This window comes from Lontra canadensis, unplaced genomic scaffold, assembly GCF_010015895.1.
Source record: "Lontra canadensis isolate GAN:19392208 unplaced genomic scaffold, GSC_riverotter_1.0 scaffold220, whole genome shotgun sequence".
Lineage (NCBI taxonomy): Eukaryota > Metazoa > Chordata > Mammalia > Carnivora > Mustelidae > Lontra > Lontra canadensis.
Window position 1 is genome coordinate 1 of NW_022631214.1, and position 140,544 is coordinate 140,544.

General features: G+C 59.9%; 1 protein-coding gene and 1 pseudogene across 3 annotated transcripts; both read right to left on the reverse strand.

Annotated features, from left to right (window-relative positions):
* Positions 1-13,008: 13,008 nt before the first annotated feature.
* GALNT9 (polypeptide N-acetylgalactosaminyltransferase 9) lies at positions 13,009-85,352 on the reverse strand. Of its 3 annotated transcripts, none has more exons than XM_032849203.1 (11): positions 84,943-85,352; positions 63,324-63,504; positions 48,408-48,574; positions 46,974-47,148; positions 43,037-43,234; positions 36,958-37,075; positions 21,689-21,874; positions 18,963-19,100; positions 17,984-18,079; positions 15,817-15,984; positions 13,009-13,957 (listed from the first exon to the last, which is right to left on the reverse strand). In XM_032849203.1, exons 1-11 carry the CDS (start codon positions 85,181-85,183, stop codon positions 13,811-13,813), a joined length of 1,815 nt encoding a protein of 604 aa, XP_032705094.1. In that variant the 5' UTR covers positions 85,184-85,352; the 3' UTR covers positions 13,009-13,810. The 3 variants fall into 3 exon arrangements, with proteins under 3 accessions (XP_032705094.1, XP_032705095.1, XP_032705096.1); XM_032849204.1 differs by having other exon boundaries at positions 63,320-63,504; positions 84,943-85,049; XM_032849205.1 differs by lacking the exon at positions 63,324-63,504 and having other exon boundaries at positions 84,943-85,034.
* A 9,315-nt stretch (positions 85,353-94,667) lies between these two features.
* On the reverse strand, positions 94,668-95,715 carry LOC116862086 (annotated as a pseudogene).
* Between the last annotated feature and the right edge of the window lie 44,829 nt (positions 95,716-140,544).

The following is a 140,544-nucleotide window of genomic DNA, read 5'->3' on the forward strand; positions in this document are numbered from 1 at the left end:
GCGCGCTAGGCACGCGCCCACCTGTGCGGGGAAGCGGGCGTGTGTCCGCGCGTGGGCCTCGACCCTTCCAGGCGCAGCCGCAGAGCCTCCGAGCCCGAGACTGTCCAAGCTGACCGCGGGCAGGCGGCGGCGCCCGTCTCGGCTCGGCCTGTCTGCCTGATGGCCCCCAGGGTCGTTTGCGGCGGGGTCACCGGCCGGCCAGCGGCCACCCATGCTGGAAAGTCAGTGCATCTGCGTCCAGATGGGCCTTCACGGGGCACAGGTTCTTCGTGTCATCGGGCTTGGATGGAGGCGGATTTCAGAACCAGACAGCCTCCGCCTGTGACCCATCTCACGAAGTCTTTCTTGGCCTTCAGCATCAAACCCTAATGTCTTTCCTACTTCACCTGGGAATGGCATTTCATGTCCCTGTGAACGGGGTGGCAGCAGGCAAGGACCAGGGAGCTGGGAGACAAGACACCTGCTTTCCCACTGAAGGGTGTGGGCAAAGCTGGCGGGCCTGGGGCTGGCCCAGTGATGCGGCTTTCCTTCTGGGCTTCAGCCTGGTGGCTCAGAGCAGGGACCCGGTACCCGCAGCATGGCTGGTTAGAAATGCAGACACGCGGGCTCATGGGGTTCCCCTGCCAGCTAATTCTAAGGGTGCAGAGGAGCTCCCTGGGGCTCCACCCCCTCCAGTCCTGTCCTGTGCTGAGCTGGGGAACAGGGGGTGCTGCTGCCAGGAACTGGGGGGCTAGGCTGTTCCAGCAACTATGGGTCTGCAGTCCCATGCACCAGGAGTCCCAGACACCTTGCGGTGTGGCCCTCAAGCTAGGACACTGACCAGTGCATCTGGGGCAAGACCGTGGGTCTGTCTGGTGCAGGGCTGTGCTTTTGGGTCATCTCAAGGGTGTGGGAGCCATGAGGGGCGGGACTGAGCTTGAAGGGGGGCACTGTGGGTGGAAGGACCGTAGGCTTCCCAAGAGCATGTCCCCACCTCCCGCCCTCCCCCAGGTCTCTCCCTAAAAGGAGAGCCAAGGCAACGGGACCTTTGAGTCTCTGAGGCTTGGACCCCTCCACTAGCTGGGTGGGGGGATGTGGGCAGCCCAGGGCTTGTTGGGGGCTGGGGGTTGCGGGCATCTGAGCCTCACTCTGAGCCTCACTCTCCATCTCACCCCACTCCCCTGCCTGGATGGAGAATTTACAGACCAGCCTGGTGTTTGATGAGGAGACAGCCGAAGCCCCTTTCTTCAGTACCCCCTGCTCGGATTGATTTCGAGTGACATTTGGTTTCTTTGGTCCCAGTCTGTACCGGGGACAAAGTCTGAGCTGAGGAGTGTTTCTTGGCCATCGCTCCATGGGCAGGTCTTTGGTCTGGAGATTGGCCTCGGAGTTCAATTTTGCGCACTTTCCTACACTTAAAGATCGAAACCCTCTCCCTGCACTGCCGAAAGTGCCCATTAATTAGCCTTTTGGATGGCTACAGGGATTCCTAATTACACATTTATTTTCCTGGGTTTCTGGGAGCTGGGTAAGTTCTCTGCCCCTCGCTGTCAGACCTCAAGCTGCACCCATGGTCAGCGGGGGGAACAATAAGAAATCGGATTTCCTTTAAAGATCTAAGAGCTCACGAGGAAACAACAGGCAGCTGGCGGTTCAGGCAGTCGGTGGCTTGGTGGAAGGATTGTGGTTCAGCTTCCCCGACATCGCTTCCCTCCCTGCTGCGGCCTCCTGCTCAGAGGGGAGCGTGGGGGCTGCCTCATCCTGAGGTCGGCAGAGCCCTCCTGGGTCCCCTTGAGTCTGCATCCTGGCCCCCCTCACCCCATCAGGACCCCGATCCCGACACAACCCAGGCAGGTCCTTTTACTGCTGAGTGCTGGGAAGCCCCTGGCAGACCTGGATCCCGGCGAGCCCTGGGGCCCTGGCTTCTGGAGGAACCCCCTGGACTCAGAGCAGAGAGGCTGGGGGGTGGGTCGGGGGACCCACCCCGAAGTGAGGCAGCAGACATTCCATCGCCCACTAGACACACTAGCCGAGCGTCTCCCGCGTGTGGGTGCTGGAGGAGGAGCCCCCCAGGAAGGCAGCTGCTGTTCCCCCACAGGCCGAGAATGGAACACACCGGGACGACCGGGTAATACCGGGGGGGGCGGGTGGGGAGGGGAAGACGGTGCCACGAAGGCCATGTGGCCGGGAGCTCTGGTGGCACATGCAAGTGGGGGCTCTTTGCTAGGGGCACAGGGTGGCCTGGGTGGGGGGGTGGTACCTGACAGCAAAAGGGACAATGGGGTCTGGAGGGAAACGACCCTATACCAGGGACCAGTGGGGTCCCTCCAGCCCGCCCAGGCTCCTCTGGACATTTTTAAAGTTGTCTGTCCCCACCTCGAGAAATAGCAGCCAGGCCTGCTGCTGTCCTACTGTGCGCCGGCAGCTGTGTCCTCCTTTGGTTGACTCCTGGGTGTAGACCCAGACATCCCTGCCGAGGAACACGTGTGTTTGGGGCAGGGAGCCTGGGCGAGCCATGAAGGGGGCTCCCTGGGGTGTCTGGTGCCTCCAAGGGGCCTGTACCAAACCCTCTATTCCTGAAATGTACACCCTGTGCCCCCAGGGCCCACTCTCCACAATCCAGAAACTTCCGGGGCCTTCCGGAAAGGCAGCAGGTGGGGCAACGGTGGGGCGGCAGCAAGGGTTTGCCCCCTACCCCTGCTAGAACCACGGGGTGACCACACTGTCGACTGGCTTACCCGGCATCCATCCAGCCCTGTTTCCTTTTCTCTAATTAAGTCGAGCTTATCAGATTCCCTTCAGCTGGAGGTGGCCACGTGAATCTAACCCACGAGACAAAAGCAGAAGTCTCCTGAGGCCTTCTGGGAAAGCCTGGGTCCTTCTGATCCAGGCCTCCACTCTTCTTCCCCTTCCTCATTTTCATTGCCTATAAAGTGCACGTGATGGCTGGAGCTGCAGCAGCCATTTTGAGATCACCAGGAGAGAGTCTGATCTCCTGGAGGCTCTGTAATGCTTCCCAAGGGACTTGGCAGTGAGAAAAATAAGTAAACAGCGAAGCACCTATTTCTACCAGCTGAGTGTGATCCTTAACCTGTGCCCTCTCCCAGAGTGGGTCTCTGCCTTCCTGGGCAAAGACACTTCCATTCTTCCACAAATAAGACCAGATTCCTGAGTCACAAACAAACGACTGAGAGATAGGGTTTTGTACAAAAGAGATTTGTTAGAAAAGGACAGTCTGGTTCAGGAAGGCAGACCCCAGAGGATCTGGCTTTTCGATCTTGCGTTTTCTTCCGTCTGGGGCTGATGAGAACTCCTAGGTCCATTGGTGGAAACAGGTCTGGTTTAGTTTCTTCAAATGGGGATAAAATACCAAGTGCCATGAGCACATTTAAACAACAGGAAACACAAGGTGTCATCTGATGGAGTGTTGTTTGAGGCAGATGTTAGGAAAAGAGAAAGTATGTTCAGAATCCATCTCCGGGAGAAACTAGGTGTTTCGGGAGGAAATGCCTTGGTGGGTCCCTGGAGCCGGGCCTCCCCAGACGGGAACAAATCAAAGACGGTGGCAAAATTGCTCTGTGAAACGGGGAGGGGACGGGGTCCCGGGTGGACCCCGAGCTCCACAGGGCCATCCCCCGGGACCCCCCACAGATGGCCACACTGCATTTACCTGATCCCAGGCATGTCACCACAAGCCACCACAAGTTGATGTCTCTAAAGATCAGGCCACAAGTCCAAAGTCAGGGTGTGGCCGGCCTGCACTGAGGCTCTGGGAGGGGGTCCTTCCTGCCTCCCCCAGTCCCTGGTGTGGCCGCAGCCTTGGTGTCCTTGGCTTCCAGAGGATGCTCTTCCTTCTTGGCCGGGGGACGGGGGGACAGACGTGCTATTTCTAGGATGCAGCTCCTGTACCTCCCCCCTGCACCCCGCTGCTGCCTGGCCCAGCGCCTGTTTCCACATCCCGATTAGTTTGGACTTTGAAAGCTTCAAAAGTGGGATGATCACTTTGCCGGCCACGTGGACACACGGTTTCGACACCGGGCTTCCAGCGAATCCTCACACAGGCACAGGAGGGTCTGTCATGTGAGGGGCCAGGAGCTGAGGCCATGGTGACAGGTGGAGTGCAGACCCCGAGGCGCGGTCACAGGCCAGGCACGGGTGACCTGGAGAAGGGGCAGGTGTTGGGCTTGATGACAAAGAGCCAGGTGGCAGACACAACACGGGCAGGTCCCGCACTTGGTGGGGCTGCTTCAGAGGGTGACACCAGACACAGCAGAGTGGGTAGGCCGTGTAGACAGAGCAGGTGCCAGAGGAGGAAAGGACCTCCTCCCCTACTGTCAGGGGATCCTCTGGCACAGCTGTGGCTGGTTTTCCTGTCCTGCGGGTGACAACCGCTGTCCTTATGCAGTGTCCCTTCCTGGGGCTTCTGGAAATCTGGCAGCTCCTTTCTATTGCTTCCTTTTAGGTGTTGAGAAATAATCTGTCATCAGCGCACCTGCCTTGAGCCTTCCTCCTCCATCAGAGGCGAGATTCTGGCCCGGCCGATCCCGGCTTCTGCTCTGTGGGGTTCACGTCCGAGCTTCCCATTCTGCGGTCTTGAGCCTTGTTTTCTTTCTTCAACTCTGAAATCTGTAGTTTTCCCCTCATTCGTAAGTCCTGCCTTCTAATCTCTAAGCTCTTCTTAAACTCGTAAAAAAAAAAAAAAAGTTTAAAATGTTGTCTTAAGTTCTTCCCAGGTGGAGCACTTTTGGGGATTTTCCTCTATTCTTAGGGTTATTTTATCCCATGTGGTCTGTCTTTGCACACATGTGCTGAGCGTTGCTGTGCTGTTTCTTCTTATCTTGTCTAGGCGTGGACGTGTGGCTTCTGCCGTGGGACAGGTGTGAGTGAAGGCTTGTGTCTGTCCTCTGAGTGGCATGAGGGGCGGTCTCTGCGGTGATCCCCCCACTCTCCCTGTCGAGGACACACAGAGGCAAGCCCACCAGGGAGGACTCGGCCCCACGCGATGGACACCACTGTGAAGGTGAGTTCTGAGGGTCTGAAGGACAAGGCTTGGAGCCCAGGCGACTGTTACTTTGGGGGAGAAATGAACCCAGGTTGAAAGGGGTCACTTCAAAGCCCCCTGCACCTCCAGGCTTCCCAGCGCCCGACGAGCCACGTCAGAGGACGGCAGGCTACCCTCCATCAGTTAGTACCTGAAGAAAGATGGCCCTGTCCACGGGAATTAGCACCGATAAGCCGCTTAATTTAATTTTAAAATGACTATTGGGTGCTTAAAGGAGCAGAGGAAACCACAAACAAGGCTCCTCATCCTTTCTGTCCCTGAGCCGTCAATGGTGCAAGTATCAAGGTTGTCAGCATCGTTAGCGTTGGCCGCCGGCGCAGGGGGCCGTTTGTCTGAGCAGGAGGAAGCAGCACAGGCTCACGGGTCTAGCTCAGGCCACGGAAGCCTTGGGGGGCCCTTGGCTGCCGGGCTGCCCGCTCCGTGAGGCCCCTCATCACCTCGTCCCGCCCCCTCTGCTCTCAGACCCCGAGCTCCCGCCTCCCCAGGGCACACCCGGGCATCCGTGCGCCAGAAGGGACTCCGCGGCTCTAAACTCCTGAATTTCTGAGGCCCCTTCCTCTGGCAGTGGAAACTCAGCTTGCGAGGTCAGGGGGCCTCCTTGTCACCCTCCCAGGCCTGAGTTCACGGCCTCACGGGTGTGACGGACAAGACACCACCCCCATCCTGGCTGTGCCGGACGGGATAGTCCAAGCACAGCTGCACGTGGCCGGGCCCCGAGCCAGGACTCACACTTTGACCTTCACTGACCTCTAGAGAAGAGTGGCACTTCCTCTCGCTGTGCACATACACACACGCAGCCCTCATTGTGGCCATCATGCTCCGTGCAGTCCCTGCGAGTGCCCATCAGCGGACGCTGGGCCCTGGCTCCGGGGGACACGCGATGATGTTCCTGAGGGCCTCGGGTCACACTTGTGTTCGCTGACCAATAGATGGCTTTGTTTGGTGTTTCTGTGGGAAGACGCCTTATTTAATCTAGGCTGTCTACTCAGCGCCATCGACCTCCGCCAACGGCTGTAGCTCCCCCTGAACAAAGCACGGGAGACCCAAGCATTCCCCTGCCGGCCCAGGGCAGCCTTCTTGGGCTTAGGAGTGCACATTTCCCTCCCCGCTGGGGGCCCCTTTCAACGGTGAGCGCACCAACACAAGTGACAGAAATGTGAAAACGGGCACTCCACAGCCTGCGAGGACACGCTCACTGGCAACCCTGGGAGAGACAGCTGCGCCCCGCCCAGCCTTGGCGGGAGGGGACCCGGCGCCCCGTGTGCCCGCAGGACGGCGGGAGCTCCGGCCCCTGCCTGCACCGTGCGGCGACAAAGCAGGGTGGGGTGGGCATGGGTGCCGGCACAACACGGGGAGCCGGAGGAGGGACGGGCTTCCGTCTCGTCCACAGCACCTGGGTGGTGTTTTTTCAGGGTGGAGACCGCAGGTGCTCTCAGTCACCGCCGTCGCGGGAGGAGTCCAGGTGGGCACTCAGCACGATTCTGGCGTCGTGGGAAGCATCGCCCCCACTCATGGGTCTCCACACTTGACGCGCGAATGCCACACGTGTGTTTCCCTTGCGGGAGGTCACGGGCGTCTGGGAGGGGAGAAGTGCCGGGGGTACAAACAAAAGGTCAGCCCCGTGCAGATGGGTCCCCCCAGGGCTGCAGCGCCTGCCGTGTCCCCGCGGGGCCGGAACACATCACCTCGAGAGTGGCGAAGGTGGGAGCCTGCGCCGGGGCTGCCGTGCCGAAGGACCGTAGCCAGTGGCCAAAAGCAGCCTGTCTGTCTGGGGCCCGGAGGTCTGCGGTCAGGGTGTCAGCGGGCCGGTTCTGGGGCTTGAGGGAGACGCCATTCCCGGTCTCTTCCAGCTCTGGGGCCACTGATGTCCTGGCCGTTCCCGGGCTCGAGGCTGCGTCCCTCCCGTTTCCGCTTCCGTCTTTCCTGGGCCTCCTCCCTCCGCGTGTGTCTGCGTCCTAACCTCCCCCTGCAAGGACCCCAGTCATAGGTCAGGACCCACCTGACCCGCAGCCAATCTCATCTGAACTCCTTACACCTGCGACGACCCATTCCCAACGAGGCTGCCTGCTGAGGCTCCAGGTGGACACGGTCTTGGAGGCCCCACGGATCCCGGCGCAGGGGAGGCCTCCTCACGGGCCTGCCCACGTCCACAGGAGGCACTGCTGAGTGAGTCGTCGCTGGGGCTCACTAGCCCTCTGCCCCTCGCCTGGTTCTGTCTTCCCCCGCTAGGGCAACGCCTGCCACCTGCCGGCTCTGGGCGTCCTGGCAGGATGCGCCGTGGCTCTGTGCGGCCCTTCCTGCCGCAGAGCGGAGCCACTTTGATGGCCTTCCAGCCATTTTCGCAAGTGACACCGGTCTTGTCCTCGGCTCGCTGGGACAGGCCATTCTCTGTGGGCTCGGGGGAGGGGCATGGGGTGGGCACTCAGGGGCAGGGGGAGGGTGGGGAGCTTCTGGAAGTCTGAGTCCACCAGATTCTTTGGGCTAGGGCCTTGGCGGGAGAGGGTCAGGCCAGTGTGGTTCAGGAGTAAGTCCTGCTTCCCGAGGACGGTTTCGGACTTTGGAGGTGAGCCCCACTCCAGCCTGCGGGAGGCCTCCAGGAAGAAAGGGGGCCAGGCACCAGAGCCATCTTCACTCATTTTGAGGGATGTCTCAGCATGTCCCCTGCAAACTCACTCCATGCCCCCAGAGCACCCACCGTGGGATGTCCATGTTCCTGATGCCCAGACGGGCCGCGGTCTCCCTGACCTCTCGAGGACCTCGATGTCTGAGGGTCCCAGGACCAGTACTAAGCTCTAGAAGCTCTAGGAGCTCAGAGCCCTGGGCCAGTGGGACCGGGAGGGAGCGAGACACCCTGCCAGAAGGCCTGCCCTGTGCCTTATGCGTGGCCTGGAGTCCCTCTTCAGGACACCCGAGGCTTTCCAGAAGCTGCTGAAAGTGCCGCCCCGGGCTCTGAGGAGGGCCCTTCCCCATGTTGACCCGGAGCCCCAGGACGAGCCATGCCCCGAGGCAATGTGGGGACTCCGCAGCCTGAGGTCCCGGGGGCCTGAAAGAGGTCCCTCCTGTTTCTGGTTCTCCGTGCCCAGCCACAGCAGGAGTCCCTGACTGCTGGCTGCTGTTCTTTGTGGCCACTCGGCCAGCTGTCCTGAGGCGGCACAGTCCCTGGGGCTCGGGGCTCAGAGCAGTGGCTTCTGAAACAAAGTTCGGATGGTCTGGGAGGTGGGGGGACGTCCCTTTTCTGAGTCTCCGGGAGGCTCCAGGACCCGTCCCAGGCAAACTTCACCATCCCCGGGGTGACGGCTACCAGCTGCCTGGAGTCACGTGAGAAAGCCACTCAGTGGGGCTCTCTTCCTTCCTTTTAGAGAACTGGCCATCCAGGAGACAACAGCCCCGTGGGGCAAATGCAGGGACCAGCCAGGCTCCCCTGGGGCCAGTCATGGTCGGAGCTGACCACTAGACCCCACTCCCGCCAGGGCCGCCCAAGAGGCTGCAGGGTGCTGGCCGCTGCCTGAGAACCCGGCGCAGGTCCGGAGGGGCCTCAGGCTCCATGTCACAGGTCACAGGTAACGTTCAGGGCAACGTCGGATGGGCCAGCGATCTTGGGCATACTCTGGGCTCACGCTGGGGCTGCAGGCAGTGGGGGAGGCCCTGCCAGCTGGGGGGCTCCTGCCCCCTTCAGGACTGGCTACTCCAGGCCGTGTGCTCAGACGTGCTTCCAGAGTCCGTGAGCAGGCCCGGGGAGCCCGCCCCAGTGACCGGCAAATCGGGCCTGCCATGCCCCGAGGCCCTAACTCTAGGTTGGGTTTTAGGCTTCCATCCCCAGAGAACTGGTCCCCAAGCCCTCCAGACTGGGGACCCCTGAGCCGCACCCCAGGACTCCGCCTGCCACCCAGGAGGAAGCCGGGCCGTTGGGAGCTGCGCAGAACCTCAGAGCGGGAGACACCTGCACACCCCCCACCCCGGAGGCCTCCCCCACCGCCAGCGCCACACCAGGCCAGAACTCAGAGGCTGATGGTCAGCCGGACCCCCTCCCTCGACTCTGCCCCCAGAAAGCTCCGCTGTGCAGTGGCCCTCACGGGAGCCGCGTGTTCCCGGCCGAGGTCCTGGATGACTGCGACACGCACCAAGCCAGAAAGCGCTGTGAACAGTGAATGCTTTGGACGTGAGCGCGGTCTGAATCGTCTCAGAATGCCGGCCAGTTCTGGCGAGGTTTCTGCCTAAATCGGTAAGGATTAGGGCAGGAAGCTCTTGAGAATTGGCCGGAAAACCCCCGCAAAGTCCCTACTGGCCTCGCGAGCCTTCAGGGAGCGGTGTGGGCCGGACCCTCCGAGAACAACCCCTGAGAGCCCGGCGCACGGGTGGCCCAGCCCCCCTGTACTCAGCCCCTGGGGGCCGAATTCCGACCGGGTTCGGGAAGGCGCGGTGGGGCCTGTGGGCAGGACCCGCCTGCAGGGCTCGGCCATTCATGGCACATTCATGCCAGCAGGGGTCCTTCTGGGCTTTGGAGCCGGTCTCTGCCCTGGAACGGGCCTGTCGGGGCAGTGGTGCCCAGGGCTAAGCTCCCCCCGCCCCTGCCTCCCACTGCCCTGCCCCCGGCATCCTTCTGGGGTGTGCCTGGGGTGACGGTTCAGCCCTGCTGTCCGCCAGTGCCCAGAGCTCGCTGGGGCAGGACCCACACATCCCGGGCCCCTCCCTGCGCCTGGAGCTGGGTCAGGGACCCCAGCACTGCCTGGGCACCAGGGGGCCTGTGGAGGAGGCTGCAAAGCCCAGTGCGCCCGCCCCTCCCGCCGTCCCATTTCTTTGTCCTGAGGCCACTGCCGCGGGGGGAGGGGGGGAGCATCCAGGGTTCCAAGCAGTCTTCTTCATCCCAGTGAATCTAGAGTCTGGGGCCAGCCCCAGCCAGGCTGTCCCCTCACCTCCCCCTGCCCCCCCCTGCTCCTCCTGCTCTCCAGCACCCCCCCCTCCACTCCCTTGCCCTGCTGCATGCTCCCCCCAACATGCTCCCCCGCCCACTCCCCTGCCCTTCTCTTGGGGACCCCACCCTTGGGCCAGACCCCTGCTTCCCACGGAGTCCACGCATTCCGTGGGTCTCAACCGTAAATGGAGATTCATGGGAGCCATGAGCATTTTCATGAGACACAATTAAGTTCTGATGCGCATTATCTGCATCAAGAGCAGGGAAACCGACGATGTCTGTGCGCTCTGGCCTGTCATCAGAGGCCGCTGCCCGTCCGCAGCCCGGCCCGAGCCCGCTGGTCATCAGGTCCGGTTACCAATGAACCGCTCTAAACAAAAACATGGATTTTTCTGAATTCGTGGCAGATCCCATTTGTAATTGCTTTAGCGGAAGAAGAGGGCTTGCTGTTAAGTATCATTGAGTTCTACTTGCTTGTATCTCTGCGGTTTGAACATGACTGTTGCTCAGAAAGGGAGAAAACCATGCTGGGCAGCCAGGCAGGGTGCAGGAGCACAGGTTTGGGATGCAGCGGAACTGAGACGCGCCCCTGGACCTCCCCGGGGAGAGGGCGGGCCTGCTGCCCCGTCAGCTCGGTCCTCCGAGCCTCTGCTTCCCCGCCTGTAAGATGGACACAGGAGTTCTCAGCACTACTTAGGGTCATTTCAAGGAGGAAGGGGGATTGTAATTTTAAACGTATTTCTCCCCTCTTTCCTTCCTCCTTCCCCCTCTTCCTCCGCCTTCTTCCCAAAATGCTCACGGGCACTTTCCCAGGCAGGCTGGGAGAGGAGACGGCCTGGCCGGAGGCCTTCTTTGTCTGAACTGCCTGTGTCGTGGGGCTGGGAAGATTCTGTGGGGCGGGGGCTGGGACGCCAACAGAGGGGTGCTGGTGGCTGTCCAGCAGCGGCTCTCCACAACCACGGCCTGGTGTGTGGCGCTGACCGCTCCCACTGACGAGTGTTTCCACCCACGACCCTTGCCGGCCACCAGCCCGCCACCTGGGGCGCGCCCTCACCTCTGCCTCGGGACAGACGCAAATCACGGCAAGAGGGAAGTCAATGATGAGTTTCAAGTGTTGCTTATCTTTGTTTTCAATGGATTTATTGAATGGTGGGTTCATATCATTTACTTTTGGTAATAGCTGTATTTCACAACCGGTTCACAAAACTGAAAATGTAAAAATTGACTCTGGCAGGTGGGTCTGGTCCAGCTTGCAGACACCCCTGGAGGTGACAGGGAGGTCAGAGGGTTTGAGGGACTGCGTTCACCTCAGGACAGCCCACGGACGATGGTGGTGGGGCCCCATCGGCGTGTGTGTCACCGTGAGTTAGGACAGACAGGGACCTGCACTAGTGGGGACGCCCACCTGCTACGGCCCCGCCACGCGGTGACCACAAAACCGGGCAGGGCCGCGTCCTCCTCTCCTGGCGGGAGCTGCTTCGGCGGGATGGGACTCTGGATTGAGTTATGCCCCCTGGATTCCCGGATGATTCTTCTGGAAAAGGGCTGCTCCCAAGCCAGTAAGGGCTGGATGAGCTCCGTGACACCGACCGTGCCTCCTGAAGAAGGCGGCTTCGTCCATTGTGGCAGACAGAGCCCTCCCCCGCCCCACCCACCCCCCAGGGACCTGCGTCCCCAGAGCTGGGTGCCGGCCAGGACCCGACAGCCACCAGGCTTCCAGAACGTGCTTGCCTCCCAGAAGGATGGGAGGTTTGTCGAGAGGCCCCCGTCTTCTGTGAGGCTGCAGGGCCGCAGCCGGCGGCTCTGATGGGACTGTCCATTTGCCTAACGAATCGTAACACCGTGACTTTTATACTTTGAGCGGCGACATTGTCCTATTTTAAACCACGGGCAGCCCACTTCATGTGCCAATGGCTGTGGCGTGTCTCACCTTCACTTGGAAACTCCTGGACTGTTGTGTTCTCGGGTCTTCGGTGAGAGATGGACTCTGGCCAGCTGTTTGCCTCCATTATGGCCTTAAAATTTGGGGAAGATGTGAAATAGAGCAGGGCTTATGGGGGACTTGGGCTGGAGCTGGTAGAGTTCTCTGGGGAGAAGCTGGGACTGGTCAGGGCTTCCCCAGCAGCAGGAAGCAGGGGACTGGACCCCAGGAAGAAGCAGGGGAGGAGGGGCTGGTGAGGGAGGGTACCCAAGGGGCAGGGCACAGGGGGAGGGGTCTGGGATGAGGGAGAGTGAGGTGCAGACTGTCTCTGTGAGGCCAGAGAACGGCGAATGCATGACCCACACACCTCTCTGACCCCAGGGGTAGGTCAGAGCCCGCACCTTCCCCAGAGACTCTGACCCTGAGAGAGGAAGGACAGCTGCGGTCTCAAGTCTGAGACCCCCGGCACTCCCAGAATGCCCTCGTCTTCGGAAAGAGCCACGGTGGGGGTGACAGTTGTGATGTTTTCCCTTGGGGGGGCAGCCGGGTGCCCTGCCCCCCTGGAAGGTGGGCTGCCTGGCCCCAGCAGGATGACGAAAGGTAAGTCCCACATGCCCTCGGCGTGAAGCCCTCTTGTCAAGTAACCCTGGCAGCCGGCTCCAGAGGACTCGACAAGAATGGGGAGTCACAGATGGGGCCACAAGTTCTGCCCCTGGGAGACCCCTGAAGGGCATCGGGAACCCACACTGGGGGGACTGGGCGGTTTGGTTTGCGGAACCTTGGCATCTGCCTGGGTGAGCCAGGCCAGCCTGGAGGTCCTGCTGCTGGACAGCCCAGGCCTTCCACCCAGAGTTAGGGAGCAGCGAGGTGCCGCTGGCCTTGGGGTGCAGCCAGTAGGAGGTGCTGGTCCTATCAGGGAGCAGCTAGTGTCGGCGCGCACGGAGTCTGATGGGGGACGGGGACAGGCACAACTGTGTCCAGCTTCCCTCCCAGGGCCCTGCAGTGTTCACTGCAATCATGGAGCACTGTCCTGCCCAGAGATGATGGTCCTGTCATCTCGGAGCCCCTGGGACAGCCTCTGTGCTCCTGCCCTGGAGCAAGAAGGCTGTGCCTGCCAATGCATGAACACATGTGTGTGGCTATGTGCCAATAAAACTTTATTTAGAAAAACAGGCGCAGGGCCGTGGGTCATCATTGGCTGAGCCCTGCCTCAGAGCAACGAGGGAAGGCTCCTGGCCCTGGGCGAGACACTGGAACAGGAGCCCCGACCCCGGATGACCCAGCAGCTGGGACTCCTGCAGACGGGACGAGCTCTGTCCCATTAGCTCTGCACTGCACTGGATCGAAGCAGCACAGTCTCCTTGTCTCCCCAGCCAGGGGCGTCGTGGGGACCACTGTGCCACGGCTCCCGGCTCCCGCTCCCCAGCCTCGGCGAGGGCACTGCTCTGCTCTCCTGGGTCTTGCCCTAGATGACCAGAAAAGGGAAGGGGCCACAGTTCTGCCTGGAGCGGACGGGAGCTCGGCCGCCCTCTGAGTTCACGGGGGTCATTTCCGTGAGGGGGGAATGGACAGGGGGCTTCAGCACATGCACAGTTGGCCGTCCCGGCGGCCTGGACAGGAATACCGTAGAAAAGGCACGTGATTTGGAGCTGGAGTTGTCTTCAGGGTCTGTGCTCCTGGAGGGGTGGCCAGTCCCTGGCCTCTGCCTCCGGAGTGCGCAGGGAGGCCCCCGCTGTCCCAGGGTCATGGCCTGCGGGCAGCCGAGGCGAGGTCCCGGCCGGGGATGGGCAGGGCACGGCCGGGGCCCTTTGGGTTCCAGTGGCGCGGTAGGCGGGAGGGGCCTGAGTCCCAGCACCCGGCCCAGCCGGGGAGCCCGCTGCCTTCCCCAGGTGCTCAGGGTCTGTGTCAGGGAGGGGTGTGGTGTGGGGGGCTGGGGTCAGTGCCGCCCGTGCTTGATCCAGTTCCTGATGGTCCACTTCTGCCCTGAACACCTCTGCACCACCAGCCGCAGCCCGAAGTTGGCGTCCTTGGACATTTCCACCTCCAGGCACCTGCCGGTGTCCCGGCTCACGATGGGGCCGCTCTGCGGGGAGGAGCCCCAAGTCAGCATGGACGTCCAGGGCTCCTGTCCTGAGAGCATCTCGGGAGTGGGGGTGATGACAAGTCCCACGCAGGTCATTGCACGACCACCCGAGACTCGGGGGATGGTCCCCGTCCCTCTGTCCCCTTCCGGTTCTTCTGTTCCCCCTAGTTCCTCTGCCTCCTGTCCCTCTGTCCCTTCCTGGTCCTCTGTCCTCAGGCGTCTCCATCCTATCACCCATGTCACCTGCCTGCCTTGTTCCTGGGGAGTGACTAACACAAGGGAGATGGGGCCCCTCAGATGGAAGGCTCCCCCAGGTGCTTCCCACCTCCTATCATGTCCAATTTGCCCACTCGTCACCCTGCAGACCCTCTGGTCCCCCAGACCCTGGCCCAAGCCTGAGAACCCCAGGACGGTACACTATACATTCTCCATTCTTTTTCAAACAGGTCCTTCTCACTGTCTCGACCCCAACCGGGCCTCCTGGGGACCTCTGACCCTTACAGGCTATGCCTGCATCCATGACAGCTCATTCCACAGCCTTTCCTGCAACCAGAAACCCCCAGACCCCAATGTGGAGGGCAGGGTCGCCCCACAGTGTTTATCTGTCATGAGTCTGCTTGGTGGGACCAATGGCAGAGAGCGTGTGGGGATGAAATTGGGGGACGGAGACAGACGTGTCTCCTGGAAGACACCTGCTGCCCATGGCGGGGAGGGGAGGAGCTCAGGGCGTGGGCCGGATGGTCGGGGGAGGCTGGAAGCGGCTCCCCAGGTCTCAGAGTCCCAAGAGCCTTGCAACAGAGTACCATGGGCGGAGAGTTCTAGACAAGCAGGTCAGACACACTGAGTCCACACCCCAAACCTGGCAATGTGACCTTAGGGTCTGAGCAGCCATGACTGGACAATGAGGTCACACCGGAGCAGGTGGCCCTCCTCCCCTGTGGTTGTCCTCACCAGGGGAGAGATGTGGAGACAGGGAGGGGACACAGCAGGTGGCGGGAGGAGGGACAGGGCCTGGGGAGGCTAGAGAGGCCGAAAGGACCCCCCCCCCCCGCCCCCAGAGCCCACAGCCGGAGCACTGCCCTGCAGACACCGGGTTTCACACGGAACTCCCGCTGCACGAAGACGGCGAGAGCGTGCATGTCTGTGGTCATTTGCTGCAGCAGCCCCGCGAGACAGCAGGGATTTCGGACCCAAGTGGGTTTTAGGGAGAGGGGTCGGGTGCTGCTCAGGGCGGGAGGGAGATGGGAGCTCCAGGCGAGGTCATGCGAGGACGCATCCTTGGCTGACCTGGGGGGACACACGGGGAGCCACACCATGGAGCTTGAGCCGGTGGAGGCGACGTCCGGTCGCCCAGAGAAGGGTGTGTGGTGCCGGGAGGGGCGCAGTGCGGTGGGGGGGAGCTGAGGGAGGACAGAAGGCAGGATGGGCTGTGGAGGGGGCCGCCAGCAGGAAGGCCAGCTGCACAGAAGGACAAGCAGGAGGCCGCCCACCGGCGGCCCAGAGCCAGCGGGACTGGGAAGCACTGGAGGCCCCCTCCCTGGGCGCGGGCGGCACCCTAGGGATCAGTGTGCGGTTCCCACCCAGACGCCCCCCACCCGCCATGGAGGCCGCCGGAGCCTTTGCTCTGGGGCTGGAACTGCTCACCCCTCGTGCCTGCAGCCCCAGGGCCCGGCAGGGGCTGGTTCGGGCAGAGCTCAGCCGGCAGCTGCTACGAGGCCGTCTGGGGGTTGCCCACACCCTGTGCCTTCCGTCTAAACCCCGTCCCCGGGGGCCCGAGGAGGCAGGAGCGTAGGGCCGCTGCAGCGCTGTGACCGGACCGGTGGGCCCCTCCCCACGGCTGGCCCCGCAGCCCTGCTGACCTGGGTGAAGTCCCACAGCCGCTGCGTGGGCCGGGCCACGTCCTCGCACTTCTTCAGGGCAGGCGCACGGGTCCTGCCGTCGTCCACCAGGCACTTGGAGTCGGGCAGGAAGGCGGTGGAGCCCAGCGGGCCCAGCTGCAGCAGCCCCTCAGCGCTGTACCGCACCAGCTGGGAGAGGATGTGGGCGGGCCCGGGGTCAGGGAACTGAGGGGGTGGGGCAGCCCCGGCCACCAGCCCAGGCTCCGGAGCTTCCTTGGGGAGGGCCAGGCCCAGGGGGAGTGGGGAGGGCGCAGAGGGAGCCCGCCTGTGGACGCCCCCCAGACCGCCCTGCTCCCCCCAACCCTGCCTTCCCCCAAGGTCCCCCAGCAGCACCACCTTAACCTCCTTTCCAGAACTTTCCTCGGACCCCAATTGCTGGAGAGGGAATTTCACACACCCCCTGGGGTGCCCCCTCACACAACCACGAGGTTTCCCTTATTTCCACGAGGGGAGCAGCCCCAAGTCCACGCACGCCTGGATCCTACTTCATGTTGTTTGCAACACACCATGGAAAGAACAAGCAAATGTTCAGGAGGAAAACCGGCCCTAGAGGTCCTGTCACACCAGCAGCATGGCCTGGGGCGAGTCACATGACCCCTCCCTGCCTGGGATGCTCATCTGGAAGCAGGCAGTCCCGAGGGCACCTGCCCGGGGGTGACAGTGGGGATCCAGGGGACACGACCCAGAGGTGCACAAGAGTAGTGCGGGCTCGCCCACAGTGGGTGTTGCCGCACCCTTCCCCCCCCCGTCCCTCCTCTTCCCTCCGTCCGAGCACGCGCGCACACACGTGTGCACACACGCCCGTGCGGCTAGTGTGTGCACGGCGGCTCCCCACCGAAGGCTGGGTGTTCCCACACAAGCCGCCACACTGCCTCCCACCCTGCACGCCCCGCAGCGGGGACTTGGGTCCCCCGGGAAGGCTGGGGGTCCGCAGTCTGCCCGGATCTCTGTGGGGAGCGTGGGAGCAGCGAAGCGCCGCTGACTCCCAAGGCTGCGCGTCTGGCTGTCCCTGGGTGCCCGCCCTCAGAACCGGGCGGCCTGCACGGAGGCCATGTGGGGAGGGTCTGAGCCCCCTGAGCTGAGGGCCAGCACGGCTCGCCGGCCGGGGGAGCGCGGGCCGGGACTGCTGGAGCCGAGACTGCACATGTGTGAGCCCCGCCCAGAGGGGTCTCCCAGGGCACGTGGTGTGCGGCATCTCTCCTCGCGCTGAGGGACTCCGGGGGAACCTCCGTCTGCCTGGTCACCTCCCGCGACTGCTCGCTGGGTGTGTTCTGAGGACCCGGCAGGACAGGGCCTCTCACGTGGGCTGTGGCCCCAGAATCGTCCATGGCCTTTGACAAGCCCAGTGGATTTCCTCCCAGAGGCCACGTTTGACTCTGCGACAGGTGATGGGTGATTGATTCTGTCTTCCCTGTCAATGTGGAAGCCGCCCGGCCGGGGTCCTGGGACGAGGCGCGGGAGGTCGGGGGCATACCCTCCGCTCCAGCCTCACAGGCTGCGTGCTCACGCCCGAGATGCACCGCCAGGCAGGCAGTGTGGACGGGGCAGCTTCTTGATGCCTGGGTCTGGCACCAGTCCCCGTGGGTTTCTGCTGGAGGGACGTGCGTGAGTGAGGCTCAGACCCGCAGAGTGCTTGGGGTGGAGTGAAGATCACTTGGGGAAAGCCCTCTGCGGCTTAATTTACACGACACCAACGCTCCTTCTGGAGAAGTGTTGTCTTTACCAGCCGGGATTCGCGGGGACCAGAGTCCTAACCCAGCGCTCTCGGGCCATCTGGTTCTCCGGGAGGCCTGGCGTCTGGACGTGGGTGTAGACCTTTTTAAAGCCCCCATCCCTGGGGAGGACCTCAGCGGTAAGAACCAGGGCTGACCCTTCTTCTAGGCAGTGCTTCTGGTTCCATCCACAGGGTGGCAAACGCGTTCTTCCCACACGACCCACCGTGGCCCATACGACGGCCCTGACGGGTTTTCACCCCAGCTGCTGCACTGGACAGAGGCAAGCAATGTGCCGTGCCTGCCCGAGGCCTGCTGGGCCCCAGAAGCCCTGCTCTTAGTCCCCCCGGGGCAGGGCCTGCCCGAAGGTCCCCACGCCACCCCAGGAGCCCACTCACAGCCTGCCGCGCCCCTACCTGGGAGGACATCCCGTGGCAGGGGTAGAGGATAGCGCGGTCATCGTCTTCTGCTCCCTGGTCCAGGCAGTAGCCGCTGGCTTTGCTGTTTCTCACCTACAGCCAGAAGCCGAGGGAGAAACCCCATGGTGGGGGTTCCCTGAGGTCAGGGCAAGGCCACCCCATTCCCCGTCAGGGGCAGGGGGTCCAGCTGGCTGGCCAGCGCCTCAGGAAGGTGTGCGCTGTAGTCCCAGCCAGCCAGGACTGTCCACCCCGGGCACCCCTTCGCCCAGCCTCCTGCTGAGCGCTAGCCCAGGGCCGGCGTGCTTGTGGCAGCTGGAGCCCTGAGGGAAGGGAGGCCGCCCCCCCCAGCACCGACCAGGGTGACAATGTGGGGGGGGGCACAGCACCCTCTTGCCAGCTTCAAAGAGACCTGTGTGTGTAGTCATGCACGCGAGGGCTGGCGTACCGTGTGTGTGTCTGTGCAGCTGCTGTCTCCGCATCCGCGTGTGCGTGCTCTTTGCACTGACACGCATGCACTGTGTCTTCTGAACACAACGGCTTACGTGCATGTGTCAGTGTGTCTGGACGAGGGTGCCCGCGCGTCTCCGTGTGCACAGGCAGGCGCCTTTGGGTTTGCGCACGAGTGAGCTCTATCAGAAACTGCGCACACACAGAATTTCATGTGAACGTGCACTGGTACACATGTGTGTACAGACTCTAATGTATGTGTATGGATCTGCGTGCACGTGTGTGAACATATGGGCACACTCGTGCATGTATTTGTGCACACCCATGTGCAAATGCATGTACGTATCTCTGCATCTACTAGCGAGTGCTTCTGTATGCACGTACACAGGTGGGTCTGGGCTCGTCCTCTGCTAGGCACCAGGTTTCATGAATGTGCTGCGCCCGTGCCCGCTGCCATCTATGCCCAGGAGCCCTCATGTGGGTGCGGGTGAGGGTGCGGGCCATGGGGCCCTCCCGGCGGAGGCGGTACCTCTCCGTACGTGAGGGTGTCGTTGTAGGTCCTCATCTCCGGGTACACGTTCTCCAGGTACCACTTGAAGCTGCGGCATTTCAGCCGCTGGCGCAGGGCCAGCCGCTCAGACACGTCCCCGAAGTCCACCCCTGGGTTCTGTGAGGGGGAGACGAGGCAGGAAGGGAGCTGGTGTGGAGCTGGTGCCCACGACCCAGGTCTCTGCCCAAGACAGGGGAGCCCCAGGCCCTGGGAGAAGCCCCACCCCTCAGGGTGTGACTAGGGGTGGCCTCCTGCCTCCTCGCCCCAGGGACGCTTGGACGTCCGGGCAAGCTGCTCTGGGGGGAAGGGCCTGCTTCTCTAGCCTGCCGGCCGTGCCCTACCCCAGACAGATTGTCCCTGGCTGTGGGCTGGCTCGTCCACAGCCTGCACACTCCAAACAAAAGACTTGCCCTTGGCCCACCCCAGGGCAGGGGAGGTGGTGACCTCCTAAGTCTTGGAACGTCCTGCGTGGTTAGAGTGTGGTTGTCTACCTGGGGTCTGGGTCAGAGAGTCCCGGCTGCAGGGTGATGTATGGGGGGCTTTGGGCCGTGGTGGGCTCTCAGCTTGACTTCTTCAGGGGCTAGAGACTAAGGCCAGCCCTGTGGGAGGCTGGACATGTGTGCATGGAGAAAAAGAAGCTCGGTGGGCATCCCTGGTTGGCGATATGCTGTGCACAGTGTCACACGGCATCACCGTGAGTGGTAAGTGCTGTCTGTCCAACCCCCGGGAGTCTGTATCCCTCACTCAAGAACCCGTAACTCTGAGCAGAACAGCTTTGCTGAGTTCTGGGTCCTTCTAGCCCAACTGAACCTGAGGTGGCCTTGGGGCCCCTGAGGCGGCGGCAGGCACCAAGTCCTTTGCGGGTGTGAGTGGGTTTGAGCAAGCGCCTTCCCCTGGCCAGTGGGCCCGGGGCTCCCCATCAGCTGTGGAAGGCGTGCTGCCCTCAGGGGCCCCTCTCCCTCATCCGTGTGGTGGGCATGGCCACAGAGGAGCCCCTCCCAGCCTTCCCTCAAGTATTGGGTGAGCCGTGGGTGTGGAGGGCCCCCAGCGGGCCCTGAGAATGTGCTGTGGGAGGGCATCTGCTGGGTTCTGGCTCAGAGCCAGTGGTCCTTCCCCCACATGTGGCCTGCACCCGGGTTCCCTTTCGAGTAGTAATGGGCACATGTCGGAATCAGTGCCCTTGGTGGACAATGAGGCTTTACGAGAGATGGTGAGCCCTCCTGTGTCTGATACGTGTGTGCATGTTTCCATACAGTCCTCATCGGCTAGAAACTGCCGTGTGAGGATCCCGTGCCGCTGGTCCCTCCTCAGAAGGGAGCCGGAGGCCCAGCCTGGCGCCCTGGTAGCCTCAGCCAAATGCTGGGCATGCCCCGCCGGGGGTTGTGGTGAGCTGGCTTAGGAGGCGCAGAGAGAAATGCACAGAATAGACGTGAGGGCTGTTTCTGTGACTTCTGTACATGTCTGAGGCTCTGCATGTGGACAGGTGAGTGCACGGACACAGACGCACAGGTGTGCGCAGGGTCTGACAAGGCAAGCTCTTACTGGGGCTGACTCAGAAGTCATTTCCAGCACGGGCACAGCGGGGTAGCTGGAGCCTGGCACCCGCCTGTCCCCGGGAAGCAGCATGGGAGTGGGGGCTGGTGGCGAAGCGGGTGCGGGTGGTGGAGGCACCCCACATAAGGGACCACCTCTCTCAGCACCTGCCCTCATTACTGTCACGGGGGCGGGGAGCCCATCTTTTAGGATCCCAAGAAAAACCAGAATACGGGCTATCTTTGGGAAATCAGTTGATCACCAAGTAAATCAAAAGCCCAAACAGCAACCCCTAACTAGGTGTGGCTCGAAACTGAATGGACCAAAACCAAAGGCACAGGGAGCACCCCTGGTGTCTGTGGCGGGTGGGGGGTCCACCAACGGTGGCCATGCACACCCTGGAATGCGAGTGGGGCACAGAACGAAAGAAGCGAGGTTGCACACAGACCGACCCTGAGAACCCGGGACTCAGCAAAGACACCGGACACAATAGGGGCAACGCTGTAGGGATTCGTCTATGGGACGCGTCCAGAACAGGCACATCCAAGACAGAGCAGGCGGCTGGCTGCTGAGGCCTGGGAGTGGGCGAACAGGGAGCTAGCCGCTCTTGCGCACAGCGGCTCTTTCTGGGGTGGTCTTTGGAACTGGTCATGTCGATGGCTGTCCTGCTCACTCGTGCTCAGTGTTAGGAGCCGCGCGCTCTGAAAAGGCCCAAGCCGCAGATCTTCTATCACGTGCATCGGCCGCAAAACCCAAGGAGACGCCCGCACCATGTGCGGGCTGACCGGCGGGGTGCTGGGGCTGTGCAGCGCCCCAGGACCAGCTGCGTGGTGGGCGCGCTGCCTCACCCACACATTTGTGGGTGAGTTTCTAGGTGGGTGGGGTCAGCACCAAGTGCAGCTAGTGGGGAAGAGCCAATCCCCACTTCCAGCCTTGTACCAGGGAAAACATTCACCAAAAAGCGTTCGGAGAGCCCTGTCCTACACCGGCCCCACGCGGGGCAAGGGCAGGGGACCCCAGGCTGCCTGCCATGCGCCTGCTCTCTGGCCGGCTCAGCTGTGCCCAGGCCCCAACCCCTCCAGCTCTCCCAGGCCACGCCGAGCCTTGGCCCCGCCCCCTCTCCCCAGCCCCGCCCCTCTCCCCTCGGCCTCGCCCTCTCCTTCCAGGCGTACTGTCATAGGGATGTTCCAGGCCATGTACACGTGGGACTTGAAGCTGTCCATCCACACCTCAGCTGCCCTCAGGGCGTTGCGCTTGGCATAGTAGTCGATGTCATTGTTGTAGGGCTTCTTGGTGCGCTCGATGTGGGCCACGCGGGAGCAGGGCAGCACCTCCATACTCCCGCCACACTGCCACACCTGTGGGGGGAGACCAGGGCGGCTGGGTGGCCCACGTCCCTGCTCACAGGCCCCGGGACACGGGTTCCAGAAGGCGCCAGCCTGGGCTTGTTCCAAGGAAGATGGCCCAAGAGGAGCTGTCCAGGGCCTCAGGCTAAGTGCCCCAGAGCCTGCACACAGGGCTGCCACCTCGCTGGGTTTCCTACCCAATTCCATCCCCCACCCCAGGCCCAGGCCTGCTCGGTGCAGGGGCCTGGTCCCAGGGGGCTTACACACCAGCAGCTGCCCCCTGCCAGGGGGTCAAACCGCAGTCTAGTTTGAAAAGAGCGTGCCAACCTCGCCGCACACCTCGATGCAGCACTCACCACACAGAACCCTGCCTCGAGCACCCTTACAGCTGCTTCCTCGACAACAAAACCCCCTAAAGAGCCTCACCCATGATGCCCTTGACGCATGCCCTTGTCTGTCTTGTCTCAGCGTGCTGCCCGACCTTCCTGACGCCTTTCCAGGCTGCCTCTCCTCACTACAGAGCCCTGTCCTTGTTCAGGCACAATGACAGCAGATCCCTGCCTCCTCCCTCGCTTGACGTCACCTTCGGGAAGCGGAGGAAGGAGGGGGAACCCCACAGCTGAGGACTGGGGCCCCTCCTGATGTCACCCACAGCCGGAATGCATCAGGTCTGGGCAGGTCGGATACCCTACATGTCGGGGGCAGGCTATAGGACCCTCACAGTCTGGGCTTGCAGAAGCACGAATTCCCAGCACGCAGTCACCACCATCTCTCCCTGCTGGGCTCCCAGCCTGCCCGCACCACCCCTCTGCAGCCCGTGCAAAGCCCAGGGCACAGCTCCTTCACGATGCTGGTGCAGACCCTGCCCCTGGGACAAGGGCGCGGGCTCAAGTTCGCTTCTTTGTGTTGAGTGATGGGATGAGAGGCCTGCACTGTGTCCTGCTTCCATAGCCTGGTGCTGGGAGGACATGGAGGGGGGCACTTACACCACTTCTGCTCACAAGCCTCCGGCTGGACTGCCAGGATGCTGGGAACACAGGTGCACATGCGATGAGCCAGGAATCTTCCAGAAGGCCAACGTGGAGGTGTAGGGACAGTGCCATGCTTCCTGCACACTCCTACGGTGGCCGCCGCCTCCCTCCATCTCTGGAGGGATCGCCATGCCCCCACCTGCTGTTCCTGCCGCTGGCCCTGTGCTCCCACAGCTCCCAGGGCTCTCCAGCCTCTCACCCTCCCCATTGCCCCGGGGCCTGTGCATCTGCTCTGCCCTCTGGGGGCATGTCCTCCCCTGATTTCTGCACCAGGCTGCCCACAAGGCTTTGCTCAGATGCTACCCTTCATGGCGCCCTCCTCACCCTCCCATCTGAAGCTGCAGCCCCTCGGGGCTCCTGGCTCCCCTGGTTTGTCCTTCCCACTAATGTGTGAGCTCCAGGACCACCGCCCCACCTGCCACTCTCAGAACACAACTTGTACCACGGCCGGGGCTCAGGGAACAGTTGTTCAATGAATGAATGCATTCCTTCTTAGGAATTTGCTAGCAACTGTCAGCCCTGTGCTGCCCAACAGAATCCCACAGGACCTGGGCAGTCAGGTATGATAGCCACAGCCATACGTGGCCACTGCGCCCTTGAAATGTGGCTGGCGTGGCTGGCATGGCCGAGGAGCGGGTGTCTTTATTTTATCAGATGTTAATCAATTTGGGATTGATTTACGCAGCCGCAAGTGGCTAGAGCAGCCATGGGACAGGATGGCTGGACAGGCCTTGCCGCATCTGGCTCAGTGATTTCAAGCTTTAGTCACGTGAGGACGGCTTGTGTGGGCTCTGTGGGGAGTTCAGGGCCCTTCAGCTCCCCACCACTTTGTTGGGTGGAACTGGCCTCGGAGGGAGGGAAGGGTGCTGTGGCAGGGCGCTGATGGCCCCTGAGCCAGGACACAGTGTGCAGGAAGTGAGCAGGTGAGCTCAGTCCAGGGGTTCTGGGCATGACCCCGCGGGCAACTTCTGTGGGGGGCAGGAGGTAGGGTAGGGTCGGTGGGGGCATTTCTATGTGGAGGTGCGGGATCACGGCTCCAGACCCGGACTCAACTTGCATGCTCCTGTCCCCCCGTCGCTAGAGGGGACCTGCCAGACCATTCTGGCCTTTGAGATAAGGCGGGGCTTTTAGGGAGGCTATGATTTGTGGACGAGAGATCCAGGGCGTGGCAGCCGTCTTGTGGCCACGAGGCAGCCCACACGAGGCTTGAAGTCTATACACCAAGGATGGCCAATGGAAAGTTAGAGCCTATCAGCTGTGAGCTTTGTGAGAGGCCTGGATCCCCACCTGGTCCAGCCTCCCGCAGTGGGTTTTCTGTCCCTATGTTCCCAACACAGGAAGCTGGACTAGGACGTGTTGCTGGGAGGTGCCGTGGGGGTTAACATCGTTCTCATTACCGAGGTACTGTGCGGTCATGAGACGGGTCCAAGGTCACAGGGAAGCTTCATGGGTGGAGGGGGGACAGGGAGCAGGAACTATTGCGTGACCCCCAAAGCTGCCTCTTCACCCAGAGCGGACGGGCAGAGTCGCAGGGGCTGCATGTGACCGTCACACCCATCTCACGCCTCAACCACTAATTACCTCAATCAGCTTGCTTAATTGGCACCCAAACAGAAACAGCAAACACGAGGGGAGGACCAGGTGTCAGGCCTGCCGGCAGCTGCTTGGGGGCGGGGGACGCCCTCGGCACCCCCAGATCAGAGCTCCTCCGACGTCGAGCCCACGTCTGATGGAGGGTTCCAGAGCTGTCCTCTGCCCTTGCAGGCGACGACTTTTACTGCTTAAAAGCCCGGAAACTGTGACAGGTCAGCACAGATGCCAGAGAACGGGGCTCAGATGGGCCCCGCTGCCACCGTTGGGTGGCGTGAGCCCGCAGGGCTGGGACCGAGCCCCATGGGGCCTGGCCGTCGCAGTGCCCGTGCATCGGGACACAGGCAACACCTAAGCGAGGTGCCCTGTCTCCTGCTTGGTTCTCTGTCCTCTCTGTGCCCCTATGATCAAAATGACACTTTTGTGGAGAGCCCCGCTATCTGAAGGCCAGGGCTTCCTGCACCGGCGCGGAGAGGGAGGACTGGCACCGCGGCGTGGCTCTGCCCTGGCTTGTAGGGTGCCGGGAGGAGGCTGTGCCCACCGTCATCTTAATGGAGATGTTTTCTGGACCCTGACTTCATTTAATTTGCCCTCGGCCGCCCCACAGCCAGGAGCATGGCACCCACCACTCAGTGATCCTGTACTTCTCAGGGAGCCCTGCCTGTCCTCACCTTCCCTGAGCTGACCCGAGAAGGGACACCCCGGCCCAAGCTCACAGAGCAGGGCCTCTGGAGAGCTGCTGTCGGCCAGCTGGGGACAGGAGCCCCAGACGTTGCTAGCCATCAGAATCTGTGGGAGGAATTCAGTATCCTGTAGTCCAAGCCTCACACCTGACTGACCACATCAAGCACACCCACACACACACACACTCACATGCACACACTCACCCCTCCCGGTCCTTCCTGTGTCTGTCTCAGCCCCAGTGGGAGCAGCCCTCCTGCCCCTCAGAGTGGACACCCAGGAGGCCACCAGGGCCTCTGCATTCTCTGGGAGGCATGGGAGCCCTGGGCCCAGCTCACTGGCCTCTGGGAACAGAGGCCACCCCACATAACAGCACGGCGGCGGCGGGGAGGCTGGAGTTAGGAGGTCGGGGCCTCCTTGGAGACCTGTGACTCTCGAGGCCTTCCGAGCTGGCCCTGTATAGCATCACTGTGGTCTCAGCAGGGGGCAGGGCAGTAGGGGTCCCGACACCCCCTCCCCTGACTCACAGTGGCCCCCACAGGCCTCACCACCTCTCCGGGAAGACCTGGTTGGAAATGCTGGTCACAGGCAACTAGCTCTGGCCAAACTGAACTCCTAGGGGTACAGTGGGAAGGGTTCCACGGGAGGGGGGTCCATGGGAAGAGCAGTTGGTGTTGAAGCCGGGTCGGGGGGCAGAGCAGCTCCTGGATACTCAGAGCAGCCTGGGCCCGAGAGCAGCACAGTCGGTCAGGCCTCCGGGTCTCCTCCATCAGGATCTGCACGGTGACCGTGCAGAGAGCGGTGGGAAGGGGTCCAGCCCATGGAGATTGCACTTGGGAGGAAATGCCACACAAAGGCACTGGGGTTTGTAGACCCAGGTGGGCCCGGCACCTTCCCAGCCACTGTGACAGAACGGAAGTCATTGGGCTTCATCCGTGACCTGCCCAAGATCCTCACCTCTTTCTCAGAGGACGTGCAGGTGACACAGAAGGGGCTTTCAGGGACAAAACCCGTCCCTTGCTCTGGGTTGCACCACAGTGTGTGCAGATACACTCAGCGTCCAAACCAAGGCTGGGCGGAGTGTGTCTCCATGCGCCCTGGTGTGAGCTCAGGTAGGAAGGACTTTCTGAGCCCTCAGCTCCCGGTGACACTGTTTCTTTGGTAGCTGCCTTGACTGAGAGCATGCCATAAACCCTCCTAAGGACACGTCTTTCCCCTACCTGTCCATCCCCCAACCATTTGTTCACCCACCCAGCCACCAGCCATCCGTCCACTTACTGTCCTCCCACTGCCCCCCCATCTATCCATCTACCCATCTGTCCATCCATCCACCTGTCCGTCCATCCATCCATCATCTACCCTCCACTTACCACCCACCCATCCATCTGCCTTGGTCCAAACAACCAGGCCAGATATCCGGGTACAGGGCACGGCTGTGCATGAAGACGGCACACAAGCAGAGAGGTAAGCAAGCTCTGCCTCCCAGCCCAGACCTCCAGGCCAAAGGCTGGAAGCGGGCAGGAACAAGGCATCCGGCCCCATAGGACATCTCACCGGTGCAAAGCCACCAGATGCCCGGCCGCCATCTTCCTTTTGGTCGTGTGGAATCTCCCCTCCAACAAACAAACACGGCCTCACACTCAGGAGAAAACTGCGTGTATGATTTCTGCAGATTTTGCATCTGAATCTAATTTTAAAAATTTATACTCTGCTCGATGTCCTTATAGCGTGGGCCCAACCCAGCCACGGGCTGATGCCTGCCCCTCGCACCAGGACCCTCACTCTGCGGGAGCAATCCAGCTTCAGGGCCGGATGGACAAGTCCCATCTCCCAGGGCCTAGCTGGGCTCAATCCATCCATTTTTGACAAGAAAGCGTCTCTCTCAGGGATGATCTGTATATACACATACATGCCCCAACACAGGTGATCCCGAGTCCTGTTCCCAGCTCCAGACCCCAGAAGCTTCTGAGCTGGGCCTTCATTCCAAGCTCCTGCCGTTTGTTTCCCTGAACGTGTGGAACACCCCAAACAAACAAGAAGTTAAAAAAAAAAAATGGTTGCCTTGCTTCCAAATGAGTGGCTCTTAAAGCGGGAACCCCAGGCCAGTGGGGCCAGCCTTGCCTGGGGCGCCCTGGAGATGGGGGTGGTCGCCGCAGCAGACCTCCGAATCGGAAACTCTGGGGTGGGCCTGGGCCGGCGGGCTGCGTTTTAACAAGGCCTCCGGGGGATTCCGATGTTCGTGGAGCTTGGGGGCAGCTGCGCTAAGGGCCTCCCTCCCCTCCGTCTGCCCTCTGGGCACCCTGGGCGTTGGGCACAGTCCTCTGTCCCATGGACACTTTCTAGGATGGGGCTGCGTGTCCTTGCACGTTCTGTCCTCCAGCGGGGGTGAGGCCGTGCCTCCTGGGTCACGCCCCTGCACCGGCCCAAGTCTGAACCCCTGTAGCTGCATGAAACAACGGAGGAGGTAGGGAGAACCCCACGGACGTGGAGCTCTTCCCTGCCTCCCCCAAACACACGGAAACGGTAGCTACGTTATTTAAAAGCTAAAAGCACATATGGCTCCCCGCCCCTCGGAAGGAGCGGACGCGGGCTGGCGAGCGGGGGCTGGAGCTGTAGGGCGCGGGAGCCTGAGCCTCATGGACGGCCGGGGACTGAGTGCGGGGCCCTTCGTGAGGCCTGGGGCTGGGCTGGGCACCCTGACCGTGACCAGAAGCTGCTCCCTGGCCGCAGCCAGACCCAGTGAGACAGGAGGAAGCAGAGATGCACGGCCCTGGGAACCAGGAGACTCGTGCGACAGCCGGCTGTGGGTCTCGGGGTGAGAGCCAAGCCACTCGGCTTCGAGCCGGGGCCTGGGGAGCCGGCATCAGTAATCCAAGACTTCCACGCAAGGATGGGCAAGCATGAAGGTACGATGCCCGTGAGCGCCGGGATCTCAGACGTGCCGAACGCACAAGGAAAGCCCAAGCCCAGAGGAGTCAGCCCCCAAACCCAGATGGGGTTCACGGAGGAGAGGGAACCGGCGGAGGGGGTCGTGCGCAGACCGTGAGGCCTTCCAGAGAGGACGGAAGGGGGGGAACCAGCCATGGAGAGAGGAGAGCACGAGTCAAAACACACAGTCTACGAGCGGCCGCAGGTGACCAACAGGGACACGCGTGCCGCGCACATGAAACACACCCTCAGTGCAACGGAAACGGGCTTGCACAGTCATCTGGACAGGGCTGAAAAGAGCACTCGTTCACTGGACGTGGGGCTGAGGCGATCGATCACCCAGGACGCGGGGCCCAACAGGGTAGGGACGACCCCCCAGCTATGCGACTGGACCCCCAGGCCGTGAGGTCACGTGCCAGGAACCCCGGCGTTCTCTGGATTTGTGAAAAGACGTCAGCCATGGTCAACGGCGTCTACCAGGACCCGAGGAGAAGACGGGGCAAGGAATGCACGGGCGCGAGGGGGTCGGGGACCCAGACGGTCCCCTGGCCACTCCTGGTGGTGTGCTGACTGCCGGCAAGCTCAAGGGGTACTCAGACAGAGCAGGAGAGGCTCGGTGTTTCTAACGTCCACGTGAAGGAGAGAACACAAGAGCAGAGCCACGAAAACTCTATGGCAATGACAGGGAAGGACGTACTCATCGGTACCACCTGACCCACGATGCGGGAGCGAGGGGACAGGTGTGCGTGCCCCGATGGCACTGGGGTTGTGCAAAGGTGGCCCTGCCCGGCGGCAGGGAAGGGTGGCGTATTTGATGAGTGCAGTGAGAAGCCCGGGGCTGCTATTTTCAAACAACAGAAGGAAAGATCACAACCTTGCTCGGACAGACATGCATCCTAAGGGGATTCAAGCCTTTACTGTGCGGGAGGGACGGCAGGTATCAGAAGGAGCTGTGGCCGAGCGGCTGCTCAGACAGGCCTCCCCGAGTGGGATGGCGAAGGCGCTGAGGACGGGGGACACGCGTGCTGATGTGGTCTCTGTCCGCGAGAGGCCAGCGGCACAAGGGACGGACGGGACAGCCCCTGCATCACCCCGCACAGGGCCAGTGTCCCTAAAATCAACTGGAAACAAGGAACGCCGTCAGAACCCACTGGCCGAGGAAGAAACATACGGTCAACACACGTACAAAAAATGTCCGTGCTCACTAGCAAGCGAAAAATGCAAATTAAGCCAACAAAGACGTTTCCTTTGCGCCTGCCATCTTGGCGAAAAAAGTAACAATATTTATTTCATTAGAGCTGTGTCCTATTCAGGCCTGGAGACCTCTCCCTCATGTGCCGTGGCTGAGAAGACGTGTACAGAGAAGGACACACAGACGCACACTCCCGGGCACACACACAGGGCAGCGGGGACAGGACGGGGATTTGGGAAAAGCTATCAAATGCCCTGAAAACGGGCATTCCGTCCGGCAGTGATCCCGTCTCCAGATGTCCATCCCGGGGGAGCAGCTGAGCCGTGAAGCAGACACCGGCCACTGACTTCCGTGCAGCGCAAGGTAGCAGAGCCCACGGACGGTCTGGAGCGTGCGCGTGAAGCCCAGGAGTACTGGGCAGTGAGCCCAGCGCTGTCCCAGGCCTGCAACTATGACAGCATCCAGGGGCAGCGTTCCCGCGTGTGCACGCACATCGGGGGGCAGCGTTCCCGGGTGTGCACGCACATCCACAGGCAACGCTCCCACATACGTAAACCGTCTCTGAAAGGACGCACCTCTGGGCGCTGGCAGGGACCTACCGCGACTTTCCTTCTGTCCTGGTTTGCTTACTTCAAGGCTTTTCTAACAAGAGCTGGTTTTCTGAAGGAGGGGAAACCGGTGTTCAGAAATGCACCATGTGTCATCATTGTTACAGTCACTGTGAGTCCTTGTTCAGGTGCTGTGAGCTTCCGTTTCACCAAATCCGTGCCAGCCCCGGAGGGCGGTCCTACCACACCTGCCCGTGACAGATGGAGAAACTGAAGCTCAGAGAGAGGGCGGCTGGCTGGCCGGCAGAGGGTTCTCTGAAGGGTTTTTCCACTGAGATGTCCAAGTGGACGGAGGTGCTCCCCTGGCTCAGAGGTCTGACCTTCTGCTCGGGGGGACCGGGCAGGCAGCAGGGAGTAGACCGTGGACCATGTCCCGTGGGCTGTGGGGAGTAGGAAGGCACCCTCGCTGTGCTAGGCAGACCCACTGCTTGCAACTAGAGCAAGCCCTTCCTGAAAGCCACTAGATCAGGACTTCACCATCAGCTCCCCACATTCTCCTGTGCCCGCTGCCCACAGAGAAATATCCAGGACCGGCCCCAAGTGCTCCCTGCACCCCTCTGACATCCAGCGGCAGTGTGGTCACACGTCCCCTGAGCCCCCCTGGAGTGACCGCACCGCTCCACCGCTCTGGCGAGACAGGAGCACATCTAACTCCCCTCTGGGATGACAAGGAAAGGCCCGCCACCCAGCCCCCAGGGCTTTGACGCCCATGTCCCACTGAAAAGGCTGGGTCTGAAGGTGCTGTGATGCCCCAGCACTGTGAAGGCTTTCCCGTAACACCACGGAGAAGCAGCGAGTCCAAGAGTCTCCAAATAGATGACAATTTCCAACTTGCCTTCTGCCGATGGCTCTCCCAGCCGGGACACACACCGCTTGGTTTTGGCTTGGACTTTATTAGCCTAACGGAGGCTATGGATTCATCTCCCCTATTGGCCTCGTGGACTCTCGCATTAGGGGAGGAACTGCTGGCATTTCTACAATCACAGAAGGGGAACATGGCCCTAGGACCACAGAATTACTCCTCTGAGTGGGCCATGCTCCATGGCCACCTTGCCAAGAACGGACCAGAAACAGCGTGGCTGCAAGGTGCATCTGCGCCAGAATGCAGGAGAAAGACCATGGGGTCATGGGGCTGCCTGCGGCCTCTGCCATGAGGGCCACATGCCTGCCAGGCACGCTCCTGCCTCAGGGCCTTTGCACATGCCGCCCCTCGGCTGGGAATGCCTTTCCCCTCAGCTGCCTAGCTTGCTTCCTCTCCTCCTTCACACCTGCTCAGATGTGGCGTTCCTGCCCGGACTATCCCATGTAAACCGACAACTGGCCGTCCCTCCCCTGCCCATGTTTTTCCACAGGTGCCACAGATAGCATGCCATGCACTGGATACACAGGCCTCAGGTGAGCAGAGATCCTTAGCACCTGGGACTGCGTGGGAGACACCCATAAGAAATTGTTCCACAAAAGGACAGCTCGCTTTCCTCGACGTGTCCCCACCCCAGGCTCTGGCATCCAGCAGGTCACAGAGAGGCCCTCTCCCTCCCAGGTGATTCCTGTGTTCATTCACAAGGGCATGGGACCTGGACTTACAGGGTCACCCGCAGCAGCCAATAGGCAGCGAACGAGACAGGCGCAGGCCTGGCCTTCCGGGGCTTAGTCCTAGTCCAGTGGGGTGGGCAGGGGGAGGTGTCAGCGAGGGACCACAGACAGAGATATATCGTGAGAGGAACATGCTGTGGGGCCGAGAGCTGGGTTTGGAAGCAGCAGGGCTGGAAGGGAACCTGCCAGAGAGGGTCCAGCCGGGCCTGGCTGCGGGAGGGGAGGGCGGGTGGCTGACTGTGTGCCCAGGTGGGCGGGTGTTGGGCGGGGAGGCTGTGGGTCCCACCCAGTTTGGGCTTTGTTCTCAGGGCGTGGGGAGCCCTGGGGCTCTGAGGGCTTGTGTAGGGAGCAGATAAGTGGGACGGGGTGAGGCTTTCACAGACCCCCTGCTCCCAGCCGTCAGCATCTCTACGGGGACAGTGGCAGGTTCCTGCTCTGGGACACAGAGGGAGTGTGCTGGTCACCCTGCCCTTGCCCCTCTGTGCCCGTCTTAGGCCTGTGGCGGGCGGGTTTTGGGGCAGACCTTGCTCTAAACCTGGGGACAGGCTGGGGCCCCAGGCTGGTGGTGGTTGCAGGCGAGCCGCTGTCCCGACACCACCACCAGCCAATGGCGTCCACCGCATCCCGACTGTGGAGGTTCTGGGGTGGGCGTGACTCGGGACCCCTGCAGCAGGCCTGCCTGCACCCGGGTCCTCCCCGCTGGCTTGCGTCATATGTATATAATTTACCTCATAAGTTATATATATATAATCTATATAATCTATCTTGTCCTGCTGGGACGTCCCTGTTACCCGTGAAGCTGCCCTGAGCCCCGTAGCAACAGAAGAAGGAACATGTATCAACACACCCGTCCACACGGTTTGTATGTGTAAAACTACTTAACACACGTGAAGCAGTGCTGTGTGAGCACACCCACCTCTAGCATCTACACTGGCATCTGCTTATGCGTCTACACTGTACTTGTATCTGTATCTGCACCACATCCACGCCACGTCGCCTCCCTCTGCAAACCGGCCCGAGGCCCCCTGGCAGCGCCAGCCCCAGAGCCCTCCCCACACCCGGCAGGACCTGCACAGCCCTGAGTCCAGAGTCCACCATGCAAAGTGGACACTGAGGTGGGGGACGTTCCGGTCCCACCCATGGTCACAGCACTGGGGCCCGAGCACAGCTGGGCACTGGGGTCTCCTCATGCTGACACCCCTCTTCAAAGGTCCCAGAGGGCTCCTGTCTATGCTAACACGCGCCTCCCATGCCCCATCGGCCACCCAGGTGAGAGCCGCCCTTCCCCCACCTCCGCCCTTCCCCCACCTCCCAGCACCAAAACCAGCAGTGGCTGCCGCTGTCACCTGGGGCGGGGGGTGCGCTGCCCTTCTCTGTCACCCACGTGTCCTTGCGTTTGCCACGCATCAACCCCACTTCTGGACGTCACAGTGCAGACGCCCCCTCCCTGCAGTCACCATGTGTAGCCTCTGCTGGGCGCCCCCTTCCCAGCGGGGGGCATCCGGGTGCCACAGTTCCCCAGTTCCCCGACAGGACAGGACACGCAGCACTCCTCACGTCCTCCGGGAGAGCCTCCCTCATGGGACGCAGCTCCTTCCCCATTCCCTGACCTGCCGGATTCTCAGGGACTACATGCTGTCACGGTGACATCCAGGGACAGCTCCTCCCCACCCTCCTGCCAGGCTCCGCTCAGTTCTGTCAGGCTCCCAGGGGTCGCTCTCCGTGCAGGACCTCGTTCCTGGCATCGTGGACCCCAGTCTTGGGAGAACCACATCCCACCGGTGTGGGGAGCTCAGCCTGCCCTCCCCGCTTCCTCTGGGGATGAGTTTGTCCAACTCCCGGCCCCTGTGTGTCCTCACGCCTGGACCTCTCTGCTCTGTTTCTCCCTCCCTGTCCTGTACCCCAGGCCAGCTTCTGCCGGAACCCGCAGGCCCCTCTGAAGCCACAGACCCTGCCCACTCTCCTCCCACCGCAGGCTGACATTCCCTGCCTGGCCCACTGGGCTGGCTTGACCCCCCTCTACCCCTGGGGAAGGCCCTGGAGGGGGCTCTGCTCTGAGCAGGGGGGTTCCTCAGCATTGCACAGACCCTCCTGCCCTCAGCCCAGCTGGGATTGCCTTGGAAGGAGAGAGGGAGCAGAAAGCACTAGGAGCTTCCCGCTGGCCCTGCATGGACACCTTGCTGCCCCTGCAACCTTAGCTGGGTGGGGCCTCCCCAGTGCTGTCCCCCGCCCCACAGCTCCCCAGGCTCCCGCTCCCCCTACCCAGCCGGAGCCGCAGGGGACCGCCGCAGCCCGGCTCCCCGGCCCCCTCGGAGTCTGCTGCGCGTGCCGACGGCTCCTAGGACCCCCGTGTTTGCGCAGACCCGCGGCGGCCTCCCCGGGGCTCCCAGCTCGGAGCACGGCCCATGCTGAGCTCGCTCCCCACGTGAGGATGGGGATTGTTAGTGAAGGATTCGTGTTCGATGACCAGCACAGCTGAGAAAAGTCAGCGTGAAGAAGAATCTGCCGGCGCAGCCTCCTGCTTCCGTTTCTAACATGCATGATTGGAGGCTGACTCTAAGGTTTCTATTTAAAATTAGTCTGTGTCAGAGAATTAAAGAGAATGGCAAACGTTTCTGAAATGATTCAGAGAATCTGAGGTTTGGTAGACGTGTCAGGGATCAGATACGCTAGAACTTTCCAAGCACCTGGGGTGGGGGGATTTCTGCTGTGATATCAGACCTTCAAAGGGCTCAAGCAGAAGAGCAAACAGATTATATCTGTAAGTGTCACTTTAGAAGATTCAAGGGAATTTTATTAACTCAAGGCAGAAATGGAACTGATTGTTGTTTAACGGCCTTTAACCTGTTCAACCCGAGTTAATCAAACATTAATCAGAGGGAAAGGGGAGGTGAGTGTTCTTACCGGATTAGACTTATAACTGTAATCATCGGGTCCCGAGGTTTAACTTAAGAGCTTAGAGCAAATAGGTTTAGAAACGTGTGACTGCTACAGACTGTGTGGCAAGTTTTCAAGCCCAGCCTTCGTCTCCGTGAGTAAAGACTCCAGAAGCAAAGGCAGACAACGCACCCCAGAAGCCCAAACCAGCCGGAGTGCAGCCCACCGAGCCCCAGCCAGGCCCCCCACCCTGGCTCTGCCCCTGGGCATTTGCAGGGTGCCGGCGCCCTGCCCCCCACTGGGTTTAACCCTCCGGGGTGGACCCTGGGGGTCGGCGTTTTAAGGAAGCCTCTGGAGGCTGGAGGTGCAGCCTGGGCCCCTGCCCCTGCCCACTGACAGCCGTCCGGTCGTCCGGTCCCCGAGTCAGAGTCGCAGACCCTCGAGGGCCTCCTGTCCCAGCTGGGCCCCAAGTGAAGTTTAGAGAAGCGCGGCCGCCGGGCTGTGGCTTCACGGCGCCAAGCACAGCAGGCCCCAAGGCGGACACTGTGTCCCCTGAGAGGGGACCCGGTTCCCAAGCCCCACGAGCAGAGCCACTCCACTATCCGGACCCGGGACCTAGTTAACCAGCAGCGCCGAGGAAGGGGTCTGCGCCCTGGGGGAGAGCGGTGGGTTGGGAAGTGGGGGGCAGAGGCGGGGGGTGGAGACTGGGTCACTGACGGCCCAGCCCGTCCCCAGAAGCTGCACTGGTTTTCAGGAGTGACGGTCTGGGCGCTGCAGGTCCCACGACTGTGGAAAGCCAGCCACCCGGCCTCACCGGGGACACCAGCCTTCAAGTGCGCTGTGCACTCCAAATTAAAACCTGATTCATTACTTTTCAGACTGAAACGCAGCACTGAACCATTTTTTTCTTGAAGCAGAGGAGAGTCAGAGCCCACGCCAGGCCCCGTGGTGGGGAGGGACCCAGCCTCTGCAAGCACCGGGCTCCGGGGGACAGCCGGTGTCTCCAGCGCCACAGGGACCTCTCCACCTGCCCAGCTGCTCGGGCCAACTACTAGCAAGGCAGCTATGACCTCCCTGAGCGCCCACCCCACCCCCAAGCAAACCCGGGGGGCGCTTCCTCAAGGATGCACCAGACCACGCAGGATCTCACCTCCCCGGTCCTCACCACTCACCTCTCTGCATCGCTCCAGAAGCCCTCATTCCCTCCACCCTGGAATCCCAGGGGCCAGAGGGACCCCAGAAACACGGAAGCCAATCCTGTGCTCAGAGCCACCAACGCCTCCTGGCTTCCTCAGAGCAGAAGCTGACCCTCTCCTCCTTCCCTCTTCCCCTCAGCTCCAGCTGTACACGTGTGTTTGCTTCCGGAGCACATCAGCATGCTCCTGCCCCAGGGCCTTTGCACCGGCCATTCCATCTGCCGGGAACACCCTTCCCTTCCCCGGATCATCCAAGCTCCCTCATGGCACCTGGAGGTCTCTCTATAAATGTCCCTTCTTGGGGGGAGGCTTCCCTGACTGCCACCTCTAAAACTGTCCCTCCTCTGCACTCCTGCCCCTCACTGCCTCCTTTCTCCATTTGGTGCTTCTCACTAAATGACACACTTTCTCTTCTCACCTCCTCGAGGGAAGGTGAGCTGCAGGGAAACAGGATCTACGCCACCTGTTCCCTCCGTAGCCGGAGGCGGGCGCGCAGCCGGCGCTCACAGAGCTGGTAAATGCCGCTCAGCTCCCTGCAGGCAACGTGGGCTCCGGGGAGGAGGGTCTTGCCCAGAGTTGGCAGGGAGCCGGCTCTCTGGGCGCTTCAGATCCCCAAACCCGCCTGCTCAGATCTGTCAAGTGCTGGTTCCGAGGGCTGTCCGGGCCGCTGCCCTTGAAGGGGACCTGTGTTCCCGCCACCGACATTCCCAAAGGCCTGAGCGACAAAGTGCCCTCCCTGGGGGGCTAGGTCGGACCTCAGCTTCGGGCACCCAAGAGAGAAGAGCTCTGCCACCCCAGAGACCCTGATTTGCAGCCAAGATTCTTCCAGAACTTTCTATTAGTTCTCCAAGTTGCCAGGTGAGGAAGTTTGAAACCAGGAGGGGCCCCTGGGGTGCAGGGAAGAGGGTGGGAGGCTTGGGGGCCAGGGCCCATAGATCTCAGCTCGCGGCATCCCTTGGAGGTGCCCCTGGCCATGCAGCCCCATGCCCTCCCCCATGGGGCCCCAGTGGCCCAGTCCTGCCTGGGACCTTTGCACGAGCTGCCTCCATGCCCACCGGGAGCAGCCATGGGGCCTCCAGTGCCCACGACCCGCACCTGCACCCCTGCCTTCCACGTCCAACTGAGGTGAACCTAGACCGCGTGCACGGCAGTGGGACAGCTTGAGGGCAGTTGTCCCACTGCGGACACTCAGTTCCCTGAGCCGAAGGAGCAGCTTTGAATGCTTCCAACCTCCCCGCAGCGCCGTGCGCGCCTGAGAACAGATGGTGTTCGCTATGGAACAAACACAGCACGGTGTCCCACGCAGTGTGGTTCCTCACGCTGACTCCACGGCTGCCCCTAACGGGTCTGCACACCCGTTATCCGGACAGGTCCGGGGGCCCCGTGCGGTGCCACTTACCCTCATGCCCAGCTCGATGTTCTCGCCGCCATACACCTCCATACCCGGGTCCAGCAGCCCGATGTCCGCGAAGTACTCCCGGTCCACCACGAACGAGCAGCCGATCATGGCGGGGGTCCTGGCGGGGGCAGAGACAGCTGTGAGCAGGTGACAGGCACGCGGCCCCGAGCCCCAATCTGCTGTGGTGCTGGACACAGACCAGGCCTGCAGCTGGAGAGCCCGGGACTCAGGATAGCGGCTTCTCACCTCCCAGACCCAGGCAGGCCCCCCTCAGGGTCAAGCTTGTCCCCTTCAGAGCCCAGGAACGCTCCCAGCACAGGCCAAGTCCGAAGGCTAAATGAAGAGCATCAGTAGATGATGAAAACCAGCACTTGACTTGGGCAAGTTAGCGTAGGGGATTTTACGGACACTAGTTTACTTAGTGAACCAGCACTCGACTTGGGGGATTTTACAGACACTAGTTTACTTAGCGAGTTGTTTGACTGCCCTGAACATCATTTCCCAAGCCTGAGTCACTTGCTTTCCTCCTTCATCATTTTGTCCATTCTCTATGCCAGGACTCAGGGAAGCACTGGGCCGTGGCATAGGCTGTGCACTGCTATGTGCTAAGGAACCTCACTGATATCAGGCTCTTTCTGAATGACACACCTTGAAGTTGTAGAGTGCACAACCTGTGCAGCTGTAGACTACGGACTGCCATCTGTTCTATTATTTCTATAATTATCCACACCCACACGTTTAAAAACCGTCAATCTTAACTCGTCTGCAGAAATTCTATCTGTGGAATCAAGCATCTCTGTGCTAGTTACATTTTCTCTAGTATGCCTCACAAATCTACCAGGGTCGTGGGTCCCGGGGAAGTGGTCTTACAGAGCACCATGAGTAAAGCGGGGCACGGTAAGCCAGCATCACTGTGTCCGCTACCACGCAGTCATTCACTCTTCATTCAATCACTAATGGATGGAACAGTGAGCGTCCCCCAGGCGGTAAGGATAAAGAGAGTGCAAGTTGTCTCCAGCAAGAAGAAGGCACAGTCTAGATGGCGCAAGGAAGCAGGGCCTCTAGGCTTTGATGAAAGGTTTTTGCCTCGAAACACAGACGAGGCCCATCAGCTTGTAGGCTGAGGGGCTGGTGTCTTCCAGGCCCTGCAAGGAGGCAGCAAAGGACTTCTGGTGTCTACAAAGGTCCTGTGGCCGCTCCAGAGCAAAGCTGCTCCCTCCTCTTGCCGCTGCTCCTGCAGAGACATCCCTCATCACTAAAAACAACAGGGAAGGAGGGTCTCCATCACAACTCACGAGAAGCATTTCTGCTCAGCGAGTGGCAAGTCAGAAGTAAACGCCCGTCAGTTGTCCAAGAATAACAGAGGTGTTAAAAAACGATTATCCTTTTATTTGTGCAAAGAGTTGATTTGATCTGTCACTAGATTTTGGTCACAAATCTAAGGGTAACGAAATTTTAATGCTGCTTTTGACTTTTTTTTTAAATTTTTAAAAAGATTTTTATTTATTTATTTGACAGACAGAGATCACAAGTAGGCAGAGAGGCAGGCAGAGAGAGAGGGAGAAGCAGCCTCACTGCTGAGCAGAGAGCCCGACGCGGGGCTCGATCCCAGGACCCTGGGATCATGACCTGAGCCGAAGGCAGCGGCTTTAACCCACTGAGCCACCCAGGCGCCCCAACTGCTTTTGACTTTTAATAGCAAGGGTTTGATGGGTTAAGTTATAATGCACCGACGTATCACAGACACTTCTCTCGTTTTCTTCACGGCAACGAAAATCTTCGGGTGGGCTCTAGTGAATTAGAGTGCCAGATTCCCTGCCAAGTCTGTCGTAGCTGGTAATGATTTTTTTATTATTGCTCAGAATTCCAAAATAAACTGAAAATAAATGCACGAGGTGACGGGAGTGGAACCAGCGGTCGTGGAGTTTGCCGGCATGAGGAAATGGTACGGTGATCACAGAACACAGCAAGCCTAAGGCTGCTTTGGCTGAGGGGTTTCTGGGTCCCGGGGGAGATGTCGTCGGGGGGGCACCCTTACATTGGGCTGTTGCGTGACACGCACGGCCCATGGCCAGGGCCCCACTGAGGCTCCTGCCTCGTAACAGACACGCAGACATGCACAGACGTGCAGACACACGCTCCCAAGCCATGGGACTCCGGAGCCCTATGCAGGGGTGATGATGAAACGAAGACCCCCAAACGTGCCCTTTGGCCTCCGGGAGACCAACAAGGGTCGGGGTGAGCCCACTCAGGCATCAAGAGGACACGTGCTCAGGGGTGCGGCCGGCCATATGCTCAGTGAGCGAGCACGGGGACGGCACCTAGGGCAACGCACGGCATGTGGGCACACGGAGCACGAGGGGCCAGTCTGCACATGTTCCACACGGGCGTGTGCAGGAACTGGTGTGGATGGGATCGGCCCTCTTGGGAAAGTCTGAAGCAACGGCTGGAAGGCCAGAAGCACCCCATGCGCCCCGAGAGGTGTCGAGAGCAGGGGGCACCAGGTGGGCTCTGAGCCCCTAGGCCATGTGGCCTTCCCTGTGCTTGGCTCCTTCACCCACACCCCGCGGGCCAGACGCTGCCTCCCTCCAGCCACCCCGCCTGCCAACACCGACTGTAGAAGGTGCCTGGAGACCAGGATCCTCGGCAAGGACTGCTGTCGCCCACCCCGCCATGAGCGTCTGTCCTGGGCACTAAGCCGGCGCGGTCTGCGGAAAGCTGCAGCACGGAGGAGGTCAGCTTGGAGGCCATCCACATGGATGCTGGCACGAACTCGGGGGACGGGACTAACCACCCAGCCTGTGGCAGCAGGGACCACCCAGCACCCCTGCAAGCACCTCTCAGAAGACAAGCAAGAAAGTCAGAGGGTAAATGGTCACTGTTCTTCCACGGGGATTGGAGAAGCGTCCTGTGTGCGCCCGGGAGAGCGTCTGTGTCTGTGCACGGATGTGTGTCTGCACACGTGTGCCTGTGGTGTGTGTGCAGGTGTGTCTGTGTGTGCAAGCAACTTTACGTGCCTGTGTCTGTGTGTGGTTTGGGTGTGCAGCTGTGAGTGTGTCTATCAGTGTGCAGGGTGTGTGTGTGTATGTGAGATTTGGGCCCTCGCCCCACACACGCCTGGCTGTGGGAGGGGCAGGGTGCTGGGAGGGGCCCGACAGCCGGACCCGGAGATCTCCTTCCTGCAGGCCTGTCCTGGGGCCCCCCGGGCCTGCGGGAAGCCAATTCATGCCCACAGGGCCCTCACCGTCCCCTGCATGCATGGGTGGGACTCTGCCCCGGTCCTGGGGACGGGAGCTCCAACCCTGGCCACGGGCTCATGGCCACGGGACGCACGCAGGTTCCTGCATGCGGTCCCACATGCCGCGCCCTGGGACGTGAGGCGGCAGCCGGGCTGACGCGCTTCCCCCACGCCCACTCTCCGTCTTCCTTGAGCTTCAAGTACGATGAACAGCAAGAAAATTTCCTCCAGTAAATCTTCACACGCCCGCCTCTCGGGCCTGGCTCTGACGTGCAGACGTGTCCTCGGGAAGGCCAGCGGCTCTTCCCATCAGCAACGCGGGCTGGTAGTTCTCAGACCGCTTTCAACAGTTTTCAACAGTTCTCAGACCGCTTTCCAGAAGAGACCCCCGTGGACGCGCACGCACCCTCCGCTGGGCTCGGGGAAGCGATCCGTCCAGTCGGGGTGGGTCGCACAACCTCCAAGAGCGCCTTCTGCCGGGAGCCAGGCACAGCCGGGCTCTACCCCGTGGGCAGTGGTAGGAAGCCCTGTCCGGGTGGGGGGCCCAAGGGGATCCTCTCAGTGAGGACAAGGATGAGGGGCAAAGGGCTTCAAAGCTGCTCCCCGGCCTGGCTCAGCCGAGGGCTCAGTACTCCAGCGCGTGTCTCCAGCCACGCGAGAACCAGGGGAACAACCCAGGGACCCACTAGCTCCCCATCATGGGCCTGAGCAAAGCCCCCGTTCCCCGACATCTGCCAGGAGTCCTGCAGGACACGGGGTCTCCAGGAATTAAGTGCAGCTCAAAGCTGGCATCCAGCGCCCTGAAAGCCGGTCACGTCTCCTTCCTGCGCCCCTCGCTGGCCCAGCCTGACCGTACGACGGTTGGTCCCTTCGGCTCCACGAAGGGTGCTGGCAGCCGGGCCGAGGCCGCTCAGCCTCCCGTTCACACCTGCTGGACGTGTGCGGCGTTTCCAAGACTGGGAATGGTGCGGCCACGGTGAGTGTCCGGGGGGGTCTGTGTGTGGACAGAGGCTTCCTGAGCTTCCAGGACGACAGCCGCGGGGACGGCGTGCCAAGCGGGACGTGGCTGCACCTTTAGGAGAAACTGCCAAACCCGTCTTCTGAAGCGGTGTTGCCAGTCCTGCCTTGGGGCTCGTGGGGGAGCTCAGCAGCGCCCAGCGCGGCCCTCCCCACGGCCCCGGGCACCTCCCTGCAGTCCGTCTGTCCTGACGGAGGCCGGCGTCTCCATGACCTGCGGGCCTCTCCATCTCCTTTGGCAGTGCGTCTGTCTAAAGGCTTTGCCCGTGCTTGATTTGGAGTTTTGGCCTCGGGGTTTCCAGAAGCTCTCAGGTAGGGCCACTGATGAGGGAAGTTTGAGACAAGACCCAGTCTGGCCAGAAAATCCTGCTTCCCGGGAGGCTCGGGGCGTCCAGAGTTTGCCAAAAATTTCAGGTGCTTCCCCTTGGGCTGACCTCACTGAGTCCTACGACCGGAAACACTGGGCCCCGGTTTTGTGAACGAGGGATGGAGTGCATCTTGAATGAAGAAAAATTCCTTTCAAACCGCTGCTCCTTGCTCCAAGCGAGCCTGGGGACCTGGTGGCCCACTTCTGGGCCTGGGTGGCTCTGCATCCGTGTCCCCTGCAGAGGCCCCGGAGCCCCAGCTCCTGCTCCTTGAGGCTCTCAGGAGCATCGCGGCCGTCTCTGAGGACGTGGCCGCTGGGACAGGGCCAGAGCCCGGGGATGCTGCTCTCCAGGTCCTGGGAATTACTGCTCCGGGCAGCTCTCTGTGTCGACAACACTATTTTCCTCAAAATCCGAGAGATGCCGGGCTCTGGCCAAGCTGTTCATCCCCAGGGTCCGCAGACCTCACAATGGGGTGTCCCGGCTGCTCTCGGCCAGCAGCGGCTGCTGCTTGGAAGCCCCCACAAGGCCCTCCTGGGGGAGAGGCTTTCAAAGGCCTTAGTGGCTCCCGGGCACAGTGGGCCGTTTCGGCGGGGTTTGGGCAGGGACATGCCAGTTTGAACAGAGTGGGGGGTGGGTGACTCCCAGCCCCGGAAATCTCGAGCCCCTGTGGGGGTCCCCCGGAGGTCAGCGGGTAACAGGCACCCCCAGGACCGAGTTATGAAGCCTGGATTCCCAGGGCTCTGGCGGTGGGGAAGGGGCTGCTGAGGGCAGAGCTGCTGACGGGCACAGCTCAGCAGGAGGCAGCGGCTCTGGGGCGACGGGCGCCGTGGGGGCTACAGCCGTTGGAGGCCCGAGCCTGCTCCACGTGGCCTGCTCAGCTCCGGCCCGTGGCCACCTTGTCAGGGTGCGGGCCTTCCCACCTCCCGAAAAGTGTGGGATCTGTGTATTCTCAACATGGAAAACTCTCTGTTTTCATGTTTAGGAATCAATTTAAATAAATACACACGTTTGAGGACAGCTGTGGGGTCCCTGTCTGCAGCCCTGTTGGCCTCTCGGCCCACTGCTCGCGCCTGTGGCTCCCGCTCCATGCCTGGCTCTCGTGGCATCTCTGCCCAGCTCCATCTCCCTCCCGCTCTCCTCCCTCCCTCTCTGGGTTCCGTCCTCCCTCCAGGTCTGCTTCTCTTTCACTGGTTCCTCCTTTCTGCTCCTCTGCCTCTGTCTCCCTCCTGCTCCCGCCCTCCCCCCACCCCGCCCACAGCAGTCTCCTGCGCCCCCCACCACCCCGCCCCCGTGACAGCCCCTGCACAGCCCCCTCATGGCAGCCCCTCTCCCGGTCCCGGCTCCTGCCCCCCTGCCCCCTCCCCCAGCAGCCCCTGTGCCCCCCCGACCAGTCCCGGCTCCTGCCCCCCCCACCGCCCCCGTGGCAGCCTCGCCCCCCCCCCCATGGTGGGCTCACCTGATGGGTGCGGCCTCATCGCCGCGGTCCAGCCAGTCCTGGGGCGGGATGATATACATGCACCAGAGGCCCCAGTTGTAGCCGTGGGCCGCGCTGGCGTACTGCTGCACCTCAAACGTGTCGTACTTGATGTTGTCGATGGCCGGCAGGACGATGCGCCGCCTGTCCTCCTGGATGCGAGCGAGCGCCGGCTCAGCCCTGCAGGGAGGCGTGTGCCTGTGCGGGGGCCACGGCGCCGGGACCCCCAGCTGGCACCTGAAGACGGGTCCGCCACCCACAGGCAGGGTGACGTGGTCAGGCCCACCCACCCGCTAGACCTCAGCCTGCTGCCGGGCAAGGACATCGGCCCTGGGAGCCCAGGGGCATCTGGCCGCAGACCTGACTTGCCTGGGGCCTCGACCTCACCTTCCTGCCCTGACCCCACCAACACCTGTCTGACCCCAAGGACATGAAGACCACCTGGGCTCCGGTCCGTGACATCCCCTGAAAGGCAGCCCGCAGACTCTGCCACTGGCCTGGTTCACAGCTCCAGATCCCGCTCCCTGCTCCTTCTGCTCTGCTCCTGTGCGAGGTACACGCACAAGCCCTAATCTGAGGACCGATTATGTGCCACACCCTGGTCTAACAAACTGGAATACATCCATGCCTCTGAGAGCTTATGGTCTGTTGCAAGGATGAGATAGGCTATTGGCCACTGTTGTGCAGTGCGCAACCGACACAACAGTACATAGTGGTCCTGAGAGGGTAGGGGGCAGACATCAACATATAAGGGAAGGTACAAGGTGACAGGTATTGTGCAGGAAAGAGAACAAGGAAAGGCTGACTTGGGGGTTGCAGTTTAAAATAGGGAGTCAGTGTAGGTTGCCCTGGGCTAGGAGCAGGAGGGGTGTGATGCGTGTTGGAGGGATGGGTGAGGGCACAGGCAGCACTGAGGCCCTGGGATGTGAGCCTGGAGTGAAGTGGAGCAGCATATGCAGTAAAGCCAGAGAGCAGAGGGACCCGAGGATCTGGGCTCTTGGGTGACCTCTCTGGCCAGCAGCGTGAGTTGCAGACTGTGGGGAGTCCCTGGGGAAGCAGGGACTTGGACATGCTGCTTCTCCTGCAAGGACAAGCACGAGACAGCGCCAGAAGCCTGGGCTCTGAGTTGGAGTTCAACTGTGGCCATGGGCGGCCCGCTGCCTGGGGACCAGGGGCGGGAGCAGCAGGGAGGGCTGGAAGGGCCAGGGCGCCAGCCCCAGGTGGGGCCGCTTGTGGGGACAGGTCCTCTGGTCCCACCTGGCGACACCGGCCACACGGCCTGTCCTCTTTCCCATCCTGCTGAGCGACAGCCTGGTACTTACCTGCCTTCCAGCTTTGCGACGAGGATTAATTAATTACTGTTAGCAACACGCCCAGAGATGAAGAACAGTCTGCAAATGCCACATCTGCTAACAAGGCAGCGTCTTTGTGGAGGCCACTCCTGGGGGAGGGGGACGCTATTTGCAGATGGATAACTGGGTTTTCAGTTGTGAAAATTAAAGTTACACTGATTTAAAATTGCATTTGAAGTGACTGACTTGTAGCTCTCCCAGATGGCTTCCAAATGCCCAAGGGAGCTCATGGTATGGTAGAGGGAGGAACAGCTACCAAGTATGGTTGTGCAGTGTGCAACCTACACAACCCCGTGGAGTGACCCTGGTGGGGGGCAGGCAGTGATCCGTAATGAACAATAGAAGGTGATACACTTTGTGGGAGAAGAAGGGCTGTCTCATGAGGGCAGCAGAGCAGAGAGAAAAAGGGCCCTCGGAGGGGAAGTCAAGCAGAAGAAACTCGCATCTCTGCCAAATGTGTGGGAACAGAACCAACCCTCATGACAAAAGCATGGTCCTGGGGCAGCTGAGACGCTACAGGAGAGGGGAAGGAGAAGGCTCCGCTGGCCTAGGAGATGCCAAGCCCCTGCTGGGGCCAGCGGCAGCTGGCGGGAAACCACGACCTTGGAGACCCTGGGATGCCAGACCCTCTCAGACCAGCTGGGGACACCGAGCCACGCACAGCACTGGTCCAGCCCCGCCGCACAGACTCAGGACTGCACCCAGCCTACAGGTCCCCAGTCAGCACGGCCACCACCGACCCCTCGTTTCCTGCGGCTGGTATCCCAGGGAATATCTTACGTTAGGCTTCGCAGTGTTTGAAAATATGCGCGGGAGATTTGATACATAAATCGTGAGTTTTCGTTTCTACTGAAATAGGGCAAGCCGCCGCCGTGGGCCAACTTCTCCCTGCGGCTCAGCGGGTGGGCACCACGGGCAGCCCCTGTTCGCTGCTGCCCCTGCAGAACCCCCACTGAAGGTTTAACCTCGATCACATCACCCTAAATCCAACAACAAGGACCTTCTTGAGAAGCAGAAGAGGAAAGTCATGGACACATGGGGGAGAAGCCATGGGAGGACAAAGGCCATGGGGCTGTGGCCACAGCCCAAGGACTCCATGGACCCTGGAGGCTGGAGGAGACAAGGAAGGACCCCTCCTCCCCAGGCGCCTTGGCTGACACCTGTGTCCCTTCAGTGGACTTCAGGCCCCAGAATGGAGAGAGTAGTTTCTGTTGTTTAAAGCCTCCTGGCTTGGTGTGGCTCAGAGCCCCAGGTCACCGATATGCATGGTCAAAACTCCCTGCGCCCATGGGCCACTCCCGTGGGCGCATTCTGTGTCCAAAGCGTCCCCTCGGCTCCCAGGCCACCTGGGGGCTGGTCTGCCATCCCAGGGAAGCTCTGATCTGACCCTGAGGCCCGGAGCCAGGCGCCCGCGGGGGTCTCCTGGACAGCACTCACACAGTCTTGGCAACAGCCCCCACCCCGGGCATACGTCCAGCATCCTACCTGAACATGGGGAGATGGGAGACCTCCCCCGCCCGCCCCCCGCCTCCCCTGCCTGTGCCATGCTGACACATTGTGCTGACACATCGTGCTGGCACGCTGTGCTGACACGCTGGACATCCCACCGTGACTGTCCCCTACCTAGAGTGTCCCCACAGGATCGCTGCCCCCGCTCCCTCCCCCGCCACGATAAAGCCCTCTCTCATCTGCGCAGGGCACCACCCACATGCAGTCATCAGAGAAGTTAAGGGACCAGCTTGTTGCTGTCCAGAAAACTCTGAAGCACGTCCAATTATTTGCTCAAGACGTCCTCAGACACCTGCTCTGAGGACATCAGCATGCCCCCTGCCTCGGGACAGTGGGGTCTGGACAGAGGTGGCAGGAGCAACCCTGGGTCTGACACTCCCTGGGGACCTGGCATCCCCCTGGACTGGGGATGACGTGCTAGCAGCAGACACCATTTTTAAGGCTGCTGCAGAGCTGCACCAGGCTTCCGGGTGGCCCAGGCTGTACCCGTGGCACCTATGAGGACCCCGGTACCCCAAGCTGCAGACCCAAGGCCGCACAGACCTGCGCTTCTGGCCACCCCTCAGGGGCTGCTGGGGCTGCTGGCCAGGAGACCTCATGGAGCACCAGGCCGGCAGGGCAAGCACGAGCCCAGGGAGAGCGCCCCAGCCTCCCTGCCGGGGTGCGGGGTCACACCTGCTCCTGACCCACCGTGCAGCCCTGCCACTCCCTAGCCACGTGCCCCTGCAGGTGTCTGTTAGAGGCCCACTTCCCACCTGCATGATGCACGAGAGGGCTCCCCAGGACAAGAAACTGCTTCCAACTGGTGCTCAGGGCTTGGGCTGCTGACAGCGTGCCAGACCCTGTGGGCGGCGCTAGCACACAGCTGTGTGTGTGTCCGCGCTCTCTGTGCACGGTGGCCGGCCAGATGCATGGCGTCCTGCCGTTGGTGCCTCACGAGCGGCTTTCGGCCTGGGAGCTGGACCCGGATGCTCCGGCCCCCAGGCTCCTGTTCTGCCGGCCCCCCAGGGAGTGCCCTCAGCCAGCCCCCGGCCCTGCCCCCCGCACCCCGCTCTCACCAGCCCGTGCCAAACTCCACGTGGGCATCGAAGAAGCCCACCACGGGGGCCGTGGCCGCCTTCCAGCCCTGCAGCCGCGCCCGGATCAGGCCTTCTCGCCGGCTGTTACGCACAATCTTTACCAGGCCTGGGTACCGCCTGTTGACGTACTGGTCCAGGCTGGCCTTGAGCTCCGCTGCAGGGGACACAGAATCGCCTCAGCAACTCGTGCCCCGGGAGGGCCCCGAGGTCGCCCCCGGTCAGCGTGGGCAGGCTGGGGTGCTGTGTGCCCTAGGCCCATCCTCCACGGCCGCTGAAGGGCACCCGCGGCGGCCGGACGTGCTTCAGGGGCTGGGGATACCGTGGGGCTCGCCCTCCCGTGTGGGCACAACAGGCAAAAGCCAGCCAAACAGGACTGATTGGACTGAGGCGCGTGTCATGGAGACAGGCGTCCCCGGGGGCTGGGTGCCTCCCCCACGAAGAGGAAGGAAGGCCTCGCACGGACGCATGGGTGAGCACACGGGGTCGGCCCACACTGGGCGGTGTTCAGCCGTGACGCCTGCTACTATATTCATGAGCCCTGAGGACAGACGCTGTGGGGCCCCAGTTCCCTGAGGTCCCGACGAGAGACGCTCGATCCTGGCTCCTTTCACAGGGTCAGCTTGGGGCCCCGCAGTGTAGACAAGTAGCCGGCCCTGGGTTGGACACAGCACCTCCTGCCCTTGGAGGGCTCCAAAGGTGTCCCCCAAATTTCCTCCCCTTCCCTCCCTCCAGATATGCCGAGGAGAGCCCCTCATGATGAGCCCACGGGCCCTCAGTCTCGGGGCTGCCCATGGTGGGTTCAAGCTCCTGGCTCAGGTGGTGCCCAGGCATCTCTGGACCCCCGGCAGGGGCTTTGAGCCCTCTGCGCCGGCGGGCATGGGATGCTTGCGGGGTCCCCGCTGTGAGTGCTGGCCCAGCTCCCCTGCCAGCAGACCCTCACTGGAGCCCACACCCCCTCACAGGCAAGAGGCAGGAGGTGTGATCAGCAGATAGGGAACTCAGCCTGCCTGGCCTCTTCTGGGCAACATCTGTAGGGCATGAATAGAGCCCCCACTTTAAGGTCATCCACAGCCTCAGAACGGGACGAGTTTCAACGTAGGGTGTTTGTGGATGTAACTGGTTAAGGATCTTAAGGAGAAATCCTCATGGACTTCGGGTGGGCCTCGTCCAGCAACAGGTGTTAGTACAAGAGGAGACACACGGGGAGGCTGCATGAAGATGGGGCAGAGGGGGAGGGATGCAGCTCCAGCCAAAGCACGAAGGACACCGGCCGTCCCCAGAGCCAGGGGAGTCAGGGAGGACTCGGTCTTGGAGCCCACGGGGTATACAGCCCGGCCCACCCTGACTCCAGGCTTCCGGCCCCCAGCTCCAGGCTTCTTGCGCTGTTGGGGTCCCCCACCGGCCCCCACTCACTGCTGTCGCTGTTGTCATCCACCAGGATGACCTCCTTGAGGAGCCGCGAGGGCGTGCGGTTCACCACACTGTGCACAGAGCGCAGGATGACGGAGAGGGCCTCGTTGACAAAGATGAAGACCACAGAGATCTGGGGTAGGTCAGTGGCATGGGTCATCTGTCTGCACCTGCGGGGACACAGTCTGTGGTCAGCGGTTAGCGGTCAGCGTGGGGCGTGCCCGCTCAGCCGCTTCTCGCTCTGATACCCAACGGAAGAGCAGCAAGGCCGTGGGGGAAGCCCCAGACTCAGTGATGACGTCCGTCTGAAGCCAGGGGCTCCAGTGCTCTGAGCCTCAGCCCACTGTGTCCATGCTGAAAGCCAGGGAATGGCAGTCATGTCAGGTCATGGCCCAGTGGTGGGCGGGGCCCCGCCCTGAGCCCAATGCCATCGACACCTGGTTCCACCTGCAGGGGGTGTGCAGTGGGGGGTTGTGGGAGCAGCGTCCACAGTGAACCCTGCACCTTGAGTGTGGTGCGGAAAGTGGAACCCGGGTAGCCGGCGATGGGCTGAGCAGGGCCTGGCCAACGTCAGTGGAGGGCCACGGAAGTGGACATGAAACCTGCAGGGATGGCCTCATCATCAGGGCTGAAGGTAATAGCCTTGGCCAAACCTGAGGACTGAGGGGCACAAGGGGGGGACGTGTGGTTTTCGCAGGGGTCTTGATGCAGGGGCTGGGCATGGGGCGAGGGACATCTGGTTCCTCAATCTGATTAAATGATACACATTTGCTAAGGGGCCTGCAGAAGGCAACGGGCTGTTGGGGTAATAACGTGGTGGAATGAATTCACCAGGGGCCAAGGGAGACAGACAGTAACTAACTTAGCAAACGGTCAAAAATAACGTGATGGAAGGGGACCTGGGTGGCTCAGTGGGTTAAAGCCTCTGTCTTCAGCTCGGGTCATGATCCCAGGGTCCTGAGATCGAGCCCCGCTTTGGGCTCTCTGCTCAGCCTGCTTCCCCCCCCACCCTCACCTGCCTCTCTGCCTACTTGTGATCTCTGTCTGCCAACTGAATAAATTAAATCTTAAAAAAAAAAAATAACGTGATGGAAAAAAGAGGAAACAAGAGCAAAGGAAATAGGAAGATACACGTGGAGGGGCCCAGTCATGTACATTTGCTGCCACAATAAATGTAAACGCACCAAATCTCTCCTTAAGATGGCAGAGGCCACTCAGCTAGACATAGGCGCTTGCACACTCACACACGCACATTCTCACACTGACCACAATGACACATGTTCTCACACTGACTCACACATTCTCACACTGACACACACATTCATATACTCACACGTTCTTATACTTACACACACATGTTCTTACACTGACACATATGCTTTCAAACTGACTCACACTACATTCTCACCACTCACACACCCTCACACTGACTCACACATTCTCACACTGACTCACACTCATACATGTTTCACATGGACTCACACTCACACACATTCTCACACTGACCACATTGACACACATCTCACACACTCATACATGTTCTCACACTGACTCACATTCTCACACTGACTCACACTCACACACATTCTCACACTGACACTCATACACTCACACACGTTCTCACATCGACTCATGCTCACACATATTCTCACGCTAACTTACACACACACATTCTCACATTGACTCACACTCACATACGTTCTCACACTGACTCATATTCACACACAACCTTGCTCAAAAGGGCCACCTTCCCTCCTATGGAGTGAGTACAGCTGGGGTTTGAACCCGAGCCAGCAGCCGTGCCCAAAGCCAGGGGCCACCCTAGCACTGGCGGGAGAGCGCCGGTGACCCCTCCTAGCTCACAGCACACTAGCATCTCTGCTCTTACCTCAGCACACGACAAGAACAGTGGATGGCAGTGACTTTGAGAGGAAGCGGCAGAGACAGTGACCACACAGGGTCATGGGTGGGGACCCTGGGGCTGTCTCTAGACCAGGCAGCCAGGGAGGAGCCATGAGTAGCTGGGCACTGAGGTGAGCCCTGGCCTGCTCAGCTTGGCTGCAGAACAAACACCACAGACACAGCAGCCTAAGCCACACACGTGTGCTCACGGTCTGGAGTCCAGATCCAGGGCAGTGGGGCTGGTTCCTCCCGAGGCTTTCCCTCAGCGGGCAGACGTGGTCTTCCCACCTTCCCACCATGTCTCAGTAGCTGTGCCCTGTGTGTGTCTGCACCCTGCTCTGCTCTCCATGGGGACTCAGCCATAGGGGACAGGCCCACCTGGGAGACCCCACTTTACCTGTCACCTCTGTAAGGCCCTGCCTCCACACGGTCACATCCAGAGGTGCTGGGGGTCAGGGCTCCCAGGTATGAACTTGAGGGACACAGTTCAGCCAGTAACGGGCCCAACAGGGAGGAACCAACATGTGGAGGGGGGGGACAGGGAGGAACCAGCAGGTGGGGTGCACTGGGAGTGATGAGAAACAGGCTGTGCTGGCAAGGCAGGCTGTGGAGGGCAGCATGCCCCTGCCCCAGGGGACACTCAGTGCCCCTTTCCGCCCTCCACACTGTGCACACATGCACCGCAGGCCTCCCCCCGCCACTCTGGCCACGAGTCCCAGGACTGATTATGGCGTGGCATCAGAGGAGGCAGCAGCAGGACACGGGGCTCCTGCGGGGTGGTTGTTCTCACAACCTTCCACGGGGTGTAGACACTCCTGCCGGCCACCTGCACTTCACCCTGGGGGTCATGGCAGCCGCTCATCTTAGAACATGCCACCCTCACCGGATGGAAAATGCTCTCTGTGCAGGATCATGTCCCTGAGAGTTCCTGACACAGACACTCTGGGGAGAGCACAAGACCCCCGGGAATGCAGGGCCATAGAACCTTCCAGATACATTCTCCATCCTCTGCTCCGCAGGTCCGTCAGGCAGGAACAAGGCAAGTGCTGCGGGGGAGTCACTGGCTGGCCTCCGGGAGAAGTCCAGGCTGAGACTTTGGGCTCTGGCCCAGGGGCTCAGAGGACGTGGGCAGGACCACAGGCTCTTCTCACTCCACAGCTTCATGGGGCTGGGAGATGCTCTGGGGAGCACAGTCCGGTTCCCAGCACAGGTGGGAAAGCCCCCTCTGACTCCTTGGCTCTGATTGGGCGGCACACGCTGCCTTAGACCATCACCGAGGAGACAGGACGCTCTGATTGGCTTACATTTGGATGGTCACTTCTTGAGTCCCAACCATATGGAACTCACAGGAGAGGCAGGACCCAGGCTGGGAGTCCGCAGGGAGCTCACGTCGGGGCACCACTCCCTAGGCCCAGATGACATGGCCCGAGTGTCTAACTGACATAGCAGGGTGGTGTTCCCAGCTCAGCTTTCCACAGCCTGGACACACGTCTCACTGGTGTAGGTCGGTTTCCGGAATCATGCAAGCCCAGTCTATTCCACGAATTTAGTTCTGAGAGCCTGGATTCCGTGCTGGGCCCTCTGTGCTGTGGCAGTCCCCAGATAACCTCTCCGCCTTTCCGTCTCTGCCTTAGAAGCCACGGCCAGGAAGGAATTCTTCACACGAAGTGATATTCCTTCTTGAGGTTTTTCTCACTTAGTTCCTCCAACAAGAATGAGTCTAGAAAATCCACAGGGTCATGTCTATTATGGGACCTGGTGCTGTCCAGACAGCCTTTGTAAAAACAGCGTGACTGTGGTCTCAATGATTGTAAAGCACGGGACAGATTACCTTGGAGCTTGGCAAACAGACACATGTAATCTCAAAGTGACAGAGTAAGCTGACTCCAACGCCATGCCTGGGCTGTCCCCTCCCTGAGCCCAGTAACACCCAAGTGTGTCTGGGTGTGGCTGTGGGGGGACAGTCTGGAGGGAGCACAGTGGGGGGACAGCCTGGGGGGACACGGCTGTGGGGACACACTGGGGGGATGGGGCAGCTGTGGGGACAGTCCAAAGAGGGCACGGCTGTGGGGACACTCTGGGGGGATGGGGCAGCTATGGGGACAGCCCAGGAGGGCACGGCTGGGGGGACACACTGGGAGGATGGGGCAACTGTGGGGACAGCCCAGGAGGGCACAGCTGGGGGGACACACTGGGAGAAGGACCTGGGCGGGCATGACTGAAGGACAGTCTGGGATGATACAGGTATGATAATAACAAAACAGATGCTGGTTTCTGTGTCGGTGCACTGTGGAGCTGTGGTCTGGGGCGGCTGGAGGCTGGGATACTGGCAGCCGGGCCCTTCTGCCTTGTCACTGTGCTGAGTGTGGGCTGGTCCCCAAGCCTGCATGCACCGGCAGCCCCAATGCCATCGCAAGAAGCAGGGAAGGAGGGAAAGATCCTGCCCTCCCCACCCGGCACACACTCCCCAAGTCCACATATGTCCCACTGACCACGGCTCGGCCCCCTGAGAGGTTTGCGGACATCAGCCTTCATACGGGCTTCGCCCAGCCACGTCTGGGGTTCAGTTAAGGAGGAAGAAAGGGAGAAAAGATGGGAGGAGTGCCTGGGGCCAAAGTGGGGGCGCCACTGGCCAGGACGCAGCCCCTGTGGGAACGGTGGGCTCTGTGCAGGGGAGGGTGAGTCTTAGCCCCATACAGTGCGGGAATGTCAGCATGGCTCGAGGCTCCTTCCCATCTCCACACTGGGGGGCCGGGGTGGTCAGGGGTGCTCCCCACATGAGCCCCACTCACAGTACAGAGCCCTAGGGATGCTGGGGTCCGTGGGCACCTCACTCATCAACGAGAGTCTGCCTGACCTCGCCAGCCCCTCCCATGCTTGCCTGCCCACCACAGCACCCCCTCAAGGCAGCCCAGGCTGAGCCCCCGTCACGCAGCAGAGACACCGGCCCCCCAAGGACCACAGGCAGGACACCGTGGGCATGACCGCTGTCCTGTCCAGCGGGCTCGAGCAGGCAGTGGGGAGCGGGCGCACAGACAGTCCTGGGCTTTGGGCAACCCCAGTCCACAGCCACGCAGTTCCACGGGCCGATCTCTGCAGGTATTGTACGGATAGCGTGGCTGTCCGCCTGCTGTGGGACGCTTAAATTAGCGCTTCTGAGAGCACGGGCCTTTCCCGGGCACACCGGGAGAGGCTGTCTTTGCCCGTGGCGTTCATCTGCCCTGACCAGTCACCCCACTGGGAGCGTGTGTACTTTCTAAGTTGTTGGAATTAGAAACAGCACAATGCATATGGTCCATTTTGTCCCAGTGCAATACTGCACTAAAATAGCCTCTTTGGGGAGCCCTCCTACACTGTTGGTGGGAACGCAAGCTGGGGCAGCCACTCTGGAAAACAGCATGGAGGTTCCTCAAAAAGTTGAAAATAGAGCTACCCTATGACACAGCAATCACACTACTGGGTATTTACCCTAAAGATACAAATGTAGGGATCCAAAGGGGCACGTGTACCTGAATGTTCATAGCAGCAATGGCCACAATAGCCAAACTATGGAAAGAACCTAGACATCCACCAACAGATGAATGGGTAAAGAAAATGTGGTAAATATACAATGGAATCCTATGCAGCCATCAAAAGAAATGAAATCTTGCCATTTGCAACAATGTGGATGGAACTAGAGGGTATTATGCTGAGTGAAATACGTCAATCAGAGAAAGACAATTATCATATGATCTCCCTGATACGAGGAATTTGAGAGGCAGGGTGGAAGGGTCATGAGGGGAAGGGAGAGAAAAAATGAAACAAGATGGGATTAGGAGGGAGACAAACCATAAGAGACTCTTAATCTCGGGAAATAAACTAAGAGTTGCTGGAGGGGAGTGGGAGTGGGTAGGGATGGGGTGACTGGGGGATGGACACTGGGGACAGTATGTGGTATGGTGAGTGCTGTGCATTGTGTAAGCCTGAGGATTGGCAGCCCTGTATCCCTGAAGCAAATAATACATTATATGTTAATAAGTTAAAAAAAAAAAAAACAACCCTCTTCTACTCCTAAAATGCAATCCCTATCCCATTAGAGAAGGTTTGTGCTCAACCCAGGCAGCGGAAAGGGCTGTTATAAGGGAAGGCTCGTGCCTAACAAAAAGATAAGAACCAGGCTCCGCTGAAGGCAGCTTTCCTCCCAGCCTGCCTGTGTCAACTCCCTTCTGCCTCCCCAGGGGACAGGCCATGGGTTCTGGGGCTTAGTGTGGCCACGCATCACTGGAGGTGGTGGCCTCCCATCCGGCTCCCTCTGCCACGTGTAAGTACCCACCACTGCCAGGCTGTGGCTGCCCTCGGGACTGTGTGGCACAGGGACCCAGCCCCTGCACGTCCACCCTCCCCACGGGGGCCATCATGGCCCCCCGTGACCCCTGCCCCGTCTCTCATTCCACGTGAAGCCAGTTTGAGATGATCTTCTGCCACGTGCGATGAAGGGATCCTGACCCGGCGCCGGCCCTGGAACGCACATCCCCGAGCTCGCCGTGCGGCGGGAGGGCTCTGCCTGGACGTGCGGGAAGCTTCTCCCTCAGCAGACGGGACAGCCGGGACCAGCGGGCTCGGCACAGTGCTCATGGTCACGCATCTGACGGCCACCTCGTCTCACGGAGGTTCTGTCTATGGGAGCTGGGTTCCCTCGGCAACAGGGCTTTGTCCTGACCCTGTCCTCTGCCAGGACAGGCAGTCCCAGCTTGGGGCCTCAGCCCTGTGGGTGCAGGGAGAGGGCCACCAGCCAACCCGTCCGCTGAATTCTCAGCCAGCCCCCAGGATCTGAGAGGCCAGAGAATGAGTGGACCCAACAGCACAAGCTCCTGAGAGAAGCAGACAAGCACCCCTGCCTCTCACAGCTCACAGGCAGACGGGCAGACGGCCCAGGGCACACAAGGCAAGGTCTGCAGAGCCTTCCGGGAGAGGGTCCTCTGTTCTTAGGACACACAAGATGCAGACACATATTTTTCTAGCCCCTCCGGAGGGTGTGAAGATGTGACACTGGGAGCTGCAGCAGCCACATTGTGACCACGAGGATGGGTGTGGCAGAGCAGAGAACTGGGGAGAACCGGGGCCCTGACGCAGTCAGCCACTGCCAGTTGAACGCCTCTGGACACTGACTGCAGCGGCTGGTTACGGGAGGTCAGGAATCCCTTCCTTGTGCAGCCCCTTCTAGCTGAGGTGTGGGATTTTCATGTGACATTATTGTCACCGACAGAGAACCTCCACTCTCTCTGGGGGACCCCAGTCCTCCCTGGGGTGTCATCCAGCCCATGTACCTCAAACACTGTGATGCGTGGTCTTAAAGAGGGGCGGTAGCCACCGTGCTTCCCAAAGAGGCCACAGCAGCAGGCTGCACCCCTGCATGCCTCGGCCGGGACCCTCCCACTGCAGCCAGCTCCCACCCACAGAGCGTGGCGAGGTGAGGCCACGTGCCTCTGGGCATTCACGGAGAGCAGGCTGCCTTTGTTGTCGGGGCGCTAAGGTACCACAGAGGCAACCCGACTGCCATATAGGGGTTCCCCGGTGGACAGCTGGGGTCGGCATCCACGCGTGCGACCACCCCCGGACAACGCCAGCCCTGCCACTGCCCCGCCACGGAGCTCCCAGCCATGGTGGCCCCTGACATCACAGCCCCAGCTGAGTCCAGAATGTCCCCACGCACCCCATCTGATTCCCGCCTCCGTGTCCGTGACACCCGGTGTCCATGCAGCTGCGGCGGGGGGAGGGCTTGGCAGGCAGGCGCTGGCACACAGTGGGCGCTTCCCGCAGGTGCGCTGGGCGACGTGTGTGCGGCAGGTGCCAGTTGGCCGGGCAGCTGAGCTTGGTGCACGGCGATGCCGGCTCGGACTCCGCGTCCCCCACCCACAGCCGGAGCTGCAGGCAGTCCTCAACCGCAGGGACAGCTCTGAGGATTTATAAACCCACAGAGGAGCAGGGCTGGTTACGAGGCCCCGAAGAGCCTCTTCCAAGGTCTCGGTTAGAGCGCGTGGCAGGCACGTCCCTGCTGGCCTCTCAGGAAACAGGGCCACGGCAGCGACACTAATGGAAATTTATGGGGACGCCTTTGTGCCGCTGGAGGAATGCGTGCAGGACAGAGAGGCAGCACGCCTCCCGGGGAAGCGGCGGGCTTCGCCTGCTGACAGCAGGACACACATCTATCTCCCGTCACGGGCGCCGGCCCCGGGGGCTGCGCCTTCTGGAGCCCTGACAGATGTTTCTGGGAACGGCTGCCGCCGGCGGGTTCTCAGAAGCTGGTCACCCGGGGAGCATTTCCGCCTCCTTGTGGACACCTTCCTGGGGCGGCCCCTGCCTGCTCTGGGGGACACGCTCCCACCCTCACAGGAGCGTCCGCACAAACACGGAGAACTTGACAGGCAAGGCCACACCTCTGCGAGGCCTTCCTGCTGGCCAGGTGGCAGAGGGGGCCGAGGCAGGCAGGACCCGGGGGGCCCAGAGGCAGAATGGCCCCTACCGCGAGCAGCGTGGGGCAGACCCATGCGACCAGCCTCCCGAGTCCATCTGTCCGTCTAGGCAGCTGGCTGCAAGACCTCCCAGAAACACGGGGGTGCGTGCCCAGCCATGCACACACACACTCGCGGGCTCATGCATGGGCGCACACGTACACACAACCACACACGTACACACAACCACACACGCCACAGCATCTCACCTAGAGACCCGGGGACACACCGCAGAGACAGACAGCCCTGGAAGGACATCAACGGCTCGTACTTTCTCGTGGTGCGGCGCTAAGGGAGCACACATACTGTGAAGTCACTGTGCATGGCAAAGCAGCCGCAGCTGACCTGTCCCCACCCGTCCTCACAGAGACAAGGCCACGGCCAAGACACAGCCTGCATACCCAGCTGTAGGGCCCAGACTCACTGCACCACAGGCTCACCGACACGCAGGCTGGTGGCGCTCCATCCTTGGACCCCAGGAAGGCCTGCGGAGCCCGGCAGACCCACACACAAATTCCCACTTGTCAGAACCAGGGCACAGGACCAAGTGGGACAGTCACAGGGGCTGCAGGGTCACTGCCCCATGTGCTGACGGGCTGGGCAACCATCCTGCAGCCTGGACACCTTCATGTACCCTGTGGAGGGAGCAGGCTGCAGGGGTGCCCAAGGCTGCCATGAATCCCTGGGCCATCAGTGCGGCCCGTGACCTCCAGCCCCTCCAGGCTCTCCCTCAGACATCCCTGGGGTCACAGACCCACCGTGGGCCAGGGTCCAGCTCAGTATGGAGAACTTCTGTTGGCCATCAGCCCCCGCGGCCCCATGGGGCCTCTAAGGGTGGACACAGCCCTCACCCCCTGACAAGCTCCAGAGCTTGGGGTGAAGTGGGCCCTGCCCCCATCCCAACAGATCCCCAGCGGCGAGGGAGCCCAGGACAGGCAGCCTCCCCTCTCCCCATCTGGCTGCAGCAGGCTCCAGCCGCCCCCTGCCCAGCCTCACTCAGGACCCCTGCCCTCCCCACAAGCACTTCCCTCCTGGGCACAGACCCCAATCTCCAGGGCGGGCAGAAGGGAAGCCTGTCACCTGCCTTAACTGACCACCCGCCCGGTCAGGACACCCCGGGGCTGCAGTTCCGTGCTCCCTGGCCAGTAAGGGAACCAGGTGCCTTCGCCTACAGACAAGACCCACCTCACCCCGCATACTGCCATGACGACTCCCCAGTCTCCCTGTCGGAGACACCTGCCTCCTCTGACCAACCCCAAACCCAGGAGCCTCAGGAGCTGGGACCCGGCACGAGGTACTGGACCCAGCTCCGCTCCTGGCCCAGGCATTCCATCGGACTCACCAGCGCCGGCAGCCAAGCTGTGCGTGGTGCAGACGGTTAACATGCACGGAGACTCTGCAAACAGGCAGCGGGGGGCACATTACCGCACATTACGGAGGGCGGCTCGGGCTCAGCCGCTCGCGTTTACGATCCTGGTTAATTTGGATCCGCCAGTCTCCCTTTTATTATCCCGTGGGCCGGTCTTAATAATCAAGATCTATGTTATGTGCTTTGTGGCATAATTAAAGCTGCTGTTTAATCGGAAAAGCTACCCACTCCAGACAGAGGGAATCAATAATTAGCTAACGCAAGAAAGCGAGTGGGAACTGTAGTTTGAGAGCGGACGGAACCGTCGGTCGGGGCAGGTACGCACACGGACACACGCACACACGCGTGCACACATACAGACACAGGGGAGCACACTCATTAACATAGGGGCCTCACACAGACATTAACACACGCACACACGCGCACGCCCACACCCCATGTGTGTTCCTAGTGGCCGCACCGGTCAGCATCCAGCACGGGGCCATTTCCCACTGGACGGGTGGGCTCTGAGAAGGCTGAGGCTGTTTAGGGAGTTGAAATCTGAAAGCTAAAGGTGGGCAGAGACGAACTTGCATTTACGTGTCTGTTCAGTTGGTCATGCAGAGATGTTCGCTGGGGCCCTCTTGAGCTCACAAAGGCCCCCCCACAAACAGCCACCAGCGTCACAAACCGAGAGGTCAGCAGTGGCCCGTCCTGGCCTTCCTCCCGCGGGCTCCTGTCACCGACAACGGCGTGACTACCTCCAGCCCAGACCCTCCTGGTCACAGCAGCCGTGACCTGATTCCCCATCGTGGCTCCTGGAAGGTCTCCACTGCGGGTCCTGGGCCAGCGACAGTGCGTGGCCATCAGGTGGGCTGGATGGGGCCATGGGGGTGGCAGCTGCTGGCCCTACTGGCTGTGCCCTCCCTGTGTGCTCTCGGGCCTGTCCCTGGACGCTCTGAATGGGCATGTCTGGGCTTCCTCCCAATACGGCGGCTTCAGGACAGGCAGACTACTTCTGTGGCGGCTCACAGGCCAAGGCCAGGGCTGGGCTGGGCAGGGTGGAAGCCGTGGAAGCCCCAGGACTTCACCTCTGCTCTCCTCTATTGGATGACCAGCCACAAAGCCCTTCCCATCTAGGGGAGGGACGTAGAGTCCCCGGCCCTTGAGGCAGGAGAGAGAGCACATTCTGGAAGACAGTTTCCCTTCCATGTTTGGCTCATGTGGAGAAGGTGAGATTCTGGGGGGAAATGCACGTGGGGTTCATGCAAACCATGGCCCATGGGCCCAATCTGGGTACTTGACTCTTCCTGCCTCGGTTTTCCCATCTGCAAAATGTGGGCCCTGTCTGTCCTCACAGCCTCGCTACAGGGTTGAGTGAGTCAGTACCCGATCTGTAGGCAGTGCTCTGCAGCACACTGGTCTTAAATAAGCCCCGGGGCAACGATCAGGCACCCCACTCACTGAGCTGCACAGGGTGTGGGTCTCCCCCGGGATGGCTGGGGCCGTGTTCGAAGCCAAGATCACACGTGGGCTGTCACCACATGACTATACCCCAGGCCCAGGAGCCTGGCAGGAGAGCAAGGGCTGGGGAGGGTTTCTCTCTGGTTTCTAGTTTGTCATCCACACGCGCACGGGGCAGGGGTCTGTGCATGTCACAATCATCAAAGCCTCCCCATTTCTTTTTGGGAAAGCAATGGATATAAATAAACAAGTAAGAAAATGGAACCCACATTCTCTGTTACAAGGAGGCAGAGAGCTGTACCCCTTCCAATCGGGGTCTGTAAATCAGATCTCTATCAATTAAGGCATATTGTAAATGTCGGCGCTTTCAAAGTTTGCCTTGATGTCTTCTTCTGTAACAAGAGGCTGAGAGGAAACTGGTCATTCCCATCTGGTTTTATTTTGGCAGATGGAGCCTTCCTAAAGAGGGAGCCTCTGCCACGGGAGGGAAGGAGGGTGGGCCTCGGTCCTCAAAGGGAAAGCCAGAGGAACATCTGCCCCTCAGGCAAACGCCAGCACAGTGAGGTGCCAGGGGAAAGTGCTCTGAGGACTCAGGAGTGTGCATGGTTGTGCTAGATGGAGCAGGGAGAGCCCGTTAAGAAGCAAGAAATAGGGCGCCTGGTGGCTCAGTTGGTTGAGCGACTGCCTTTCTCTCAGGTCATGATCCTGGAGTCCGAGTATCAAGTCCCTTATCAGGATCCCAGCTCCATAGGAAGTCTGCTTCCCCCTCTGACCATCTCCTCTCTCATGCTCTAACTCTCTCGAATAGATAAAGAAAATATTTTTTAAAAAATGCAGACGTACAATCCAAATATTTGAGCAAAAGATTTAAAAATATATGTGTGTATGTGTGCTAATTTACTACAGAGCCTAGAGAAGTTTTCATTTATTTATAATTTATTGTGATGTTGGCTTCAGGAACAGCTAGGTGCTCCAACTATGGCCCTGGAACCTGATTCCTCCTTACCTCCCAGCTTGGCCACACTCTGCACTGGGTTTTTTCTTGAGTTCCACAAGTGGGCTGTGGGAACTCCAAGCTTTCTGCCCATAATAGTAAGATTGTGCAGCTCCCCATGTTCCCATTTTTACAGTTTTACTTTGACTGAAAAGCCTGATTTTTTTCCCCAGTGACCTCAGGTAATTGCAACATGCACTCTGATTAGACTGGCCCAGACCACGTGACACCACAGAGCCGTAGATGTGGCTGGTGGACATAACACTCTAATTGCCGGAATCCTGAGTCATGTGACCTGCCCTGTGGCTGGAGCGGAAAGTTTGCATGGGTTCCCCTGTGGGAATGAGGAGCTGGAGCCCAAGGAAAGAGAACCACATTTCAGGGTAGCCAACAATGGCATCCATGACACACACTCACATCTGCTCTATGCTCTGATGGCTCAAGACGCAGCAGGACCACCAGGAGAGCCCTGCCCCAGCCCAGGGCTGGCAACGGCTGGACAGGGGAGGGCCAGCGCTCTAAACCGTGTGAGATTACGGGAGGTGGGTGCCACTCACTTGCCAAGTCAATACTACCGCGTGCCCAGGAAGGGGTTCACACAGCAGGCTGGCTTGCCCATAAATACCCTCCCTGTGCGGCAGAAGTCTGGGACACCGTGCGTGACCAGAGCGTCACTGGTTACGAGCATCCAGGTAACCCGTGGAATGTCATCGGTTACCACGTGGGGTGGTCTGTGCTGCAGAGCTGTCCATGCTGGAGCTCGAGCCACAGTGTCAGCCTGACCTCTGGCGGCTGGGGACGAAGGTCAGTCGGCCACCGAAACCCTGGACAGGAGGGCCATTGTCATACTTCATGGGAGCAGTCACTCGCCGGGGCTGGGAGGTCTCCGCACCGTCTCTGTGACTGCCTGGGGAGGGGCAGCCGGAAAATGCCTCCTATACCCCCACCCCTGCCCTCTGCCCTCCTCTGCGTGATGTCATTCTGTCCTTCCACAAAGCACAGTGGGAGTAAAATGGCACTGCCCAGGGCGGAGTCACTGAGCCTGGGTAGTCCTGGGGGGACTCCGGAGGCTGCTGTGCACCCAGAGGCCCAAGAACTCAGCTCCAGCCACTAAGTGAGCCTTACTGAGGCCACGCTCCAGAGGTGAGGGCACCCTGGGGAGCACTCAGAAAATGCCACGCACAGTCATGCACATGCACACAGCACACACGCTCACGCACACGCACACACAAGCACGCTCACCCAGTGCACACACAAGCACGCTCACACACGCACATGCACACACCATACACGTGCACACCATGCACACTCGTGCACGTGCACATACCACCCACCCACACGCGCACACACGCCCTTAGAGCACAGACTGGGTATGTCCCGAACCCGAGCCACTCAAGCCCGTGTCGGTGCCTTTGTCACATCCAGGCGTCACCTGCATTACTCACTTAGCGTGTCTCTTCAAATTGGCCTGTTTTATACAGAACTGCATTTTTTACCCAGAAAAGGAATCTTTACAACATCTCGCGAAAGGAAAGCTGGCATTGCTTATGCTTTGATGCTACCCGTGACATAAAACCACATTCTCTCATGTGGCGCTGGGCTGAGGCCACAGGGGCACGTGTGCTCGGGGTCTGCCGGGACAAAGGGGAATTCCTCTGGGATGAAGTCCCACGAGGAACAGGAGAGGTGGACGGTGACCTCTCACCTGCAGACGGTGCTGTCCAGGGAACAGGCCGCTCCTGCTGTCTGTTCCCAAAGCACAGGGTGAAGGGAACCCCAGGGCCAGGCCGCAGGAGGCCCACGCCGTGCACCCATGGTCACTTGGACACCTGGCCCAGGACACCTCACTCCTCAGTCTGGGGAGTCTGCAGTGAGTTCCCGCAGCCTGGCCTGGGGGAGGGGGCATCGCACCTGCAACTGTGCCCCACCTGTACCGCCCCCACGATGCACTTGCTCGGGCTTCCTCCTCCCTGGGGCAGGGTGGGGAGGGCAGTGCAGCCCTTCCACCCAGCTCCCTGGACCACCCCCCAAACACAGTCTCAAACACATTCTGAAAACGCCCCCCAAGCGGCTTTGCTGGGTTTTGCTCCAGGGCTGGCCCCGCCCCCCCACTTGGCCCCACCCCCCCCATGCTAGCCCCCAGGGTCCCTCCTGCCCCAGGGCTTTCCACAAACAGAGCCACAGCAGGAGCCCGGCCAAGCTTGCCTTTCCTTTCCAGGGCCCATGTGCCAGCCTGAGGGACTTTTTTCAAATAATCACGTTCACTTAATATGGCATTTTTTTCAAACGTCATCCCCACCAAGGTACCTAATGAGCTTTCAAACAGGAGGCCATGTCCTGAGAGACCACGAGGCAAGGCCACAGCCAGTGGCAGACTGGGGGCAGGAGGGCCAGGGGCTCAAGGGTGGAGAGCGCAGACGGCTTTAGGTGGGGGGTGCAATGCGAGCAAGTAAGCCCCGAGGTCCCCACATTTCACCTGTGTCCTGGCGTGGAGCGGCGGCAAATCTCCACTGGCTCCCAGGCCTGCGCACGTCTGCGTGGGCCGGATGCCTGCGACCCACAGACAGCAGAGACCCCAGAGCGCAGAGCGCGGGCAGGGTGGACACGCTGTGCCCAGGGTGCCTGCCTGCGTGTCTGTGCACGGCCATGTCCGTGCTCCCGGAGCCCACACTGCGTGGGGGCTGGGCCGGGGGGCGCCTGGGAGGAGGCCACATACTCACTTTTTTGGCCTGTAGTCTGGGATGGTCCTGTCCAGGGAGATGCGGTCGCTGAGCTGCGCGTTGTACCCGTACTCCTCGTACTTGCTCTCTGTCTCCTGGCTGTCCTCGTGTAGCGTGGCCGCCATGCCGCCCTGGCCCAGGCCCCCCGGCCCCTCCACCAGGCCAATGGGCTTGGCGAGGCCTGGTGGGAAATGGGAAAGGAGGGTGGTCAAGCAGGTCCCCGGACCCTCCCGCCCTCCCCAGCCCGTCCCCAGCCTTGGGCTGCCACTTTTCTCCCCGGCCCAACTCCAGGAATTCAAGGAAAGTCTATTAATTCAAAAAAAATGTTTCAATAAAAATAAGTTAATTTTAAGAATGCAAAGCAGTTGCCCACCCGCTCCCGGACCCTTCACGCTGTTGGTCTTTCTGACGTCACTACACGCATACAGTGGGACTTGACCGGGTGTGCCCACGGTCCTCCGGGAGCCCCAGAATGCCCCACGCAGAGGACTTGGCACTGTGGGGCCCTGCCTCGGAGGGCAGAGAGGGATGGAGCTGACCTGGGAGACCAGGCAGGAGAGGAGGCATGTGTGCACATGGGCTGCCTAGGAAGGTCGGGCCTGGGGCTTGTTGTTCAGGAACGTTCCCTGGAGTGGTCACATGTGCCAGAGAGGAGCAGGGCTGGAGTGCCCACTGTGCGCGGGGATGGCACCCTGGCTCTCTGGGACGGGTGACTGGGACATGCTGGTTCTGGGAGTGAGGCCCCGGGACACTGTCCTTCAACCAGCAGAAAGGCGGGATGGGGCCGGCCGGCTGGTCAGCCCCCGACACACAGGCTCCCCAGTGCACGGGCAGGGTCTCCTCTCTGCGCCAATCGCCCCCGTAAGTTTGTGACGTGACTGAAACAAGAAGGCCGCATCTGTACAGGCCGAGGCTGCCCGACAAACCCCACCGACTGGCGGCCCCTGCCCCCGGCCAGCCGCCCAGCCTGGCAGAGCATGTGTCCCAGTCCGGGAGCCGCACACACCTTCCCATTGGCCTGTGCCAGGGCCCCGCTGAGTCTGGGAGCAGGAGGGGAGCCCTGGCACCTGGACCTCAGTTTTCTGGAATATTCCGTCTTAAACCAGCAAACCTGTGTTGGTGTTTATGTAGGACCGAAGGACACATATTGCATATAAAATTGAAAAATTGCATGACACAGAAATCACTTCCTCTTATTTTAATATACCAAAAAAATATATATAATGATACTACTTTTAAACATCTGTGCTGCATTTTCTACTTTGGAAAGTCTGTAAATAGCCACCTCCCAAAGGCAGATGTGCCCTCAGACCTGAGGTCTAAGGGGTGGGGACCTGGGGGATGGAGCCCAGGGCTGGGGGGACCCAGAGTGGGGTGGGACCTGCGGTGGGGGCCTGAGGGTGGGGGCAGGAGGTGGGGGTGGGGGCCGAGTGAGGCTAAGGGGTGGGGGCATGGGGGATGGGAGGAGCCCTAGGGCGTGAGCTCCAGGGGATGGGGCCTGAGGATGGGGGCAGAGCAGGGAAGGGGAAGCTGGGGGACCCCGGAGTGGGGTGGGTCCGGGGTTGGGGTTGGGGCGGGGCTGTGGGTGGGGCCTGTGGTGGGTTCCAGAAACTGTGGGGCCTGAGGGTTGGGGCTCCCTCCCCCGAGTGAGGTGGGCCGCAGCCGGGTCCGACATGGTGGGGCTGGAGCAGAGGGAGGACCTAGCTTGAGTGGGGTCAGGCCCTGGAACTCACGGGGCTGCTTCACGTTACTTTTTCGCTTGTAAAGGTGAGACACACACATGTGAGAAACTCCAACGGTGAGCAAAGCTACGAAAAGAAGGAGTTGGGGTGTCCTGGGCAAGCCCCAGCCTGCGAAAGATGGGACTTTCCTGGCTGTCGCCACACGCGGGGTTCTCCGCGGGTGGACAGCGCCCCTGCAGGGCTGCCCAGAGCCTGAGGTCCAGTCGCCCGCCTTCCTCCTCCCTCCACTCTTCCCCGCTGTGCCTTTATCCTCCGTTATCCCAGGGGTGACTTTGTGACCTCAGAAGGAACACTTTCGGCTCTATTTCTGGAAATGTCACGTCAGACAGCGTCTGTCCAGTTCCTCGTGGGCTAAAGGAAACATTAGCATCCCCCGGGCCTTCCCCTCGACGGGTGTCGCTGTCATTTATAGATTTCTTTCAGCTACGGAGCCGTCGGAACCTCCAGGGGTAAGCTAGAGGTCTGCCGTATGTCACCGCACCTAGTTAGCAACACTTAAAAAATTTTGTCACGAAGGTAGATGGCACGGTAAGTGTTCTTACAATAATAAAAATTTTAAAAATAAGCTGTTGAATTACCCCCAGAGGGACAGAAATAGCTACGCCGTGGCTTACACATTGTCAGCCGCTGGCAAAGTCACTTAGAACAGCTAATTTTGCTGCACAACCGCGACCCAGCTCCCCACGGCTGGAGGTTGCTTCCAAGATGAGGAGCGAGCCCACCTTCACGACCCTGTGCCGGCTGCGGGGCGGGCCTGGGGCGAGCAAGCCACGGAGGCCACGCGGCCCGGCCTGACCACACGCATGCCCTCGATGGAATGTCTAGGCAGCCTCGCTTGCTCTCCAGACACTACTCATTCCCCCAAATTATGTGCATTTTCGTTGGCGTTAGGCTTGGATCTTGACTTTTGGTGCACTTTTCAAGGGCAGAGAGGTAAGGATAATTAGTAACAATATTCACATAGCTCGGGCTTCAGACACGGGGCCGTGGCCAGCAGCCGTGCGCCGTCACGCCTCAGGCCCCAGACCAGAGCCGTGTGCTCGGAGGAGGCCGACCAAGTCCAAGGGGAAGGGAGGCGGGAAGCCCGTGACACAGGGCAGCCCACGATGCCAGTGTTCCAGAAAATCTGTGAAGCCTGCGCATGGGTGTTTCCTCGTTTGGGGTGCTTTTACAGAAAGTGAAAGATGGATGTCCCCGTCACGAGGGAGCCCCCCAAACACGGACGTGGAGGGAGGCACAGATGGCAAGGCCCTGGGAGCCCCAAATGTTCCCAGGGCCCCCTGGGGCTGGAGACCCTCATAGCCAGAGGCTGAGGGCTGGACTGGCATCTGGTCTGGTTGGAGGCTCACGGCTGGTCCTGAGTGGCCGGGGCGGGTGGGGGGCTGCTGGAGCTCCTCATCGGCTCTGAGAGACATCCCAGATTCTCCTCGGTGGGGATCGAGCTATAAAGCCCCGAGCGTGGAACCCACAGACACCAAGCCGTTGCTCCTGGGGACACACGGGGTCGGGTTCCCGTGAGGCCCTGGTCGCCACATTTCCATCGACCCGCCAACAAGTCACCTGGTTTTACATGTTTCTGTAAACATCCCCTCCCTGAACACGTTCTGCGACCTCGTTAGCCAGCGGCGTGTGGCTCACGTGGGAACCAAGCACTCGTGGCGCCCGCGAGTTCTCAGCAAGGCACAGCGTCCATGCTCGCTGACACCCACCTCGAAACAGCGAAACCCCAGCAAGAACGCGACCAGGTGGGAAAGCAGCGCGGCCCAGGTGGGAGCGCTGAGGTCCAAACACGCCTCGTCACCACGTCACCACGGGACGGCCTCAGGCTTCCTGCCACTCCAAGAGGCTATCCCCCAGGGCAAGGGGAGCCCCTAGGTTGCCCCAGCTCTCTTACAGCTCCGCTGATTAAAAACCCGTGGAGTCCCGCCCATCAGCGCTTCCCCGTGGGGCTCTGGGGACCCTCATCTTCCCTCCTGTCTGGGATGCTCTTTGTGGGCTCCTGTCTCTTTCACAAAGACTTCCTTCCGAAGACGCAGGACTGCTTGATCCCTGGGTGACAAGGACAGACAGAACCACAAGAAACTTGTAAAGAGTGAAGGTGGCCCGGCCGTTACTGGGGGTCCACAGCCCGAGCACCGCCAAGGTCCCCGGGGTCGACACCGACACCTACAGAACCACCTTTTGTCCTCACGTCCCGAAGTCCTGGCTTCCCCAGCTGGGCCTGGTGCCGGGTGGGGGTGGGGCACAATGTCCCCTGTCCTGCTGCCGCCCTCAGGGGCTCATCTCTCATCCCATCCATCAGGCCACCGGATGGGGGACAGGCAGGCTCTGAAGCCTGTGGGCTGAACGGTGGCGAGCTCTGGTCCTGGCCTTCAGGACCTGTGGAAATGGGGTCCCTGCAGAGGTCACCAGCTAAGACAGAGTCATCCTGAAATGGGGTGGGGTCCTTTTAGGAAGAGGGGATTTTGGACACAGACGCTGGCAAAGAGAAGATGGCCACATGACAACCCCCAACAGAGACTGGACGGAGGCCACCAGCCAGGGAATGCAACGGCCCGGGCCGCCAGGAGCTCCAGCAGCTCGAGGAGCGGGAGCCCCTCCCCTGGGGCCCTGTCCTCCTGGAGCCTCCAGGCTGTGGAAGAATGAGTGGCTGTGGTTTCAGCCATCCAGAGCTCCTGCTTTGTCTGGGCAGTCCTGAGACCCCAGGCTGACCTGCTGGGGGTGGCACAGGGACAGGCCAGATCACAAAGGCGCCCGGGGCCTCCAGAACGGGAGGGAGAGGCGGCATGGTTTGCAATGTCCCACTCCCTCCTGTGGGGGAATCAGAGCCCCGACTCTTCACTCCCATGAATGAGAAGGGATTTTGAGAACAATGGGAAATCTGCATGCGTCGTGTCATCGCAGCCTCTGGAACCGACTTCTGCGCCAGTGAAGCAGAAACCACTCCTGCTTGTTACGCTGGGACTTGACGAGGGGGCTACAGGCCGGTCGTGACAGCTGGCGGTCATTATGCTGGTCCCCGGGGCCGTGGACCTGCTCCGGGTGCTTTTATCCCCACATTTCACAGAAGGACACCACCACCACCACCACCCCCTCCCCGCCCAGGCTCACCCAGGCCACACAGCCTCCTACCCACGCGCTTTCAACTTCAAATCACCTCAATGAAGGATTTTAGAGGGAACCGGGAAAGGTCCCCAATTTTGCATTTTGACATCGAGGACGTTAATTACAATGGCTTATAACTTTCAGTACCATATCTTGCTGTGCTGAGGCAGAGGCAGGAAGGACACCCCCTCACGGCAGAGCGTTTTAATGGGTGTCCCTGGGCTAAAACCAAGACTTTCCAAGACAGACGACTGTGAATATTCAGTTAACAGAGAGGGTCTCCATCTGCCTGCTCGGGGTGGCAGGCCACGGAAGGCTACAGGACAGCTCTCAAAGACATCCGTAATCGGGGCTTTGCAGATGGGATCACCGTACGGACCCTGAGATGCAGAGCGTCTGGGGCCGTCTAGGAGGGACCTACGTGCCATCTGGAGCCCTTAAAGCACAGAGTCTGTGGGAGGTTTGACGGACACGGTCGAGGGGAACGTGAGATCTGAAGGCAGAGCCCGTACGGACGGGACGCCTGGGCCCCCAAAGCTGGAGGGGCAGGAAGGATCCACTCCAGAGCGTCCAGAGAGCCCAGCCCTGCCCACACCATGGTTCCAGCCCAGGGACACCCATTTTGGGCTTCGGAGCGCCAGGATGGTAAGAGAATAACTCTGGGCTGCTTTAAGCCCGTCGGCATGCAATGATGGGTCCTGGCAGCCCCGGCACAGGGCAGAGCACCCAGGCAGAGTGCAGGCCATCGGTGCGGCCTCCCACAGGCATGCCCAGGCCGGGAGCAGGCTTCTGGAGCGGTGTGTAACCACTGCACCACCTGCCTTGGCCCCGGGTCTCCTGACAGCAGCACAGCGACCTTGTGGACAGCCTGCAGTCCCCCAACGGCTTCCCTAAACCTGGGTGCCAGCAGGAGGCAGGGAGGCAGCAGAGCCCTGTACTCCCAGAGGCAGAGGACCCCAGGCAGGTAGGTGCAGGGGTGGTTCACAGTGACCACATTCAGAGCCAGGAGGATAGATCCGGATTCGTCCGTGGACCCACGGAGCGGTCGCCCCAGCAGCTGTTCCTACTGATGGCCCGGCCGTTTCAGAGAAGAGCAGCCGATGTGGAGGGTCTGGGAGGGCCTTGGGGCTTAGAGCAAGTCTCCGGGCACTGCCCAACGAGAGAGATTTCAGGTGCAAGCCTGAGCTCCCAGCTCCTGTGGAAGGTTCCCGCTGCCCAACGGCACGCATGTGCTTGGGCACAGGGCCCTACACCCGCACAGGTGGTCGACTCCCGGCCCCCAGGCTGTTTCTCACGGCTGCCTGGAGGCTGAGAGGTTGTGCCCCTGGTTTAGACGGATGGGGAGGTGGTGGTTTGGATAGAGGCCCCAGAAGCTGGAACCTGTGGGGTGGCCTCCTGGGAAGAGGGTGTTTGCCGGTGTAGCTAGAGTAAGGACTTTGGGATGAGAGCATCCGGGATTCTGGTGGGTCATAAATTCAAGGACATGTGTCCTGGTAACTTAGAGGGGGCTCAGAGGGCCACACGCAGAGGAGAAGCCTCGTGATGATGGGGACAGAGACGGAGTCAGGTGTCCACAAGCCAAGGATCACCGAGGATTGCCAGGAGCCACTAGAAGCTGGAGGGACGCCTGGAACCGATTCTCCCACCGAGCCTCGAGCCTCGGGAAGGAGTCAACCTGCCAGCACTGATTTCAGGCTTCTGGCCTCCAGACTGTGAGAGAACAAATCCCTGCTGTTTAAGGCCACCCCGTTTGTGGTCATTTGTTATGGCAGCCAAGAGGGCACTCGTGGGGCAGGGGGAGGGGATGGAGAAGAGGGGGAGTGGGGAGGGGCAGAGGGGAAGGTGTGGGGGGAGGGGAGAGGTGAGAAGGGGCAGAAGGGAAGGATTACCGGAGGGGGAATGGGAGAGGCAGCGGGGGAGAGTGTGGAAGGGGAAGGGAGGGGAGGAGAGGGAAGAGGAGGGGAGGCTGGGATGGGGAAGGGGGCGGGAGGGGGCTGGGGCAGGGAGGGGGTGGGGAGCAGAGGGAAGTTCTAAGGAAAGGGACAGGCCAGCATCTATCCTCTCCGTCCCTTTCCTTGGTAGAAGCACAGTTCATTTGGAGTGGAAATGAGTTCAGCTGAAACGCTCGGCTCCCTGGGCCGACCTTGCAGCCGGGGTGGCGTGGCACCAAGATCTGATCGATAAGACTTAAGTGGAGTTTGCTGGGTGGGATTTCTGGGAAACTTGTCTAAAAGGCACAGTCTCAGCTGGTGTATGTGGGTTTTTGCCTCTTACCTGCAGTCCCTCCCCCTTTCTCCTGCCTGGAATTAGGACTCCGTGCCCAGGGCTGGAAAGCCACCCTGTGACCACGAGGCCAAAGGCCACTCACTAGGAAGGGAGAAGCTGGAACCAAACGGGGCTGGGCCCTTGCGCATGTCCGCTGAGGGAAACAGACCCCAGGGCCGTCAGGCCACGTGCTGGGGCTGCGAGCAGACCCTGAATTCCCTCTCCCAGAGACGCAGGGAAATGGGCTCTGCGGGGTGGGGGGGGTGTCCCTGCGGTGCCCTTCCCCCCCATCCTGGGGCCCCTTCCAGCCACCCTCCCCAGAGGAGTCACGTCACACCTGCGACCCACGCCTTCCAGACAGGGCGCCCAGCACATACTGGTGGCTGCGAGGGTTTTCAGCGCGGGAGGAAGCGTGGCTCTCGGGCTCCCGGCTTCCTTGAGTCACGGATTCCATCTGTCACAGTGACGTCAGCCAGTGTTCCGGGAGGAGACAGTCCCACTGCAGACGCTGCCTCAAAGGCAGAGCGGAAGGCCTCATGGGCGAGGCCGGCCAGTGTGCCCTCGGCACCCCCACTCCGCACCCCTGCAGCCGCAGGCCAGGCCAGCTGATGGACCACCAGCCTCCCCAGAGTCCACCAAGAATCTCAGATTTCAATGAACACCACCACCAATTGCTAAAAAGCAATAAACATCTCTGGCAAGTGGGAAGAAATGACAAGGACAGACGTGAGGAAAAATGGGAATCTGAGATGAGTGCTTTTTCGGAGGGGCGGGCATCGTCCCAAATACTGCGAACGTGGCGTTCGCAGATGCCCCCGATGTGGGGCACGCAGCCTTGGACGGGGCAGGAAGGCCCACTCATGGCCCCAGGAGCCCAGAAGGGCGGAGGCAAAACTCCTGTCCACCACGGGTCCAAGGACTGACCTTCCCTGACGGCCACCACACCTGTCACGCACGCCAGGGCCCCCGTGCTGAGGCAGAGGATGGGCTGCCCACACTGACCACACCAGCGGTCTCCCGCACCTCAGATCGCCCAGCAGGGGGGACTCCGAGGCCCGTGGAGGACAGACCACTGGTCACCTGCCAGGGCCCCGGGCCGTGCCCTCCCGCACCCTCCACCTCAGCGGCTGCCTTCCCACAGGAGGGTGGGGCGGAAGGAGCAGGGAGCGGGGCACCCGCCAGCTCCAGCCCCTCTCTTGCTTTGCTCTATAAAAATGTAGGCCAACCCAACACGCCTGCTATTAATTTTGGGGATTGCAAAGTCAAAGCAACAGGCCCCGCGTGGCTTTGCGGGCACCGGCTCCGCCCCCGGTTCTGCATACCTGCTTTCCCCACGCTCTGCAGCAAATTCCATCTCTGGGGCGTGTGTTAAGGACCTCTGGGGACCCGAACTAGCACTGAGCTGTCAATAGCCGGACCGGCCTTCTGGAACCATGAAGCCATAAATATCTTGCAGGACATGGCAAAGCCTGTGAGATACGTTGTCACAGAGACCCACCAGGCGCTGGGTACATCTTCATTTGTAATGGCAATATTTATGGGGCCAAAGCAGGCGAAATAAGGAGGGGCTGCAAATATCCAGCAAAATGGGTTTCCTGGTTGCCTCCCTGTAAGCGTGCCCTGTGGCCTGCTCCATCTGGCTCCAGTTTGGGTCTCCCGATTGCTGGGGAGTGGGTCCAGAGACAGTTGGGTGTCCTGTCCCTCAGCGGCCACCTGGGTCCCATTGCGGCTGCATGGTCAGGTCCCCAGCCTCTGACAATAGATGTGCTCTGGCTGCGCCAGGCTGGGTTCTCTGCTCAGATCCTGACTGCCGAATGTCCTGGGAAATGCAGGGGATACCAAGGACAGGAGGAGACCGAGGGCCCATGCTCTGGGGACAGATGTGGGGATGTAGGGCCAAACCCCAGGGAGCTGAGGGTCCGGCTGGCTCTGGCCGGGAGCCCCTCCGGGTGCAGACAGAGGATCCGGCCTCTCCTTCAGCTGGCCTCCTGACCCCGGGGCGGGACTGCCTGCCTCACTGGCGGCCCCAGCCCAAGGACCTGGTTCGCAGCAGGTGCTCGCTGAGCAGGCGCAGGGAGAGAATGCAGGCATGCGTGAAGGAGTGACTGGAGGGCAGGCAACTGTGGGCTCCCAGTTTGAAGGACACAGAGCCAGAGCGGTGGGTGCTGCTCCCAGGGCTCCATCCAGGGCAACGGTGGGCAAGCACAAAGTGTCCCCGTCTCAGCCCGCCCAGGCTGCCGTAGGAAACACGCACACGGGGTGCTCGCACGCCCTGACTTCTCCCAGCTCTGAAGGCTGCGAGTCTACAGCAAGGCACTGGTGTGCCTCCCGGTCAGAGCCTATTTCTGGGCCTGTTCCCTGGCTGGAAGTTCTTGCCATGTCCCCCACAGTCTGTCCTTGGTGTGTGCGTTCAGAGCGAGAAACGGACATCCATCTCTTCTTCTTCCAGCGAGGCCACCGACGCCCGCAGGGAACGCTCCCAGGGCGCATGGAGGGCCCGTCGGAGCCCGCCGCCTCTCAGAGACCCGCCTCCTCAATGCCATCCCACTGCGCGGAGGGCTCCCGTGGCGGAGTCTGGGGGCACACACCTCCGTCGCTTGAGTCCACCTCTGTCCCCCGGAACTCGTGCTTCTCTCAGGCCAAGTGCTCACACCCCGCACTCCCCGAGATGTCAGTCATCCCAGCACCAGCTCTGCAGCCTGAAGTGGAAGACTGAGCCTGCATGGGCACGCACGCCTCCGCAGACCTGAGCCCACCGGGCCGCAGATGCCCCCATGGCTGCCAGGCAGGGGTCTGGGCTGGCTCTGCTGGTGACCCCACCTTCACCCACTGTCCTGACTGTGCTTAAAATACTTAAGCTTTGTGAGTGTCGGCTTCCCCATCTGAGTGAAGGTGACAGCGGCGCTCTCATGGGACCCACACACCCCCAGGGGTGCCCCCTATTCCCCAGAGCCCCCATCCAGGCACAGGACCTTCAGTGGTGGGCAGTCCTGTGCCAGAAGAGCTGTCTGTCTGGGGTGGGGACAGAGCAAACAACACCTGGTCTAAGCTAGCCCCCACTGAGTGCCCTCTGACCCCAAAGGCCCCACGTCAGGGACAGAGAGGCTGGAGCTGGGTGTCTGCCCTCCCAGTGACTGCCAGGACCCTCAGGAGAGGAGAGATGGGGAAGGTCTAGAGTCTGGCCCCATGATTTCTGCAGGACTCAAACACCGAGCTGTCTCTTCTCCTCATCTGAGCTTCTGCAGCTCTGGGAAGGAGAACATTGCCCACACCCCTGTTCTCAGGGGGAGCTGAAGCCCTGGGTGGGGCCTACAGTTCCATGTCTCTGCCCCCACTGGGAACAGCCTTCTGGCAGGGCCACACTAGACATGAGGCCATCAGACCCACACTTGCGCCTGACAGTCTCTTTGCACATGGGAGCATCTGGATCTGACTTGCCTTCCTGTCCTTCTATCCTCCTCCTGGACAAGTATCCTCCGCCATTCAGGATACTTGTTTCCCTTCTCAATGCTTGGCTTTTCTCACTGTGCAGGATCTCCTCCCAAAGCCATCCACCCTCCCACTCATCCATCCATCCACACACCCATCCATCCATCCATCCATCCATCCATCCATCCACTCATCCATCCATCCATCCATCCATCCACCCATCCATCCACTCATCCATCCATCCATCCATCCATCCATCCATCTATCCATCTACCTACCCACCCGCTCATCTAACCATCCAATCATCATCCATGAACCCACCCATCCACCCCACCCATCCGTCCATCCATCCACCCACTCAACCATCCATCCACTCATCCAACCATCATCCATCCACCCATCCATCTACCTTCCATCTACCCACCCACCCATCCATTCATCCACCTACCCATCCACCCACACGTCCATCCATCCAACTACCCATCTACCCACTTATCCATCCAACCATCATCCATCCATCTACCCATCCACCCACCCATCCACTCATCCACCACTCAAACATCTTTTCACCCATCCAGTGAACAAATATTTATTAAGAACCGGTTATGTGTCAGGCATCATGCTATCCACCTGTCCAAATACCACCCAATTTCAGCTATTTTTCTTCCTTTGTCTTTGCTCACATTTCTGAAGACCAACTATGTGTCAGGCACTTTGCTAAACACTTTGTATGCATTATCTTTTTTAAAAATTATTTGAGAGTGAGAGAGCGCACAAGCAGGGGGAGGGGTGGAGGAGAGGGCAGTGCAGAATCCCTGCTGAGCAGGCAGGTCTCAATCCTAGGACCCCCAAGATCATGACCTGAGCTGAAGGCAGATGCCACCCAGGGGACCCATTCATACGCATTCTCTCACCTAATCTCCTCAAGATCTAAATGCGGGAGGATAATCATTCTTCCCATTTCAGTGACATGGAAACCAAGGCAGAGGGAGGAAGTGATCTGCTCAAGGCCACCCAGTTGGGTTTTGGACCCAGATGCGGCTCCTTGTACAGCTCAAACACCTACCCTTCCATAAAGCCCCCCGACCACCCCATCAATGTCCCCCATTCTCCCTCCTGTGCGCCTCTGAATTTCTGTACTACTGGTAACTCACTACCTTCCACCTGACTGTAAACTCTCAGAGGAAGGCCCCGTATCTGAGCCAGCTTTCTGTGAAAGAAGTGTGAGCTGGATGAAGGCCCTCCCTGAGGCACCCCCCAGCTGGCCGGGGAAGCCCGGGCGCCACGCGCGGTGGGCTACAGCAGGAGAGGAACTCCCGGGTTGCTCACTGGGGTTGGCTGGGAAGGTGGGTGCCCTGGAGGTGAGCAGGCATAGCTGTGACAGCGGCAGCCTCTCATCATACTGAGTGGCGCCCACAAGCTGGGCGGCACTCCAAGGGCTTACCCCTCGCTCTCTTCTGCAGACAGGACTGTGACCCCTCGTGGGGGAAGGAGCGGGAAGCAAGGAAGCAACCCGACTCGGGCGGTGAGGGGCGGGGTGGCCGCAGCCTGCGTTCTAACCAGAACAGCCTCCTCCTACCAATTAAGATAAGCGTGTTAGCCTCTGTGTCCACCACTGAGTGCTCAAGCACGCAGAATATTAACAGGCATTTCCCACAATCTGCTCGAAATGGTGTGAAAATAGCCCCTGCATAAGCCAGCCGTTTCTCTGAAATAAAGTCAAGGCTGGTTTCAGAGCCGGGCTGCACGCAGAGCTGTTCTGACCGAACCATTCTGTTAAAAATAAAAATAGTCCCTGTTCCTGCTGCAAGAGGCAGGAGCTGTAATACATGGCACCGATCTAAGCTCACGTCTGCACCCGTCTCCGCGAGGCGCACAGGGCAGGGCTCCTAGAGCCAGACTTGCCTGACTCAAATCCCACCTCGGCCACCACCTGACCCGCCCGGGCCCAGGTGATGGGGAGATCACCTCCCGCCCAGGTGGCTTTGGGGGTGGCGTGGCCAGGCCCCCAGGTGCTCTGTGGCTGCTGTAAACACCAGGTGTGCGGGACAGAGTCCAACCAGACCCGATCCTGGGGTCTCCCTCAGCAACATGGAGGCTGCGAGGGGCCAGGTATGTGGAGGGGGGCAAACTTCCCCTGAGCCCCACCCTGGCCTGGGAGCCTGCTGCATCATTCCCCAGCCTCCCACCTGTGCCCCCAGCAGACACCTGGATGGAACCGCCTGGATGGGGGTGGAGGTCGGAGACACACGCCTCCCCAGATGTGGGGAGGTGGGGGCAAGGCAGCCAAGCGACACCCGCTCCCTGCTCCCTGTGGGCCTTCTCCCAGTCTTTCTCCCACCCCCAATCCTCCTCCCCCGACCCCTACCACCCACCTCCATCTCGCAGATGGGGCCATCCCCCAGCCTCCCAGTGTCCCTGTCACCTGACACGCACTTGTTGCACCACTGTTCTGAGAGGAATCGTGCAGACTGAACACAACCTAACACACACGTGCTTTTCAAACATGTGTTTACGGCTGCGGCCCAACCTTAGAAAGAAGGAGGAGGGAGGGGTGGTGTGGACCTCCACTGCTGGCCAATGACCTGGCTTCTTGCCTCCCTGAGAAAACGGCAGAATCGGAAGAGAACCCCAGAGTTCCCGCCCTGTCTGCCGCCCCAGAACTGGCCCCAAGAGCTGGGGTCTCGCCACCATCACGCACTCGGGACATGCTCCTTCCCTGCACCCTCGTGACCCTCCTGTCTGAGAAATACCACCCACCCCTCGCTTCAGGCTGACCTGCGTCGCCCCTGTTCAAGGCGAGCGGGAGTCCCCTGGGGACACTGGACACTGTGGGGAGTGGGTGTCCCTGGCATCACGGGTGGAGGCCAGGGGTGCCATTGGGCACCCTGCTCCGTGCACACGGCGGCCCGAGCTGGGAGACGACATGCGCGGAGAACCATCTACCTGCTCCTCCTCCCCATAGAGCAGCACATTTGCAGGGTCTAACTTCTCCCCACCCGCCCCTTCCACTAACAGACCGTCGGGTCACCTGCACCCTGTGAGAGGGCAGCAGGACTGTGCAAGGACTGACCTCACAGAGGGAGAGACCAGGACCGTGTGCACACGGAGGAAAGGCTATCTGCAAGCCAGAAAGAGCGCTCCCTCCGAATACCGGTCCTGCCAGCACCTTGACCCTGGACTACCAGCCTCCAGAGCCACGAGACAAGGAACTTCTGTTGTGCACGCAGCCTGGTCTGGGATGGCAGCCTGAGCGACAGCCACAGCTCCCTGATGGGTCTCCAGCACAGACGCCCCCAACCAGCTTTCTAGCTCTCTTGCCAATGCACCGAGCCCACACTGCCCCAGGACCCTGACACCTGCTGGGCCTGGAGCACTTCCCACCACCCACGCACGCCCTGCCTGCACTTTAGTTTCCGTTTACAAGCTGGTCTCTCTCCAAAGCCTCGTCGGGCACCGAGCGAAGACGCCAGTGTCTTCGGGACGCTGTCCTTCCCCACCTTAGTTTGCTCCTGAGCGTTTCTCCAGATGGTGGATAGCGTGCCTCCTGTGGTCGGCCCAGAGGCAGCCTCCAGCTCCGGAGCCTGGGGCACAACCACGTGCTGAAGAGAATAGGCTGCTGGTCAGCTGACCCCGGGCTGGGGAGGTGGCCCCGGCTTATCGGGGGTGGTGGTGCTGAGGCAGTAGCAGGGTCTTCAACGTGGAAGAGGGATGCCGAGGAGGGAGAGGCAGGGAGGCACAGGGGCCTGGACTCTGGGACTCCTCCCCCCATGCCTCCACAAGGAGCCAGCCCCGGAGACACCCCGATTTTGGCGCTGGGAGAACCGCGGTGGATTGCGACCTCCGGAACCGAGAGAATTCGTAGGTGCCGTGTTGAGCCACTACATCCGTGCTCACTGGTTACAGCAAGAGGAGAGGAAATCTGCCTGTGTTTCTGCCTTCCATGCCTCCTCACTGGACGTGGGAACTGTGAGGGGGGGTCCACGTGGCGCGTCGCTGCGCAGTGTTGCTGCCTCTGGTTCGGCCTGGAACACACTGGAGGGATCAGCTCAGAGATAGCCCAGGGGACCTAAGCAGGAGCCGCAGTGAAGGCCTCCGTGAGGCTGGGGCCAGAGGCGAGCCACCCTGGGGGCCCTGGCACCACCGCCTCAGGGGACCTGGGGACATGCATGTGACTGACCCTTTCGTACATCTTGGGCGAAAACCTTATGATCTTCCCAGGAACACTCTAAAGATGTATTTAACACTGTGAAAGACATTAAACGCACAGTTGGGTTTTGGCTCATGCTGCCCGGGTGCGGGGCCCGGGCTGGGTGCCGCGGACACGTGGCACCCCCGTCCGCTGACCACCAAGCGCCCAGAGGCCTGCTGTGTGTGACCGACGCCCCACCCTCTGGAGCCGGTCAGGTCAACGCTGTCCACTCGTGCGTCACTCTCAGGCCAAAGCCAGGGTGGGGGCCGCTGGGCAGCGTCCCCACCGCCACCCCAGGGCCCTTGCAGGGCTGCGGATGACCTGTCCTGCCTTCATCCACAGCATGGAAGTGGCCCTCACTGCCTGAAGGACAGTGCCGCTCGGCGACTCTCCAGTCCCCAACTCCTGGACCGCCGTCCCGCAGAAACACGTCTGCGAATCGTCTTCTCGGGAGCAGCAGGACACAGCAGACATCGAAGATCAAGGCGGTCTGGGGAGGCTGGCCTTGCCATGTCTGCCCTCTTCCCCTCTTCCGATACACCTGGCAGGTCACAAACTGGTCGTGACCACAGCCCCTCCGGACACCCCTGGCATCATGGCCAGGCAAGGTAGCCACCTGCAGGGCCAAGGCCCCCACACTCATCCCCTGTGCTCGGCACCCCCATATCTCCGCCTTCTGCCACATGCTCCCACCTTCCACCACTGCATCCCCCACCCCGTGTCCTCCGTGCTCAGCATCCCCCATGTCCCCCAGCTCCCCATGTCCCCACCCTCCACCATGTGCCCCTGTGTCCCCCGCATCACCCCCGCACCCCCATGTCCCCATTTTCTACCACACGCCCCCTCAATTCCCTGCCTTCTACCATGCGCCCCCTGTCCTGCTTCTGCCACATGCCCCACCGTGTCCCTGCCTTCCCCCTCGCGTTCCCCCACCCCTCACCCAGTCGCGCCCCGCAGCCAGGCCCCACTTCTAACCAAGACCTCACAGGCGCAGCCCCGTGAGGACCCATCGCTGGCCTGACGCCTCGCACACCATGTGGTTTCCCTGGCACGGTGCTGGGCCCCAGGACAGCATTTTAAGGAAGGAAAGCACTTCGCTTATTTACTGAGGAATAACACGCCAACTGCTGAGGCCTCTGGGAGCCCACACCCACGCGGCAGGAGCGAGTCAGAACTGACCTGACCCGGGGGACCAGGCAAGTGGGCCTGGGAGGCGGGGCTGCTGGGAGCCCACCGGGCCCTTTGGCGGGGAAGAGAACAGTGGTCCTGAGATGTGGATCCCAGCCTAGGATGCCTCCGCGGGACACCAGATAGGGAAACATCTAAGAACTTATTTTTGTCGTGTTTCAGGCAACGAAGGATAAACCGTCCTTTCAGAAAGTAGGGCCTTTGAAATATGCAGATTACAGAGCTGAATCATAAATGCAATCACTTAGTCCGCTCCTCTGAGCCCAGGGTCACCGCCGGCATGAATTATTCCTAGAAGTGTGGCTGCGGATTTGCAGGCACACATCTCTGCACAGAACCAGGGCTGGGGGGTCCGCCTCCCACCCCGAGAGCCAGGAGAGGTGTTTATCACGGGCTGGAGCGTCTTGCCGCCTGCTGCTCCCAAACACAAGGGGCCTGGTCCACCAGAGCAGAGCCATGTGCCCGGGAAGTGGCCTGGGCCGCCCTGCCTCATCCGTGGCTGGATGGGGCCGGCAGGCCGAGAAGCAGAGGCAAAGAGGAGGGGAAAGCAAAACCAACTGTTCTCCACCTTCTCGGAGTGAGGGAGGCTGTCCCCATGCTGTGCATGGGGCAGCCAAAGGGGGACAGAAAGGACAGGTCCCACCACACGGCAGCAGCCCTGCCCTGGCGTCGGCTGGAGGCCCGGCTCCGGGCAGATGCCCTAGTTTCTCACTCGCCGTAGTAAGTCAACAGCAGCAGAACAGGAGGGACGCGAGGGACACAAGGGACACAAGGGACGCAGACCCGGGGACAAAGGGCCTGCCGAGTTCCTGTCGCCGCCACGGTGAAGCCAGACCTGCCAGGACCCCCCCAGGCCTCGCAAACACACCGCGCCATCTCTCTGGCCATGGCCAGCCGAGGCCAGTGTGCAGGACAGTATGGCTCCCAAGGCACGGGAAGATGAGGACCCGTGAGCTAAAGCTCAAGAGGCCCCCGGACCCAGCGGGAAGCCGTCGGTGGGACTGAAACGCAGCAAACGGGAAAGCTTTCTGGCGGAATGCACACTCCCTAACATGGGGATTATCTGGGAGCATTTCCCACGCGGACCTGCTTCTGTGCACAGAAAAGCCCGGAACCTCCCTCCAGAAACCAGCACCTTTTCCGCACGCAGGGCTCCCAGGGGATAGTGTATGGGCAAGCACCTGGTGGGGACGAGGGTGTCTGGCCGGGACACCTAGACCCTGGTGGCCCCAGGAACCATTGGGTGTTCTCAGACCCCCACAACCCTCCTCTGCAGGCTCTCAGGGCCTGATTTACTCATCATTGGAGGATGCAAAAGAACGTGCCGGGGGCGTGAGACCCCTTCGTGGTCCTCACGCAGCTTCTGTTCCCTCAGTCAGGGCTGCGGCGGGCCGAGACCTCCGCCCACAACACACAGTTCACCGCAGCATGGAGGGTCTCTGGACAGGCTCCCTACTTCCGCTTCCCAGCCGTGATGTGGCCAGTCGGTGAGGCACACAGCACAGCAGGAGATGCGGGACACCTACACATGGCTCGTCTGCGGCCAGACGTGCAAGGCAAACACTGGGTCAGAGTCCGCCGTCTCAGTCCGCCATCTCTGGCTCGCCTCTGCAGCTCAGCGAGGGTTTCATTATCATAACTCAGCATGCTCAGAGCGTCGGTAGGATTTTGGCCTCCTGGTCAGAAACCGGGAACCCTGCGGCCATGGACACGCACCCCTTAACACCCAGCCATCCCTGTCCTCCAGGGACAGGTGGCTGCTCAGGACACGGTCCACCACAGACCAGGCTTCTCAAGGCAGAGCCACAGCCCAGGCAGGGGCCACACGCCAGACAGGATTTTTGGCAAAAGAAGGACACAGGGTTGAGTGACACTGACTCTCACCATGAGACTTATTCTCTTCTAAGGTCTGTCTCCATCTCCTGATCTCTGCAAGGACAGAGTCTGGGTTTCCTGCTAATATCTCCCTACACGGGCCTTTCAACGGAGCGTGGCACTGGGCTCAGAGCCCCAGGGCAACAGCACGGCCCAGCTGGGCTGGACCTGAGCCCACGTCTTGTCTTCCTCATTCTGGTCACCACCTGCTTGTGGATGTGGGGCTGATTTGCAGCTTTTTAAAAATAAATTCACTAGCACAGCAGTGAATTGTTCAGAGAAAGATCTGCGAACTCGCTCATTCGGCAAATATTTCCGGAGCACCAAGAATACGCAGAGTCCGGCCTGGGACCCCGGGGTTAGAGCTGCGCACAGAGCAGACAAACCCTCAGATGAATTCCAGGCAGGCGTCGTGCACAAATAGGGTGAAGACGGCGTCAGTCACACACGGGTTTTAGAAACTCGAGGGGAAGCAGAGTCAGAATCATCTCTTTCCCAGAGAAAGGCGAGTGACTGGGGGTGGGGGCTGCCCACACCCTGGAGGTCTTAGACCCACTGGACCCTCTGTTGTTTTAAGTTGACCGCTGGACAGCAGTAGAATCGCGGATCACTTTTAACATAGGTGTTGCCCTCAGCCGCGGCCGCCGCTGCCTCAGGGCAAGCCTCGCTCTCCGCAGGCTCTAGGCTTGGCTGTCTGCACACCAGACCCGAGTCTTGCCCTCCAGCTGCACAGGCTTGGGCAGGGCTGGGTGAACTGAATCGTAGAAAGTACCTCCGTCTACAGAGGCCAGCCACCCACAACGGACAGCTCACCCTCCATGGTCCACACCAGTCAGACCCGCGCCCCCTAAAGGTCAGAAGAAAGTGTCAGGAGGCACGAAAGGAGGAGGGCGGCTGAGTGGCGGGCACCTTCTCCCCCGCAGGGAGGAGGCCCCGTCCTGGGTGGGCACGAGGCCTGTTAGCCGGTGACGCTTGCAACGTGTAACACCCACGACCACAACGGCAGAGACACGGGGCCACACGCTTTGCTTGGTGGCATCTCACCTGCGAAAGAGAAGTGAGCGTGGGTTCTCCCCTGCCCTCCCCGCCCCAAGGATGGCTGCACTCCTAAGGGCAGAGGGCTTGCTGGCAGGCAGCCGAATGGGGACATGCCCTCCCCGTTGCCCTCATGGGGCTGGAGGCTCTCAAATCCGCGATCACGAGACGCCCCGCACCAGCCACACACACACGACTGTGGAAGCTGTACTTCATGTGCGATGTAACATATCCAGAAGGATGAGTTTTGGCTATAAACATTTTTTTTCTTGCCTTGAGCGCTGAATTTAGAAGCGAAGGTCTCATGTACACACAGGATGTGACTGCATCGCATTTCCTAAAAGATGATTTTCTCCCCAGTCCTGCGACTCTGGGTGGGCACACCCCAGCCGCCAGGTCTTTGTTGAGGACACTCAGACATCACAGAGAAGAAAGGGTGTGGGGAGAGCCTCCTGCTTCCAGACACCCTTGCCTTCCCCCCAGCTCCCGTAAGCCAGGAGAGACGTTTCCAGGAAGCACTCAAGGCTGAGGAAATAGAAGTGACGTTCACTTGGTTTGGATGTCTTCCCTCTTTTCCACACTTGGTGGAGACTCCCAGGGGTCATTTCTAAGTGGGACAGGCAGTCACAGGAAGCACGGCTGGCCCACAGTACCTGTCACACAGGAGCCAGCACGGGGCTGGAGGGCTAAGCCCTGCTTTCAAACGGCCCCTTGTGGGCAAATGTTCACTCACTCCTGCACTGGCCCTCCTTAGGGACCAACCCCAGATGCGGGAGAGACTGGCTCTCATTGTCTCCAAGAACAAATACCGAGTGACTCCTGGGGGGGCACTGTGTTGGGTACATGTCCTAGAAGTGGGGAGCTGTACCCTCATTAGAGAGGAGCGGGGAGGAGGAGGAGGGAGAGAGAAAGACAGAGACCAAGACACAGAGACAGACAGGCACATACTGAGAGGCAGAGTCAGAGAGAGACAGACAGAGGGATGGGGCAGAGAGACAGGGACACACTTGGAGAGAGAGGTGGGTGAAGGAAGGAGAGAGGGGAGAGGCTGGGTGGGCAAGGGTCTCTTCCGAAACCCTTGGCAACATCCTGCCACTGTCGGGAGCATCTGTCCGAGGTCCTGGCCTGCGCCACGCGGAGCTGGCTCCCTCTCACCTTGAAGGGCGAGGCGGGGAGCCGCTCGCAGCACTGAGCTGGGCGTCAGGATGTTACACAAGCCAGTATGCGGCCAGTGTTTTATATAATCCTCGGTTCTCCCCATAAAACAGACCATAACACCCTGGCAAATACACTTCAGTAAAGCTAGGTGCTATCAGCGGGCCGCGCGGCTTCCAGAGATCTGTCACCCCACCACAGCAGCCAAGTGGCAGTCGGGCTAAACTTTTCTCCCCCGTGGCTTCGGCTGCACAGGAGAGATCAGAAAAGCCACAGAGCTCACTCACCAAAGGGGAAGTCACAGTCTGGAGGAGAACCAGGAGCCAGGGCCTGGGGTGGGGAGCGGGAGGGAGCCTGGGGACTCAGAGGACGCTCTGCTCCCTCCCAGACAGACAGTCAGCTGCATGTGGACAGTGCCCTCCTCCACTGTGTCCCCAAGTCCCTGGGTCTCCGGCTGCTGCTTCCTCCCACAGGAAGCCTCAAGAAGACCCCCATACCGGCGGGAAGCACGCAGACCCCCCCACTGGTGCAGTCCAGCTCCCAGGCACCCCCGCCCAGAGCCTGTTACCCACGCTTCCGACGAGCTTTGCTGGGGCTGCCGGTGCAGAAACCAGAATAGCACAGAACAGAAGGAAAAAGCCCACTAATGAGGTAAACACGCGAACTTTTCTCCTTCCTCCTTTACCTCAGCACAGAGAGAGCCCAGGAAGTGGCAGGGACTTTATTCCGTCTGCTGCATACCAAAGTGGAAAAATACCCGTTCCTCCCAGCCTGACCCAGCCTGACCCTCAGTCACACTAATGTGGACCCTTGCAAGGGGCCCACACCTATGGGGAAGAAGTAAGGAGCCCAACCCAGGAGCTGGGCTTGCTGTGGGAGCTCCAAGGCCTATGGGCTTCCATGCATCACAGCCCAGCGTCCCTCTAGGGGGTGAACACTGGCTAAGCCCCTGCTGGACCCAACTCTCTCTGTCCAGGAGTCACCAGCCCCTGGCCTCGTGCTTGCCCCACAGCAACACTCTCTGGAGGGAGCCCTGCACATCCCCAGGACAGGAGGTAGAACAGGCCCAGAGGTTCCAGGGAGGCATCTTTCCCCACCAGCATTCAAGACACCACATCAGCAACCTCCGAGGGCAGCACTGCCCTCCCTCCAGTCTCCACATCCTCCAGGAGGGAGAGGAATGGCTCCAGGCAAAGACCTCCTCTCCCACAGCTTCTAGGAAAGCGGAACATGCCCCCTCACTCTTGCACCCGGGCACTGCCTGCTCTTGAAGCAAGTCCTAGACCCTCTTGAGAAGTTCTTTCAAGTTCTCTCAGGGAATAAGTTGGAGACATTGCATGTGTGTTGGGGGGGGAGGGTTGGTTCTCAAGGGTCCACTGGGGGAGTGAATGAATGAGTGGCCATCCAGGCCAATGCTCTCTGCTAAAGGGACCCCTTCTCTTCCTTATCTGCCTCCTACCCAGTCTCCACCCAAAGTAACACAGAAGGAGTTTCATCCCAGCCCCTGCTGGCCATCAGGCCCTGGGGTCAGCGAGGGTTTCAGCAGCTGGAACACACAGCCGGGTCCTCCGCGTTGTGTGCCCGTCCCCCTGTCCAGCCCCTTTGTTCCCAGCGGGACGCTGCCTCGGCTCACCATTCAGCTGGTTGTAGACCACCTCCTCCAGGTGGTCCAGGCGCTGCAGGATGGCTTCGCGGTCCACCAGCGCGCCCACCTTGGCGTGCCGGCTCCGCACCCGGCGGTCGGCGCTGCGCACGATCTGCACCAGCCCCTCCGAGCGGTCCTGCAGGCGGCAGTACACGGAGAAGAGGATGATACCCACGAACACCACGATGTTGACCGTCAGCAAAGTTTTGATCTTCCTGGCCACCGCCATGAACGCGGCTGGAAGCGGGGGGCTGCCTCACCCGCGGGGCATCCCCGTGGGCCCAGCGGCCGCAGGAGCCTCCGCCCGGCCCGCCGCTTCGGGGACCATGAGCCAGCCCGGCCGACCGCGGGGCGGCGGGGGCTGCGGGCGGGGTGGGGGAAGGGCGCGGGCGGGGGTGGGGCCCGGGGGCTGCGGGCACCGGGCTGCGGCAGGGGGGCTGCGGGCGGGGCCCGGGGGCTGTAGCCTGGGGGGCTCGGGGCCGGGGTCTGCGGGCGGGGGTCTGCGGGCTGGCTGCACGCTCCGCCCGCGCCCAGGAGCTGTCCCTTCAGCACCACCCGCGCCCTCTCAGCGCTCCCGGCCGCCGCCGCCCGGGGTCCCCGCGCGCAGGGGCTGCCCGGGGCCGCGCGCAGGGGGCAGCCGGCATCCTCCGCAGAGGGGCGCGGCCCCGTCCCGGGGGGCGGCGGGCGGGCCTGCGGGCGGGAGGGGAGAGGGAGGCGCGGACCGGGCGGGCGCTCCGGCTGCCGTGCGGCTCCTGCCCGCCCCGCAGCCACGGCGCCGGTGCGGAGTGACGCGGCCGCCCAGCTCATCAGCATGCACGCGGGGCCTCCGCGCCCGCCCCCGCCGGGACCGCCCCTGTCGGGACTGCCCCTGCCCCTCTCGCCGGGCGCAGGGTCCCGGGCGAGCTCGGGCTGCCGCGAGCCGGGTCGGCCTGGCGGGAGGGGAGGGGCGGGGCGGGGCTACAAGCTTGGATACCCGGACCAAGGGCATCAGGGCGGAAGCCGTGGGGGTGGGGATGCTGCGCGGACCCTCCTTCCCAGGCCCCTTTCCCCAAATAAACCGGAACCTTAGCCCCAGGAAATGAGGCCTAGGGCAGTGCCTGGTCAAGGCCGCCTTATCTGTGTGAATGGGCCTGGGGTGGGGTTGCCTTTGTGGGGAGGAGGGCAGGCAGCAGGGTCAGAGTCATCTCCACGGTCTCCCCATTCACCTAGGCCAAACGGAATCAACTCCCCGCTTCCTTCCCCCCAACCTCCACCCCCAGTCCCAACCCCCTTACCCCTTACCCCCCACCCCTTCAGTCCCCTCCATACCTGTCATGGAGCTGAAAGGGTGGAAAAGCGGAGTTCAAGGACGGGTGGACGGGGAGCCTGGGATTCAGCGGGACCTAGGAGCCCCATCAGGCTGTACCTGACAACCTACTGGGACAGAAAGAAGGTTCAGACTACTGGGCGTCAGGTTCTCCTGTGCTCAGACTTCAGGGGAGAGCAAACCCGGCTGTCCCCCACCCCCCACCGCCCTTCCTGGGGATCTTGCCCCTCGCAGGCTTTTACAGATGAGACAGCTGGGTCATGAGGGGGGAAAGACCTGCACAAATCCCACAGAGTGGGCACCGTGAGCACCCCCAGGCAGGGCTTCCCGTCTGTCTGCTTCTGGCTGCATTCCGGTGCTGGAAATAGCACCTGACACTTAGTGGGTGCTTGGCAAAGATTTGTGGAATGAATAAATGATAGAGCATTTATTAAGAGATAACTTTGTACTGGGTCCCCAGTGTACAGGGATGAGTATGACAAGGACCTTGGGCTTCAGGGAGCTCTGGCTATGTAAGCGTGTGCGCCTGTGTCTGTGTGTCCGTGTGAGCATTTGTACGGGTGTTTGTCTTGTATCTGTGTGTCAGGGGATGTTAGGGTCTTCTGACTCTTGACCCCTCCTGTCATCTCTAACATACACTCGTGACCTCAGGCAGGCCAGCCTGCCCAGCTTGGACATTTGTGCCTCCTGGTGGATTCTGGTGAGAGCGGCAACACCCATTTCTCCTCGTCCTCATCAACACTTTCTCTTCTTTCTCAGGACATTTGTCTCAAGAAAGTCAGAGGACCACCAGCAGGAAGGAACCAGCTGCTGGGCCTCGGGGCCAGCTGTCTCCAGAGTGTTTACCGTGTAAAGCACTTGTTCTGAGAGGAGCCTGGGAATTCTGTTTTTAATTATCAGGAGAGTCTTACGATGCAGCTAGTTTCATAAACACTGGTCTGTTTTTGAAAAAGAGCCAATCCCATGTCCCTTCTGAGGAAATGCCATATTTTTTTCTGTTTATAAAATGCCAGGTTGTAAGATGCTTCCCAATTTTACAAGGATAGCTTTGAGAATAATAATACAAAAAGCTAACACTCACACAGTGGTAAGATGTACCAGGGACCGTTCTGGGTCCTTCATGGCAGTTAACAGACTGAGACTGACAGCAGTCACATTCCCATGTAACCTGATATTCTCTAATTCTACAAAAGTGGAAACTGAGTCACCAAGGGGGCCAATGCCATGCCCAAGGTCACACTGATGGCAAAGCATGGATCTGGGATTCCAGCCCAGACAATTTGGCTCCAGAATCCAATTTATTAGCTACTGTTGCTCAAGAAAAAAATCAAGTACTTTTCATTATATGTTTATTGAAAGTGATTTTAAAGTGGTTTTGCAGGAGAAAACATTATTTCGCTCATGTAAATACATTGTACTGCATCCTGAAATTTAGCAGGAAACAATACATCCAAACTCTGCATCGATGTTTGGCTAAATATTTCATTCCAGATACAAGCACTTTGAAAATGTGGGGGACCTTGGGTGTCTGGGTGGCTCAGTGGGTAAAAGCCTCTGCCTTCCGCTCAGGTCATGATCCCAGGGTCCTGGGATTGAGCCCCACATCAGGCTCTCTGCTCAGCAGGGAGCCTGCTTCCCCCTCTCTCTGCCTGCCTCTCTGCTTACTCATAATCTCTCTGTCAAATAAATAAAATCTTTAAAAAAAAGATAATGTGGGGGACCCTGCGGAGAGGGAATGAATCGGATAGTACAGCAAGCCGGTATTGGGTTGATTTTCAACCACACTGATGCTTGCCATGAGGTGTGCCACAATCCTGTGGGAGGAGGCAGTGTCCATGGAAGGACAGGCAGACCCACTGGGGGGCACCAGTGTCTGAGAACACACACCTGCTCGGGGCACACGCACCCCTCCCACCACCACAAAGCCCTGCCTCTCAGGGACCTCAGGTAGACAGCCAGCCCTTCAGGAGCCCCAAGCATGTCCGAGGTCCAGAGTGCTGCTTTGTGGGTGTAGGACAAGGTCTCCTGGTATTGCCAGCGTCCCGTGTGAAGGCATCAATGGGTCCTGGGGTAGTCGCCGTGTTGGCGCAGGCGACGGGAAGATGGGGCAGTGGAATGTAAAGAGACACCAGTTCAGAGAAATGCCAGGGTCTCTGATGTTAAAGAGATCACACTCCCCTGGGAGTCTGGCCTTGAGACCACACGCAGGTCTGAACAGAATGTCCTCTGAGCTGGGCCACAAATTGGGCCCCAAACTGGACCATAAGCTGAAATTTGGTGGAACCTAAAGTAGTTCCCTCCAGCCTCATGGAAAGCAAGGCATTTCTTTTTCCCAGTTCAGCCCATGCATGAGGCATGCCATGCTCACTGTCTAGCACATCGGTGAGGATAAGTCAGGTTCTGCTGCAGTGACAAGCGATCCTCAAGTCTCAGACCCTTGAACAATGTGAGGCCACTTCTCACCCATGCCCCATATCCCCTCTAGTCGCTCTGGGACCAACCTTCAGAGAGTAGCACCAGCATCCCCAAGGCTCTGCCAAAGAGGGAGGAGAGCCTACGAAGCCCTCGTACTGGCCATTAAGTGCCCAGCCTAGAAGTGATACCTGCTATTTCCACTCATGACTTATAGCCCAGAACGATGTCAAATGAGCCTCCTCAACACCAACATTGGGGGTAGGAAGTGAAATTCTACCATGTACTTTGGAGACAGGCACTCATGACCACGTAGCATCCCTCCAGATGGTCAGGATTTTACTCCAAATTCACCCCAACTCCCAGATACCAGGCTACCCAGAGTAGCAATACATGATGATTGTTAAATCAAAATTTAATGCAACCATCACGCAGCAGGGAACCCTAAAGCAAGCAATGACTGCACTGAATCTTGATGTAGACACAGTCATTTTTTTGGATGCTTTGTTACAAATTTATTTTTTTAATTTCTTCTTTTAATTTAAATTCAATTAACATATAGTGTATTATTAGTTTCAGAGGTAGAGGTCAGTGATTCATCAGACTTATATAACACCCAGTGATCATTATATCATGTGCCCTCCTTAATGTCCAGCACCCAGTTACCCCATCCCCACAGCCACCTCCCCTCCAGCAACCCTCCATTTGTTTCCTAGAGTTAGGAGCGTCTTATGGTTTGTCTCCCTCTCTGCTTTTTTCTTAGTTTTCTCTCCCTTCCCCTATGATCCTCTGTTTTGATTCTTAAATTCCTCATATCAGTGAGATCATATGATAATTTTTTCTCTGACTTACTTCGCTCAGCATAATACCCTCTAGTTCCATCTACATTGTTGCAAATGGCGAGATTTCAATTTTTGATGGCTGCATAGTACTCCTGTGTGTGTGTGTGTGTGTGTGTGTGTGTGTGTGTATAAAACATCTTTATCCATTCACCTGTTGATGGACATCTGGGCCCTTTCCATAGTTTAACTGTTGTGGACATTGCTGCTCTAAACATTGGGGTTCATGTGCCCCTTCAGATCACTACATTTGTATCTTGGGGTAAATACCCAGCAGTGCGATTGCTGGGTCATGGGGCAGCTCTATTTTCAACTTTTTGAGGAACCTCCATGCTGTTTTCCAGAGTGGCTGCACCAGCTTGCATTCCCACCAACAGTGCAAGACGGTTCCCCTTTCTCCGCATCCTCGCCAGCATCTGTCATTTCCTGACTTGTTAATTTTAGCCATTCTGACTGGTGTGAGGTGGAATCTCACTGTGGTTTTGATTTGAAATACCCTGATGGCTAATGACATTGAACATTGTTTCATGTGTCTGTTGGCCATCTGTATATCTTCTTTGGAGAAATGTCTGTTCGTGTCTTCTGCCCATTTCTTGACTGGGTTATTTGTTTTTGGGTGTTGAGTTTGATAAGTTACATATACATTTTGGATACTAGCCTTTTATCTGATACATCATTTGTAAATATCTTCGCCCATTCTGTCAGTTGTCTTTTGGTTTTGTCGACTATTTCCTTTGCTGTGCAGAAGCTTTTTATATTGGTGAAACCCTAATAATTCTTTTTTGCCTGTTTCCCTTGTCTTTGGACACGTGTCTAGCAAGAACTTCCTGAAGCTGAGGTCACAGAGGTTGCTGCCTGTGTGCCTACTCTAGTATTTTGATGGATTCCTGTCTCACATGGAGGGCTTTCATCCATTTAGAGTTTATCTTTGTGTGTGGTGTAAGAGAATGGTCGAGTTTCATTCTTCTGTCCATATTTTCCCAGCACCATTTATTGAAGAGACTGTCTTTTTTCCATTGGACATTCTTTCCTGCTTTGTCGAAGATTAGTTGACCATAGAGCTGAGGGTCCATTTCTGGGCTCTCTATTCTGTTCCATGGATCTATGTGTCTGTTTTTGTGCCAGTACCATGCTGTCTTGATGATGACAGCTTTGTAGTAGAGCTTGAAGTCTGGAATTGTGATGCCGCTGACTTTGGTTTTCTTTTTCAATACTCCTCTGGCTATTTGGGGTCTTTTCTGCTTCCATACAAATTTTAGGATTATTTGTTCCAGTTCTATGAAAAAGGTTGATGGGATTTTGATAAGGATTGCATTAAATGTGTAGATTGCTCTAGGTAGCATAGACATTTTCACAATATTTGTTCTTCCAATCCAGGAGCATGGAACATTTTTCCATTTCTTTGTGTCTTCCTCAGTTTCTTTCATGAGTATTCTACAGTTTTTAGGATACAAATCCTTTTCCTCTTTGGTTAAGTTTATTCCTAGGTATCTTATGGGTTTTGGTGCAGTTGTAAACGGGACTAATTCCTTAATTTCTCTTTCTTCTGTCTTGCTATTGCTGTATAGAAATGCAACTGATTTCTGTGCATTGATTTTACATCCTGACACTCTCCTGAATTCCTGGATGAGTTCTAGAAGCTTTGGGGTGGAGTCTTTGGGGCTTTCCACACAGTGTGTCCTGTCATCTATGATTGACCCAGTCAGCGATGAGGCTGTGTCTCAGGCCTCTGCTTCATGTTCCTGAGCCAGGAGCATGAAGTCGAGCTCCCACGTGGTAACAATTTCTCCTCCTGCAGGTCCCTCTTGGAGGCCTCATGAGGTGCGGCCAGGGGCTGTGCCGGCCACATTCTCACTCCATAACTGACCTCCAGAAACCCACTGGCAGTTTGGACCCATTCTGAAGACAAATTAGGGTGCTAATGATACCCAGAACCCCAGCTTCAATCCTGTCCCCCCCGCCCGACTTGGGCCACCAATCTGACCTCTCGTGGCCCCACAAAGCCAACAGATATGTGTGTGAAATCCATTCATTAGCCAAGGACGCCCCTCACCGACTCCCCCCTGTGACGGCTGCTAGGCCCACAGCCCATTACCCCTGCAGGTGTTGCGGGTTCGCAGTGCGCTGAGGATCGGGGGTTGGGGGGCCAGGAGAGTCCAAGTCTGCAGGCCAAGCCACTAGCTGCCTTCCCCAGGAAGGTTCCAGTGGGTCAAGGAAAGGAGAGGTAGTGCCAGGATGAGAATGTGCTCGTGGGAGGGGGGCAGAGGGTGAGTGTGCATGTGTGTGTGTGTGTGAGAGGGGTGTGGAAGGGGTGCGCTGCCTGTGTGCCTGTGTGTGAAGGGACGTGTGCATGTGCACATGCATTTACATGCGYGTGGTGCATGTGTGCATCTGTGTGAGGGGTGCATGTGTGTGTGGGTGTATGTGTGTGCATGTGTGGGGTGTGCATGTGAGGGGGTGTGTGTACACACATGCATGTAAGGGGTGCTTGTGTGTGTGCATGTGTGCGTGTTTGTGTGCAGTTGTATGTGTGTAAGTGTGTGAGAGGTGTGTGTGGGAGGTGCATATGTGTGCATGTGGGGGTGGGGGTGCTTACATGTGTGAGGGTGTGTGTGTGTGTGTAAGGGGTACGTGTGTGCGTGTGTGCATGTGTATGTATGTGCGGGATGGGGGTGTGCCTCAGAGCCGTAAGTGACCACCCAGGAGCAGGGCGGGCGGGCCGTGTGGCCAGGACCCAATGCCGGCAGCAAGGCCCTGGGCCACACCCCTGCGTCCATGCAGGAAGCAAACATGGGCATCCCCAGTGTGGGACCTCCATTGTGAGGGACCAGGCTGCCACCTTTACCTTTCCTGGGGGGCATGCATCCAGATGGCTGATGGCTGGGGGGTGAGGACGGTGGGGGCCTGCCCATGTTTCAGGCCCGGTGGGGTGGGGGTGGGGAATAGAAGGTCTTCGTGCAGGGTCCCTGCGGCTGGCAGCCCGTGCAGGGACATGACCTTGGGTCTGGGCATTATCAAAGAGCACCGGCACCTATGAGGGGGAAGCAGCACATCAGGGACCTGAAATCACCGTCCTCGGCAGAGACATCTTTGATCTCCCTCTCTGCTAGAGGGAGAATTAGCTCAAAGCTCACAGAGAACATTTCAGCCGGAAAAAGGCCGCTACTGGATGCTCTTCCCTCCATCAGAGAAAAAATAGTCATCAAAATGGCTTTTCATTTCCACCGACTCTGGCCTGGCCTCCCTCATCTGTGTCCCTTGAAAGGTTTCGGATGACCCAGCAGCCCTGAAGGTCCACCATGGTCCAGGGCCGTGGTTCCCGTGGGTTCACTGCTCAGGCTCCGTGAGGTCCTGTCCAGCTCACTGAGACCCCGCACCTTTGGGGGGCAAACAGCACGTGGGGCAGCCCCACCACATGTGAGCTCCAGGCATCAGGCCGCCAGCCACCCACAGCCCCCGGGACAGAACAGGCCCAGGGGAGCGCATGGACGGTGTCCCCCCACCACAGACTGCCCAGCCTGTACCTTCACCAGCAGACGGACGACACCTGAGCACTGGGCGGGTTCCTTCTCCCGGGGACCAGACCGCAGCTCTGGCCCCACGCCGGTGCCGTGGTTACCGCCGAGGCAACCGGCCGCGGGACATCTGCACAATAAGACCTGTGTTTTTCAGCTTTATGGGGTATAACTGACAAATAAAAATTGTAGACACTTAGGACGCATGATGTGACGATTTGATACTTCTTGAGCCTATCACTGAAGTTACGGTGCTTCTCCCTGGTTACGGTTTTGTGTGTGTGGTGAGAATAATTCAAGTCCCCAGAACATCTCTGGGGAAATACGCCCCACTCAGCTCCTGCCCTCCCGCCCCCAGCCCCCAACCCCCGGCCCCACTTCTGTGCTTCTGGGAGCTCGGCCTTTCAGATGGCACATGCAAGGTCTTGCAGGGCTGTCTGTCTGGGTCTGGCTTATTGCACTGAGCATCCCGTCTTTCGGTGGACCCGTGTGGTAGCAGAGGACAGCATTTCCTCCTTTGTTAAAGTCAAACAATGCTGTACCGTGTCCGCCCCACACATGTTCTCTGTGGTGCGTTTTTTTTTTTCCCCCACTCCATAGGAACACACAGAAACTCATCGGGAAAGACATGTGTCTGATGGCTCATGCAGGGGTGTGGGGCAGGGGGACGGCAGGTGTCTGTTTGTGGGAACCACCTCTCATTCAGCCTCACTCCAGGGTCCAGGCTCTGGCTGGCACCGAGCGGCCCCGTCAGATTAGCTTTACCCTGGTGGCTACGATTCACTTATACATGACCCTGGTCAAGCTATGAGGTCTGGTCAGAGCTAACCCATCATTTTCGTTTGAGTGACAGGACAGAGGGATTCAGGGGCTGAGCTGTGACTGTGGAGCTGTTGGCCATGAGGTCAGTGTTATTGAACCAACAGTGTAGATTTAAAAAGTGTCTTGAAACAAACACACATTAAACAAAATTATGTGTCCATTAAATTGATGGAAATTGATGTGACCAAAAGCTAATAGGAATCTAATCCTGCTTTTCCCCTAGGAGCAACAATTTAGTATTCACTAAATAAGTACTTGTAGTGACTTTACAGAATATCGCTACTAAGGATAAAGATACTGCCCCCCCCCAACACACACACAGTGGCAGACTGTGAGGACATCACATAAGCCCCTGGATCCAGCTATGCTTGAGGCTACATCCGTCACACAAGCTCCACTACAGAAATCAACATGCTTCCTGTTTGGGTTAAGTTTTTGTGGGCTGGGTCTCTGCTGCTTGCTAACAGAATCTCCCTTAATGGCCCAAAACCCCACTGGCCGTGCTCCCAGCAAGTGGCTTTTTTGTTCTAAGCTGTGGTCCCCGTGGATGTCACAAAAGGACGTTGACTTCCCGAGGACTCTTTCCAAGCTGGCGGCAGGAAAGCTCAGCACTGTCGGGGAGGCTGGGGAACAGTGAGCAGCAGGAGTGGGGCTCGGATGCAGACCACCCCCACACCTACAACGGACATTCCTCTCCCCCACCCCGGCTTTCTCATCGAACTCCCCAAAGACAGGCTACGAAGCAAAGCCACCACGTGGACAGATTTATGACAGCCATCGGTATACACGAGTGTACCTGCAGGCAAGGCGCCTCACCACTGCCTTCCCATTTTATTTAGTACGAAGGAACAAGCTGTTCCCAAACCACATTTACACATCCCTCGTAAATCAGACCTTGTGGAGTGCCTCCCGGGATGGGCGGCTCCGGGAACTGGGGTGGGGAGACCCTGTGCGGGGCGCAGGACTCCACGCCTGCTCCGTGGTGCATCCCGGAACCCACCATGGGCCCCAGGGGTGTGCAGACAGAGGAAAGGAAAAGTGCAGCCTCTGGGCTCCTCGGGACTGAGCTCCCACTGCCCATCTCTCTGCCTGACGCAGGAAGCACTTACACCTGAATGTCTGGAAGAGAACCCAGTGGGTGCCACCATCTGCACCCCTGCCTGCTGAGGTGTCTCTGGCCCGAGGGCCTGCTGCCTGGTTCTTACACAACTCGCTCCGCACTATGCACGTCCCAGCCCTGATGTCATCGCCCCCCAGGGCGCACACGCCCCACCGAGGCCCCCCATGCCCAGCCCCTGACGGTCCTCGTCACCCAAGAGCAGGCGCCGTGGGGCTCCTGGGTTTCGGCGCTGGTGCCCTGCCTCAGTTCTGACACGGCTCCCGGGCAGGGACGGCGCCTGCACTTAGGGGAAGCGGAACAAACGCTCGCCTCCCGTTTCCAGGGTCCGGAGGGCGGGGAGCTGCGCACATCTTCCACGGAGGAGCCCTTACGCGAGGCTGTGCACCGCCCTGCGCTGAGTGCAGGCGGCAGAGACCGGACCCCAGCAACGTCCCCGCAGCCGCTGCGGACTTCGAGGGTGGATGCTTACCTCTGGGAAGTTGCTCCTTCCAGGCTGGAGTTCCGGGGTGTCTGCACACGCAGATCTGGAAAGCAGGGGCTGGCGCTGGCCGGGCGAGCTCCTGAGAGACGAGGCAAGCCCAGCTACCTCTAATAAGACCTCAGATGGGGCTGGGTTGGCAGAGAAGGGCATGCTGGGAAGGACGGCGGGGGCGGACGGGGGTGGGTGCAGGCGGCGGGGGCAGCGGCCAGGCTCGGAGCTCCGGGGGACACCTGGCCTCCTGCACTGTCCCAACTCCACGAATTCATTTTTCGGGGAACTCACTGCTCTTCTGTGCTGGCAAAGAAGACATTTCTGCAGCTCTTCCCCCCCCCTCACCTGATGGGATGTGTTTTGGCCAAAGCGGCCTCACCTGGTCCTCACCCCACAGCCCGCACACCTGCACGTACACGTGCACACTCCCGGGGCACCAGGGATGCCTCAGGCGACCGTTCCTGGACCTGCCAACATGGGTCCCGCGTCCCAGGCTCCGCCGAAGGGGACTGGTGCCACAGTGTGTCTCGCCCAGAGTCGGGCGCCTGCGGGCAAACCGCAAACAGGCTCCCGGCGGTAAATAAAGACGGAAGACGGGAGGCTTAGGGCTGCCCTGGGCTGCTCCGCATCTCCAGGCTTGTCTGCAGACAGGGGGTCCCGAGGAGTGGGGGGAAATGGAGGCAAGCGGGGGCCCAGGAGAGCCTTTGCCGCTGGCACACACCGCGTGCCTCTCAGTGCGCCCCCCAGACGGCAGCCAGGCCTTGGGGTGTAGGGACACTACCTGCACGCCGTTTTAAACAAACCAACTGGAATAACCTGTAACAACCTCATTTTCAAAAATAAATCCGTGCCGGCGTCAAGGCCTTCTGGGGCCGGGAGCGTGGGCTATTCAAATCCTGCGAGCTCTGGCCTGGGCCTTTGCCAGCCCTCACGACTGTATAATTTAATCTAATTGATCAATTAAATCCGAATAATTTTTAAACAAGCTGCACTAACAGTTATATAATTTCAGCACGACATATAATTTTCTTAACGACTTTACCAAAGGAAATTGCTCACTGGGGTTTGCCGGGTGCCTTGTGGAAACCGCCGTCTCCCCGGAGGCCCACGGGTTTTTGGAGCAGGCTGTCCTCAGCACTCATGGCCCGGGGCGGAGGTCGTGACCCCCCCAGGGCAGAGGCAGCCTCCGATCAGTCTGAGTCAGTGGTCCCTCTGGGTCATTCTCGGTGTCATGTGCTGGGATGGGTTGGTCACCTGACTGCGTGGAGATCTGGCGGTTTTCCCCATCTGGTCGGTGGAATTACGGATCTGCTGGCTATGTCCCGGGCTAGGCGGAACCCCAGACCCCCAGGAATGATTTCCATGTGCTCACTGGTGGCCGGTCGGTTCTGGCCTCGGCTGAGCTCCCGGTGCGGCTGCAGTCAGCTGCGGTCAGTCGTCAGTGCGGCTCCCTCATGTCTGTGGCCTCGGCCCCCCGTAGCAGACGTGTGTTCTGTGGATGCTCACGGACAGCGAGGGAGGTGCGGAGACGCACACGGGGCTCCCAGCTCTGTTGGCACCGAGGTGGCTCCTGCCCCAGCCGCCAGGGTCCTGCATCCGAGGGGGAATCGCCATATGCCAGGCCACGGCCTGGAGTGCAGGGACCATGACTCCGTCCCCAGGGCCACCAATCTACACGAGGTTCCCTGGTGGCAGGGGGCAGACTGATCCAGAAGGACGTGAGCAGGGATGGGGGTTACTGGGAAGACCTGAGCAAGATAGATGAGGGCGTATGGAACCAAGCTTGGACAAGGGCCAGGAGCATCTGTGCTACGAGTTGGGGAGACGACGGGGACGGAGGGACAGTGGCTTCAGGCTGTCCCTCCGGTTGCAAAAGCATCACATTTTTCAGGCTCCAAGCACTCTGCACAGGAGCCAGATCCTAAGAAGAAAGAGGCTGATTGGCTTCTCTGTGGAGGGCAGGAAACAGTGTCGACCGGCCCCTCCAAGACCTCATACCTTGGGAAGCAATGACCCCAGAAGAGAAGAGGGTGTAGCATTGCACATCAGTGATACATCATTGAAAAGAGACAGACACAGAGACAGAGACAGAGTCAGAGAGAGAGAGACCGAGAGGGACACAAACAGAGACAGAGAGACAGAGCTAGAGACAGACAGAGGCACAGAGACAGAGAGGAGAGGTTCAGTCCCCAGGAGCAGAGGAATGAGTATCATCGCACAAACGATGAAGCCCCATGTGAAGCCGTGGGCACCAGCCACCCAGACCCCCTCACTGTCTGTGTCTCCTGCACGTGTGTTCGCAGGTGAGCACACCATCGGGGTCCCTCCAGCACGCAGAGAAGGCAGTTGTGTGTGTGGAGGGAGAGAAGCCCCATTGGCCTCCTGCCCAACCCCTAGCTGTGTCTGGAGGTGCCTGCCTGCTAGACCCCATACCCCATTCTGGGGTGGGGACAGCTGGGGCCACCACGGCACACGTCTGCCTGGCTGCCCTCGCCAGCGCCGCGCACGGATGGCTGGCACACAGACGCGTGCTGAACGCTGGACGTCTGAGGCCTGGGCTCCTCCTGAGGTTGGGGGCAGAGTCCACACCCTCCTCCCTCCAGCTGTTGCTGGCTGGCAATCCCCTGGGCTTCCTGGCTTTTAGAGGCAAAGGAGAGGCCACCCCAATTTCTGCCCTGTCTTTATGCAGCCTTCTCCCTACATGTGTGCCTGTGATCAAATCTCCCCTTTTCATAAGGACACAGTCCTGTGAATTTGGGCCCACTCCCATTTTAACTTGACTGATTACACCAGCAAGGGCTCACAGGGAGGTCACATTCTGAGGTCGTGGGGGCGTTGGGATGTCAGCATACGATTCAACGGGACCCGTAACAGCCACCTAAGAGAGCGTCGGGCAGATCACGTAAGCTCTCCGGGGCCCCCTTCTTCTCTGAGGAACATCACGGCTGTTCCAGCGGAGGCTACTGGGGGTTCGGGAGTAAACCCCCCTAAAGGAGAACAGTAGGGCCCGGCGGAGGAGCTCAGGGCCTGCTGGCCATCACGGTCTCCAGCCGGTTCGAGGAGCAGCCTCGCAGCTCCCAGCACTTGCAGATAAACCCCAGCACCTCTGGGCTCTACCTCCCGCCCCTGTCCCTCTGGTCACCTGGTGGCCAAGGCCAGAGGAGGTGGCATCACTCCCGGCCAGAGGAGGTGGCATCACTCCCATCACAGGGGAAGAGCGCCTGCCTTCCCAGGGCTTGGCCTCCTCATTATCCTTTCAAGGGCCCGGGGGCTCTCAGAACACCTCGCGGTGGAATTTCCAAGATTTCCCCTTAAAGTCTTCCGTTCATTCTCCGTAAGTGTGAATGTCTCCACAGCTGCAATCACAGGGTCCCGTGGAGCTGAGCTTTCCCAAACAAACCCCATTTTCCTCTGAATATCAAACACTTTGCACAGTAGTTCTCTGAGCCCCACGCCCCCCAGACAGGGAAAGCTGGGTGCCCTCGGACCTCTGGGCCCCTGGAAGCCCAGGCCTTGGAAATGGAGGACAGACAGACTGGGAGAGAGGTGGAGCCCTGGTGGGGACCTTGAACCACCTTCCTGGACGGGAACAGAGGCCACGCGTCTTGTTCCCGGGGCCCCTCGGATTTTGTTGTCCCTTCTCCACTGCAACTTTGCTTCAAAGGAGCTTCAGATATTTCCAGCAGATCTGTTTTCTTTAGCCCACCAACACTCTCTTCCAAAATCTAGCTATTTGTCTGTTTTGCAAGTCAGATTTTTTTTTAAGATTTTATTTATTTGACAGAGAGAGATCACAAGTAGGCAGAGAGGCAAGCAGAGAGAGAGAGAGAAAGAGAGAGAGAGAGGGAGGAGGAAGCAGGCTCCCTGCCCAGCAGAGAGCCCGATGCGGGACTCGATCCCAGGACCCTAAGATCATGACCTGAGCCGAAGGCAGAGGCTTAACCCACTGAGCCACCCAGGCAGCCCCAGATTTTTTTTTTTTTTTAAGGAGGATCCCTGCCCAGCGCAGAGCTCAATGTGGGGCCCAAGCTCACCACCCTGAGACCAAGAGTTGGATTCGCAACCCACGGAGCCACCCAGGTGCCCCAGATTATTTCACATCTAAAAGGATTTGTGATGTATCTAGCAGTATGGAGAAATAGGGCCCCAGACTGCTCCTGTTTCCTCATGGAAAGGGGAGGGTCCTGGGCAAGTATGGCCCCTTTGGAAGGATATGCAAAACGCAGTCTGCCACATTTGCTGTCTGGCCCACATCAGGCATTGATTTTACCTCCCTGGTCTCTGTGTGTTTAAATTTAGAATCACATTTTTAGACCCCTGACTCCTCTTCAAGTATTCTGTGCCAGGAACAAAGTGCAACCACCATCACCACCATCATCACCACCATCATCACCATCATCACCACCATCATCACCACCATCACCACCATCATCACCACCATCACCATCACCATCACCACCATCACCACCACCATCACCACCATCACCACCATCACCAGCATCATCATCTGTCACTTCACCCAACACGTATATAAAATACACACAGAGATTTTCTCTCTCTCTTTCTTCGGATTCATTTCTTTAACTCAATTCATTTAACTTAATTCAATTCTTTAATTCAATTCACTTAACTTAATTCATTTCTTTAACTACCTCTCCAGGTACAAATGCATGCAGCTGGTCAGAGCTGCTAAACGTGGTATGGGTGGCGGTGAGGTTGGAGCCTGCGTTAAGAATGTTCACGTTGCACGGAGCTGAAGAAGATGCGCTAGTGAGAGGGGCTCACGTGGTGTGACCCGGGCTCACAGCTAGTGGTACAAGGATGCTCGCGCCATTTGTTTCTGTGACAGCTGTCTGTTACTTGGCTGGGCCCGCATCCATTTCTCCTCCTCACACAACTGTTCTCCAAGCTTCCTTAAGGAGTCGCCTATTCTAAGTCTATTGATTGATGTGGGGGAGCCCCCACTCCCAGATTCAGAAATAGCCCGTGACTCATCTGGCCAGTGACCATATTTCCATGCTTCCAGTCCAAGGACTGGTTTGGAGCTGGACACATCGCCCAACACACAACAACGAAATTCAGTTCTTTGAATTTTGTTTTGTGGAAGACTGGCAAATGGTGTTTTTCCCCACGACGCTTGCACCCCTGTGGGACTCGGGTAAGGAGCCCATGGGGTTCACCTTCCCTGGTCGCCGAGGCCCAGCGGAGAATGAAGAACTCAGCAGAGAGAGGGGCCCTAGGAAGCATGTGAAGCCCTGAACCCAGCTGTGCCTGCATCCAGCTTCCAGACCAATGAGCCTGCTCTGTCTGCCACTCTCATCTGGGTTTCTGTCACTTGTAACCAGAACAGTCTTGGTGCGTTCATATTCATTTCCTTTCCTGGAAGATGTTTCTGGAAATGTCCCAGCCCTGCCTGGCCTCTTCAGGGCTCAGAGGTCACTATATCCTCTCAGCTTCAATTTCCTTCTCTAAGAAACGTCAGGTAAGTGCACCTACGTCCATGAGGAAACACTGTCCTCCAGCGGCCTCCTCAGCGCCTTCGGGCAGTGGGCACTCAGGGTGCGGTTCTGCCGTCCGCCCAGCCTCCCAGCTCTATGCCGGGTCCTCTGCTCGGGGTTCCTGGGCACCATGACGAGCATGTTCTCCCTACCCCAGTGTCCAGCTCACCCATCCAAGCACAACCATGCCCTCTGGGGACAGATTGCAAAGGGCATCTGTTCCTTGAGAGTTAAGGCCAGACCTCCTGACACAGCCTTAGAGGCAGGCACGACAGGAGTGCCCAAGGAACCACCCCAGCCCCTCTGCCCCCGGAGTCTTGCCAAGACCACCACAGCCATGGATGAGCAAGTCCCCCAGGCTCTTGCCGACTCCCAAGGACGTGGGTTTGGCAAGACATCTGTGCCCCATTCCACCTCCCGCCCCTTCTGCCGGGGAGCCTGACCACTCTCTTCCCTCAGCTCAAGTGACCAAGATACCCTCTCCACATGGCTTTGGCTTTTCCTGTTGCTTCAGAAGTGCTGGTCCCAGGTCCTCACTCACTAGCTGGGTGATCTTGGACAAGCATCAGATTTTCACATCTGCAACAGGGGCCTGAAAATCTAAGAGTGAAAACTTGAGAGAGGGAGAGAGAATTTGTCCTGCTTCGCACAGTCCACACACACTGGCCACAATGAGTGCGCTGACACGCACGTGTGCAGGACAAGGGCCCCCACACTGATCTCTTTCAGGTCTAGATCACTCCCGTGGCGAACAAGGCAGAGAGGGCAGTGATTTCGTAATAAAACTGATTCCCAAAGACCGACCCAATTGCAGACCCTGCAAATAATTAGAAACAGGAGGGAAAAGAGCCCGGATGTTCTGCCTCTTGCGTGGCTCCTCTTGCCACACGGTTACCCAGACCCCCAAACCCTGAGCTGCCTGCCATGTCTGAGTCCCCAAGCCAAGAACCACGGGCCCGCATCCTTCCACAGACCCCACAGGGACCCCTGCACGACCGCTCCCTCTTCCCTTCCTCCCTTGTCCGTGCTTCTCCCCAGGGCCCCAGCACTACACTCAGTCTCCCGGCAAGAGAGACGCTGGAGGGGATGAGGGGCATTGATTGAACAAGTGCCGCATGTTCCTTCCCAAACCGCTTGTCAAGTGGGTGAAGGCAAACGTCCTCTCTCCCTGCCAGTATTCGGGGCACAGCATTTCCCATGCCGAGGGTCCAAACGCTTCCTTCCTGGCCTCCCCCTCCCCACCCCACCCCCAGGGCCGGAGGGAAGAAGGAGGTGAGGCAGGAAGAGAAAAAAAACAAATAAACGGGAGAAGAATGTGAGTCTAAAGCAGGTTTGGGGCTTCGGAGCCTGCAATCTTCTTCCACACTGTCTCTCCCCCAGAGAAGGAGGAAGGATTGCGGCAAACAGCATGAAATCTGGCTTCCCCGGAGAGAGACGGTCTTCCTCTGGGTCTGTGGCCCTGCTGACAGGCGGTGATTAGATGGTGATCCTGAATGGGGCCAGGGAGCAGCCCAGGCTCAGTTTCTAAGCTCGCCTCCCCTCTCCAGACAGCCGTGAAGGTCCCAGACGGCGCCCAGATGGCGCCCGGACGGCGCCCACGCGCTGCTCCAACACCGCACTTGGAAATAGGGGACCTATCAGCTCACCGATGGGACGGCTTCCCTTTGCCACGTCTTAAATGTCTCCTTAAAAGCCTGCCCAGATGTTCCCAGAAACTGCTGCTTGCTCCTATCAAACAGATAAGCCTCCCAGGTGTGCAATGCTGCATGACCAGGGCTGTGTGGAGACGAGCTTGGGGCCCAGCCAGCTCACGTCCAGGGTGGAGAAGCGGCCAGGGCTTGTGGTCCAGCTCTGAGCGTCAGCCCAGCCTCTGGTAAGAGGCGAACCCATGATGTGTGCAGGTGAGCTGCAGAGCTAGGCAGAGCCCACCTTCTCCCCTCTTCCACCTGGACGCACAGCTGGACTACGTTTCCCAGACTCCCCAGCGCCAGGGTGTCGCCATGTGACCGAGTTCTCACCAAAAATGATGGGTTTCCCTTCCAGGACCAGACCTGATCCCCACTCTGTCCCAGCTCCGTCCCCAGCCCCGGCTGAGTGGAGAGGCTCGCTCTCGGGGCTGAGAAGAGAGACGGAGCCACAGGACTCAGACGGGCCTGTGTCAACCCTGCTCCTGCCAACCAACCAGCCCCTGATGACCTACATTGGACAGCAGCACGAGATTTTAATGCTGAAAGTAAACATTTTCTGTATTAAGCCCCGGAGATTTCATAGTTGTGGCTATCTGCACAGTGGGCCTCTTTTGCATTTGTTAATATAATGCCCTAAGTCAGTATCTGCTGGTTGGTCAGGACTTTATCGGTGGCAAATAATAGAAAACCCAGCATGAAGGGGCTTGAGCAGAATAAACAGGGTTTGTTAGCTCCTGTAACTGGGAATGGGGGGCAGGCTGGGTCCAGGCACGGCTTGTTCAGGGCTACAAAGCAGCCCAGGGAGCGAGTGTCTGTCTCAGTGTAGCCCTCCAGGCTGGCTCCGACTCAGCGAAGCTCCTGTCCACAGGGGCCAAGGGGGCGCCTGGCCACGTCCAGCGGGGGCCGTCCCCAGGGTTCCCCTTGTGTCTGGAGGGGTCGCACATCCAGGGGGACACGTGTTCCCACTGTCCCAGTTGAGGCGCACTGACCCCTCAGTGCAGGGTCACGGGGGGGGGGAAGTGCAGAGGAGCAGCTGAAGGCCAGTCCCTGGACAGTCATGGGGACGCCACTGCTGGTTCCCAGGGACCAGGGGGCACAGACGCAGTGGGAGGGACTGTGCAAGAATGACATGTGGGGTGTGGACACAGAACACAACCCTCCTCCTCTGGGCCCCTACGCTTTCGGGAAACGCTGGTGGCCTCCACGTCCACAATCATCCCCACCAGCTGACCCCGTGTGGCCTGCATCTGCCCTGAGATTTCTGTTCTGTACAGGGGACGGGGGACAAGAGCAAGGCGGGCCAGTGACAGCCGCTGGGAGCATGTCCGTGGGAGGGCCCGCTGCAGGAGGGAGCTAAGTGCTGAGACACCAGACCCCGGGGCTGGAGGACCCTCCCGTCCTGGACACTTACAGCACAGCCCCCCTCTGCCTGCCGGTTCGTAGCTTTTCTGGCACTCGAGGCCAGCGGACCATGAATGCTACAGGCTAGTTCCACAGACAGCATTTTTCCTTCTCTGCTGATCAGATTTCAGATTTATCTCATTAAGTTGTGACCCTACGTGACACAGACCCGTGCTGGGGAACAGACCCCCCCCAACAAGGGCGCGTGGGGCCAGGACTGTCCTGAAGGAGTCCCCGAAGTCTGGCCTTGAGATCCTGCCCAGGAGCCCCCCTTCCTCCCCAACACGCCCCAAACCTACCCCCAATATCGCTGGCAACTCCCCCGCTGCGGACAGCGGACGCACTGTCAGGCTCACGTGAATTTCCTCCATTGCATAGAAACGTAGCTTTGGAAATGGTGGCTGCTTTGGGGGTCTCTGACGCACAGTCACTACGTGAAAATAGAGTTGCATGCCGTGATCTGGTCTCCCCTCTTACCCGGACGCAGATGGAGCCCCCGCCCTCCCCTGTGCCACGCAGAGCCGCCACTGCCCAACGCTCAGGGACCTGCGTGGCCCGCTCACACCTTCACCCCCTTCAAGCAGGGGTGAGGACACCTGGCACAAGCACCAGCCCGCACCACGACTTCATGCCCACGAGGAGACAGAAATGCCAGTGACTTGTGTTTCGGGCCCTTCCCGCAGCCTCTGCTCGGCTCGGCAGTTTCCAGCTTCCGAGGGAGCCGGTGCAGCCCAGCCATCTGCAACGTTCTGACTCCGATCCGTTGCTGTTTACTTTCTAAAACTTTGCATTCCTGGGGCCCGAGATGGGGAGCAACTGTGTGTGGAAAATATGTGCTTCCTTTCATATGTTGCTGTGACACATGACAGCTTGCCTTCAGTCTTTTAAAAAACACAAACCAAAAAAAGAAGGAAAGAAGGGAAGAGGCGCCTTGCCAAGTGCTTTCCTCCTAGAGGAGAGACCCTGGGGATTCTGGAAGAACGGAAATTGTTCTGAAAAGTGAAGACGGCTGCTGGCAGGCGAGCTTTCCAGGGGCCCAGTTGGTGCAGAGGAAGGTCACATGCGAGCGCCGTTGAGAGGGGACAACATCACATTCGTACGGGGTCAGCAGGCCCCGGCCAGCAGGAAGCCCACGCAGATCCGGCTGGGCTGCTCTGAGATGTGGGGCCGGGGGAGGGGTGACAGAGGGAGAGTCCCTGGGAGTCATGAGAGGGGTCAGGGGGGTCTCAGCACCACGCTGACCCCCTCGGCCCACATCTGTCCATGCTCTTGGTGGTAAGTGGTGGTAACCCAGTTAGAATTCAGTTCTTAGAAGCCTTCATATTAACCCATGAAATCTGACTTTGTGGAATGGCAAGTGAGCCTCTGTTTGGGTCTCGCCAAGCCCCTCTCTCCAACCCACACCTTGACTTCCTTGTCTCCCTGGCTTCCCCATGCCAAGCTTCCAGACCTACACTCCATAAGGCTTGGTCTCTCTGGCCGTACTGCTCTAGACTGGCCCTCTCAGTCCCCCACCTGGCAACAGAACCCAAGGGTCCATGGCTATCAGATGAAGACTACATTCCCCAGACTGCCTTGCAGCAAGATGCAACCATGTGACACATCCTGGCCAATCAGCTGTGATGAGGTTGATTCCAGATGGCCAGTCCGATGTCCTCCCTTCCCAGGTGGAAAGCCATCCTTAGGACCACACAGGTGCGGAGGGAGAAAACACAGCCAAGAAAGGAAGTTGGACGTTGTGGGGCAGACCTCTCCCCATGAGAGATCTCGCTCAGGCCACAGCTGACCTGAGAAATGTCCTAGCCGAACACAGATGAGCCAGAAAAGAGTCCCCCCAGAGTCCGTCTCCCTAGGTCTGCGTCGCTTACAAAGTCTGCAGAAATGTAACCCTGTGACCACTTGATGAGTGTCTTTCCTTCCTGCTGGACTGGAAGGTCCCCGAAAACCCAACTGTACACCCCGCCCACCACCACATCTCCAGATACCGGTGTTTGTTGAATGAATGAAGGAGGGGTATGCGGGCAGACAGCCCACTCAGACGCTGGCGAAGCAGACTGGCTCTCTGTGGTTCCCTCCGCGGGGAGTGGTCCCGAAGCAAGGGATTCACCCGCAGGTCAGAGCCACCGTCGGAGCTGAGCGAAGTTTCTGTCGGTGGTCTTGACACTATACCAGGTACACAGTCATTTTTAATTCAACCCAACTGCCCATATGGAGGAGCCAGGAAGCTCGGCTTCAAGGAAGGATTCATCAGACAGGACATCTCTCGTGTCACCTAGGACAAAGCGGTTTAATTGTTTCCATTATCTGTGGGCTTTTATTATCCTGGCTATTGATCTTCCCTTTTAATGAAGCCCATAATTAAGCGACCAGGAGGCTTGCCTGGTCTTAATGAATACGCTCTCGGGCCAGCTCAGCCAGGGAGCCCCGGCAGCCGGGGCGGCCGGGGCGGCCGGGAAGGAGAATCACCATGTCCTTGCCGCTTCTGACCTCTGCTGGTCCTTGGCTGGCAGAGGGACGAAGGCGGAAGGAGCCCCTGGGGCTGCCCCAGGGACACTGTCATCAGGGGGCATTGGGAAGAAGTAGAACCATCCGGAAGGAGTAGAACAGAGAGGCAGGACAGGCTCCCCCAACCCGGCCCTGGTGTCCAGCGAGTGGAGGCTGGCTGCAGCTTCCAGACCCAGGTCACAGCAGTGACCGTCTCTCAGCTCGGGAATCCCATCTTCCCCTTGTTTCCGGCGACCCCTCACTCATGTGCCTGACCTCGTCCCTTGTGTAACAGACTTCTGCTCCTTTTGCCGATAAGAACCCAGGGAGTGTCCCTGTCATGACCGCAGACAGCTTTCCTCTGTGAGGTGGCTCCCGTCCTCAGTGTCCCCTTCTCTGCTCCCAGGGTGGAGTGACGACCAGGACAGGGGACACGACCCGGCCAGGCGAGGTCTGGTGTGATCATTGTCTCTGTAGCCTCTGTGGAGAGAGACGCTGAGGCTTCCAGGCCTGTGGAGGGAGCCAGCCCAGGAGAGGGCCCAGCTGAGAGCGGCAGAGAGAAGCCCCCCGACAGCATGGCTCCACGCCTGGAGAAAGCAGAGCCTGAAGCTCGGGCTGTCAGAAGAGTCAGGGGCCTGAGCCCTTTTGGGTCAGACCCAGTATGAGCTGAGCTGCTCTCAGGATAGAAACAGGGTTCATGGTGGCTGAGGTTTTTCCTGCCCCCCCAAAAGCGCAGCAGGCAGAGAGGTCCGTTCACAGGGCAGACCCAGCTCCAGAAGGGGGCGGAGGGCAGAGGTGATGCCGCTGCACGTGGACCCTGTACGGCCCCTGACACCCATGCCCAGCCAGTGGCCCTAGACTGTCCTTCGAAAGGACGACTAGGAGATGCCCTCCAGCCTCCCAGTGTGCCGGGCCTGGTGACAGGGCCAAGGCAGGGGCGCCCCAGCTGTGTCCGGAGCCTGCCTATTGCACAGGATGCCTCCCCCTCCCTGCTCTCTCCACATCTCATTCTAGGCTCTTAAAGCAGGTTGTCTATGCGCATTGCTAAAAAGCTTCCATGTCTGATAAATGGACCCAGAGGTGACTGTTCTCCCAGAACAGCCCCCACTCGTCCCCTCACCCAGGCCTCCATCCTGGAGGGCCTAGGTTCCATACATGTGCGGCCACATTCTCCCAACGAGGTGCCTTGGGCACACGCTGCCTGAAGCCATCCTCTCCTACCACCACCACCATCACCCCCCACCCCGCCCCGCCAGGCCTTGGGAGCCCACAAGCTTACTCCCTTCATAATCAGAGGCCAGGAGCAAGTCCTCCTATGAGAGGTGGCCTACCCCGAGCTGGCTTGTGCTGTCCAACTGCACAGAAAGCATCTCTTATTGCAAGTGGGACAGACCCCTCAGACAGACGTTCTGTCGCACAACATGTGGGTGGAGGCAGCCGCTGTGACGGGGAAGGCAGGACATTAGGCCAGATCACCCTGGGAACGGCTACAGTAGAACCCCCAAGTCTAGACCGCGGACACCCCCTGAGAGTGTCCCGCAGGATGCAGCCGGGAAACGCTGCCCCCCCACACACACCCCACGTTCTGCACTCGCTCCCCCACGCTCCCTGCGGAGGCTCCCTGTGGTAAGAGCTGGTGCATCAGTTTAGGATACTTCTGCAAATTGCAAGGCAAATACAGGATTCCTCCCCTCCTCGAATTATGGGCAATTACACCTGGACTAAGCGTAATAATTACAGACGAAGCGCTGTTGATGCAACTGTCAGGGACAATGTTTACTCAGCAAAGCCTGCCCTGCCTCTGAGGAGGAGGAGGCCGGCTGGAGCCGCAGAAGAGAACAATAAGATTGCACCCGAAATATTTCTGAGCCCCGCCTCTGCAGGAGAGAGATCAGGCTGTGACACCTTCTCTCTATCAGGGAGGGCTGGGCTGCTTCCTGGTGGGGTGCTGCAGGACGGGTGCCTGGGGGTGGGGGGACACTGTGCAGGAGGGAGGGGACCCCCACTGTGACTCCAGGCAGCACAGGGCAGAGGCTCTCCCCCCAGCCGGCAGACACAGACTCAATGCTGTCTCTGCTCCTGGGGGCCGCATGTCCCTGGGATGACCTGGTTCACACCTCCGTGTGCCAGTATCCTCTTTGGTGAAATGGGTTCAGTAACACCCCCTTCCTCGTGGGGCTTTGTAAACACGGAGTTGGTACGTGCATGAGACATGTGTAGGGCAGCGGAGCTCCTCCGCCATCCTGGCAGAGTCTTCCCTTTGTCCAGACACACCGGCTGTGCACAGCAGAGCAGAGCTGATCGTTGGTAACAATGTGTTAATACGGTTCCATCCATTGCAACAAAGATGCTACGCTAATGGGAGTTGTTAACTATAGGAGAACCTTTTGCGGGGGGGTGCATAGGGGAACTCTGTACCTTCTGCTCCATTTTCTGTAATCCTAAAACTGCTCTAAAAAAACCCAAATCTATTAATTTTTAAAATAAATCCAAAAATGTGAATTTCATTTACTCAGCGCAGTTCCTCCCACACTGGTCTCCCGACTTTGTCTCATGGCCCCTGCCAACCTGGCCCCTTTCAGTGGGTAGCTTGGTTCCATGCTCTGTCCCATCCCGGTATATATGGGCCAAAGGAGACGTCTCCTGGGGATATCTGGGAAGGCTGTTTTTTTTTTGTTTTGTTTTGTTTTTTGTTTTTCTCTGACTTAAGTGTAGTCTCTTCTTCCTGTTTGGAATATAGATGTAATGCATGGAGGTACAGCAGCCATTTTGTGCCCATGAAGTAAAAAAGACACATTAAAGATGATGGGGCAGGAAGTGAGTCTGAGGTCTCAGGTACCTCCTCAAGCAGTTGTTTGAACCTTGTGCTACCAATTTGCCCTCCTTGGCTTAACTTGCTATAGTCAGCTTTTTGTTAGATGCAGTTGAACATACCCCCAAATAATGTGTACTGCCTTTGGGGCTGGCCCCCTCAGGTCTACACGGCCTGGTACACAGCCAGATGCCCTTGTGCCCATGCCTTGGCCTCAGTGCCCCAGCCCCTGATCAGCAGCCAGGTCAGTGCCAAGGAACCCCCATGACTTGGGCTCTCAACCAAGTAGTGGGATTGCTGAGTAATCAAGACTCAACAAAAGAAAAAGATTTTCTGCAGCAGGAGCTCTCCAGAGCTGGGGCATGAGGGAGTACCAGAGCAGGTCCTCAGGACGGTTGTTAGTCCGTACAGGAAGGGAGGGAGCCACTCGTTCCAGCTGGACCTGGAAAGCCCCCTGCTCAGCCTGGAGATACTTGGCCAAGCACCTCTAGGCCATCCAGGAAGGCCCAAGACAGAGCTGGTGAGTGGGTCTGTGCCCAAGAGACATGTAGATGCACCAGGACGGGATGCAGAGGTGAGAGAGAGCCTTCTGTGGGCACCAGTGTGGCCGGGCCAGCTGCTAGACACACAGACCCACTTCTTAATTTGCTTAATTTCAACAAAAAGGAAGTCTTGCATTTCCTGGGAACATTTGTGCCTCCAAGACCCCCGGCTGGGCCCAGAAGCCTAGAAACATCATGGGCACAACCCCTCTCTCTTTCACAGAAGAAATGTCTTCTTTCAGGGCAGCTCATGGAGGGCCTGACCTTGAGGCTTTGAGCTCTGCAGAAATGACTTCAAGAAGCCATCCTTGAACTAGACTCGGAAGGTGCTGCCAGCAGGAAGGGTGTAGACATCCCACGTCCCTTGTGTAGCAGGGATCGGAGGAGAGGTCTCCCGAGGTCCCAAACAAGTGGCAGCTGAACGCTCCTGGCCCACCCCTGGCTGTGTGGAGAGGCTGTCAGGAAGGGAATTCCCATACTACATGAGCCTTTCCCGGAAAATGAGGAGGGAGCTCTCCCCAGCCCACCTGACCAGGCCAGCGCCATCTCAATGGTGACATGGACAAGATGACAAAACCATGTAGTTTCCCAGGTGATAAGCCCTAACTCTGGAGGAAACACTCTCCACTCCTGGACCCATCTGAATGCGCTCTGAAACCCAACGGAAAAGCAGCTAGAAGGATGAGGGATTAAAGGTCTCTCATCCATAACTGTGAAAGCAGCTGGCTGGGGGCGGGCTGAGGGGAGGCTGGGGAGCATTTCTCCAGGGACCTGCAGCCATCCCTGGGTGTCACCATCAGAAAGCCTCGGGGAGCCCCTCCTTTCCTCCTGCCCCTTCTCAAGAGCGCAGTCTCCCAGCAGCCCCTGGCGGTCTCTGCCTGAGCCCCATCAGCCAGGCTGGGTGATGACTGACAGCCGACCCCCGGACGGCTGACCCCCGGGGTGAGGGGACCCCCGTCATCGGCACAGCTGACCGCGTTGCAGGATCGGCTGCCCGGGACTGAGAATCAGCTGGGGGCTGGGGAGGGCTTCCTCCCTGAGCACAGTGCTGCTGCCTGAGCAGAATTGGGGTTTGGATCACCCTGGAGAATGTTGCCTGGCAACCAAGAGCGCCAGCCACTTTCTCGTTCACTGCCGTCCTCCCAGTTGGACGCGGCCTCAGAGGTGCGAGGGCAGGAGGGCAGGGCCCCGGGCAAGTCCAGGACGGCCCGGGGGCTGCATTGGGAGAGCCAGTGGCCACTCCCGAGATCGCCCTCCTGGGTGCCCAGGGCCAAGCCCATGCAGCCTGGGGCCATCACTCGTCACTCTGTCCCAAACAGCAGAATCTGCACAAGCTGCCTGAGCGGACCCCTGGGGAGGCTCCTGTCTTCCGGGCACGTGGGTCCTCCCGAGTCCCACCCTCCGCCACCGAGAAGAATGCGGCTGGGCCCCGGGTGCCGTCCAACGAGGGAGGGAGTCTTGCTTGTTTGCTCTGGTCTGCCTAGGTTACGTCAGGGTGTGGTGAGAGAAGTTTCCCTCAATAAATACCTGCTGGGCGGGTGCACGTACACGCACACACACGCCAAACATGCACACACGCACATATGTACACACACATGCGTGCACACACCAAACATGCACGCCCGTGCCCACACGCACACGCATCACACGTGCACACACACCAAACATGCACGCCTGTGCACACGTGCGCATGTACATCAATGGGCCAAATGTGCACTCGTACGCACATGCACACGTACGCATGTGTGCACATGCATGTGTACATCCCACTCACGCATACACGTGTGTGCATAGACACGCACATGTACATATACCAAATGCACAATCATACACACGCATGCACATACATCATACACACGAGCCCATACACACATGCACACGTACATTACACACACCAAACACACACACTTGTGCACACGCACACTCATACACACGTGCACCCCCACACTCACACATGTGCATGGGTACACCACATGTACGTGTATACACACATGCACATATACATCACACACGCACGTGTGCACGCACACATGCCACTAACACTTAGATCCAGACTCACAGAAGCAGCTAATTTGTGTTCCCAATTATCAATATAATTACATTTCTGAATCCATTAGCATGACTATTCTCAAACACATGACTCGCCGTGTGGCAAACAGAGAGGAGATTCATGATTGCAGATGAGCCAGCACTGAGCATTTTAATTCTTATTTTACTTGAAATTCAACCCCAAACAAGAACGGTGCCGCTGGACAGAATGCGTTTCCACGTTCAATTAAAAGAGAAGCGATCATTCTTAGCGGGACCCCTGAGGCGGTCAGCCTAGAGGCTCTGCGATGGAGCTGCGGGGAAGGACGAGGTCCTCGGGGGCCAGACCCTCAGGGAGAAATCTCAGAGGACGGGAAGTCGTGGCTGTCAGGCACAGCACGCGGGCACGTGGCCCCAGGGGCCAGACCCGTGGCAGGCCCAAAGTACAGCAGAGGTCAGAAAGCATTTCTGGTCTCAGGTGAGGTTGGGGGAGATGGGGGAGGAGACAACTGGTAGCCCCTGGGCTTTCAACACCATCCTATCAGCCGCAGGAACACAGAACTGGCCTTGAGGACGCCCCTAGAGCATCACCCCTAGTAGAAAGTCAGGACCACGTCCTGTGGCTTGCAGACTCGTGGCCACTGGCCATGAGGACACACCCCTGTGGGGCGTGAGGGCTGGGGTGGCTGGCTGGCAAGCCCGTGTGCTTTTTTCCCACTGCCCACTGCCCCCTTTCACTGGCCCCCAGGCTCCCCTAGGGCTTTGTGGGGGTGCAGGGACAGGAGGGCACGCCTGGCCAGAGTGAGCCTCCGAGCACGCAGACGGAGTGGTGCAGGGCCGTGTGCCCAGAGCCGCCAGCCCCGCCTGGGAGACAGCAGGACGAGAGCTATCCGGGAGGCTGGGGCCGCGCACATGGGCATCTCCTGCGGCCTCTGCAGACGCAGCACCCCCCGCATCCCCCCCGGGACCCCAGCCTCCTCCGGCCTCTCTCTCTGTGCTGTTCATCTTGTGTCTCGACCTGGCGAGGCCATGGTGCCCAGCGTTGCCTCAAAACCAGCGTAAATGTTGCAGCAGGGTACTTTCCAGGTGCGAGGAACCCTTTTAAATCATGGTAAAATAAGCATAATTTGAAAACTACCATTTTAGCTTACAATTTAAGTGGACAGCTCGGGGTACGAAGCACATTCACACCGTTGTCAGTCGCCGCCAGCGTCCACCCCCAGAACTTTCTCGTCTTCCCAAACTGACGCTCTGTCCCCACTAAACACGGGCCCGCCTGGCCCCTGGCCCCTACCATCCGCTCCGTCTCTAGGAGCCCGAGGGCTCTGGGGCCCCCTGGGAGGTGGGACCACGCAGCGTCTGGCGACGACCGGCTCATTGCCCTCAGCGTTGAGTCCCGGAGCTTTGTCCACACTGAGGGAGGTTTATGTTGCTGTTGTTGGGTTTTAGGAATTCTTTCTATATTCCGACGTCAATCCCTTACCAGATGAGTGATGAGCAGATATTTTCTCCCACCCTGGGGGCTTCCTCTTCACTCTCTCAAAGGTGTCCTCTGACGCCCAGAAGGGTTTTGTCTTCGGGAAGTGCAGTTGTGTGCTCTTTTCTGCTGTTTGGTGTCCTGGCAAATCCAATGTCACAAAGCTTTCCCCTGTGTTGTCTTCTCAGGATTTTATAGTTTTAAGTCTTACATTTAAGTCTTTGATCTAGGGGCACCTGGGTGGCTCAGTGGGTTGGGCCGCTGCCTTTGGCTCGGGTCGTGATCTCAGGGTCCTGGGATCGAGTCCCACGTCGGGCTCTCTGCTCAGCGGGGAGCCTGGTTCCCTCTCTCTCTCTCTCTCTCTCTCTCTCTCTGCCTGCCTCTCCGTCTACTTGTGATCTCTCTCTGTCAAATAAATAAAATCTTAAAAAAAAAAAATTTAAGTCTTTGATCTATTCAGGGCTAAGTTTTGTACATGACGCCTGGCACGGCCCCCACTTCTCTCCTTTGCGTGGAGAGACCCAGCTGCCCAGCACACCTTGTGGAAAAGACCGTCCGTCCCCAGTGGGATGGGATCGGCACCCTTGGCAGACACATTCTGACCACGAGGTGAGGATTTGTTTCTGGGCTCTCTATTCTATTCCACTGGCCTCTGTGTTGTCTTTAAGCACCATTTGGATTACTGTAGCTTTGCAGAAAGTTCTGAAATCAGTGTGAGGCACCCCAGCTTTGTTCTGCTGTTTCAAGAGTTTTGTTGCCCATTCAGGGTCCACGGGGGTTCCATAGGAATTGTAGAAGAGAGTTTTCTATTTTTGGAGGGAAAAGACTAACATTTCACTCAGTAGACTGCAAGTAAAGCAGGTTAGCCTCCAGAATGTGGGTGGGCCTCACCTGATTCGTTGAAGGCTGAAGGGTTGGGGGAAGGACTGAGGTCCCCAGTGGGGAGGGAATTGTGCCTACAGACTCAAGACGCAGCATCGGCTCTCCCCCAGGTCTCCGTCCTGCCTCCTTCCCTGCAGATCTAGGATTGGCACCTCCACAGCTATGCACACATGTCCTCTGGTCCTATTCCTCCGGTGGACCCCAACGAATGCACCCATAGACCCAACCATGGGTGAGGTGTGCGGTGTGTGCTGGGAGCACCAGGAGGCTGTTGGTGGGTTTGCTGTGGGGAGACTCTGATTTCCCCAGTGCCTGCTCTGGCTGCTGCCTGGAGGAGGAGGGAGGGGGAAGAGGGAGAGGGAGAGAGTGAGGGAAGTAAGGAGGGAAAGGAAGAGGGGGAAAGAGGGAGGGAGGGGGAGGAGGGAGGGAGAGAGAGTGGAGATGAGGGAGGGGGAGAGAGCGAGGGAGGTGAGGGAGGACGGGAGGAAGTGGGTAGAGAGGAGGGAGGAGAAGGACAGGGAGGGGGGAGAGGGGGAGAGAGTAGGGAGGTGAAGGAGGGGGACGTGGGAGGAGGGAGAGGGAGAAAGTGGGGAGGTTAAGGAGAGGGAGGAGAGGGGAGAGAATGAAGGTGGAGGAGGGAGGAGGACAGTGGCAGGAGTCTGTGCAGGGTGGGAGAGAGGCGGGAGGGCAGGACAAGAAGGAAGCACAGCCCCAGTGGAGCAGGCCATCTCGGCAGGAGAAGAGAACACGCAGCGCTTTGAGGAAACGGGGCGTCACTGAGGGAGGCAGGCACCCAGGGTGTCTGCCGGCGTCCCCAGCACCGACCTCGCTCTGGAGCCGATAGCCAGCAGAAGGGGTGGGACCCGCAAGCCCACAGCCGCCGGCTCCTCCGACAATTTTCCGTGTCACGGCTGGGGCCCTGGGCCCCTGGTTCTCTGTAGGGGTGAAACCCAACTCGCCATGTGGCCCCATACCCTGGGGGTGGCTGACCTGTGGGACCAGCAGTGTGTGGTGTCCTCCCCCATCTCCCACATCCTGCATGACCCCTCCTTGGCGGGGGGTTGGTGACAGCTCCAGGTGTGTGGGGCCTAAGGAATCCCCCATCCCCCCAATCGCCCCAAGTTGCGGCAGTTCCGGCCCCATCCAGCTTTCCAGGCCCACCAGCAGCCGAGTGGCAACCCCATGAGACCCCAAGCCGGGGCCCCTGCCATGCCTCTCCTGAAGTCCCAGCCCCAAAACTGTGTGAGGGAGTAACCGCCCATGGAGCCGGCTGCCGGGTCGGGGTGCCCATTACCCTCGTGTTCACCACCCTCGGTGAAAATAGCTCCTTGGTCAGAGGGGCCCCGGAGCATGGTGGCTTGTGCCCCCCACGTCACAGTCTGGGGGACAAGACTTTCCTTTTCCATCTGTGGTCCATCGTGGGCTGGACTGTGTCCCCTCAAAACTCACCAGTTGCCGTCCTAGCCCCCGGCCCCTTAGAGGGTTCCTGCAGGTGAGGTTAGTTCTGATGAGGTCATGCTGGGGAAGGGGGGACCCAATCTGACTGTATCCTTATCAAGGGGGACATTGGGACACAGAGACACAGGGAGAAGGCCGTGTGACCGTGAGGGGTGCTGCGGCCGGCTGGCCACCAGCAGGTGCCAGGGCAGCCGGAAGGACCTTCCCCCAGAGCACAGCCGCGAGGGGACACCCGGACTTCAGGCTTTTGAGCTCTGGAACTGTAGGGCAGTGTGTGCCTGTGGGTTAAGCCCCAGCTCCGTGGGCCTTGTCACCGCAGCCCCCACAGCCCGGACCAGCGAGTGGTCGGATTACATCTTTCCAGGATGCTCACCATGGTGTTCTCGCTGATGCGGGAGATGGTATTACCACCACAGGGATTTGCTGGCGCTGCCGGTGAGGCCCTGTGCTGGCAGCCACAGCCAGGGTCCCACTTGGGACAAAGGTGTGAGTGGAAGCTTCTGGAGCCTGGGAGTGGCAGAGCCCATGCCCGTCGCTGCGCGGCCCCCGGTGGCCCGGTCAGGACTCACTGCTCAGCCTGTGTCCAGGAGGGAAAGCCAGAAGGGACCCGTATTGGAATAACCTGACCTTGTTGGAAGCCACTGACATGGGGGGGCAGCTCTGTGTGGGGACGCCTGGCCTCGGTGACCTGTGCACCAAAGCCTCTGGGACAGGGAAACGTGTGACAGTGAGACAATGGGGCACCCATTTCCACGAGGGAACACTCTCAGGTCACTACCATGAGGGAGAGAAATACAACGTGTGGGACACGTTGCACGCGGCAGACTCGAGGAGCACAGTTGTTCCAGAAGCCCAACAGCAGGGACGTCCGCCGGGCAGCAGCCTGGGGGCCGCACTCGTGCACGCCTCTGCCTCCCAGCATTTCTCCCATAAACGCAATCTCCCAACACGATCAGGACAAAGGATGCTCGACTTGTACACACCTCCAAACACAGAGAATAATAGACATGTCACGAGGGGCACACCTCCCGCACACGCCTACGCTGAGCCTCCCCGTCCCACGCCCTGCCCCCAACAGTCCCCGGTGCACACGCTCGCTCTGGCCCAGCGCAGTGAGGGCTGCGGTCAGGACAGATGAAGCTCATCTCTCTTTCCAGACAATGCGTTTAAGAGCCTCCTAAAATCCACTAACTTCCAGGCTGAAAATCACTGAAATCAAATGAGTTTTTACAACGATAAAAACCCAAGATCATGTCTCCGTCTGGGAGAGGGCAGACCCGAGTGGCGGTCCCCGTCCTGCGGGAGGCCGAGCAATGGAGGGGCCGGAGCCGCGCCTTTTCTCCGGAGCCCGGCGCTGTGTCCACAGCCCATGCAGGATGCGCCCAGAGGCACCTCCCGCTGGCTGGTGCCGTGACCCGAGCCCCTGAGTTCCCTCCCGCAGATCCTGGCCTCCCTGAGCTCCCCGTGCGTGCACACGCCGACACTCCCCGTGGAGTGGGTGGGAGCCCTCCCGGGTGGCGGGGGAGGAGGTTCTCCATGGCTGTCTGCAGAGGGCAAAGTGCACGGACCACATCTGCAGCCGGACGCCTCCGTGTTCCCAATCCTCTCCGTGCCCCCGCCACCGGCCTCGCGGGGTGGCCTCCAGGCTTTTCATCTGCCTCAGGGACTCAGCCATCTTCTGCCAAGCATGCTTTGTTACAAGTTACCCCCAAAACTCAGCGGTTGTCAGCAAGTGTCCCCCAGCCCAGCAGCACTGACGCGGGCCGAATGAATAGGGCTCAGGCCGCGTGCCTCGCTCGGGTCAGAGTGACAGATCAGGGGTCTGCTGTCGGGTTTAATCCTCATCAGAGGGCTCCAGGGCCACCGGTGCCCCTTCCTTCCCCCTTCCCTGGGGAGGGGCAGTTAGGGATGACCTATAGTCTTCCCCAGCCTCCTCCCCTGTCCCAGCCCCGTCTCCTAGTTCTCGGCCTCTACCCCCTACCCCAGCTCTGGTTGTGAATTTGTGCAAAGCAGAGACAGGCGTCCTGGTCCCGTCTGAGAGCGGCCGCTGCTTCTTCCAGACGCCTCGGGCTATGCCCGAGCTGTGCCCGGGGGCTGGGGACCGAATGATGTGGACAAATTATATGTGCTCCAAGAGACAAAGGGACAGCAGTTATTGGCTGTAATAGGTCGGGAGCAACACCCTCCAGGTGAGTATTGCCATTTTGATACTACAATAAATGATTTTAGTGGGAGCCTGCTTCCCTTCCTCCTCTCTCTGCCTGCCTCTCTGCCTGCTTGTGATCTGTTTAATAAATAAATAAAATCTTTTAAAATAATAATTAATTACTTAATTAATTAATGATTTTACCGAGAAAAACTGGTGAGTTAGCGAAGTCCTACATGTGCTCTTAAACATCTCATCTCCAGGGGAGCAAACCCTGGGGTCTTTGTATTTTTCCCTCCTTCCAGCAGAAGGATGAGGCTGGCGGCCCCAGGAGAGGCGGGAGGGTTGGAGGGAAGGAGGGAGGTTCCGGGCCTCCCAGGGAAACTCTCAGGAGACCCTGAGAGGCTGCAAGCCCGACGGAGGGATGCTGGGCCCGGGGTGGGGCTCAGACTGGGCCCCCCAGGCCAGCAGTGCGGGTGACCCTGTGAACTGCCTTTAGCGGCACTCATCGCTGTGCAGAACAGAGCCCAGGTTTTGCAAGAAGCGGCAGCGTCTGAAATACGCACCCATCATCCTCGAGCACAGCCGCCCTCAAAAGTGCGAGTCCCAGGGTGACCCCAGGGGGAGGAGGCAGCAAGTCTGTCCCTGGTCCCAGGGGCAGAGTAAGGAATCCCTCACATCACAGCAGAGACAAGAAAGTGACCACAAACACTAATCCATCCTGGCCAGGGTACCCCCAACACCCACCCAGGGAGACCCCAAGAGACAGCGCGACCGTGCGGCGGACACGGCCCGGGGAGAACCGACTTCCAGGACTGAAGGAAGCTCTAGTAACTTTTCACAGTAAAGTGATCGTGGTATGAATTCAACAAGAAACGCGTAAAGCAAGACGATGAAATTGCCAAGTGATCCGAGAGGCGGGAGGGCAGATTGGAGAGACTCACACGGGACGGTCTAAGAAACAACCCAGAGCAGAAGGAAGGCAGGGACGCCCCCCCAAAGAGGGACGTTTTCTGACTCCGTGCCCTCCTCTATTCCTAACCAGCCCCACCATCCTTACAGGACTGACGGGGGTGCCCCGCAGAGTGTCGGGAGACAGAATTAAAAAACACGACTTCGAGTTCCCACCCCCGGGGGTCTTGGCCACCTACGCAGGCGTTACATCTTTCCACATCCTTCCTCGCGCAGATCGGTGTGTGTGCGTATATACACACGTTTTTGCACAAACTGAGACCATACTGTACATTTTTGTCCACTACCTGCCTGCGTCAGTCGGTGGTTTTCCTCTTCCCATTTCACTGCGTTTTGCCGCATTTCATCCCCAGACCAAGTCCACGTTTCCTGAGCCGCCCTGGAGTCGCCCCGCGTTGCCGCCCGTTGAAACCATGTCTGGGGCCCGGGTGCATCAGGGGTCAAGTCCCTCGAGGGTCCTCGGACCAGGCAGGGTCCCCGTCTGACCAGCATGACCACAGGGGCCCGGCCGGTTGTGTGTGGTCACCCGCGTCCCCTGCATGTCTGGGAGCCACGCCAGAGGCCTCGCGTGCTCAGGGTGGAGTCTGAGGGGTTCACACGACGGACACTGTATGTGCGGGGGTCCCAGGGAGCGCCCTGGGTTCAGGCAGTGACCATCTGATCTCTCCGCTGGCCTTGTGTCTTCAAGGTCACACCCACAAGGGTATCTTCGCAGCCTCCTCAGGGGACGAGACGAACCCGTGGCTCCTCGTCCACCATTCTCTGAACTGTCTCAACAGCACTTTCTAGTCCTGGATTGGAATGGTCACTTTGTGAACGTGCGCTAAGTTGTATTTGTCTAATCCTCTCGTTTCCGTATGTATGCCACTGAACGTCAAGGTTTTGCCACCGAAGGAAGAAACAAAGCAAAGCACAGATGAACAAGATGAGAGAGAAGCTGATCAACGCGGGAGATGCATGGGACAGTCCAGCTCGAGGAACCCCCATCTCCCCGAGGACCCCAGTTCCACGACCGAGACACGTAATGCCTTCAACGGTAGAACTCGAGAAATTTCCCTGAAATAGTGACAATCAACCGCATCGGGCTGGCAGATCTAATGATGGGGTTGTTTCCCAGGAAATTCTGATAAGAAATACCCAACTCTGTGACCAATCTTAGTTAACCCTTTAACACCAAGAGCGTCTAGAGAGGACGGCTTTAGGGAGCTCAGAAGAAATCATCTGCAAGACTGGCCTCAGCGGAGGCCATCAAAGGTTAGCGTGTGGGTGCGGGGAGGGTAAGGGGGAGGCCGGGCAGAGGGGGTGGGACCCCCAGCAGCTCCCCGCTGGGACACGTGCTCCCCCACCCCCAGGACGGAGGTGGAGGCAGGAGGTCCCCCGCTGAAGAACTCGGGACCCACGAGTCCTTCCTGAGAAAGGAGACTCTGCCAGCAAGCAACCCAGAATGGACTCCAAATCCAGGGACAAAGGAGCCCTGGCGAGCGTGGTGAGCCCTGGGTCCACGGGAAAATGTGTTCGCTTCCATGCAATCCTGGAACAGCCCCCAGAACGGACCACCGATGTTGTAAAGTGGGACCACATTAAACAAGGGTGCAGCCAACCGAAGCCAGAGGGGGGAGAAGACGCAGAGCGAGCAGACTGATGAAAGGGGGGGCTGGGTTTCTCCTTTTCCACGCCCTCTCGGGGCCCCTCCTCACGCTCGGCAGCCCGGAAGCTCTCCTCACCCCGGGGATGGCTCCGCGGGTCATCATGTGGGCATCGTTGACTGACCGGTGGCCGCTGGGCAGGAATTCCGTCGGCAGCCCCGAATCCCGGGGTCTGTTCCCTCCCTCCAGCCCATCCCGAGGCCCCGCCCCGGCGCCGTGTGGTAGGAAAGGGGCAGAGACTGAATATATGTATTTCTCATTATGTCACAACCAAGTGTTCGTATTTTACAGCCACATCTGAAATTAAGCCAGGCATTCTAAAACCTTCTACTGTTCTTCATAAGCTTTTTAAAATGACATTTAGAAAGCTCTTTCAAGAAATGAGGGTTAACAGAAAGATATTTGTGTTTCAAAAATGTCTTTCATCCTTTGTCGTCTCAAGTTTAGGCGGATGGGACGGGCTCTCCTGCTGAAGAGTTTCTCAGCTCGGCCACTGCTGTGCTCTGGGCGTCCACCTGCACGCACCTGCCCACCTGTGCACCTGCGACACCTGCCCACCTGTGCACCTGCAGCAGCTGACCACCTGCGCACCTGCCCACCTGCACACCTGTGGCTGCCCACCTGTGCACCTGAGACACCTGCCCACCTGTGCACCTGCAGCAGCTGACCACCTGCGCACCTGCCCACCTGTCCACCTGTGCACCTGCAGCAGCTGACCACCTGCGCACCTGCCCACCTGCACACCTGTGGCTGCCCACCTGCGCACCTGTGCACCTGTCCACATGCGCACCCGCTCACCTGTGCACCTGTGGCACCTGCCCACCTGCAGCACCTGCCCACCTGCGCACCTGTCCATATGGGCACCTGCCCACCTATCCACCTGCACACCTGCCAACCTGCCCACCTGCAGGGCGTCACCAAGCATGAACAACAGACATTCTGGGAAAGGCGCCTGCAGTACGTTTCTATCTGTGGACTTTCCCAGTTACGTTGTTTGTAATGAGAATGGCTTCTTTCACAGAAACCGGAGTACTTTCCTCCCAACGTAGATTGTGGCGGCACGGGAAGTGGATGTGCCGGAGCTGGGCAGTTAACACCAGGTCAGAAACCACATAAGGATGTTCCTGCTCTTCTGCATCCCCTAACCCTGCCCTAACCATAACCCTGACCCCAACCCCAACCACAACAGCTGTTCTTTTCATCTGCCTCTGGATGGATCCACCCCAACCCAGGAATCACCCTCCGCAGACAGGGCATCGGAGGCCAGCTGCCCTTGGGGTGCAGGGCAAGGGAACTGGGGGCTCCACTGACCTCTGCCTGGCTAGCGGTCAAGAGGGGAGGCCCATCAGCATGGCTGCAAACGCCCTGCAGGGGGACTGAGCGTAGGAGAGGGGGCAAAGGGAAGGAGAACTTAAGGTTTCAGCCACCGCAGGCACAGGCCCTAATCTGGGAGGAGGTCAGGGTGATAAGAGCACTCCCGCCGTCCCCAGACATGGAGCTCGACACCCCCAGGTGAGTGGGGTCTCCTCATGCTCAGCCCCAAAGGCGACTTGAACCTTTTACTCCCAACGAGGCTATGTGTCCATGTGTCCTCTCTCCCTCCTCCTTCCTTCCTCCCTCCGCACCGCCCGTGGCTGCCACTGGGCTCAAACAGGAGGGGTCATGCACCCCTCAGTAGGGAAGGATCCCTGTACCCCCAGCGGGGAGGGGTCACACCCCCCACCCCCTACAGGAGAAGGTGGCAGCGGCCCACGGGTCAGAGCGTCATTTATAAGCAAACCTGCAGAGATGGGCTTCCCAAAACCACGGGAGGAACAGGCGCGGGTGCCGACCACCTCTAGGCGTCCTTCCCGAAGTCCGAGGACGAGCTGGGAAGGGCAGCCAGGAGCGCCGACCCCCTCCCCCAGGGCCCCGCCAGGAAGCAGACCTGCTCAGGTTCGGTGAGAAGGAGGTTTCAGGTTTGCAGCTGGCTGGGTGGCCCCAGCTGGAGCGCTTCCACGGCCCCCGCCCTGTGCCCCTGGAGCCAGGTGCCACCCCAGCTATGGCTTCATAACACACGTGTGAGAACAATTGGCAATCGGGCAATGGCTCTCTGTCCACAAGTCGAGATTCGATTACTTTTTTATCACTAAATTAAATTCCTTCTCTTGCCTGTCTCCTGACATTAAATCTCTTTAAATCTTAATAGACTGCAGCTTCTCCCCACAGCTCAGGCCACCGATAAGGCGTGCGGGGCTCTAGGGTCCCGTGGCCAGGAGACCGGGAGGGAGGCGGGTGAGCCAGGGAGAGATGAGGTGCCCGGGCTCTGGGAGGCTGGGAGGCTCTGAGGGGCTTCGAGCTCCTCACACCCAAATGAGTCTTGGTGTCTCAGAACACAAGCTAGGGCAAGCTAGGACACCACAGAAACGGCCAGGGGCCCCCAGACCTGCCCCCACCTGCCCTCACCTGGCCTCACCTGGCTTCACCCACCCTCCCCTGCCCTCGCCTGCCCTCACCTGGCCGCTCCCATGCGTGGGACATCTGGAGCTCCCTGCAGGCATCAGAGACTCTGCGGAAACCCCCCTGGAGGTTTGACGTGTTTACTCTGACAAGCGACAGGGGTCGGGCTCATTCTCAGCGCTTGGCTGCCGAAACTTGCTGCGAACCGAGGGTAGGTCTTGCCCAAGGTGCCTTGGCACTCACGCCCGCCCTGACTCTGCATGTGCACAGCTGCCTGGGAACCGCGTTCTTGCGCTGGGACTGGGCACATCGGAAAGCGTGTCGGGGGCAAAGCTGCCGCAGCCTCGAAAAGTAGGCTCACAGGGGCCGAGTTGCTCTGCGGAAGGCGGGGGGACATCTTAGCCTCTTCCGGTGGGGGCGGCACGCACACCCCTCGCTGCTGAGCCTCCGCTTCCCGTGGGGGCATCCGCCGGAGCACCCCAGCACCATCCACATTGGCTGCACTGGCCCCATGGCGCGCCCAGCCCTGGGGTGGGAAGAACCCAGAGGCCGGACCCAGACGGGACTCAGAGAAGCCGGGAGAGGCACGCCGGCGAGACGTCAGAGGGCAGCACGCGGTCTGTGCTACGACGGCCAGAATCAGAACAGGCCGCCAAACTCCCACGTTGGTCCCTCACTGCCCAGGGGCTGGGGCCCGGGGGAGGGGAGGGGTCATGAAGGTGGAGCCCCAGGACAGAGCGCTCCAGAGAAGACACCATCCGTGTCCGTGAGCCAGGATGCAAACCCCGCCAGACGCCCCGCCTGCAGGCAGTGAGCTCTGGCCTCCAGGACTTGCGGAAACACCCGTTGTTCCAGCCCTGGGCTGTGGGGTTTGTGGCCACAGAATGAGCCAACATGGTCAGAGACCATCTGAAGGTCTCAGGGGACAGATGGGTACCTCAGGACAGGGCTGGGCCCTGTGCGCTCATGGCCCAGAGGGAATCCGTGCATCGGGATCCATGTGGAGGGCGCCGGGCTGTCCGCGTGGGGTACCTGCCAGCTGATCTCCATGAGGAGCCCCGAGGCCGTGACCGGAGCCTCTTCAGGGGGACCTTGGTCGTGAGCCACAAAGGGTGTGACCGCCAAGGACCCGGGGATCTGATCATGGTTGGCACCCGTCTTGGGTCCCAAGAATGCTGTCCTCCTTCGGTGGCCTCCCTGAGGCCAAACGCACCTGAGAAGACAGGGCTCGTTGTGCTCAAAATGCAAACGGTGGGTTAATAAATTATGCCCGTGTTTCATCCATAGCTCGGGACCTGATGGACACCCACGCGTCCCGGGTACAACCACGTGTTTGTGCGCCCCTTCTGTGTCCTACGGCATCCTTAGGGCAGGACAGGGTGTCATTCACCCCTGTGGCTCCCAAGTTGAGTGCAGTCGGGTCAGATGCAGCAGACTTCCTGAGCCGCCAGGGGTCTGGCTGCATGCCGAGCTCCAAGCCCGAGACACAAAGGTGCGGCCAGCACGGTTCATCTCCTCAGAGATTCTGCAAGGAATGACTGCACCGGAGGCCTTGGAACATAAAGAGGCTGTTTTCTCAGTTCTGGGGCCACGAGTCTGAGATCCAGGCTGGGCCATGGTCCCTCCAGAGCCTCCAGGGGAGGGGTCCTTGCTGCCTCTCCCACCACTGGGGGCTCCAGGCGTCCTGGACTTGTGTCCACGTCCCTCCCACCTCTGCTTCTGTCCCCACATGGCTTCTCCCCGGCATGTCTGCGTCTCTCCCAGGAACACCAGGTGTTAGAGCTAGGGGCATCCTCATCTCACCACCATTAACAAGGTCATATCTGCAAAGACCTTATCTCCATATAAGACCACATCCCCAGGTACTCAGGGCTAGGGCTCAGATGTGTTTTTTGGGGTACACAGTTCAACCCACTGCATCGACCCTCGGTTTAGTGTGACCATACTTGACCTATCACACCCAGGGAACTCCTGGCCACCCCCACGTCATGGACAGGAACAGGAGAACCTGGACTCGGTAGGGAGGAGGTGCCCGCCCCAACCCCACCCACAGGGCGATGGTGCCTAGCCGTCCGGAAGACTCACGACGGTAGCACCCCCCACCCTATCCCGTGTGGCCAGGCTTAGTCGGAGATGCCCTACTGCGTGCAGACACTCCCCGGCAAGGCTGGTGCCCTCAGCACGCATCTTCCGGGGAAGGCGGAGCACGGTGACCGTCACTCTCCACAGGACACTGATGGTCACCCACAACCTGCTGCTCCAGGTTCAAGACCAGAACACTATCTACCCGGGATGGTGCAAACCGCCACACCTCCCCTTCCAGCCACACCGGGCTCCCTGGGACGGACACGCCCACCATCATCAACAACCAGAAAACCGGACAAGACTGCTATCTCCAGACCTCAGGCCGCAGGCGCTGAGCCCGCAGCCAGGGTAGCTCCCTCCACGCACTGCTGTCTCCCTGCACTGAGAGGACGGAGAGCCGAGGTCACGGAGGCGGAATGTGCAAGGTGAGTGTCCGAGAGGAGGACTGTGTGCTCCGGAAAGCTTCACAGGGTCCCCCCAAGTCAGACTGGGGCCAGAGATGTGAGTGTCCACCGGGGAGAGCGGCCAGCGAGTCAGAAGCCCAGCGCAGCCACGTGACGCCAGAAGGCCACCATGTCCAGCATCCAATCCCATGGGAGTCGACTCACGAAGAAGCAGGAACCTCGGAGAAAGACCAGCGGATAGAGGCTTGTCCCTGGGCAGCGTGGCTGTTGCTGGTGTCGCGGGCCCTGGGCCGAGGCCCCGCCCGAGGCGGCTGTGGGCGTGGGGCTGAGCTGATGCGGCGGACAGCAACGCTGCGGTTTCAGGTGGCCCGGAGATGGGGCGCGCGGTCTCCCGGCGACTCTGAATCCCCCCGCCGGGCCACCTCCTGTGGTAGCAGCAGCTCTGGCCTCGGGACCCCAGGCCTGGGAAGAGCTGAAACGTTGGGAAGGGACCGGCATGGCTCTCAGGAACAAATGAGGGCCAGCTTCTTTCCGAGCTCAGACGTCCGAGCTCTCCTCTCCCCCGGGCCCCGCGGGCGGGCTTGCACGCTTGACATCGCACGAAGCGTGCAGGCGCAGCCGGCCGTGGCTTGTGCCTTTGGGGCCCCGTCCCCGCGGGTGGGTAGGAAGCAGTCCACACTAAGACAAGCCGTGACTTGTTTTGTTCTCAGAGCAGCTGGTTGCTGAGGCCCCAGAGCCTGGCATGTTTGCTTCGGTTTGAGGCAGTAAGAGTGTGCCTCTCACTCGGGTAGAGCCCGGCCTGGACGCTCCCCGTTAGGCGGCCTCTTGGGCATTTACCCTCTCACAACCCAGAGGCCCGAGGCCCCAGATCCTCCTGAGGCTGTAGGGGACACCGTCCCAGCCCCACAGAGTTCCTGCTGTCGCTCCCTGGCCTGCCCCCATGTCCCTCCCCTCTCCACGTGCCCTTCTCCCTGAGCACCCTCCAGGCCCTCGACCTCCTCTTCTTCTAAACCACCGGTCATTGGATCAGTGCCCCCTACTCCCAGACCACGAAGACCTCACCTGACCTGCTCACGCCTGCCAAGATCTGTTCCCACCTGACGTCAGCTTCACGGAAGGTCAGGACTTGAACTCGTCTCTACAGTGGATTTACTTCTACCCAGCTGTTATGGCCTGAACTTTTGTGCTTCCCCAAAACTCGTGTGTTCACACTGACCCCCCAGGATGTCGGGAGACAGGGCCTCAGGGGCGATGAAGCTGTGGGCGTGGAGCCCTGAGAGGGGACCGGTGTCCCTATAACGGAGGCTCCGCGGAGCCCCGGCCCCTTCCACGCCGCGTGGACGCAGCGAGGAGGCCGGCGATGTCCTGGAAGACGGCTCCCAGCAGACCGCAACCGTGCCAGGTCCCAACCCAGATCTCCCGCTCCGAGCTGCGAGAAAGACATGTGCTGTTTCCCAGCCGGTCTGCAGCCTCTGTTACCACAATCCGACCACACTCGGACCCGGTACAGGCTTTCTCGGGAAGGGAGGCTCGGAGGACCCGACTGTGCCCCGCCAAGGTCACCCCAGAAGGTGGCTGTGCTCGGAGAGGGGGCCCTTCCAGAGGTGAACAAGGGGGTCAGCCATCACCCACTCTGACTGCTGTCCTTGACACATATTTTCTTCCTTCTCCCCGGTGTTTCCACTCAGTGCCTACGGTTTAGCATCTTCCAACAAAGTAGGTCAGGAACAAAGCGGCTCTTCCGGAAGACGGCAAAAGCCTCGGAGTCCGCAAGCTTCCGTGACAGCCCTGGGCGTGCTCAGCCCCAGGGGCACAGCCCCATGTGTGACCAGAGAAGATCCTGGGGACTGGGTGCCCCCCACCCTGCTGCTCAGGGCCCTACATGACTCCACGAGCAAGGACGCGGGGCGCACAAATGCCAGTCCGGAGGCGAGGGACAGCGGGTCAGCGTCACTGCATGCATGGTGGGTGGAAATCTGAGTCTGCGGGGGCTGGGGGGCAAAGCTTCCAGGAGGAGTTGATGATTGAGCTGCGACTGGGGAGTGGAGCAAGGTCAGCTCCATGGTGTGGGATGGGGGTCGGGGAGGATGGAACGTTCCCGAAGGCACATGCCAGGCCGTGTGTGGTGGGAGGAGCCAGGCGGAGAGGCTGGCAGAGCCCCGGGGATGCCCCGCATTTAGAAGTCAGGGAGACAAGGACCGGCTGGGAAGAGCGGAGGTCAGAAGGGGAGTCACAGGCGTTGAGGCTCCCGCGTCTGAAGGAAGCCACGCCCCTGCCACCGGAGCAGGAAGATGGCGTCACAGCGTCACACTGGGGGCCACGGGGGCCACAGAGGCAGGAAGTGAGGTGTCTCACGTGGGACAGCCAGCACACGGCGTGTCCTCCGGACCCTGACAGGGCAGGAGGAAGGAGGGAGACCCAGCAGGGCCCCCCAGACCAGGCAATGGAGGGTTCACCCGGGATCCGTGAACCGTGCTGACCACGGGAGAGAACATGGCATTTCCCATGGTGCCCGTGGCCCTCCTGGCAAATAGAACCCCAATTTTGTCCAGGACAGGGAGGGCAGTGGGCAGCCCCGCAGCACAAAGTGGGAACTCTCCCTGGCCATAGTCAGGGGCCCTGAGAGGAGCCTCAGCTGGACAACTCCCAGGGGACCCACGTGGGACATGGCAGGGGCTCCGGCTGACCCTGACAGTGAGGTAGGTGCAGGGCTAGCCTGGGATGGGGGGATGAGGTGCAGAGTTAGCCTGGGATGGGGAATGGGGGTGAGGTGCGGAGCTAGCTTGGTATGGGGGAGGGGTGCAGAGCTAGCCTGGGATGGGGGATGGGGTGGGTGCAGAGTTAGCCCTCTTGCGTGGTGAACCCCTCGGCCTACAGACCCTAGAACCTCCTCCCGCGTCTGAGGGCAGCCTGCACACCGTACTAGGCCAGTGGCAAAGCACCTTTTCTCCAAAGGCAGCTTGGGTGTGTCATGTGTGTTGTACTGATTGTAAGAAACGCTCCTCCCTCTTGTGGATTTGCTAGGTTACTCGGGCTGAGGAACTGGTGATTTTTGTAACTCCCATTAAATGCTTACTTTTCACTTCCATGGTCTCCTGGGACTTGTCTCTATTCAGACAGTTTTCTTGGTGACCCCACATAGACACCGTCTTCCTGAGGTCAGCTCGAGAGCTGGACCCAATGCCTGCAGCAGAACTTGTCTGTGGTGTGTTCTCTGCCCCACCGTGGGGACCCAGGCCCACCCTGCCCAGTCACTGTCCATTCCCCTGTGGGGCTCCCTCTCTTGGGCCACGTGGTCCTGGTCCTGAGCTATCCCTGCGCCAGGTGACTGGGGGGCTGGCTGGCCACGTGCCCCCATGGGAAGCCAGCCCTGCTGGACTGGGTCCCAGGAGCTGACTTCCTGGGCTGACCCAGTGGGATTTTTCAGGAAATGTTGGACAGACCACGGGGGCCTGATGGACCGGGGATGGCCTCACAGGTGCACAGCGGGGGGGGGGCCTCAAAATACAGATGGTCTCCAACTTATGACGGTTTCACTCGTGACTTCCAGCTTTATGATAGAGAGAAAGTGATCCACAACCAGTAGGAGCCATACCGGAATTCTGAATTTGGATCTAGTCCCAGGCGTGCTGTCTACGTCCCATCCTCTCCCAGCAGGCTGGGCCTGGCCGCGACAGCCGGTCGGCCAGACCCACCGCCCGCAGGGTCCACAGCTGATACCCCGACAGCCGTTCTCTTGTTGCTTTCAGCGCAGTGCTGGGTAAGTGAGGGAGCTGGTCACTTTATTATACACGAGGCTCGCGTCATGATTCTGCCCAACCGCAGGCTGACGTCCGTGCTCCTGCCCCGTGTGTCTACAGCGGGACAGCCCAGCAGCGATGTCCCGTAGGTTATGCGTGTCACGTGCATTTCCAGCTCATGGTGGGTTTATCAGGACAGGACCCCTGTCCTGGGTCAAGGGAGGCTGTGTGTCCTGAAGTTCTGGGACGCGTCTCCCCTCGAGAGGCAGGGCTGGCTGCGTGGCTGCCAGCAGACAGGGTGCAGCGAGGCTGGCGGTCCCTTTGGCACCGCGGCTTCGGGAACCACTCGCCATCTGGGATGCTAATCTCCGCCCACTGACGTACGGTGACAGCCACTGGCCGCTGAGCCTGGAAGGAGCAGGGGTGGGGCAGGAGGGCCCAGGAACAGTCCCAGCTGTGGGCTCCAGGCACCCTGCCTGGGAGGCATGTCCTGACCCGTGGTCTCTGCCAACTCCTCCAGTGCCCAGGAGGAGCAAGAAAGGGGCACGCCGCAGGCTACTGCGCCTCTCAGGGAGGCCGGGCCCCCTTGTTGAGGCAGAAATGATTAAGAATAACATGACTGGAGAAGGAAGGGGTCCCGGGTCCCCTGCTCTGCCCTGCCCCTCCCTGTGAGGACCCCAACCCTGCCCCAGGCACAACATCACATACAGGACTGGTGGCTCCCGGACATAGGGAAAAAGCAGGATAAATTTCTTTCCCAAAAGCTTAGGAGAGATCATCGGGGCAGCCAAAGGACATGGTCAGAGGCTCCCAGCCCCAGCGTCTGCTTCTAAGAAATCCTCCTTCTGGGGGTGCCTGGGTGGCTCAGTGGGTTAAGCTTCTGCCTTCAGTTCAGGTCATGATCTCAGGGTCCTGGGATCGAGCCCCGCATCGGGCTCTCTGCTTGGCAGGGAACCTGCTTCCCCCTCTCTCTCTGTCTGCCTCTCTGCCTGCTTCTGATCTCTTTCTCTGTCAAATGAATAAATAAAATCTTTTAAAAAAAGAAAGAAAAGAAATCCTCCTTCTTAACTTCCTCCTTATGTCTTTATTCCCTGGGTTCTGCCTCGTGTTATTTTAGACTGAAACACGTAATCCAAATAAGTCCCCTTTTCAATGAAAGAAAAAAGAAAGTGGCATCAATTTCAATGATAAGGATGTACATTTAGGGTGAGGGAAACCCGCCCCTATGGCCAAAGGAGAGGCTCCCCCGCCACGGACATGCCACCCGCCCCGTGGTCAAAAGTCATGGACATGCCACCCTCCCCGCTAAAGTCAGAGTAGGCGAGAGGGGTATTGGGGACCCTGCCCCACAGCCGTGTAGGGAGACAGAGCCGTCCTGTTCCTGACGCAGAGGCAAGCGCACACTATGTCTCGGTCTGTCTATAACAGAACACGTGCGCTGGGGGCGTAGGGTCACTCGTCAACACACACTGACTTCTCATGGTTCTGGGGGACGGAAAGTCCAAGACTGGGGGCCAGCATGGTCACACTCCGGAGAAGGCCCTCTTGCAGGCTTCCGGCCGGGACCGCTCGCTGGGACCTATTAAAAGGGCTCCAGTCCCACACACGGGGCCCCACCTTCAAGGCCTCATCACCTCCCCAAGACCCCACCGCCATCGTCTCCGGACATCCGGATTCAACGTCCGAACTGGGGTGGGCACGAATACTCAGACCACCACAGGCCAGACTCTGGAGGAGGAGATCTCTGCACGCGTGGACAGGAAGGCGTTTGAAAACCCAGAGAGAGAACCCATGAGAGTGAAAGCCATTTCCTCTCCAAGCCCAGCCAGACCCTCAGCAGGCCGGGGTCCAGCCTGTTCCAATCTCCAAGTCCTCAGATGCCATTCGGATGACAATCCTTTCTGCATCCTTTCTTGTGCCTGGCCCCGTAACGGAGGGAGCCCTTTCCCTCCCCAGCAGTCGTCCCCCACTAAGGAGACAAGTTCTTCCAGGGGAATTAGCTCATTGCTATTTGCTGAGTGGGAAACACAGAATTTGGACGACAGAGTATTTAGTTTTCCTGCCTCTGACAAAGCTCTCCCTGCAGGGCAGGCCTGGCCCTACGGGTAGCCTGACGCTGAGCCCAGGTGCATCGAGTGACAGCGGGCTGCTCACTCCCAGCCCTGCTCCCTGCCTGCCCGGCGCCCCCCTTGGTGCAGCCCCAGTCCCTGGGTCCAGGCCAGTCCTACCCCAAGGCTCAAGGTGTCCCCTTGATCTACCCCAGGCCAATCAAAATCAATGTCAATTTGGGGATAGACAGGACCGCCGTCTGGGCCCTTTGGAGACAACCTGGAACTCTTGGGGAGATTATGGGGACAAGGTGCTCCTCCTGCTGGGCTGTAACCTGATGGGATGTATGTCTGGGGGGCTGGGAGCCAACCGTACCCCCCTTCAAAGTTCCCTGCAGCATGAAACCAGCCCAGGAAAAGAGCCGCAGACCCTGACGTCATAGGCGTGCCAGGAACCCGTCGTGACGTCATGGGAGGGCCGGGAACCTGTCATGATGTCATGGGTGTGGCGGGAACCCATCGTGGGGAAGACACAGGCTTCAGTGACCTATGCAAACAAAGGGAGCGCTCACCGCCTTTTCCTTAGGCTAGTCTGAGTTGTATTCCCGTCCCTTGTGGACTACAGATGAACCATGAGCTCGGACGTTATACTGCGTGACCAGAGGGACATCCCGGCTGGTACTGCGGAGAGGGCCAGCTGACTAAGACATGAGGCGGGGGCAGTTGCGTGGCCGAGGACCGGCACCCAGAGCCTGGGCCCTGGCAGGACAGGCCCCCTCCTGTCCCCGGGGGAGAAGGCAGTGGCCCCACGCCGGCAGGCGTGTCCAGACACCCTCCTCCAGGCAGCACAGCGTGACGTCCTTGCCACCGTTGGTGCCACAGACCTGCAGACTACCTAGGCCCCCGAGTGCCTTGTTGGGGTTCCAGCAGCTCAGCCGACAGGACCAGCCCCACTGCCAAGGGCACAGGTGAACGAGGGTGGACCCAGGCAGTGCGGAGGGCGGCCTCAGGCAGGGTGAGCAGAAGGGTACGGGGGCCCAACCCCAGCCTGCCAGTCCGGGAGATGGGTGTGCTCACTGCCTGGGGACAGCATCGACGACAGGAGCGAGGCCAGACACGCTTGCGGCCTGGGAGCAGCAGAGCTGGACAAGACTGCCTCCACAAGCCCCCCACACTTCCCCCTGCTCCCACTCACATGGATTCCAGTGTCCCGAGCCACAGGCCTCTGCCCCCCAGGTTGTGGTGTCCAGCTCTGAGGGAAGCTGGTGTGGACGGAGCTCTCAGCTCTGCTGGGAAGACCACTGGCCAGGACCTGGGCTTTGCTGGCTGGCTTTGTCAGCCCGAGCCTGGGGGGCATCAGAGGGGAGGTCAGGGGGCATTGGGCGGGAGGTTGGGGCATCGGGCAGGAAGTCAGGGGGCATCGGGCGGAGGTCAGGCGGCATCGCGTGGGAGGTTGGGGGAATTGGGCGGGAGGTCGGGGGTCATCGTGCAGGAAGTCAGGGGGCTTTGGGCGGGGGTTGGGTGGCATCATGTGGGAGGTCGGGGGCATCCGGCTGATCACAGGTGTGCTTCTCAGAGGGCTGCATAGGGAGAAATCAGAGGGGTCCCAACGATACGTGGGCACACACACCACACCCCGGGGATTTCTGACCCTGAGGCCACAGCCCCTGGGCTGGGTGCTTTACACCAGTCCTTCTGCCTTCGAGGGCTTTCAGCAGAAGCCTGTGGGATAAAGGCTGGCTTCTGGGGCCTCCAATGGCCAGCACCAGGAGTGAGATCCTGGGCCCTGGTTCCTCACCCAGACCCAGAGGACTTGGAAGAGCGCCGAGGGCAGTGCTGGACGCATCCCTGTTGGAGACAAGGACCTGGGACCCAGGACCTGGGGGCAGCAAGCTCCACATAATGGGGCGGGGGTCTGGACGTCGTTTGACAACTTGACACAGACAAGGACAGCGCAGGCCACACCCCAGGCACTTTTCCTACAGTGGCTTGCCTGACGCTTCCAGCAGCCCTGTCCACAGAGGCCATTTCCACCCTGTACTGAGATGGGTCCTGACCCAAGGGAAAGCCAGTCATTGACCCAAAACGGGGGGACCTGGGGCTTGAACTCAGACAGTCCGACTCAGGTCTGGAAAGAGGGACAGAAAGAGACAGAGACAGAGACAGAGAGACAGAAAATGACAGAAAAAGAGATGGAGAGAGAAACAGAGAAAGAGAGAGAGAGACAGAGAGAATGAGACAGAGACAGAGAAAGAGAGACAGAGATACAGAGAATGACAGCGAAAGAGAAACAGAGACACAGAGATGGAGAGATACAGCAACTAAGAGACAGAGACAGAGGGAAAGAGAGCCAGAACTAGAGAGATACGGAGACAGGACTGAGAGACAGAGCATGGCAGGCAGGGCTGACCCTGAACAGCGCAGGTTGCCTTATGAGGAGGCCCTCCCCTTCCCCCCAGGTCCCCTTCCTAGCTGCCAACCCCAGCGTCCACCTGGAGGAACGCCGGCACCCCAGCCCCACGTCCGGGCCCGGGCCCCCCCGGAGTTGGAGGGGTCCAGGCTGCAGGGCGCCGCTGCCATCTAGTGGGAGCATGTGGTCCTGCAGGACTCAGGGTGCACCCACTAGGCTCCCCTGGACACCCTCCCTGTGTGTGGGAAGGCTCACCCTTCACCCCCCACAGTCCACGGTCAAAGCAACGAGTGACCACAGTAACTGCCGTTCCCGAGTCGAGAGGCCACTTCATGCCTGCCCTGTGCCCAGGGCCCACTGCACCGCCTCCCGCGAGGTTTGGTCGGCCTTGTGCCGGGCCCTCACGTCCACAGCTTTGAACAGTGCTGGTCGGGGGTTCCCAGACTGGCCTCAGTCTGTGCGGGTTGCTCTGATGTTTTCTCATGATTCTCTGCGGGTGTGGGTTTGGGGACGATCCTACAGAGGAGAAACACTTTCCCATTGGGACACCTCAGGTTCGTGTTGCCAAAGTGACCTTGACCCCAGGGCTAGGGCCCCTCCTGTCCTTCGGAAGTGAGTCACGTCAGTCAGCCCACCACACCCAAGAGGAGGGGCCGTCACCGTCACAGGGCCCCTGACTCCAGCGGGGCCTCCGGAGAGCCGCGGTGAGAACGTGGCTCTCCCCAGCAGGAGCGTCCCCCGGAGAAGTCACAGTTTGGGTTGAACACGGCTCTGCCACATCCACGGAAGACCCCAGTGGGAACAGGAACAGAGCAGGTGGCTAGAGCAGGTGGTGAGAGCAGGCCGCTGGGTCCTGGTGAGGATCTGAGCAGGAAGCCGTGTGGGGCCGGGGGCTAGGAACGTCTAGGACAGCTCCCGAAACCAGAGGAAGCCATGCGTCCCAGCGTGGGGACACCGCTCTTGCCAGCCCTGCCCTCACCTCCTGGCTGAAGCCATGGAACAGCCCCCACACCCAGCATGGGCGAGGGTCTCAACCCCCCATCCCTAGGCCAGGGCAGGCCCACCCTGGGTGTAGAGCACAGCCGGGCCATGAGTCTGGGGTCAGGACTCAGTCCCCCAGGTGGCCAGGCTTCCGTGATTTCCCCCGGGGAAAGGGGATTCCTGCAGCCTGTGGTGGTCTCCTGCTAGCCCCCCCAACAAGTAGAAGTTTCTGTGAAAGTCACAGCCACTGGGCTGGTAGGGATGAGGGTCCTCCCAGACTGAGGGTCCTCCCGGCCCCCGGAAGCACAAGGAGCAACGTCCCCTCTGTCCGCTAGGTGTCGCGCTTGGCCGCGCTGTGTGCCGGCGCCCTGGCAGCAACTCCCTGAAACCTGGAGGGACCACACGACGCCTGGAGCTGGAGCACGGTGACAGCCCCCTCCGTGGGCACGCGCCCTGCTCTGTCCGCAAGCTCTCACCGCAGCAGGCCGGCTGCTTGGCCAAGCTGGTGCCCCCTGGGCTGCCCCTCCCGCCCCCAGTAAAGAGGGGCTCAGACTGGAGCCCATGGAGCACCCCCACTCCACACACCCCTGGCCCCGGGGAGGGTCGCCCCGCTCATCTCCAGGCCATGCCTGCCCAGGGCCTGGGTGTTTGGGACTCAGTCTCCCAGGCAGCCAGGCTTCTGGGATCTCAGGTCTGCTGTGGGCTGCGCTCCTGCAAGCCCCTGGGGTACTCCCGGCCCCGGGAACCCCCACAGAAGCCCTGAGCTGGTGGACACAGTGTCCGCCCGCCCTCGTCTGATGCCACCCAATGTGAGTGCAGTGACCTGGGGAGGGATGGGATCCCCCGGGGCCTGGGAGCTAGAGGCCCCAATTCTCCGTTAATCCGTGCAGTTCTGTGTGTGAAGTTGTGGACCTGGTCTGGTCCAGCGGAGCTTTGACTGGTGGTGGCCTCAGGCAATGACTCCCGCCCAGGGCCCACTGACCTTGGGGAGGAGGAAACAAAGTCTGGTTGATCTGGTCCTGGGCCCTAAGTGGCCCATCAGTCACGGAGCGCGCAGGCTGCGGACACCCATCCTGAGATGGGGCGGAGCTGGGGGGAGATGCAGAAGGACGAGAGGGAAGGAGAGAGGCGGAAGCCATCCTCTGCGGCCTCCCAGCCTCCCCGTGCTCCCCCGGGGGCTGCTCAGCCCCCAGGGCCTCCATCCCTCGAGGCCCAGACACTTTGGGGATCACTTTGGGGCAAAGCTGCCCCCGTGTTCCAGGGGAGCAGGCCAGACCAGAGCACTCAGCCGACCCTCCAGGTCCGTCCTCCGGGGAAACGCACTCTGTGGCCAGACTGCGGCCGCTAGCCGGCCTCTGGGATCAGCAAGGAAGGCAGGGTCTCCGGGGTGGTCGAGTCTCGGCTCCCCACAACGCGGGGGGAGGCTCCGCAGGCCGAGGGCGTGTGTTGCCCTCCAGGGCTCGGTGGATGGGGCCCCTCACTGTCCCAGCTCCGAAAGGGGACAGAGGCGGTGCTGAACTGAGGCTCAGACCTACGGAACGTCCGAACAGCAGACTAACTAAAGGCCTGGGGAAATGCTCTCGGGGCGTCTGGGGGCTCTGACCCCAGCCAGCCTCACTGCCCTGCTTCCTTGAACAGAAGCGTCACCAAGGGCACACTGGCGGCGCAGCCTACCACCAGGTCCGGCCAAAGATCGGCGGCACATTTGGGTCAGAAAGACAGCGTTTTGGAGAACCTGCCAGCTCTTCAGGGTTCCTGAGGGGTCCATGCGTCTCACCCCTGCACACTCTGTGCCACCCACGCTTTGCACCAGCGGCCTCGAGCGGGCCGGGGCAGCGGTCACCAGCCACCGGGGTCCAGCCCGAGGGACCCGGCGGCCAGGGGCTCTGCTCCCGAGAGGCCGGGGCACGCTGTCCCCAGCTTCAGATCCTTCATTGATTGGAGGAGGCACGGACTATTATGGGTCACTTCGTCACCGTGGCAACACCGGAGTCTGAAGCGCTGGGAGAGACCTGATTAGGCCATCGTGACTGTGGTGACGGGAAGTGATAGGGACAGCAAATCAATGGGTCCTGACGGCTGCGCCAAGCCAGCTGCAGGGAAGGCTCCAGGCAGGGGGTTAACAGGGTCCCAGGGGCAGCTCACGCCCGACGGGAAGCCGGTGAGGCGGCGGGACACGCGGGCCTCTGCCCGTCCGTCCGACCATTGTCTGTCCAGTGACAAGCCTCCTTCGGGGGAGGAGGGGACGCTGCCGCTGCCCTCCCGGGACACTGCCCCAGCGTGACACTGTGCATCTCAGGTGGGGCCATCCTCACCGACATCCCAGTCTCCTGGGACCTCACACGCCTCGTGAGAAATCAGGAAAAAAACCCACACGTGTTATAAAATCACTAGCGGCCCCTGAGTCCAATTCGGTCCCCCGTCCTGTTTCGGGGTCGTGCTGTTACCGTCCTGTCCTCGGACGATTGTCCATCCGGGTACGGACAGTAACACGGCCGTGCTGACACCGTTGTGCTCTGTGCCGTGGGTGGATAACCCGACCAGGGCTACAGTCACTCCCTGTTACAAGCGGCCCGCACGGTCGGTGAGGGCCTAGGGCAGAGGCAACTGGCCGTCTTGTTGCTGACTGGGGGGGGTCCACGTGTGGCCGCCCAGCCCGCAGTCCAACCCTCTTCGGCCCCGCACTTGGGGGTGGCGTCCAGCCCCAGGCGGTATCCGTGGAAGGGAAGGGGAAGCCATCACCGGCTTTTGCAACAGCTCCCAGGAGCACAGAGAGAGCGGGCCTGCTGGGAGCTCATCCTGGTCCGCGTGCCCCCAGGCTCTCTGGTGGATCCTCTGCTCTCCCATTTACAGGGCAACAAATCAGGGCTCCAAACAAAGCAAGAGGGAGGAGGCCGCCCCACAGGTACAGGAGTGGCCAACTTTCTGCTGGGCTCTGGGGGTGGCGGCCTTCAGGCAGGGCCAGGGGGCTGCCCAGAGGACCCTGACTGAGGGGACTCCCCAGGACGGGAGCGAGGGGCGCATGCTCCAGCCTGGTCCTCTCCTACCACGATGGAGCCGTGACAAGTGTCCCCTGCAGATCTGGGGAGACCCACGGCCCCCGTGGGCAGCTTCCACGTCCCTTCACAAACACCTGGGCAATTTCTGGCAGTCCCGAGCGAGAGCGCAGGACGGGGGGAGCCCCGCCACACTCCTGTGGACTGTCAGTGGGGAGCCTAATAGCTCACCATCAAATACCGGATACTCTTTTCTCTTTGTACCTAGTCCTGGTGGCGGTCCAACCTCTTCTCTTCCTCCCTAAGCATCCCTACTAAACTCGTGTTTCTGAATTAGATTAGTAGATGGAGCCATCTTTCTATGTGGTCCCCCCGTGTGGTCCCTTCATGTGGTCTCCCCACATGGCCTCTCCACGAGGCCTCTCTGTGTGGCCCCTCCACAGTCTGGGAGGCTGAATTCCTTATGTACCAATTCAGGGCTCCCATGAGGGCACACATGGAGGCAGCCAGACCTGAGCTGGCCGGTGGGAGGGAGGGCACTGACAGAACATTCTGGGCCCCTGGGGGCTGAAGGTGCCAGGACCCAGGGCTCCAGATGTATCTTGACCTCTCCCCTTGACTCCCGTGTTTTTCAGACATGCACACACTGTGGCTGGGACAGGACCTGGGTCCCAGAGCGGCCGGGTTCTGTTTGTGGTTGAGTATGCCCAGACCCTGCCCAGCCGGGGCTCCTCTCCTGCCAACAGACCCCATACGCCAGTCCCACCGGCTTGCTGCCTGTGGACAGCCCCTCCTGCCACCCCCCGCCCAGAGTCCCAGGCCCGACTTTGGCCGGTGCTGCATGAACCCCGAGCTCACCCACGGCTCCAGAGGTTAAGCACTGCTGCCAGCCCCGAGGCTGGGCAGGCTGCGTCCACTCAGTGCCCGACTGGCCCAGAGGCAGCGGTGGTTCTAGACGGGGACCCTGGAGCTCTCAGCAAAAGGGTAAGCACGCTGGCTACCCACAGAACCGGGCAGGATGGTGCGGTATCCCCAGGAGCTCACAAGAGTCCAAATCACCTCGGGGAAGCGTCTCCTGGCTCTGCCGCCCGCTGTGGGGCCGTGGGCGCCTTACTTACCAGCTCCGTGCCTGTTTCCCACGTGTGGAATAGGGTTAAGAACAGACGTACATCTCAGGGACCTGTGGCGTTCAATGACCGGTGTGTGCACCACGCTCGGAACGGGGCTGCTGTCATCACCGTGGCAGAAGGACAGACCAAGGACAAAAACCCATGTAGCCAATCCATGGGGCTAAGGCACCTCCCAGAATGCCGTGGAGAGACCTCCCCCCTCAGCTGCAGCCCAGGGAAAGGCCAACAGGAGCCGTTGGGGTAGTCAAAGCATGTCATCCACAGCCACGGCTGGAGGAGAGGCGAGGCCTCGGCCCCAGCGCCCAGGAGCAGCCTCCAGGCCCCAGGCTCTGTGCCCCCTTCACACCTAACCAGATTTCCTCATAAAGAGAGAAAAGCTGTGACTTTGTACCGCGCATCTTTGTCTGCAGGGCTGAGTTCCTGAGAGGGGAGAGCCAGATGGGGCTGGAGGGAAGGAGCTGGCATTGATAGACTCCAGAGCCAGACCCTGACAGGCTCAAATTGATTCTGCAGCCTGAGAAAATTAAACGCACAGGGAATTGGATTTATGCCCTGTTACGCGTAGCTGCCTCCTGGTGTCTATACCCAAAGCTGTTAGAACAGTGATCTTCAGAGATGCACGGAAATTGTGTGTGAACAGACCAGCGAGCCGTCCAGGGGGGCAGCGCGGGCTCCTTCCGTGCGAGGCGGCCCAGGTGGCACCTGCGTGGCTGACCACGGCGTGAACACCTTGCGCTACAGCTGTAATTCAAACAGCGTCTAAAAGTACGAGCAAACCCCAGGCTTGGGGCCACTTCTCCAAGGGTGGGGTCACTCAGGCTACTGGGAGCCCCAGAGGCGGGCTCTGAGGCTGTCGGTCCCAGGGGGCTCAGGGTTTGGGGTGCGGAGGGCAGGATCGGCCTGGATCCAGGATACGCTCAGAGGAGGACCCGACCCTTCCGCAGGACAGAGCCCACGGGGCGCTCGTGACCTGGAAGCCTCGCATGCTCGCGGGGTCAGAGCCGTGACCCCACCCCCGCTGTCTGGCCCTGCACCCCTGCGGATGCCCCACTGTGCCTCTCTCTGTCTCTGAGGGGCCCAGGAGTAAGCAGTTCTGAGCCTCCCCAAGGAACAGCCCCACGACCGCTGCCCCCAGACTGGGAGGGGAGAGGCAGAGCCCGGTCGTGGCGGGGACGGGGGGCGGGGTAGGGCTCGCAGTGAGGCTGCAGTAGACTCTGTCCCCGCCGTGCATGCACACGCCGCCCCCTCCTGCTCCCCCGTGTCCAGACTCGGCCCCCAGAGGCTTTCACTATGTGTTCCCCGGGGGGTCGGGACCCCAAGCTGACACGGCTCTCCACCATAGCCAAAGCGGGAAACGCCATGACCGGGACTTTGGAGGCTCAGAGCTGGCCACGCAGCCAGGCCTAACTTCAGGAAGCAGGGGCGCGTGTCTGGAGAAAGAGGCCAAATGATCTGCGAGCAGCTCCAAAGACTCTCGTGGTCCTGTTCCAGACCAGTGAGTCCTGCTGGCCGTGTCCCATGTGTCGGCCGCACGGACCTGGGGCCTGTGGCTGACACCTGCCTGGCGGGGTGCTTTCTGGGCCCACTAGGAGCACCTGCCGTCTGAAGTCCCCTCACCAAGAAGACGCACCGTTTCCTCCACCCGCTCGGTGCCCCCAGAATGTACTGTCTTCTGGCTTGGGGCCAGGTGCGCGTCCCAGTGGGGGCACAGTCTGGGGCACGACCCACACACCCTCGGACCTGGCTAGATCTGAGGGTCTGGAGACCTGTCGGCGGTCCCGGCACTGAGGGACGCAGTATCTACAGCCTCGTTGTCCCTCCTCCCTGCTCCATGCCG

What these genes read in the sequence shown, in the direction of transcription:
- GALNT9 (XM_032849203.1), bottom strand. Translation starts at nt 85,183, where the DNA reads ATGGCGGTGGCCAGGAAGATCAAAACTTTGCTGACGGTCAACATCGTG. An exon ending in GTGGAGTTTGGCACGGGCTG is followed by an intron (nt 43,235 to 46,973) that starts GTGAGAGCGGGG and finishes GCCTCCCTGCAG; the next exon opens with GGCTGAGCCGGCGCTCGCTC. An exon ending in GGCTGTGGGACTTCACCCAG is followed by an intron (nt 13,958 to 15,816) that starts GTCAGCAGGGCT and finishes TCCTCCCCGCAG; the next exon opens with AGCGGCCCCATCGTGAGCCG.